Raw genomic sequence first — 131,101 nt, 5'->3', positions numbered from 1 at the left:
AAAAAAACATAAATCGGAGTTCACATTGTTTTTTTACTTAGCTTAGACATACCCCAAGCATTTTTCGATTCATCCTTTATGCTGTTCACTAAAACATTTTCCCCTTGAAAGCAAGTTTTTCAGCCTACTAGAACCTCGCTGAGCTGGAGCTGTGGCTGCTGTTTTAGCTTAAAAAGAAAAACACAATAACAAGAAAAGTCGCTGAACAGGAGCCAAGAACAACAGCAGCTTCACCCTTTAATCTGAGCTCTTTAATTATCTTCGAGCAACGAAAGGTCAGTTTCTCAAGAGTATGATGTAATAAATGGATTATCTTGACAAAATGACTTTATTGTTTGGAAAGCAATCCGGTCCATTTACTGTATATATAAAAAACCAAAACACAGTAACGAGATGATGAACTTAATTAACTAAAACCCAGTTATGATTTCAAGTGCTTTGATCCAAGAATTGGATGAAATGTGAAAGAAAAGTCATTTCTATTGGAATGAGCTGTGTATTATTATCCCTGTGGAGGTGTTTTATTAAGAGCAAACAAATGGCAGGTAGCTTTTTCTGAAGGAAAAAGAAGCTGATACTGTCAACTCTACTATTCCATTAGTGATCGTGTAATTCACAGTATAAAAAAAATCCACGAAGCACGTATGAAAGGCAGACCTCTGTTACTGTATAACTGCAGATGACTTCCTGTGGGTTAGTCATAATTAGTCGACCGTGTAATGCTGATGTGGATGTGGACGGCTGCTTTTGGAAGCCGACCAACCAAAAAATCAATCAGTGCACGTTCAGCAGACGCAAATCAACAGTCACGCAGCGCTCCGGTAAAAACTCACACGCAGAAAAGTGTTAAACCTGATTTATTAAGTAACCGGGCCTGTATTACTCATAGAGTGCATTGTTTCTGCATGCATTCAGTTCTTGCACACCCTCTTCCTGTTTACACTTTAACCAAAATCTGAGCCAGTGAGGAAATTGCTGTTTCAGAGGTTCAAAGTTTATTCGTGGTCCAGAGAGCACGTTTGAGACACTGAGCCACAGGAAATTGATGCAAAGTTGCAAAAATGTTAATGAAAATTTTAGAGAGAAGGTATGTTCGATATTAGACGTAGCTGCTGAGTGTGATTGCAAAATCCGGTCGCACTGCCTCAAGAGAATAGCAAGGGACGAAACAGGAGCAAAATCACATAATATGCAGATCTTAGTTTTGTGCTTCCACTAAACAGTCTGCACTGTATTCTTCATAAATTGGTGTTCATAGTTTTTCTCATTGCATGGTAGAGTTTGAGTTATGTAAGAGTTGGAAGCATTGTGATAATTGAGGAACAGGACTTGAGTTCTGTTGGGCGTCCAGCCCAATCCAGCCCTGATCCGGTTACTTTGTAATCAAGACTTACACTGTCAGTTTGATCTCGGCATGTCTGAGCTGCAGTGCTCTGCTGAAACATAAATACATTACAGATTAAGACAGCTCACCCAGAGCCCGGGCTACTCATCATCCCTGCATCAGTCAATCATTTCGTGCAAGTGGACAGTCTGGTGTCTCAACAACTGGTCCACTCCGTCTGGTATTATATGATAACAGTCCACGGGCCTGTTGTCTTAGGCTGCAAATAAAACATCTCTCCTTCCTCTGCTACAAAATCTCTAAATTTTAAAAGGACATAATGAGCTTATTTCTCACTAAATGTTCTGTGCCAACTCAGTCTGTCGAGCAGTGCATTTATGTACAGTTACATAAGGTGGCTCATAACTCAGAGGGGCTCTAAGGTTACTAAAGAATCCAGGCGAGCTTTGATTTAATTATGCCCAAATGACAAATTACAGTCGCACAGTTTTCCAGTTGACCAGCCTTTTATTAGAAGACTTAATTTGGTGATGTTGCCAGTGAACACAAGGGAGCAAAGTTCCCCTCTGCTAGATAGTGATATTGTTATTTGTACAGCAAATTAAATTTGTGTGGCAACGTTGTAAGAAGGCTCCATGAAACAATGTATCTATTCACTTAATCAGGACAGCGTCTAAGTGATCTGAAAATAAGTATTCACTTCATTAGTGCAGAAGCCCGTTGTTTACACAAATATCTAATAAGCCAAAAACTCTACATTCAGGCGTGTAGATGTGGTTTAGGATGACCTGCTGAAGGACAGAAATTTCAGAAATTTTATAGACACTGCCGATCTAGTCGCATTTCCACACAGAACTGCTAAATGAGGGTATGCATAAAAGCCTCTCTGAATGCAACACATGGACCCTTGAAGCAGATGGGATACAGACAACACCTTAACTGATGCACTCTGTCAGGAAACCGACCTACAACTTTGGGATGTGGTGGAACAGAATATTTGCAATATGATGGATGTGAAAAATCTGCAGCAGCCGTGTGATGCAATCACATGTTGAATCTATTCAATGAAAAAAACCCAGACAGGTCTGAAGGCAAATGGAGGTCCAACATGGTATTAGCAAGGTGTACTTAAGAAAGTGGCTGGTGAGTCTATCTACAGGGAGTGCAGAATTATTAGGCAAGTTGTATTTTTGAGGAATAATTTTATTATTGAACAACAACCATGTTCTCAATGAACCCAAAAAACTCATTAATATCAAAGCTGAATGTTTTTGGAAGTAGTTTTTGTTTGTTTTTAGTTTTAGCTATTTTAGGGGGATATCTGTGTGTGCAGGTGACTATTACTGTGCATAATTATTAGGCAACTCAACAAAAAACAAATATATACCCATTTCAATTATTTATTTTCACCAGTGAAACCAATATAACATCTCCACATTCACAAATATACATTTCTGACATTCAAAAACAAAACAAAAACAAATCAGCGCCCAATATAGCCACCTTTCTTTGCAAGGACACTCAAAAGCCTGCCATCCATGGATTCTGTCAGTGTTTTGATCTGTTCACCATCAACATTGCGTGCAGCAGCAACCACAGCCTCCCAGACACTGTTCAGAGAGGTGTACTGTTTTCCCTCCTTGTAAATCTCACACTTGATGATGGACCACAGGTTCTCAATGGGGTTCAGATCAGGTGAACAAGGAGGCCATGTCATTAGTTTTTCTTCTTTTATACCCTTTCTTGCCAGCCACGCTGTGGAGTACTTGGACGTGTGTGATGGAGCATTGTTCTGCATGAAAATCATGTTTTTCTTGAAGGATGCAGACTTCTTCCTGTACCACTGCTTGAAGGTGTCTTCCAGAAACTGGCAGTAGGACTGGGAGTTGAGCTTGACTCCATCCTCAACCCGAAAAGGCCCCACAAGCTCATCTTTGATGATACCAGCCCAAACCAGTACTCCACCTCCACCTTGCTGGCGTCTGAGTCGGACTGGAGCTCTCTGCCCTTTACCAACCCAGCCACGGGCCCATCCATCTGGCCCATCAAGACTCACTCTCATTTCATCAGTCCATAAAACCTTAGAAAAACCAGTCTTGAGATATTTCTTGGCCCAGTCTTGACGTTTCAGCTTGTGTGTCTTCTTCAGTGGTGGTCGTCTTTCAGCCTTTCTTACCTTGGCCATGTCTCTGAGTATTGCACACCTTGTGCTTTTGGGCACTCCAGTGATGTTGCAGCTCTGAAATATGGCCAAACTGGTGGCAAGTGGCATCTTGGCAGCTGCACACTTGACTTTTCTCAGTTCATGGGCAGTTATTTTGCGCCTTGGTTTTTCCACACGCTTCTTGCGACCCTGTTGACTATTTTGAATGAAACGCTTGATTGTTCGATGATCACGCTTCAGAAGCTTTGCAATTTTGAGACTGCTGTATCCCTCTGCAAGATATCTCACTATTTTTGACTTTTCTGAGCCTGTTAAGTCCTTCTTTTGACCCATTTTGCCAAAGGAAAGGACGTTGCCTAATAATTATGCACACCTGATATAGGGTGTTGATGTCATTAGACCACACCCCTTCTCATTACAGAGATGCACATCACCTAATATGCTTAATTGGTAGTAGGCTTTCGAGCCTATACAGCTTGGAGTAAGACAACATGCATGAAGAGGATGATGTGGACAAAATACTCATTTGCCTAATAATTCTGCACTCCCTGTATGTTGTTTGTGCCTGAATAAAGGAGTACATTGCATGATAGCGCAATACTTTAGGGGAATAGATGTAACTTAGAGTAGACTTTTTAGCTTCCAGAGGTATATTTTTGGGAAGTAAAGTGAGACATTCAGCAGTAATAAATTATACCAACTGTTAGCATGGTGGTGGTAGCATCGTGTTGGCAGAACTGCTAAATTAAATGAAGAGAATACCAGAGATGGGCAGTAATGTGTTACTGTAATCCGATTACTTTTTCAAGTAACGAGTAAAGTAAGGGATTACTGTTGCAAAAAAGTAATTGATTACTGTTACTTTCCTGTAAGCATGCTGTGTTACTGCGTTACTAAGTGAGAGTGTCTCATGACGATGACGTACGGTCGTGTGACGTCATACACAGACACACAGACGTGTGCAGATCAACAATGGATACTATGGAGTGGGGAAGAGAGTACGACCATGCAGCATTTAAAGCGTGGACGTACTTACATTACTTTGAGTTTGATTCCGTAAAAAGTGACAAAAACATTAGCGTCCGCTGTTCACTGCGTGGGAAGAAAACTTGTTTTTACAGCAAAAAAAATTAACTTCAAATCTGAGCAAGCAACGAGCACACTGCCACAGGAATGTGACATTCACAGAGAAACCCCCGGATCCCCCCCACTGACATGACCACTGCTGCACCGGGCAAACCTCCACCTGCTCCACTCCTGCTAAACAGGTGACAGTAGATTTAAGAGCGACAAAACTTAGTGCAGCTGGATGTTTGATTTGATTTATTCTTTGCTGTGTTTTACTTGTATCTATTTGAAAGAGTGAGTGTAAAGACAAAACATTTTATTTTATATGCTGGAATATGCAGAAAACAGGTAGGTTTAAATGACAGTTGTGTATAATTTATTTTTGCTTGATACAATGTGCATGAAGTTAAAAGATTAAAACTAATAAAACAAGTTTTAAAAAGAGACTTTTTCATTTGATTCAATTGTACGTGATGGATTATGCAGAAAAGATAGAATTGGGCTGAAAGGTCTGTTGCTTTATAAAGTATTCAGGTTGTGTATCATGTTTTTTAAAAGTAACTAAGTAATAAAGTAACTAATTACTTTTGAAAAGACGTAATCAGTAAAGAAACAGGATCACTTTCTTAGAGAAGTAATCAGTAATTAGTAACTAATTACTGTTTTCAAGTAACTTGACCAACACTGGTGAATACTATAACAAAAGAGATAGACCACCCTATAATTCTTTGCATAACCTCAAACTATTGGTTGAGAAGTCTGGACAAGAACAAGTCAGGAGTCGATAACAATCCTGGCACATCCTCAGAAAGTCCAGCAGTAACTTCACCAGCCAGGACTTGGCCTGGAAACCACAGTGAAAGAGGAAGAGGAGGAGGCCCAGGAACACATGGCGCATTAACAGAGACACTTGGAGGAGTTTTGGAGAATATTATCCAGAGTCAAGGCCTGGCAGTAGGTCATCGGTGGATTATGGGGTAAAGGGACTTAAAGAGCTAAGACGGGTAGAAACTTGTGAACAGGGGTATTTATTTAGGAAAGTGACCCCAAACACACATTTAAGCCGATTGTGGAATGAATTAAGTAGGCAGTAAGCTGGCCATTCTTAAATATGTCATACTTCTTGACCTCTTGCAACCATAGTTATACAAGAAGCTAGTTGATGGCTAGTGTCTAGTTAAGGTGCAACTTACTAATGGAATGTTTAACTGAACATAAAATTTGGACAGCAAAATATTGTTTTAATGTCAAGAATATCTACATATCTATATATTGTATGCTAATTCTGCCTCTGAAAGAGAATGGTGCAAAGAAATCATAGACAGTCATTCATGTCCACGATACGTGTAAGTAAAAATCCAAACTCCACTCTATCTAATAAAGTGTTTTTATGTTCAGCACTTGGTTAGATTTATTTGTTTACATTCCAACACTGCTCTTCTTGCTTATCTCCCAGAACACCTGTGACAACATCCCTCCACGCATAAAGTCACCTCTTCACCCCCACTAACTACCTAATGTTCTCAAGCTCTCTGTAAATACGGCATGGTGTTGCATAAGCAGGATCCCACAGACCTCCACTGTGTCATTAGTCATCAAGAAAGTAATTACAGCCCCATCTCTCTCATCGTGTCTGCCTTTGATGACGCATGTCAGGCCTGATTGTTACATCACATCATGACAGCTCTCGCTTCTGCAATAAACTTCTAAGAAGCCTAAGAAACTCAAGGATTCTTTCAATTTTGGAATGTGCGCAGACTTTATGCAGGCCTTGTACTGTGTGTGTGCCTGTGAGTGTATTCCTATTTTGTATTTGATGTAAATACTTACTATTTCTTTCAAAACAGTTTGGACATGATTATGTGTATTAAGGATAACACTGTGAATGACAGTTAAAAGGATTTATGGTTTTGCATTTTGTTTTGAAAGAATCAACATTTCTTGAAGGTAAAAATGTTTTGGTTGGTTCTTACTTTTTGGACATCCCTCTAAGGTTGAGATTAGTCCAAACAAACCATTTGCAGATTTGCATTTACATTATGCACAATAAACTGAGAAACGTGTACACATATTCCATTTTGCAGAAGTTCAAGGACTGCTTATACCTCGTAAACAGGGATTCAATACAATGTCTTATTTGCAGCAATTTAATTATTATTACTATGATCGGTGACTTAGACGACCTTTTGCAAAACTGATCACACACATAGGTGGCAACACCTGTGTGAAAGTATACCCTTAGGTCTGACTTTGTCCTGTGAGGAGCACTTTAGAGTTTTAGAACTTGTTTTGTGCTAAAGAAATGATGCGCTGTGTGCAGCAGTAAATATCAATCATGCTGAAAATAGACTTAATTGGTAGACAACGTAGTGAGTATGTTTAAACTACTGTTTATTTTCCATACCTGGGCTCCCTAAGATCTCTAGTTTGATTATACAGGGCAGGCCTCTGGCGTTTTTCAAATTCTTTATTCCATATTTAGTGGTGAGTCAAACAAAACAGATTTGGTGACAGTTAAGTTAGATACAGGCAATGTACGTTGAGCGTGAAACAAAGGCAAACGGAGAATGTGTCATCACATTCAAAGAGGATGAAATGACCATAATATAAAAATGAAAATCCAAAGAATTGGGAGTTATAATGAAGTTAATAATCACCGTATGTGTGATGATGTCCGTGCAAAGTTTCGTTGAGATTGCATCTACCTGGCAAAAATAGAGTACATACAGACAAATATCACTATAGCATGTATATCATACATCATTATAGCAGTAACGTAGATCATTATAGTAAGATTTATATGTACATAAATATGAAGGATGTGTCAACACTTGGAAGTAAAGCCAAAATATGGCAGAAACATGCAGGACTGAAATCTTCTACTGGGGAGACCTGCTGCCCGGCCCAAATGTGAGCACATACCTTGAACTTCGTAAATGGTAAATGGTAAATGGCCTGTATTTATATAGCGCCTTACTAGTCCCTAAGGACCCCAAAGCGCTTTACATATCCAGTCATCCACCTGCTAAAGTCCAACTGCTGCAGTCTTCGCTGTACTTTTATGTTGCTCACTGAACACTCATCACTGCTTTTTATAGATGAAGAAAAATAACAATCGGCTTATTAGCTAGCATAAACATCTAGTTAGCTGGCTACACATCAGCTAGCTGCTTTTAGCTGATGTATAGCTATGCCATTAACAGCTATTATGTTAGCATTGACTTTATCGTGTATTGAGCTTCCTAAAAACAAAACTTTAAAAAAGGATGATTTTCACTAACAAACATTTCACTTTGTTGTTTGACCAACAACAATTGACACATTCAAGGCACAAAGATACTTAAAACTATACTTAAACAAAGTTAGTGGAAAAAGAGAGAAATTAAACTTTAAAAAAAAGTACTTAAGATACTTGGAAACCTGAGGAGAAGGGGTTTATCACCTATGCTGAAACCAGCTGATCATTTGCTGTTACCTCTGGGGAGCTGTTCAGTAATTCATTTTTATGAACAATTTATGATTTTTTTTAATGCTTTGGAGCATCACTTCTTATGCTTTCTTGATGTACAAGAAAGCATCACTTTCTTGTACATTGCATTATGAAACAGCACAAATAGATGTGAACACAGACTGCTGGTAGCCAATTGTCTGAGGCCAACCGACCATCAGGGGTGTTAGAGACTAGATGAGTGTCTGAGCATAAATGCACTCATCACAAAGACATGTAGCGTCCTGATTTGATAGAGAGTAATTACTGATTAAATGGAGCAAAGATGCTTGAGACTAAATACCTGCTCTCAGCATGATAAGAAACACCAAACCACTCTTTATTCACTGGAATGTCTGCAATACCTGAGAGTCTGTGATTAAAATACTTCCAGCTAACAGCATTTGTAGAGACATTCTGAGATGAAAAAAAGAAAGAAACAGAATTCCTGCGCACTTCCTCGTTGTGCAGCTGCTGCTGGCCTGTGTGGCACATTCTGTCCTTATTTACAATGTGTCACTGGCCTTCCTCCCCATTCTGATGCTAGTGCGCGTGTTGACGCCTTTGGCATATGTGATGGTGCTTGTTGATAATAATGAAAAATGTGTGTTCACGGGGATTTGCTGTGTGCAAACGTACATTGTGATCTTAGGTTTTTTTCACTCGAGCGTCACACCAGGCCAATTAGTGTTGCCGTCGTCTTATCAGTGTGGAGATAATAAGATCATTAGCCTGCTGATCTTCACAATGAATGCAGTTGGGAGCACATAGTGTAACTGAACAGTTAGAGGGCAGTGTTATAGTACAGCCCTCTGACCTTGGCCTTTGAGAGACTTTTCCTCTTTCTCAGGTTAACGCAAGATGTTCTCTGTCTCTTTGCCAAGATACAGTATGCAGAATTATTGCTGATAGCGAGCACTTAAAACATCACACACAGAGAATGTACCGAACATTAAGTCTCTGCCTTGTCTCGGGGGACGGAGGCTGGAACTTCTAAATGTAGGTGACAAGGTAGAAAAACATAATAAGAACAAATTATTACTGTTTTTGTCCTGAATTTTACTATTACGTTTTTAAAATTGTCACGATCTGGTACAGGGATTCAAACGCAGAGCGGTAAGGTATCTCCAGTGCAATATATGTACAGTGAAGGGATCCAAAACTCCGGGGGAATCACAGGGTAACTCGCTCACGTCTTCTTCGCTCACACTCACACACGTTCCCGCAGCAGGGAGGTCGCAGGTCCGGGGGGGGGGGGGGGAGATCTGAGGCAGACGAGAAGGCAGGTCACCAACTAATCACGAATATGAAGCACAAGAGCTGTGAGAACACTAACGTTAGGGGTACAATCATCCAGCGACGAGAGGATCTGTGTTCCAGCCTCAAATAGTGCTCCCGGTGATGATGGGTGAGTGTTGTCAGGTGTGTGTGTGGGCCAAGGGCAGGAGCCCACAGTGAGCTCCGCCCAGGCAGAGAGGGAGAGAACAGAAACAGCAATTGTAGCCTTGTGGGGCCGACCGGGCAGGCACGGAGACCATGACAAAAATGTTCGAGAGCACTCAAGGACAGAAGAATCTGGACATTAAAGGGACATGATTTGCATATTTGTACCACAAGCGTCCACCTTGTGACGCAAAACAGCTCACTAAAATGCTTTTGAAGCATGTTTTTAATAGTATTTACAATTCCTGGATAGACCTCAAATTATTTTGCAGGTGGGGTAGAGTGATTTTCACATTTTAGATCCCCTTAATTTGGTCTGTTTCAGTCTTCCTGCAGTTAGTGAGGTGCTAACACATGACTTGTCCCCAGTTTAAATAAACATGAAAGCATTGATTTCCTCTGGGTAATAAAGCCTGTTTTTCTGCACTATATTGTCTTTATTTGATTGGAATTAGGGGCACAAGTAACAGATCCTGCTTGGTTCTGCAGGATAAGTGCAAAATGTAGATATTTGCATCAGTTATACTGAAGCGTCCCAGTCCCAGAGAGCATGACATCTCAGAATGACAAGATCAAATGGGAGATGTGAAGGATATTATTTTGGGCTGTGCTTTTTATCCCCCTTGTTTGAATACATCTATTTATAAGGTGCCTACAGAAATATTAACATTATAAAATAGAAGAAACAGAGATAAATATTTGTGTTGATTTGTGTTTTATTACATTTTATATTTTTCACTGCAAAAGAGAAAAATGACAGTGACAATAAATATACATTCACAATAAAAAATACTCTAGATTGCAACGAAACATTCAAGTGTACTTAGCCTTTAGAAAATCTAGAAGATGTAAACATGACCTCCCCGAAACACTGCACCTCCTCACCCAAAGAGTCTCTCTCTCTCTCTTTCTCCCGTCTGTAAATGTATAACGTCAACAAAACACATTTACGCATCTATGCGCGAGTCTCACAGAGTATGAAGCCACGTCACACATCGGGCTCTGATTGACGGAGCAAGCTAACATTCTCGAATGTCTGGTGGGAAACCTTTTTTTTCTTTTTTTGGTAGTTTTAGCGGACTCGTGTCCAGTCTGTGTCCTTTACAAACGGAGCTTCACCGGAGCGCGCGGCGGTCTCGGCGTCTCCAAAACCTCCGGAGTCAGTTTGAGCGCTGCCGGCTGCTCTGACCAAAGGCCGGGCTCTTCTCCTTCAAACGTGTCATTAGAGTCTGAGCTTCAGTGTCCGCTTAACTGATCACGCACCTCTCTTTGTCTTTGCCGTGGCCGCCTCCGATGGCCTTTTCTTTAATGTACATGAGGTCGCTGTGCACGCTGGGTCTCCGGGCGCACGGGGTCACCACGCCGTACGCTTCCCCGATGTCCTTCAGCTTCTTGTTTTTCAGAGACTTTCTGTGCAGCATGTCACAGTACTGCACCGACACTTTCCTGTGAAGGTCGGGGCTCATTTCGTGAGGTAGCTTGGCCAGGGTAAACAGAGTCTGAAACATCTTATCCACGTTCTCGTTGCGCTTTGCGGAGATCTCGAAGTACGCGCACTTCTCGTCCCCGGCCACCAGCTGCTCGATTTCCTCCTGCTGAACCTCCCGGTGAAACTCTCTGTCACCCTTGTTCCCGCAGATCACGAGAGGGACGTCGATGTTCTCTTTGATCTTGTTTTTCAGGCACATTTTGGTCTCGTAGATCTGCCGCTTGAGCCGCTGCACCTCCTGGAAGGAGTCTCGGTTGTCCAAGCTGAAGACGAGGAGGAACACGTCACCTGAAAGCAGAGAAAATTATTTTGTTTAACCGCCTTTGCTTTTGTTTAAAGTGTTTTCATTTTCTCCCTGTGTGTATGCACAGTTACAATAAAGCACAGGAGGCTCTGCTGCACCCTGCAGCCACGCGCTAAAGCGCACGATGTGCGCTCTGACCGAGTCCGTGCAGAATTTAGAAAGCCCGCATTTGCTTTCTTAGTTTACATAAGGATTCTCTGGTATAAAAAAGGAGACTGATAGGAATGTGGATAAGTACCTGTCAGTATTGAAAGCCTCCTCATAGCAGGGAAAGGATGGTTTCCGGACGTATCCAGTATGTCCAGCTGGTAAACGTCCCCCTTGATGCTGTACACTTTCCTGTGAAAGTCCTCGATAGTCGGCGTGTACTGCTCGTCGAATCTCCCGTTCAGGAATCGGGACACGATTGCACTTTTGCCAACTTTGGTGGATCCAAGAATCACCATCCTGTAGCAGTTCTTTGCTGGGATGTCAAAATCGCTTTCGGAGGGAGACATTTTTTTGATCATGTTTAAACCCGGGGTTGGATGTGCACCGTTCGTCTGTGCGTAAAAGGCAGGTGAGCAGCCTTCTGTGTCTCGGTGCTCTCACTTGCGCTCTAGTGTGTTTCTGTCTAGAGGCTGAGCCATATTTATGCGCGAGGCTGACCCCGCCTCTTGTCCGCGTCACAGCTCGGTGAGTACTCGGTGCCCAGTTGAGTGCAACGAAAAGCGGAGCAAACTCCCACCGGTGCGTCAGTCTGTCACTTCTAATTAAGATGGGGAGAGAGCGCCGGGAAACAGAACCAAACAGACCGTCCGAAAAACAGAACATTTGTAACAGTGCGGGGCAGGGCGGCGGGGTCTGTGCGTAACAGCCAAACTAAAAAAAAAAACTTCCAGCACTATTACCGAGTTAATAATTGACGCTTTTTTCCGGCGTTTAAAACCCACTTTGGCACACTGTGTTAATAAACAGGCTGGACCTTAGACACCATTAAAGCAGACAGCGGATACAGGTTCCTCTAGACTGAGCAGAGCAGGTCATGTTGACTGGAACATCATCATCTAAGGAGAAAAGGGAAAAAAGAAAAACATGCTGAGCAATAATCTAAAGTCTCCACAGCTGTTTACCCACCGCTGTCATTTACAAACAAGGTCACATTCATTGATTTATTCATTCACATCTTCAGCAAGTCCAGCAGCTGCTGATTCATAATCACCATGCAGCAGCAGCTTGAACGGCTGATCGAGATGCTGCAGTTACTATGGAGACCGAAAGGGGGCACTCAGGGCACGACTTTCATCAAGGCGTCTGCCACGACTTACCTAAAAGGGAGAAGGGGGACAAAACTCAGCGTGGAGTGACTTTGCGTGTCTGTGCGCATGTGTCAGCGTAAACGCAGTCTCCGTTTAGTTTCACAGCAAATGCAAAAAAGGAATTCATCAAACCTTCGATGACCACACTCACTCACCTGTCACTGTGAAAGTGTGCAGTCGAGGTGGCAACAAAGATTTCTTCAGCGGTTCATAAAATTAGTAGTAAATAGTCGCAAAGTGGAAAGTGTGTATCTATGTTGGGAGGTGGGGTTTTATTGGGCAAAACAGGAGACAGCAGTTGATTTTAATATTAGCTCACTGCTTCATTGTGTCTCATCCCTTCAGGTGTGGGGAGTAACGCCCTGACTCGGTGACACAGATGTGGAAATGTGAGAACATCTGCTTGCACAGATATGAGATTCTTCTTCTTTTTCAGCTGCTCCGTTTGGGGGTCACAACAACAGATGATCTTGCCTGCGCCTAAGTCTGTCCCTCTGCGTGTCCATGAACCTCCTCTTTGTGCAGCAGCTCCATCTCCAACGTCATCTGTCCACTATATCCACTATCCCTCCTCTGCACATGTCCAACATGTTCAAATCTCAGTCTTGCCTCTTTAAAAAAATGTTTTAAAAATGAAGCAGTGCATCCTCAGCTAATGTCAAAATGAGCAGCAGGGTTCCATCAGGAGTAGTGTGCTCCATCAAAGTAAGTCAGTGCACCACTGATGAACAGTGATTTCCCAACTTCATTCTCGATGGAAGGAAATAACAGCTGACTCATCACAGGCGTGAGGGATGTCCGGCTGGAAGCAGAGGGAGCCTGGACTTTTAGTTCCAGGGACAAGTATCTGTGAACTTTCCAACTAAGTAAAAGCTCATCCACCCCTTTTAGTTTTAGCTAATTTTGTGGTCAGATTTACGAAACAGTGACGGTGCAACCGAAGTAGATCTTTCCACCAAATGCTTTTCTCTACATAATAACAAATGCTGGATTTTGCTGTCAGATTTTTCCTGTGCACGGTGAAGAAAACTGGCTCAGCGTCTGCAGTTATGTTGTGCAGAGCCATTCTGTTGTGGTGAAGGAGAAGGCAAAGCTGTTGATTTACTGATCTGTGTGTGCTTTCACCCTCATCTATGGCCAGAGGCTGTATAGACTTAAAGAATGAGATTATGGGTATAAGGAGTGGAAATGGGCCTCCTTTGATGGGATGTCTGGCCTCAGTCTTAGAGACGGAGTGAGGAAGTGGGTCATTAGGCAGCACGTCTGACTGTTTGCTCCGCCACAGTTAAAGGCATCTGACCAGCAGGCACATCACCAGTGTGTGGGCACAGGGGGGCCCGCCTCATTAATGAATTGATAATTACGATCAAGTAATGTAATGCAGCTGATTCTGAAAGGGCCAATCTAAATAATGACTTCTATGATTGAGCTTCTGCTTACATGTATGGGAGTCTGATAACACATATGTGACACAGAGGAATTTAATTGGTCCAAGGGTAGATGATGAATGACGTAATCGAGGAACCGAAAGGTCAGTGTTATAGGCTCATGTGACTAACATTAAGTGGCTCCTGTCTATCTGCTTTGTGGAAAACAAACAGATATGCAATACATTTAAAGAAAAGAGGGCTAACAAGGCCAGTTAAACTGGAAAATCTGTGCAATCAAAATAGAAAAGTGGGAAAAGTACCATGGAAACAGATGCCCACGGACTGCGATCTGCTTCTCAAGCTTCCACATCGCTGGGAAGACAAACAACAGCACACAGGCACACAAGAGGAGCAGCAAAAAGAGGAAAAACATGCAGCTTACACACTAAACAAACACAATTATGGTATTTGGTTCCATCACAGCTGCATTAACATCAAAGCAAAGAGAAAATTAACCAAAATAATTTCTTTCTCTCCTACATGTGCGCTCCGGTAATGATAAGAGGTGGCACGTGAGAGCAGTGAACGGCAGACAGATAATGCCACTCCGAGGACGACCAGCCGTGGGAAGGGAAACGCAGAGAGGCAGTGGAAAAAAAACGGGGCAGACGGCGAGCGGGGTCGTCTGCCAGGCGGCTCGTAAAAGACAGCGAAAGATGCACGCTGCGTGGAAAGATTTTAGCTGATGATGGTAACAACAAATCATAGACCACATTTCCATTTTTCATCTGAGAGAGAAAAAAAAGCCTCAAAGCAACACTCACACAGGTGTTGCTTTCAAAATGCAGAAAGTCACCTGTACACGTGGTCACACACACACACACACAGACACGCACACAAACACACTACAGAAATGTGCCTCTGCCTCACATAATCAGATATAATGGAAATGCACTTTGTGATGTAAGCTGCAAACAAATGCTTGAAGCATCTTAATATGTTCGTCATGCCTGTTTTTGTTGTTAAAGCTCTAAAATCTGCAGTGGGTGCTTTTGTATTTTCTTTCAGCTGCTGATAAAAATTAGGAAATAAGAATTCATTCTCCAGCCTTTTGGGGAAAATGTGATTGTGATTTTTTATTATTGTTAGAGCATTCTGTTAAGAGCTTGAAATAAGGAGCTTACAGGCTGGAGAAAACGAGAAAGACTACAGAGAGGGTTCATGGAGTGAAGGCATACAGAGGGTTGGTGTTATAATGAGGAGAAGGTTTTCCATAATGTTTAGGAGTGTTTATGGTAGGGCTGGGCGATATGGCCTAAAATTCATATCGCGATATAATTTGAAGCATGTGCGGTAACGATATATATCACGATATATTCTTTTCTTCTGTATAACGTATTTTCCACACTATAAGGCACACTTAAAATCCTTTAATTTTCTCAAAAATCGAGAGTGTGCCTTATGTATGAATTCTGGTTGTGCTTACTGACCTCGAACCGATTTGGGTGTGCAGAAATCTGTTAAAAAATGTTTTAGTACAACTTTGGTAAGCGGCACTGCTTGATGGATTGTCAGAGCATTACGGCTGCCGTAGTGAGGAGCTTCGTGGGGTAATCTGGGTCCAAAACTCCGTCCCTTCAGGTCCCAAAGTCAAACGAATACTGAGAGTTAAAAACTGTCTAAATTCTTTCATCTTTAATTAAATCATCAGCGTTGTTGCTTTACCAGATGTAACAATTAAGTTTAACATCCATGAAAACAGAATTTATTACATTTAACGGAGTTAGAAGTTAACAGGAAGTTAGCTCGTTAGCTCGCTAGATTCCACCTAAACATGTTGTACTACGTGATTGCTAGCGACAGAGGTATGTTAGCATAACATTAGCACAGTGAAGCTGGAGGATGAACGCCAACTTTTTTCCACTCATTAATAGTTAACTTGAGGGATTCTGGTGGTTAGGGACAAATGCAATCGCATAGCAGGATGCTATACAAGGGCCAAACTTCAGTCAGGAGAACAACTGAGATTATTCATCCACAATACGAGGTTAGTTATTAATATACTGCAACAACATGGGAATAGAACAGCTGCAAGAGAATTCAATATTAATGAATCAATGTTATGGAAGAGGAGGAAGCGCAGTTTTTGGCTTTCCCCTTATTTCAAAAGTGCTTCATCTCTTTACTATGACTGTCGACCGGCATAATTTGCAGATGATATTGGTTGTAGCCGCTGCGATGCTTTCGACCAAAACAGGCGCAGCTTGATGACATCATCAACATGCGCTATCGCGATAGAGCGGTATAGTCAAAATCTCTATCATTGACCAAATCTATATCGTTTCTATCGTATATCGTTTACTGTATCACCCACCCCTAGTTTATGGGAATTTTTAATCATTCTTCCAGAAGCACATTTGTGAGGTCAGACACTCATGTTGGATAAGAAGTCCTGGCTCACAGTCTCCTCTCCAATTCATCCCAAATTGGTTCTGTCAGGTTGGGGTCAGGACTCTGTGCAGGCCAGTCAAGTTCTTCCACACCAAACTTGCTCATCCATATCTTTATAGGTGTCATGGTCGGCTGTGTGGCAGGCAGGCAGGAGTGGTGGACCCAAAATGCAGGATTCTCAGGACACGAGGTTTAGACAGAAAATGCAGCTTTATTGCTGGAGCAGAACATCAAGATAAAATAAAAACTCACAAAAGCAAACAAAACTCTAAACAGAGATGCAGGAGGACTGGAAATCCTAAACACGCAGCAAGTGAGGGTGAACAGACGTTAACGGTGCGACACCGAGTAGGGGAAGACACAGACACTAAATACAAGAGGTGAACGGAGCAAAGAGGAAACAGCTGGGAGACACGGCTGACGTTGATTACACTGACGAGACAGGGAGAGCACAAAGCTGAACGCACTGACAAAGGACACAGACCTACAAAATAAGACAGGAAGCACACGCCAGACAGAGACAGACTCGTAAACAGGCATAATGACGTCATGGACAAACAGAGGGACATACGGGCAGAGAAGACCAAGCACAGGCAACCTAAACCAAACATAAGGGCAAGATAACAAAACCTAAACCAGACATAATCATCATCGTCATCAACATCATCATCAGATAACTAAAGAATCAGAATATAATTGTAATCAAAACAGTATCACCAGAGAATAACCAATCCATAATGCAAAAATAAACCAAAACATAAGAAACTCAAAATGCTGGGTCGACCCGACCCAGGACCGTGACAATAGGCCTTGCTTTGTGCACTGGTGCAGTCATGTGGGAACAGGACGCCCAAACTGTTCCCACAAAGTTAGGAGCATAAAATTGACTAAAATGTCTTTATATGCTGCTGTCGTTCCCAATCGGTTTCACAGGTGGCATGTTGTCATGGTACTATGCTGGAATTCACTCCTGAGAGCGACTGACTCTTTCACAAATGGTCACAGAAGCACTGTGCATGGCAAGGTGCTTGATTTTATACACCTGAGGCCATGTAAGTGACTGGAATGATGAATTCAAATGTTCCAGTTGACTTAAGTCATTGAAATCATGATTAAAAAGATTTCGGCACAATAGTGTATTTGGAAAATAGAAAATGGAATGGAAGACATTTGACCTTGAGGAGGGCAACAGCAGAACAGTTGGAGAATGTTTTTTTTTTTACCCTGAAGACATTGCATAAGAAAAACACCAAACAATAGACATAAGTCTCAAGTTGTTTGGGAAAAAAAGAGGGCTTTTTCTTTCAGGCAGGTACAAGGACAGACCACCAAGCAGTCCAGATGTTTTCTGAAGAACAAAACAAATTGATGTGATAATGGCTGCCTAAATGTAAAGCAAGGATAATAAAATGTAATTACATTTGAGTTTTACCATCATTCTGACCTACTTGGGGCAGGGATAGCTCAGTAGGTAAAGTGGTCGCCCCATGATCGGAAGGTCGGCGGTTCGAATCCACTTAACGGCTACCCTGAGGTACCCCTGAGCAAGGTACCGTCCCTACACACTGCTCCCCGGGCGCCTGCTTAGTGGGCTGCCCACTGCTTCACTGAGTGAATGGGTCAAATGCAGAGAAAAAAAACAAGTAATTTCCCCATGGGGATCAATAAAGTATCCATTATTATTATTATTACCAGGATGCAGACTGTAAGCACATTTGTGTATAGTTATTCAGAGTTTTGAAGCACTGAAAGAAACTTTTATTGTTGTGATGCACTTGAATATTAGAATCACAACCAAAACGAGCTAAAGTCCCATGATTTTATGTTGAGTGTTAAAGTGCATGCATGTGTTCTCCATTTAATCTCAATCTTAATGAATACTACAGAGTTTGTTGTTCATATTGCATTCATACTCACTAGATCCTGGTGGTCCTTCATTATTATTCTCTTATTTTGATGTAGCAAACTCCTTTCTGCAAGAAAAATACATAAATCTAATTTTCACATCCAGATGAAAAACATGTAAACAGCTTCTATATCGACACCTTAAAACTGCTACTCTTCTTGCTTAGTTCATGAAATGCAAAGAAAGATTTAGACTCCTCAGCCGCCTTGTTAGGTACACCTTGCTACTACTGGGTTGAACCCCTTTTGTGCCTTTCTTAACTCTTTGTGGCACAGATTCCTTTTGAAATTTTGGTCCATATTGACATGACAGCATCACACATGATGCAAATCTCTCCTTCCATCACATCTTAAAAGTGATCTGTTGGACTGACGTGATGACTGTGGGATCTATCTAAGTACACAGGTGATCTGGTGTTATCCTGATGGAAGCATCCATCAGTAGATGACAACGCTGTGGTCATAAAGGGATGAATATGGTCAGCAGAAATACTCAGGTATGCTGTGGGATTTAAATGATCCTCAGTTGGGTCCAAAATGGGCTGAGAAAATATCCCCCACACCATCACTCAGGGTGGATCCATGCTTTCATGCTGACTGTGCCATCTAAATGTTGCAGCAGATACTGAGAGTCATCAAACCAAACAATAGTTTTTTAAACTGTAGCCTTCGTTTCTTCGTCTTAGCTGACAGGAGTGAAACCCAGTGTGGTCTTCAGCTGCTTTAGCTTCTCTGATTCAGAGATGCTCTTCTGCAGCCCTTGATTGTAACTTGTAATTAGTCACTTGACTTACTCCTGTCATATTCTCAGCTTAAAACAGTCTGGTCATACTCTACTCATTTCTGGCATTTAACGATTTTTCACCCAGAGAACTGACGTTCACTGGATGTTTTCTCTTTTTCAAACCCTCATCTGTATATTGTAGAGACGGCTGTGTGGGAAAGTCCCAGCAGATCAGCAGTTTCTGCACATTCACTTAGATCACCTTTCTTCTTCATTCTGATGCTCAGTTTGAACTTAAGCAGGTCATCTTGACCATATCTACATACAAGAAAAACTGTGATGCGTCTTAATTCATTAAATAAAATTGTGACATCTAGTTTATGATCATTTGATTATTTGTACTACGTAGCTTAGCCAAAACCCAGCACCATAATGGTGACCTGGTGGATAGTAAGAGGATAAATGCTCACAATACTTGTCACAAGTTAAAATAATGGATTATAAAAGAATGAAACTGTCCATTTAAATAGTCGTAGGATTTGGATGAAAACACATTTTTAATGTGGCAGAAAGTAAATGATGAAAATATTTTTCTTTTTCTCTGTCATTGGGGCTGCTGCTGAGCGCACCCTCAAGGTGCCGATTGTTTGGCAGTGACATCTCTTAGCCTTAAAAAAGAAAAACTGTGTTGCATAGCGGCTATGAGATTTTTTTTTTTATTAGTATTTTCTTTGATAATGCCCACGATATTTCTCTCTTCCTTCAGTACAGTCACATTAGGCCAGTGTCCAACAAAGCTGCACTCCACAGTACCGACTGCAAAATGATGTCACCGTCCTGATGTAAGAAATAAAGAAAAGGAAAGATGCTAATTTGTTCAACACTTTAATAGGTTTCCAAATTTATTTGTAGCACAGATTTCAGCTTAAGTGAATAGAAGTGAAATTGAGTGTATTGCACCTACATTATCACCAGTCTGTTTGGCTTTTCTTTCCACACGTGCTCATTAGTGATTTTTCAACTTTTTAAAAATTCACTTTTTTTTTTGTCTGTGGTCAAAATGAGTGTTTCAGGGTAACCTGATCAAACCCTAACTATATGCTTTGTCAGGAAGTAAAGTTTGAAGCCTACTCTTAAAAGTAATCAGGCTTGCTGTCTGTCTAGAGCAGGGGTCCCCAACTCCAGGCCTTGAGGGCCGGTGTTCTGCAGGTTTTGCATCTCACCCTGGGTCTACACACCTGAATCAAATGATTAGTTCATTACCAGGCCTCTTGAGAACTGCAAGACATGTTGAAGAGGTAATGTAGCCAATTTAAATCAGCTGTGTTGGATCACGGACACATCTAAAAGCTGCAGGACACCAGCCCTTGAGGCCTGGAGTTGGGGACCCCTGGTCTAGAGCTTTAGGTCACCCATGTTTTGGAATAGCACAGAGTCCAAAACTCAGTAAGTGCAGAAACTTCCATGCAAATGCATATACATGTATATTTATACTATAAAGTACGGATCAGTGGCCTTAAAATTTCTGTTTTACTTTAACAGACATTGAAAATGTTCGTCTCAGTAGCGGTTTCAGAAATATTTTTTTTAAAAACAAGGTAGTTATCATGTTGGCTTTTGAGTGAACTCGGATTAAACTGGGACCTTGTTACACTGTGGTTTCAGTCTTGGCTAACACTTTAAAAATAAGCAATTTACATCATGTAATATCTAGAACAGTAAACTTCCTACAGGTAAAATTCAGTCATTCAGCCAGGAAAGCGCACAGACACACCTCTGAAGGACGATACACTTGGAGAGTTATAAAACAACAGGGGTCACTGGGACTTTTAATAATAATATACAGTTGGAGATCTTAAACACAGATATAATTAAAAAGGTTATTCATGAATTTCTCCAGTCACTTCAAATGCATTTGAATTATACATTCTGACTCACCTGCATAATTCACTAGCACATCTCAACTGAGCAAAGCCCTCTGATATCCCTGCAGGACTGCCCCCTCTGTTTGCTGTTTTGATAGATGTAGATTATAAAAAAACATTGAATTCTTTGTCAGGCAGTTATGCATGTTGCAAGTTTGCATGTTTGTCCGGCACTATGCATCTGTAACATCTTATCTGTGAAAAGATTTCTGCGCTCCACCTGCCTTGAAGAATATTATGGCCTGTTTTCTGCTGCTGATCTTTAATACACATACAGATAAATATGATACAGCTGAGTGTTAAACATGTTGATAGGTCAAGCAGATTTGCCCTCTGGCAGTGCTGTGCAATACTGTAAGGTTTAGTATTGATCTGATTCCAAGTAAATACAGAGCCAGTATTGCTTATACCGATACCTTTAACTTATAAAGGCAGCTTATGTAGGGTGGAGCAGTGCGTCATGACTTAGGAGATGAATAATCATCATTTTGCAAATTCTGAACACATTTTAATGACCACTAAAGTCACTGTGATTTTTACTTTCCACAGTAACACAACAAAAGACACCTTTCAGATTTTCATGTATTTTCAGACTGAGTTTTTTTGGAGAGCTGGAAGGTAAACGTGTCGTCTCTGAACCACTTCTGTTGTTTAAATGCGCTGTAGGTCCTAAATTAAACAGACATGACAGTCAACACAAAAAGGTTCAGACATGTTTCACAGTGCATGTTTGAGGTATATTTTTAATTTACAAAAAAAATAATTATTTAACACAATTAAGTGGGTTACACACTGAACTGTGGGGATAGAAGCAAATTATTAATCCGATACTAAACCAGCGTTTGAATCGATACTATCGATATTTGGATTCTCGATCTCAAAAGGACTGACATGTGACAGGATCAGAAAAAAGCCTGCATGTAGATTCCCCTTTCACAAAATCACTTTGAACTAACAGAAAAACACACGGATCAGTAGTGGGGATGTTTCCTTCGTATCCATGGAGGAGGTCAAATAATGACCAAGGCTCTCAGTCTGTTCACACCGGAGGGAATCCTCATCTGAACCCGAAATAGGACGTGTCCGGGGGAAATTATTCATGCTTGTGGCGCAGACTCCTCTCTCGATAGATCTGTTCGGTGAATGGTCTGCAAATACAGAAAAACAAACATGTAATGGGACAATAAATGAGCTTGGAAGGCTGTACCACTCTGTGCCAGGAGCGCGCCTGTGTGTTGAACCGTGAGGGAGCTTGAGTATATGAGTGAACGATAGCAAGATGCCCTCGTCTCTCCACGTGCTCCACCACTCTGCTGCAGATGGATGCAGATCAAAACTTTGGAGTCCAAGAGCAAAACAGAGTTTGAAGCTTTTCTGTGGTACTAATGGCTAACACAAGAATCAGAATCAGTGGACACGCTTAAAGAATTTATGTATCGTGAAAATTTTACAACATGATGTAACATATTGGGACACTGCCTCTTGGTCTCAATGTATCGTTGCAATCAAGTTTACTGCCAAAAGGAATCATATCCATCCCATTAATTAGGCACACCTTGCTAGTACTGGGTTAGACCTGTTTTACCTTCATTCTTCATTGTATAGCTCCTACAAGGACTGCACACCAATGATGCAAATCTCCCAATGCACCAACTGTTTATGCAAGGCAGGATGGATCCATGCTTACATATAGTTTACCCTAAACCCTGGCCCTTTGGTGAAGTCATGCAATGCAGACTTACTTTCCTGCTCTGAGCTAACCGGAGTGTCATCCAACATGCTCCTATAGCCCATCTCCTTCATGGTTCAACACGCTGTCCATTCAGAGATGTTCTTCTGCATCTCTTGGTAGTAACAGGTGGTTATTTGAGCATACGCAAAGCAGTCTGGTCATTCTCCTCTGACCTCTGGCATCAACAGGTCAGAGAACTGCTGCTCACTGGATATTTTCTGTGCTCTTCTAGACCATTCTCTGTAAACCCTACTGATGGTTGTGTGGGAAAACCCCAGCAGATCAGTGGTTCGTGCTAATCTACTAGCACCAACAACCATGGCAGAGTCAGCACCATTGAAATCACATTTCATCCCCGTTATGAACCTCGGGACGCATTTGGAACCATGCTGTCATGTGACTGGCTGAGATATTAGTTAATGGTTAGTTAAACTGTGTCTCTAACATGGTGACTACTGAGTATATCATTAAAGCGAGGAAATAAGGAACTGAAGTATGATAAAAGTGAAAAAACTAAATGCACAGCGCAGCTTTTTAGGAGTACTCTACAGAGCTCCTGCAGTACTGGATGTCACAGCATCTTTATTAAACATTTAAATGCTTACACTTCACACTGTTAAGTAATTTTTTGTTATCCTGCTGACTCTCAGAGCACCCAGCCTGTGGATCTACCACCATGGCCAGTCATCAGTTTCTCGCTTTTCAGGAAAGTCATAGTAATCTAATAAACTGTGCGTAAGAATAGATGAAACAGTGCCGTTTCATCCTGGTGTGAGCTTTCATCGCTGCACTATTTGTATCATGAAGATGGCGATTACGAGCTCTCTGAACTCACTTGACACCAGTTTCTATTCCCTGCATGGCTCCCGCATCAATCCCACCGCCACTTTTACCAATTCCAGTCACCGTGTGAGGTAGAATCCAAGCAGACACCCTACTCTCCACGTATAGTTTAAACAAATGAGATCATCCTGAATCTCTTCCAGCAGCGAAACACAAATATAGCACATGAATCCCAGTGGCAGTGTGTGGTAAAATCTGGCACCTGCCTATCCTTCAATTCACAGGTTCAAGCTAAGTGAGACAACGATGGATCAGTGTTGCCGGATGTAAATCTGTGCGCTCATGCACAGCTTGTGTTTAATGCCTGACACTTTCGGAAAAGCATGCCTCCGACTCAGCCAGGGTTAAAAATCTCTTTTTAGACTTTCATTTTACTCGGGTGGAGATTTATTTGGTCTATTGAGGCTACTCAGAAACGCTCAGCTAGACAAGGATAGCAGAATCATTTCTTGCAATCGCTGGGTGAGTCGTGCTGCAGAAGAAATTGTCCATGAGAAGCAGTGAAGGAAAAAAGTTATAAACCAAGCCAAGTTTTGTTGGACTGGTGAGATAGAGCAGGGATGTCAAACTCTTTTCACATCATGGGCCACATACATACATTAAGTGGGCCGGCCAGTGAAAAATCTCCTTTCTGTTTAATGTAAATAAGTTTAACTGCATATTTAATCCCAGGGATATATTAATATTTCAATAATACATTAAAATTATTTATTTATAAAACTATTGATACATTGTAAAAAAACAGACATTTCTATAGTATACTGATAAATAAACAGGAACTCTGTAATTAATACTTCTGTGTGGATTTAACTGTATGGATTGAACAGCTACATGGAATATTCTGATATTCCAGAATTTCTGATGCCAGAAAAAGTAACACTGTTACCATCTACATCCTCAGAACATGATTGCATTTTTTGTAAGTGGAGGCTTTCCAGTTATGTTGCTGTATCCCATACAGAGATGGGCAGTAACGCGTTACTTGTAACGCGTTAGATTACAGTAACGTACTCGTTACTTTTTTCAAGTAACGAGTAAAGTAAGGGATTACTATTGCAAAAACAGTAATTAGATTACCGTTACTTTCCCGTAGGAACGCTGCGTTACTAAAACCGTGATTTTTTTGCGAGAATGTCTCATGACAGTGACGTAAGCGAGTGCGCCGTTAGTGACAACAGCTGTGTGCAGATCAACAATGGATCACATATCGATTGTGGGAGAGAGTATGAGCGTGCAGCGTTTAAAGCGTGGAAGTACTGACCTTACTTTAAGTTTGATTCCATAAAAAGTGACAAAAACATTAGCGTCCATCGTGCGTGGGAAGAAAACTTCTTTTTACAGCGAAAACCCCCCCCCTAAACTTCCAAGCAAGTACCGAGTGCGCAACGACATAATGGGAAACTCACAGAGAAACTCGCGGATTCTTGAACTGACCGCGGCACACCTGCACCAGGGTAAACCTCCGCCTGCCCTACTCCTGCTTTACAGGTGAAAATAGAGCAACAGGACCGCTGAGTCTTTGACTTTATTTATTTTCTGCTGTGTTTTACTTGCATCTATTTGAAAGAGTGAGTGTAAACACAAAAAATATTTTATTTTATGTGCTGGAATGTGCAGAAAATAGGTTTAAATGTTAAACTAATTTATTCAAGTCAGAGAATGTTGCATATAATTAAATTTTTGCTTGATGCATAAAGTTAAAAGATTAAAACTGATAAAACAAGTTAAAAAAAAGAGACTTTTCCATTTGATTACATTTTGTATGATGGATTATGCAGAAAAAGTAGAATTGGGCTGAAAGATCTATCGCTTTATCACCTCTTCAGGTTGTAAATCGTGTTTTTAAAAAGTAACTAAGTAACTAAGTAATTAATTACTTTTGAAAATAAGTAATCAGTAAAGTAACAGGATTACTTTTTTGGGGAAGTAATCAGTAATTAGTTACTGATTACTTTTTTCAAGTAACTTGACCAACACTGATCCCATATGTTGCTGATTCTTGTTTTTAATCAACAAATGTAATTTTCAGTCTTTTCTAAAAGCTGCTGATGTGACACGTGTCATGAGTAATAACACCAGACCTTCAGGATCCTGTGTTATAATCTGTGTGACTCAGCAGATGCAGGTTGACTGCTGAATAAGTCTGTGCTGAAACAATACTTAAGTTTATTTGCATATTTTTCACATTATCATTCAGCCTTCATTTTTTGACCAGAAAGGTTTTTTGATCCATGTCCTCTCCTCCTTCTGGTTATCTGCATATTAAAGTCTAGGGCCCATGACTCATAAGTCTCTGCTTTTTTCCTCCAGGTGTCTCTAGTTTGGTTTAATGAGCTGGAAACCAATAAAAAAAGGGAGCAGGAAGTTGTTTTCTTCCCTCCTCCACCTTCTAGCCACTACAGCTGCAGTTTTTGTTTTTGTTTTATAACTGATGAATCAAGTCAGTGTATTTGCACATCTTTATTTTCTTATTTCTTTTGTATGGTCAGTAAATTACTGTTACAGGTTTTTTAGATGTTGCTAAATGTTAGGGCTCTTGGATCTCTTTGACTCTTGTTGGTTTTTTTGATTTTATAAGACCGCATTTGTAGCGAGCATTTCTGGGGGCTGTAACCTACAGTTATTATTTAAGGTTATTTTCAGTTGTCACATGTTGCCCTCACTAAACCCATATATAAAGGATTTTAACAACAAATGTGATTTAATGACAAATGAGAAATTTAGAAAGACTTACCCTTCAAAGCTTATTGCCACCTTGTATGCCAAGGCCACTATGGCAGTAAGAACTAGACCGACAGGACTGGCACCACTGCAGACAGAGGGGGAAAATGACTTAGTTAGAAGGGTCTAGTTACATATGCTATATACACTAGACCATTTCTCAGCAAAGTATCCATTACATGTAATGTAATGTCATTCGTTACCTAACCCCCCCCCCCCAAAAAAAAAACCATTCATTCTCTTCCACTTATCCTTGTCAGGGTCGTGATGGGGGTCTGAAGCCTATCCAAGTTGTCTTAGTAGGTACAACCTGGACAGGTTGCCAGTCTATCATAGGACCAACATACAGAGACAGACAACCAAAATCAGAATCAGAATCAGAAAGGGGTTTATTGCCAAATGTTGAGCAGGTTTACAACATTAGGAAATTGCTGCGGTGCTTCAGTGCAAACATAGTGTCATAAATAGCACTTAAATAGACATGAAAAAAATAAAAGTAGGGATAAGAATTAAAAGTGCTATGTAGAAAGATATGTGCATGAGCTATACATGAGATATATACATGAGAATAAGAATTAAGAGTGCTACGTTGAAAGATATATACATGAGTGCAGGTGGTGATCAGTGCCAATCATGGAATGATGCAGTGAACACAGCGTAGGGTCATGTGTTAGTAGCGGGAACAGTCATATGGTTATTGTTCATGTGTCCAGCAGCAGAGGGGAAGAAACTGTTCTTATGGCGAGAGGTTCTGGTGCGAATGGACCGGAGCCTCCTGCCTGAGGGGAGCAGGTCAAACAGACTGTGTCCAGGGTGAGAAGGGTCAGCTGAGATCCGAGCTGCACGCCGCAATGTCCTGGAGGTGTACAGGTCCTGCAGAGATGGGAGTCTGCAGCCAATCACCTTCTCAGCAATTCAATTCAATTCAATTCAATTTTATTTATATAGCGCCAAATCACAACAAAAGTCGCCTCAAGGCGCTTCATAGATACAGAGAAAAACCCAACAATCATATGACCCCCTATGAGCAAGCACTTTGGCGACAGTGGGAAGGAAAAACTCCCTTTTAACAGGAAGAAACCTCCGGCAGAACCAGGCTCAGGGAGGGGCGGCCATCTGCTGCGACCGGTTGGGGTGAGAGAAGGAAGACAGGATAAAGACATGCTGTGGAAGAGAGACAGAGGTTAATAACAGATATGATTCAATGCAGAGAGGTCTATTAATACATAGTGAGTGAGAAAGGTGACTGGAAAGGAAAAACTCAATGCATCATGGGAATCCCCCGGCAGCCTACATCTATTGCAGCATAACAAAGGGAGGATTCAGGGTCACCTGGTCCAGCCCTAACTATATGCTTTAGAAAAAAGGAAAGTTTTAAGCCTAATCTTAAAAGTAGAGATAGTGTCTGTCTCCCGAATCCAAACTGGAAGCTGGTTCCACAGAAGAGGGGCCTGGAAACTGAAGGCTCTCCCTCCCATTCTACTTTTAAATACTCTAGGAACAACAAGTAGGCCTGCAGAGCGAGAGCGGAGCGCTCTAATAGGGTGATATGGTACTACAAGGTCATTAAGATAAGATGGGGCCTGATTATTTAAGACCTTGTATGTGAGGAGCAGGATTTTGAATTCAATTCTGGATTTAACAGGAAGCCAATGAAGGGAAGCCAAAACAGGAGAAATATGCTCTCTCTTTCTAGTCCCTGTCAGGACTCTTGCTGCAGCATTTTGGATTAGCTGAAGGCTTTTCAGTGAGTTTTTTGGACATCCTGATAATAATGAATTACAGTAGTCCAGCCTGGAAGTAATAAATGCATGAACTAGTTTTTCAGCGTCACTCTGAGACAGGATATTTCTAATTTTAGAGATGTTGCGCAAATGGAAGAAAGCAGTCTTACATATTTGTTTAATATGTGCGTTGAAGGACATGTCCTGGTCAAAAATGACTCCAAGGTTCCTCACCGCGTTACTGGAGGCCAAGGTAATGCCATCCAGAGTAAGAATCTGATTAGATACCATATTTCTAAGATTTTCAGGGCCGAGTACAATAACCTCAGTTTTATCTGAATTAAGAAGCAGGAAGTTAGCGGCCATCCAGGTCTTTATGTCTTTAAGACATTCCTGCAGTTTAACTAATTGGTGTGTGTTATCTGGCTTCATGGACAGATAGAGCTGGGTGTCATCTGCATAGCAGTGAAAATGTATGCTATGTCTTCTAATGATACTGCCTAAGGGAAGCATGTATAATGTAAACAGAATTGGTCCTAGCACTGAACCCTGTGGAACTCCATAATTAACCTCAGTGTGTGAAGAGGACTCTCCATTTACATGCACGAATTGGAGTCTATTAGATAGATATGATACAAACCACTGCAGCGCAGTACTTGTAATACCTACAGCATGTTCTAATCGCTCTAATAGGATATTATGATCAACAGTATCGAACGCTGCACTGAGGTCTAGCAGGACAAGCACAGAGATGAGTCCACTGTCAGAGGCCATAAGAAGATCATTTGTAACCTTCACTAAAGCTGTTTCTGTGCTGTGCTGAGCTCTGAAACCTGACTGAAACTCTTCAAATAAACCATTCCTCTGCAGATGATCTGTTAGCTGTTTGACAACTACTCTTTCAAGGATTTTTGATATGAAAGGAAGGTTGGAGATTGGCCTATAATTAGCTAAGACTGCTGGGTCTAGAGATGGCTTTTTGAGTAAAGGTTTAACTACAGCCAGCTTGAAGGCCTGTGGTACATAGCCGATTATTAGAGATAGGTTGATCATATTTAAGATCGAAGAATTAATTAATGGCAGGACTTCTTTGAGCAGTTTTGTAGGAATGGGGTCTAAAAGACACGTTGATGGTTTGGAGGAAGTAATTATTGAAGTTAACTCAGAAAGATCAATTGGAGAAAAAGAGTCTAACTTAATATCAATGGTACTAAGAGTAGCTGTAGATAATATTACATCTGTGGGATGATTATTGGTAATTTTTTCTCTAATGATAAAAATTTTATTTGTGAAGAAGTTCATGAAGTCATTACTAGTTAACGTTAAAGGGATGGTTGGCTCAAAAGAGCTCTGACTTTTTGTCAGCCTGGCTACAGTGCTGAAGAGAAACCTAGGGTTGTTCTTATTTTCTTCAATCAGTGATGAATAGTAAGATGTTCTGGCTTTGCGGAGGGCTTTCTTATAAAGCAGCAAACTATTTCTCCAGGCTAAATGATGATCCTCTAGATTTGTGACACGCCATTTCCTCTCCAGATTACGAGTCATCTGCTTTAGGGTACGTGTTTCAGAATTATACCACGGAGTCAGGTACTTCTGATTTGAGGCCTTAGTTTTCACAGGAGCTACAGTATCCAGAGTCGTACGTAGTGAGGAGGTGAAATTATTAACAAGATAATCGACCTCTGTTGGGGTAGCGTTCAGATAGCTGCTTTGCTCTGTGTTGGTACAGGGCATTGGAGATGATAACAGTGGGTGGATTATATTCTTAAACTTAGTTACAGTGCTTTCAGAAAGACATCTACTTTGATAAAGTCTACTCTTCACCGCTGTGTAATCAATTATTGTAAAAGTAAATGTTATCAGGAAATGATCAGACAGGAGAGGGTTTTCAGGAAACACTGTTAAATGTTCAGGTTCGATGCCATATGTTAAAACAAGATCTAGAGTGTGATTAAAGTGGTGGGTGGGTTCTTTTACATTTTGAGAGAAACCAATTGAGTCTAATAACAGATTAAATGCCATGTTGAGGCTGTCATTTTTAGCATCTACATGGATGTTAAAATCACCCACAATAATTATTTTATCTGAGCTCAGAACTAAATCAGATAAAAACTCTGAGAAATCAGACAGAAACTCTGTGTAAGGCCCAGGTGGACGATAGATGATAACAAGTAAGACTGGTTTCTGAGTTTCACAGCTGGGGTGGACGATGTTAAGCATCAGGCTTTCAAATGAATTAAAAGTCTGTCTTGGTCTTTCATTAATTAATAGGCTGGTGTGAAAAATTGCTGCCACACCGCCCCCTCGGCCTGTGCTTCGAGATTTCTGGTAGTTAGAATGGCTCGGGGGTGTTGATTCATTTAAACTAACATAATCATCCTGCTGCAACCAGGTTTCTGTAAGGCAGAGTAAATCAATTTGTTGATCAATTATTAAGTCATGTACTAACAGAGACTTGGAGGAGAGAGACCTAATATTTAATAATCCACATTTCACTGTTTTACTCTTTGGTTCAGATGTGGATACTGTATTGTTCTTTCTTTGTGATTGTTTATGTTTAAGTTGTTTGTTGCTGGTTTTTAGTTTGTTTTTTGTCTTTTTGGAAGCTGACACAGTCTCTATGGAGATGGGTTTTTGGGGGGGTAGCAGGAGGAGAGAAGCTGCAGAGAAGCGTGTAAGACTGCAACTCTGCTTCCTGGTCCCAACTCTGGATAGTCATATTTTGGGGGGTTTAATAAATTTGTCCATATTTCTAGAAATGAGAGCTGCTCCATCCAAAGTGGGATGGATGCCGTCTCTCCTAACAAGACCAGGTTTCCTCCAGAAGGTTTGCCAATTATCTATGAAGCCCACATCGTTTCTGGGACACCACTCAGACAGCCAGCAATTTAAGGAGAACATGCGGCTAAACATGTCACTCCTGGTCTGATTGGGGAGGGGACCAGAGAAAACTACAGAGTCCGACATTGTTTTGGCAAAGTTGCACACCGATTCAATATTGATTTTAGTGACCTCCGATTGGCGTAACCGGGTGTCATTACTGCCGACGTGAATTATGATTTTACTGAATTTACGTTTACCCTTAGCCAGCAGTTTTAAATTTCCTTCAATGTCGCCTGCTCTGGCCCCTGGAAGACAATTGACTATGGTTGCCGGTGTCTCTAGCTTCACATGTCTGAGAACAGAATCGCCAATTACCAGAGTTTGACCCCCGGCGGGTGTGTCGCCGAGTGGGGAAAAACGGTTAGACACATGAACGGGTTGGTGGTGTACCTGGGGCTTCTGTTTAGGACTATGCTTCCTCCTCACCGTGACCCAGCCGCCCTGATTCCCCAGCTGCTTGGGACCTGCCGGGGAACAGCTAGCGGGGCCTACGCTATTTTCGGCTGCACCAGCTACAGGGGCCTGGCTAGCTGCGGGTGAATGAAGGGTGCGAAGCCGAGTCTCCAATTCAGTAATCCTGGCCTCCAGAGCTGCAAATATGCTACATTTGTTACAGATATCATTACTGCTAAAGGAGGCCGAGGAGTAACTAAACATCTGACACAATGAGCAAGAAAGTGCAGGAGGGACAGGTGAAGTAGCCATGGTGCTAATGAGTCGGCTACGAGCTAAGCTAGGCTAGCGAGACAGTACAGAGACAGTGAGTGAATACTTTGGCTATAAATTAGGTAGTGAGTACACAGAAAGTGTGCTTCGGAGGAAGCACGTGAAGATTATACTATGAAAGAAGAATGTATTTAAAAGTTGTTAATTAAATCGCTAAGCAAATAAGCTACTCAGAAACACCACTGTGTTTGAGCAGGAACAGGAAGTGATACTCTACCACAGAGCGAGCGAACACCAAGTGACAGCGCCACCAAGCAGCAGCAGAGCGCACAACACGCTGCAGTCTCTGTTTGTCCCTGATAGTGGCTCCAGCGTACCACACGGTGATGGAGGAGGTGAGGATGGACTCGATGATTGCAGTGTAGAACTGCATCATCGTCCGTGTTGGCAGGTTGAATTTCTTCAGCTGCCTCAGGAAGTACATCCTCTGCTGGGCTTTCTTAATGACGGAGGTGATGGTGGGCTCCCACTTCAGGTCCTGGGTGATGGTGGTACCCAGGAGGCGGAATGAGTCCACAGAGGTGATGGGGGTGTCAGTCAGGATGATGGGGGGGAGTGGGGCTGTGTGCTTCCTGAAGTCCACAATAATCTCCACTGTCTTCTGGGCATTCAGCACCAGGTTGTTGTGGCTGCACCAGGACACCAGACGTTCAACCTCCCTCCTGTAGGCAGACTCATCCCCGTCAGAGATGAGCCCAATAACGGTGGTGTCATCTGCAAACTTGATTAGCTTGACAGATTGGTGGGTGGAGGTGCAGCAGTTGGTGTACAGGGAGAAGAGCAGAGGAGAAAGAACACAGCCCTGAGGGGAGCCGGTGCTGATGGTCCGGGAGTCCGAGACATTCTTTCCCAGCCTCACATGCTGCTTCCTGTCCGTCAGGAAGTCAGTGATCCACCGGCAGATGGGGTCAGGCACATTCATCTGGGAAAGCTTGTCTCGGAGATGGTCTGGAAGGATGGTGTTGAAGGCAGAGCTGAAGTCCACAAACAGGATCCTGGCGTAGGTTCCTGGGGAGTCCAGATGCTGCAGGATGAAGTGTAGGGCCATGTTGATGGCGTCGTCTACAGACCATGGACCATGGACCATTTTGAGTTACCAATTAACCTATCCCCACTACCTGCATGTCTTTGGACTGTGGGAGGAAGCAGGAGTACCCGGAGAGAACCCATGCAAACACGGGGAGAACATGCAAACTCCATGCATGGCCCTGGCCTGATGGTGGAAGTGGAAACTCAGGACCTTCTTGCTGTGAGGCAACAGTTCTAACCACTATGCTATCCTTATGCTTTAAAAAAAGAAAGAAAGAAAGAGCCACACAGGTCGAGGCACTGGTTGGGGACTATCTGGAAACCACTGATCGCCAGAGAAACATGTATTCCACAACTGGATGGTAAGTGGTAGGTTGCTGGCAGTCACTGTGAACTCAGTTACTAAAGGCCCATGGATTAATCTATGCAAATTACAGTGACAGCAGCAATATGCTAGCTACCCAAGCAATTACAAAGAGGTTTTTGGTGTCACATAAACACTAACGTTCAACAAACTCCAGCAACCACTTGCAAACTAGTTGGGGAATACTGGTCACCAGGTAAATACTAGGTTAGCAGACTGCTCTCTAGGCATATATGACTGATTTCACCAAATAAACATTTCCCACAAAAAAGATGTACAGGGTGGGCCATTTATATGGATACAACGTAATAAAATGGGAATGGTTGGTGATATTAAAGTCCTGTTTGTGGCACATTAGTATATGTGAGGGGGCAAACTCCTCAAGATGGGTGGTGACCATGGTGGCCATTTAGCAGTCGGCCATCTTGGATACAACTTTTGTTTTTTCAATAGGAAGAGGGCCATGTGACACATCAAACTTATTGGTAATGTCACAAGAAAAACAATGGTGTGCTTGGTTTCAACATAACTTTATTCTTTCATGAGTTATTTACAAGTTTCTGACCACTTATAAAATGTCTTCAATGTGCTGCCCATTGTGTTGGATTTTCAATGCATCCCTCTTCTCCCACTCTTCACACACTGATAGCAACACCGCAGGAGAAATGCCAGCACAGGCATCCAGTATCCGTAGTTTCAGGTGCTGCACATCTCATATCTTCACACCATAGACAATTGCCTTCAGATGACCCCAAAGATAAAAGTCTAAGGGGGTCAGATCGGGAGACTTTGGGGGCCATTCAACTGGCCCACGACGACCAATCCACTTTCCAGGAAACTGTTCATCTAGGAATGCTCGGTCCTGGCACCCATAATGTGGTGGTGCACCATCTTGCTGGAAACACTCAGGGAACGCGCCAGCTTCAGTGCATAAAGAGGGAAACACATCATCATGTAGCAATTTCAAATATCCAGTGGCCTTGAGGTTTCCATTGATGAAGAATGGACCCACTATCGTTGTACCCCATATACCACACCAAACCATCACTTTTGTTGTGCCAACAGTCTTGGAGGGATCCATCCAATGTGGGTTAGTGTCAGACCAATAGCGGTGGTTTTGTTTGTTAACTTCACCATTCACATAAAAGTTTGCCTCATCACTGAACAAAATCTTCTGCGTGAACTGAGGGTCCTGTTCCAATTTTTGTTTTGCCCATTCTGCAAATTCTGTGCGCCGATCTGGGTCATCCTCATTGAGATGCTGCAGTAGCTGGAGTTTGTAAGGGTGCCATTTGTGAGTAGCTAATATCTGCCAAAGGGATGTTCGACTAAGTCCACTCTCCAGTGACATGCGGCGAGTGCTACACTGTGGGCTCTTGTTGAATGAAGCTAGGACAGCCACTGATGTTTCTTCATTAGTGACAGTTTTATTGTGTCCACATTTTGGCAAATCCAACACTGAACCAGTTTCACGAAACTTGGCAAGCAGTTTGCTAACTGTAGCATGGGAGGTGGGTGGTCTCGTAGGGTGTCTTGCATTGACTCCACATTACACTGTGGAGCTGGAAAAACGCCAACCATCGTATCCTATTTATACAGGTGGAAAACAAGAGTGGAGGAATTAAAATATAGACAACTTAAATTAATGAGTGACATGTATTTTACTTTTTATTGTAGCACTCTACTTTCTATTAGTCTTTTTTACGCTAATAACTCAGAAAGCACCTGTATGTGTCTCAGGAGCTACACCTTACTCACAAGCCATCTGTGGGTGGGCATCAGAAACAGCAATCTTACACTCACTCGACACACTGACCTACATATATCTGATCAGGAAGTGGCACAGTGACACACATTCATTGTATGTTAAAGTGTGCTTTTGCACAGTAGCACATGCAGTCTTGCATAAGAGGAGGAAAAGCAGCGGGCATATTTAAGCAAAAACCTGAGTGCTGATGTAAAACACCTCTCATGAGGCACAGCAATCTGAATAAGAAAAAGCTAGTGACAAGCTAGAGCGCTGCCATTATATTCACTGTTAGTGTGTGTTGCAGAGCATTTTTGTTCTTTGAATTTGACACTTCACACAATTGATTTACATTTTTGCCACACCGTCTATTGAAGCTTACCATTCAAAGACTTGTTTGCCATTAGGATAAAGAAAAAAGGTTAATCAGAATCAATCAGAGCAGGACACGGGGGGAGCTGAACTTGACTTGCTGAACAGGCTTATGAAACTATCCACCCTGACCTAGATAAATGGGCAGTAATAAATTCAGTGCTTTTCCAGACTTATTCAAATGCAAGACCATGACAAAGGACACTGCACTGGCTCTGTAGCTCTATCTAAAAAACTCAAAATGAAAGAAGAGGAAATTTGTCCTTCAGCTTCAATATGCCACATTTGAACTTTAACTCATTTTAAATCATACAGCCATTCAGTACTCAGTAACCTGTCGCCTTTTTAATGTCAGTATTGTAAGCTTTTTACATTTTGCAGGTAATAACACTTATACAAGTTATCTAAGGGGGGACATTACTGTTTTACATATACCAGTTTGAGACACACTTAATCTATCACATCTGGGAACCGTGTGAATGTGTTTGACGTGGTGAGGAGGATGAGGTGAGGTGCCACAATGAGGAGACATGACGTTGACAAGATATCTGAATAGGTTTGTGTCTGTGGTACTTGGGGGGGGGGGGGGTGTAACTTGGATTACAAGTTAATCAGAATCAGAATCAGAATACTTTATTGATCCCTGGGGGAAATTATTTTTTGTTACAGTGCTCCATTTTAAACCAACATTAAGACAAGACAGACAATACACTAACTAAGAATAGTACAATATATACATATATATGCATACATACATACATAAGTCACTCATAAATAAATAGCTGAACAAGAAACATGTGTAGTTATAGCAGCAAACAGTGTGTTAAGTGGATGCGTTGTACAGGGAGATGGCCACAGGCAGGAAAGATTTCCTGTGTCGTCCAGTGGTGCTTTTCGGTAATCTCAGTCTCTCACTGAACGTGCTCCTGTGACTGACCAGCATGTCATGGAGTGGGTGGGAGGTGTTATTCAACATTGTCTTTATCTTGGACAGCATCCGCCTCTCCGACACCACCTTGAGGGAGTCCAGCTCCATCCCCACAACATTGCTGGCCTTACGGATTAGTTTATTAAGTCTGTTGGCATCTGCGACCCTCAGCCTGCTCCCCCAGCATGCAACAGCATAGAGGATCGCACTGGCCACAACAGACTCATAGAAAATCCTGAGCATTTTCTGGCAGATGTTGAAGGACCTCAGTCGCCTCAAAAAATAGAGACGACTCTGGCCCTTCCTGTAAAGTGCTGTGGTGTTTTTAGCCCAGTCCAGTTTGTTGTCAATGTGTACTCCAAGGTATTTATAGTCCTCCACAATGTCAACACTGACCCCCTGGATTGAAACAGGGGTCAAGTGTTTCCTGGTCTTCCTGAAGTCCACGATCAGTTCCTTGGTCTTTGCCACGTTGAGCTGCAGAGACCAAGGAACAGGGTGGAACTAACACCCTGAGCCTCTGAAGTTTAGAGTCTCAGTCACACAAACCTAGACCGGTTTGTGACCTCTGGCAATCTCCAGCTACTAAGGTAAAATGTTTATTTCCCAAATGTTTTTTTAGTAGTTGCTGGCAGTCCAAATGTGAGATCGGTGAGAAGGTACACACCAAAAAGCTCCCTGTAATTGCTTTGATTGCTAAAAGATTAGTTTGGTCGCCCATAGTTTGCATGGAAGATGCCAACTTGTCTGCAAACACTCACCACTTGCTATCTGAGCTGTAGTGAAACTTGAAAAAGTGCAACCCAAACAGAAAATGAAGAATGTTCATGTAAAATGATTTTTGAGTAAAAGTTGTGCCTTACTTCTGTAGCCAACATTTTAAAATGCACAACTTTTACTTTGAAGGTGAAAGGTTTCTTGAATGTGTTGCACTTTTTACAATTCCCCCACCGCTTGGTGAGAAGTTTGTACTTGAAGACAAGTTGGCATCTTTCTTGCAAACTTCTGACAAACAGAGATGGGCAGTAACGAGTTACTTGTAACGCGTTAGTGTAATCTGGTTACTTTTTTCAAGTAACGAGTAAAGTAAGGGATTACTATTGCAAAAACGGCAAATAGATTACCGTTACTTTCCCGTAGGAACGCTGCGTTACCGCGTTACTAAAACCGTGATTTTTTTGCGAGAATGTCTCATGACAGTGACGTAAGCGAGTGCGCCGTTGGTGACAACAGCTGTGTGCAGATCAACAATGAATCATATATCGATTGTGAGAGAGAGTATGAGCGTGCAGCGTTTAAAGCATGGAAGTACTGACCTTATCTTGAGTTTGATTCCATAAAAAGTGACAAAAACATTAGCGTCCGTTGTGCGTGGGAAGAAAACTTTTTACAGCGAAAACCCCCCCCCTAAACTTCCAAGCAAGCACCGAGTGCGCCATGACGTAATGGGAAACTCACAGAGAAACTCGCGGATTCTTCAACTGACCGCGGCACACCTGCACCAGGGTAAACCTCCGCCTGCCCTACTCCTGCTTTACAGGTGAAAATAGAGCAACAGGACTACTGAGTCTTTGACTTTACTTTACTTGCATCTATTTGAAAGAGTGAGTGTAAAGACACAAAAAATATTTTATTTTATGTGCTGGAATGTGTCGAAAATAGGTTTAAATGTTAAACTAATTTCTTCAAGTCAGAGAATGTTGCATATAATTAAATTTTTGCTTGATGCATAAAGTTAAAAGATTAAAACTGATAAAACAAGTTAAAAAAAGAGACTTTTCCATTTGATTACATTTTGTATGATGGATTATGTAGAAAAAGTAGAATTGGGCTGAAAGATCTATCACTTTATCACCTCTTCAGGTTGTAAATCGTGTTTTTAAAAAGTAACTAAGTAACTAAGTAATTAATTACTTTTGAAAATAAGTAATCAGTAAAGTAACGGGATTACTTTTTTGGGGAAGTAATCAGTAATTAGTTACTGATTACTTTTTTCAAGTAACTTGACCAACACTGCTGACAAATGCTGAAAACTGCTAGCTATCGGCAGGGAAGGTTTTGATGCAGCACGATTAAAATCTCTGTAACCAACTTTACACTCGTGACACTTCCAGCAACCTCAGAGTCCACAGAAGACACACTTTTCCCTCAGGGTGGTAGGGTCAATAACCAGTCTTTAGGTCTACTTGACAAAGGTTTTAGTAATCAGTTTGACAGCAACTGCCAGCAACCTCCAGCAACCACTAACCTAGTTGGGAGACACACATGTTTCACTAGTGAGTTGCTGGGTGCAGTCTTGGCTGTCAGTGTCAATATAACCTTAACCCCAATTCTAACCCTGTGCAATCAGAATATGTAATTTCTGTTGCTATTAAATTGATTTCAAGTCTTGGCAATCAGAAACAGTAATCAGACATCAAACATGCAGCAAAAATTATTAAAATTTTTCCCAAAAAAGCTGTTTTGCCTTTCTCCAAAATATAAGCGTAGGTAAATGGTAAATGGCCTGTATTTGTATAGCGCTTTATTAGTCCCTAAGGACCCCAAAGCGCTTTACACAACCAGTCATCCACCCATTCAAACACACATTCACACACTAGTGATGGCAAGCTACATTGTAGCCACAGCCACCCTGGGGCGCACTGACAGAGGCGAGGTTGCCGGACACTGGCGCCACCGGGCCCTCTGACCACCACCAGTAGGGCAACAGGTGAAGTGTCTTGCCCAAGGACACAACGACCAAGACTGTCGGAGCCGGGGCCGAACCGGCAACCTTCCGATTACAAGGCGAACTCCGAACTCTTGAGCCACGATCGCCCCAGGTAGAGTCGGTTATTCACTAATCATTAAGTCAGCCAGATTCCTAGCATCTCCAGTCTGCATATCAAAGTGTGGTCTAATAGCAAACCCCAATTAATACTGGGACTGGAGAAGCACGTCTGAAGTGATAAGACTGCTGAAAGAGGCCAACACCATCAGAAAACATGTTTATCACAAAAAGATGAAGATGAAGGCAGAAAAATTGTTTAGTTAGGTTGGCAGCACAAACAGACACTTTAGTGATCCAGTAATGTGCAAATCATGAACGAATCACTCACAATATATATTTGACACATTTGAGGAAAATACTAATAACATAAAATAAAATAAAATAAAATAAATGTTCCCTTTAGAAATCTTAATTTTTTTGCTCTATAAAAATAGTTGTTTTTCTTTTTCAATCACTCATCTTAGCAGTAGGATTTACATGAAAAGAGAAACAAATTAAGTTTGAGTGAAAATGTAAATTTTTTGCACTCTCTGGGCAAATGACTCAAAAAAACGATTCACTTTGGTGAGTGACTCATTCAAACTCGATTCAGTAAAAAGAATCGAATTTACCATCACTACTCTGATCCAGTTTTCTAGGCATCACATTTTAGTCCTTCTCAAAACCCGAAACAAGCAGGAGTTGAAAATACAAATTTAAGTCATAAAGTCCTATAAGGGAAAATATGGATGTGGGGCATAGCCACATTACTTGTGTTGTATGTTAGTCATTAATAGTAGTAACCCAGTAAGGTTTATGTTGTATGCTTAATGCAAGAAGATGAGAGCAACAACAGCTCTCCCGTGACTTTAAATTTCTGTGTCAATTTAGTAATAACTGGGATTACATTTGATTCACATCTTTCCCCAGCTTCAAATTTGACACACGACACTGGCTTCTGTGAGGCCCACTGATTGCGACAGACCAATCTGACAGGGTGAGTCAGTAGACCTTGTGTAAATTTCTATTTAACACTGACCCATATAACAAACTGTCATAATTACAAACAACCCCCCCCCCCCAAAATTCCTTATGCCACACTGGAACATCATCGCCATTTATTGGTATGACGCAGTGTTATATTCATCCCATTTTTGTGATTGAAACTGCTCTAGAAAAAGAAGCAGGATATTTCTTATTAGTAGTTCATGACCTTTTAGCTGTCTGGCTTCCTATTCTGAGACAGAATGTTAGATGATTTATATGAAACAATGGTGATCTCTGAAGCATACGATTCAATGAGACAGCAGTTGTCAGTTTGCTGTGAGTTAAATGTCTGAATAAATGAATGCTATATTTGAATAATCGCAGCATATTATATTCAGTCCATCTGTAAGTCTCGCTCGACATGCTGTTAGCGAAATCTCATTGGAAGTATTGTTTATGAATATGAATGTGCACAGTCTGTGTGAGCGATTCCATATGTGCTCTGTGTATGAAGCAGGCTGCAGATGTGCTAATCCTTCTTTGGCATAAGCTTGGACAACCCTGCGTCGTCCTAAAAGTTAGCGTTTCTTTTAAAAAAAGAATACATTTAAATGTAAAAGAAAAACAACAACTTGCTCCTCAGCTCACAGTTGAGGAAGAAGTAAAAGTATTAGTACTTTGCTATAAAAATTGTAACATGAATAAGATGTAACTGACAGACTGCATGTGTATTATACAGTTTGCACACTGAACATGAAACCTTCAGTCTGCAGGAATATTTAGGTCACACACTCATCTCTCTGGCTCTCATTGATTTTCATTGGCAGACACTGTTCCTGGATAGACCTCAGCCTGGGAAAATATGGGTTAATGAGTATTGATCTAGGAATAGGCTACTTAGCTAGTCCCTGAGTGATGTGGCCGCAATCGACGTCAAGATGTCAAGTCAACAAAGGCTGATTTTATTTTTGAAATATGGGTTACTATAACAAATAAACTATATTACATTCAGGTTAGCAGCTTTGTGAAGCTCCTTCATAGTCAAGTTATACAAAGAGAACATTTCATAACTTGATTTTTTTGCTGACCACTGTTAAACAACAGAAAAAGAATGTGCTAACTAACAGGCATATGACTGAAAAAAGATTTGTAATGTGGTGATATTTGGTGGTCCCATACAAACACGAGAGTCTTACAAAGCCAGTGATGACTGTCAAAAAACCTTGGGTTGGACTCCTCTAAATAGAAATCTGAAATGGGATCCAGTACTCTACAGTACCTCCATCATGTCACAACAGATGTACGAGAGCAGTTTATTGTGGTGGTGACCTTTGAAGAACAGGTGTTCTAACATGCTGTGAATGACGAAGCTATCATGTTTACTTTCAGCACATTGCTACCTTAGCTTAAGTATGTAGCATGATAATATTTGCTAATTAGCATTGTTTTGCTATCTGGCTTTAAATCAAGATTTCAAGTATTAACAAGAATATTAATATTAACATTTCATCCTATTTCATCCTGATGAAGGCAGACTGCTGGGACGTCTGTGGCATCGTGCTTGTGTGCACATGAACACTCCAGTTAGCAAACATGCTAAAATCTCTGCATTCAAGTGTGGTCACTACTGGGTAATGTATTACACATTACTAATTACTTACTTAATTACTCTCTGGAGAAAGTAAATTTACTCGTTACATTACTTTCTTGTCACTCTGTAAAATTACATGAAACCTACTGTCACACAATTACCAGTTAAATCTATAAACCAGAGGCTACAGTTCCAAACTCCAGTCTGTGGATGGACTCGGGAAACTAAGCTAAATCAGCTTAACTGATATCTTAGCATTATAACCTCTCAGCCAAATCAGGTCTCTGAAAACAAACAAACAAATGAACTAAAAAAACAATGGTAAACATGAGTTTTAACAATTCACAGCATATTTGAGCAACTCATAGAATTAAAAATACACTTTAGATGTCTGAGCAAAAATTTCGAGATGAGGAGAAAAAAGTGAATGTCAGAGTCTGTGTGTCTCTCTGGGTCCAATTTATACTATAATCTGACCTAAAATAGCCATTTAAAAAAAGCTTAGCACTGACCATCCACTTATATACTTCATAGCCTTATTACAGATCACCGGAGGACATCAAAATCAAGTACCATGTTGGGCTGGAATTCTGTAAAATACACCCAAGCAGTAATTGGTATAACCTTTGAAGAAATGAGGAGAACAGAAAACATTCTCCGGTCTCAGGTTAGCCGGTTGATGACGATATGTGGGTTTAAAGGAAAGATTCACAGAGGTTACAGCCTAAGCAAAAATCTAGTGAGTCAGACAGTCACACAATATCACCATTTTAATTGAACAGCACTTTAAAATAGTGCAATTATCTTACCTATGATTGACAGCTCATGTGGAGGTGGGAGATAACAGAAATGTTTATTTGGCACATTCTCCTCTCTACATAATAAGAAAGAGAAGCATTCTTAATGGGATATTGCACTTGCATGAGTATCATCTCTGATAAGTCTTTATCAGGTCATTTCTTTGAAGCAGATATGACGCATATGTAGATGAAAAATTTATTAAAGCAAATGAAAGTGACAAAGGTGTCACTTCACATCATAAATTCTTCAAGAATTTTATATCATGTGGAAATGGCTTTTAGTGGATCAACAATACCTTTAGAAATATAATACAGTGCTTCTGGACAGTATTCACAGTGCTTCATTTGTTCCACATTTTGTTATGTTACAGTCTTCTTCCAAAATGGATTACCGTATTTCCCGGACTACAAAGCGCACCTGAATATTAGCCGCACAAGCTAAAATCAGGGGAAAATCCTGTTTTGTACATACATTAGCCGCACCTGACTAAAAGCCGCAGGTGTTTCAATGTTGACTTATCATATGTAAGAGAATATGCACAAAGGGAATTGTCAGGAAAGAGATGGCTGTTTGGAGACACACCCCTTTTATTAATATTTTGAAAAACAAGTTATGGGTACATATTTGCACATGTAGTACATAACAGTAACCTACAGCACACCAGAAAAATAGATTCGGACTACCTTTTAGGCTCAGGTGCAGTGACACGGCTTTAACAAGAAGAAAAGTCAGTCATTCACCATCTTTCTCTTCTTCCTGCGCTCTAAAACCACCAAAGTCCTCTTCTCCAATGTCGGAAACGAACAGGCTCAGGATGGCTTCGTTATCCACTCTCCGCTTCTCTCCTTCGTTGTCACTTTCAAAACCAAAGAAATCCTCGTTGTCAGTGTCAGAGTCGAACACCCTCAGAAGGGCCGTGGCGGTGTCCTCCTCTCCATCATGCAGCAGTCCAGCCCTTCAAAATCCGTTGGTGATCGTGGATGTTTTCGCACTTTTCCACGCTGTCAGAATCCACCGGTGGAGTTGGGCATAACTTGCTTTTCGCAAGTTTATCGCCGCTCGTCATCCACGCCTCCCGCTGAATGCGTAGCGTTAATTTGAAGTTTGTTTTTCGCGCTACTTCGTACGGCACTACGTTGCCTGGCGGACGGACATGTGACTAACATACCACTCTTGAACCCCGATCCTTCCGCCAGGCAACGTAGTGCCGTACAACAGCGAAACAAACAAAACAAATCGTCTTACGATATGACAAAAATCATGGACAATCCATAGAAAAGCCGCACCTGACTAAAAGCCGCAGGGTTCAAAGCTTGTGCAAAAAGTAGCGGCTTATAGCCCGACAATTACGGTAAATTCATTTTTCACCTTAAATTCTATGCCCAATACCCCATCACCAAAGTGAAAAAAGCTAGTATTGGTTTCCTTACAAATTTATCAAAAATAAAAAACAACAATATAACAAGTAGATAGCCATTGACAGTCTTTATAACATGACACTCAAAACTGAGCTCAAGTGCTTGATGTGCATGTGAGTCTGTCTGTGGCAAATTCAGTTGATTGGACATGATTTGAAAATGCTCAATTCAATTCAATTCAATTCAATTTTATTTATATAGCGCCAAATCACAACAAAAGTCGCCTCAAGGCGCTTCATAGATACAGAGAAAAACCCAACAATCATATGACCCCCTATGAGCAAGCACTTTGGCGACAGTGGGAAGGAAAAACTCCCTTTTAACAGGAAGAAACCTCCGGCAGAACCAGGCTCAGGGAGGGGCGGCCATCTGCTGCGACCGGTTGGGGTGAGAGAAGGAAGACAGGATAAAAGACATGCTGTGGAAGAGAGACAGAGGTTAATAACAGATATGATTCAATGCAGAGAGGTCTATTAATACATAGTGAGTGAGAAAGGTGACTGGAAAGGAAAAACTCAATGCATCATGGGAATCCCCCGGCAGCCTAAGTCTATTGCAGCATAACTAAGGGAGGATTCAGGATCACCTGGTCCAGCCCTAACTATATGCTTTAGCAAAAAAAGACTCGTCTATATAAGGTGCCATAGCTGACAGAGCATGTCAAAGTGCAAACCAAGACATCAAATCCAAGGAATGGACTGTTGACCCCTGAAAGATTATATCGAGGCACAGGTGTGGGTAAGGGTATAGAAAACTTAATACAGCACTGAAGGTCCCCCAGTGGTCAAAGTGGCCTCTATCATCTGTAGAAGGAAGAAGTTTGGAATCATCAGAACTTTTCCCAAAGCTGGCTGCTCAGCCAATCTGAGTGATCAGGAGCCACAGGCAGAGATGTGACCAAGAACCTGATGGTCACTCTGACAAAGCTCCAGAATTGCTCTGTGTAGAGAGGACCACCTTTCAAAGGGACAACCATTTCTGCAGAACTCTACTGATCAGACAATGGCAAAGTGGCCAGATGGAAGCATTTCCTCAGTAAAAGGCACATGGAAGCTCACCTGGATTTTGCCAGAAGATACCTAAAGGACTCCAAGACCATGAGAAACAAATTTCTCTGCTCTGATGAAACAAACATCTTTGGCCTGAATGCCAAGTGGCATGTCTGGAGGAAACCAGACACCACTCGTCACCTGTTCCTACAGTGAAGCATGGTGGTGGAAGTATCATGCTGTGGGGATGTTTTTAGGCAGTACAAACTGGGAGACTAGTCACAGCTGCAGGAAAGAGGAATTCAGCAATGTACAGAGACATCCTTGATGACAACCTGGCCCAGAGCACTCTGAACCACAAACCCTAAGAACACAGCCAAGATAACAAAGGAGTGGATTTGGGACCACTCTGCTGAAGACCCTTGAGTAATCCAGGCAGAGTCCAGAGTGGAAACCCAATTAAATATCTTGTGAGAAATCTAAAAATGGCTGCACACAAATGTTGCCCATCTAATCTAATGGAGCTTAAAGCAGTTCAAAGAAAAATGAGAGAAAATACCTAGAAACGGGTGCACCAAGCATCATACTCATAGAGGCTGTAATTGCTGCCAAAGGTGCTTCAAAAAACGATTGTTCAATTCTGTCAATACTTATTAATGTGTTATATTTTTGTTTTTATTTTTTTTATAAATTTGCAAGAATTTAAAGCAAAAGTATTTCACTTCATGGAGTATGGAGTGTGCAGAATTTTTAGGTGAAAATAAATGTAATCCATTGTGGAATAAGATTCTGTGACAGTGCTGTGAATACTGTCTGGATGCACTGTACATTATCACTGAGATAGAAAGATAAAACCATCAGCCATCTGCGTATTTTATCTCCCTTTCTTTATCTTCACATTGTAACTTGATAAATCAGCTGCAATAACCCTTTCCAACACTATTTGAGTAGTCTGAGGAATACAAGCATAGATCTAGGCTGTTCCATTGTATTGATTTATGCTGGATAGTCTTCTGTACTGAGTGCCCCACTTGTTGAATGCTGCTCAGCACCCTAATTTTTAGATGAAAGTCTGTATGTCTGATCGAGCCATTTGTTGAACCACCTGCACTCTCTGTTCACATTTATTGATCTTTCTTTTTGTCAAACAGTGGATGATTCACAAGTTATTGCCAATAGATTCCGTTCTTTCTTTCTAAGCCTCATTTTTATATTCTTCACCAATGCTTCAATGCTCAGTTTATGTCTCATATTTTAAAAACAAAAAAACCCAACTCCCTCTTATTCTGAATGGCATGAACTATGATTGAAATGACACACAGTGGTAGCTAACAACTGGTTGGAAAAAATGTCTTTTGTCCAAACTGCAGGAGGTTGCAGGCTGTCCTGGGATGAAATGGGTCACAAAGAAAGTGCAAACTGACAATGTCCTGATCGCTGTGGTTGCTAACAGATTGCCAGTTACCTGTAGTCTACATGGAAGTTGCCGAAAGGTCTACGAGTGCTCACTATCTTACCACGGAGCAGAAAATGGAAATGGAAACCATTTGCTTTCCAAGTAAAACTTGTGCTTCACTACTGAAGCCAACTTATTTCAAAAAGTGTTACATTTACTTTTGTGTCACAGTCTTCACAGTTTCACAACTACCTGATCAAAAGCTCGCAAGTATTTGCAGACAAGCCAGTGTTTTCCAAAGAAACTATGTGCAATCACGGCGATCTGCTAGCAAGCAAACCAATCACGAGAAGGTTTTTGGTGCGACCCCATACACCTTTTTGTAACCAATATCACCTGGCGACAGGCAACAATCTCCAGTAAACACTCTCAAGCGATCAGTGAATAATTATTTAATAATTATCATCAACTCAGCCACAAAGTAAAGCTACAGATCGGGGTCGCACAGTGCTGAGGCAGATAATGTGGAAAAGTTGCTAATGCTCTCCAGACTCAGACCTTTGCTGATATTACCTTCAACAGAAACACTGTGGGATGGGAGCTTCATGACCTTGGTTTCCATAGACTAGCAGCTCCTGTAGGTCTAGTCTGTTAGTGGCCTGGTATTTTTGTCCATATAGGGTATATATATTTGAGGGCTTATTGACAAACAGGTGGGCAGCACATATGAAAGTACTTAACAACAGGTGAAAACAATATGGAGAATCTGAGAAAGACAAAGAGAGGAAGCAAAACTATCAGGGCACAAAATACATCAGATATTCTAAGTAAAACAATAAATAACCAAAACAGACTGACACAGACATGGTTAACAATGTCAAGAGGACCAATGTGACAACAAAACACAAGGAGGCACAGGCAGACAAACTGCTACTAAAAATAGTCAAGGTGTTAAACAGAACACAAGAGATCACAAAACGTTAAATGGTAGAATAACCATTATAATCAATATCATAAGAACTAAAACTTCCAATATACTAGAATATGAAACAAGAAATCAATTCAACAAGTACCAGACTAATATGACAAAACTAAAAACTATTAACCAAAGATCAAAAATATAATGAAGACAAAACGAGAAAACAAACGTAGGAGCAGTGAAACTGCTTCACGCTGCATTTCAGAGATTTATGATTACACACTGCCTCTGCTGGGACACTCTCCACATACACACCAAAGTAGGCACCACAGCTGTATAAAGCAACAGGCTAGTGCACAGTTGTGTGATTTTGCCAGAAGCAGAGAGTGACCTTCTGAAAGTCAGTGTTGTTGTTCTCTCTTAGTAAGAAATAATAATCCATCTCACAAGCATAACACATGACTGCAGTCAATGATGCAGCTAAAGAGCAGCATTCACCACACTTTTTAATCAGCTGGATTTTACAATTGTAATAAAACAAATTATATTTACTTAGTTCTTATAAAATGTGAGGAAAAAGAGGGAGTCACAGAGGGGTACTATCTGATATTCAGTGCTCTTTAAGCAGCTGGTGTTCTGTGTACGGTGAACTAATGTGGACTAAGTCGTGACAGATGATGATGATGATGATACAGACTGCAACTCCAACGCTATGCCATCAGAATGTAACAACTTTTGAAAATTGTTCTTCCAAGTCATGAGGGCAATCAGGACACCAACCCCCTACCAAATAATTAAAACTTATAAACATTAGTAACTTTTTTACTAAATACACTGTAGCTGCACTTTAGCTGTTTTTGGAAAAACCCATGCCATGACCGCATAAATGTAATTACATGTGTTGTGAACACAGCCCACACAGATACAAATGCTGGCAATGGAGTAAGAAAGTAGCGTGGACTTGTAGGTTCTAAATACAGTCATCACGCATGTCTAAATTAAGCTGAACTGTATGATTAGAAATGTAAAAATTCAACTGCATTTCACTTGAAAATCAAATTTCTGTTACTGTAACATTCCATTGCAAACCTCTGGTACCAGTGCTGTAGCAGCATCATCATTGCAGACAGTCACGGTCATAAACCTGAAGGAAAATACGAGGGCAATCCCAAAAGTAAGGTCTCCTATCATTTTAGAAATACAAACAACCATTTATTTTCCATAATATTGACATCATTTTAAGGCTTGAAGACTTATTTATTTTTCTAAATAATCGCCATTTCGGTTGACGCATTTTTGTAGACACTGTAGCAGTTTTACAATACCTTTGTCATATCCGCTCGCCGCCAAAGTTAGCAGATCATTCTCTAGGGCTTATTACTACAAATGATCCCTTCACATGAAAACAAAAATAACTTATTTTGGATGAGAAGTCTTGAAGAACATGACTGCTAAAGATAGCTTCCTGCTGACCATCGACAGGCAATGTGATATTGGGTATTCTGAACAGAACAGAGCAGGCTGAGGCAGAGCATGCTATGATATTTCGGCATATATAATAAAGTTGCATCAAAGATAGAGTTAAAGCAACTGTATGAACACAAGTGAGAGAGATATAGAGAAAAGAGGTGGGAGTGAGACGAGAGCTGAGAATAGAGGATAGAGTGCAAATTAAATCCAAAGCAAAGAGAAAATGGGGCTAAAATTTGTCATAACAGAAAATGGAGTGAAGATGAGGCAACACTCGGAATGGAGTCCGTATAGCTCCATGAGAGGAAGAATGGGAGGCTAATAGCTTTTCGGCAGCTGGGTCTTCAATAAGAGAGTGCCTGCCTAGCAACTGCACACGCTGAGCTCGTAGCAGCAGCCTGGTCACAGTTGTCATAGAAACAAGCACACGTAAAAGTTTTTACTGTATTTACAAAGAGCAGTTTGCAACTTGAGAAACATTTACAATTTTTAGGTTCCAGGTTATTATCTGCTCTCGCTTTATTTAGAACGACTTTTGACGTACATCAGGGGACTCATTTATTAACACGCTACAAACTCCTCTGGTTATATTTGAAACAAAGATATTGCTAACTTATTAAGCAAAATCTCTTCCTTTCTCCATCTTGTGCTAATCACTTCCATAAAAGTGACCTCTACTGTCACACACAGAGTCTCCAACACACACACACACACACACACACACACACACACACTTACATGAGTGCCAAGCCGAGGTAGTTAGCTGTGCTGCCCCAGTACATTGGGTTCTCTGTGATGTTGAAAGGAAAGCCTGTTACCTTCTCATCCATCAGAATGCCAAAGTAGTCACCTGGAAAATACATAAAAGGACAAAACCTGTGTTTCATAACTTCAGTCTGACAGTTTCTTTTTCTTTTCAGTGATTCAGGAAACTGGAGTGCATCCCAGTAGCACTTGGCAAGAAGCAGAAAACATTTCTAAACTGTCCAAATTTCAGTTCTACATCATCTTATCAACTAGTCCCTAGTAGACATGGATTCAGTCAGCAAAGCCCTTTGGACTTGCACAGCGCTACCATGGTTTCTGCTATGCCATCAACTGATGTCTTGTTTTCACAATCCTACCAGACAGATTTTGGACCTGCTTATCAAGTCTACGATGATTTTTGACATGTACCTGACAAAACAACACAACACTAAAGTCAGACTGAGGATACACTGCCGGGAACATGACACAGCTGTGTTAATGCTGCAGTGTCTGGGTGCTGTGCGTCACCTGGCTGTTACTGGTGTCAACAATACAACTCTATGGGCATGACTTCATGTGTAATCTTTGGACTTTGTTTCATAGCAAAATATTACAAAAGAAACTTTTTAGAACCTCTGACAACCTCTTTTGGTGACCTGTTTTAGCAGAAATATGTCCTTAACTTTTAGTAATGGGACTTTTTCTGACAACCCCACTCTTAGGAATGGCAAAGTGTATGGCAGCATAGTGCCTTAGTCAGAGATGAGACCCACTGATGGGCACTCAGTGATTTTGTTTTTTTTCTTCCCTCCTAGTACACTAGTGCCTAAAAGCTGGCCTCACAAAGATGTGTTACTGCAAATGGGACTATTTTCTGGTTGGCGCCACTGCTTTGTATTTACTGGTGCAACATGAGTCGATGACTCATATATATATATATATATATATATATATATATATATATATGAGTCGATGACTCATATATATATATATATATATATATATATATATATATATATATATATATATATATATATATATATATATATATATATATATATAGTCAGAAGGAAGAGCGCAGGGCAAGCTAGCAAGACACATGGACCTCCCCCACCCTCATTCAGATCTGGCGTTTGGAATTATTTTGGTTTTCATGTGACGTATGACCCTGAAGGTAAGCGAGTCATGGACTAAAGTAAAACAGTATGTTGGATGTGCCATGCAATGCTCAATTACATGGGTGGGAGCTAGTGTGTTAGCGCAGTTAGCTCGTTAACGTGTTGGCTGTCTAGCCCCACACACGGGGCGATCGGCGGTAGCTCGTTAACGGAGATTTGCCGTGTTGTGGCGTTAAGGTCATTTCAACGAGATTAACCTGAAAGCACTAGTGGGAACACAACGAATATGACTGCACATTTACGCCGACATCATCCTAGTGCAAAGACCAAAACAACAAGCATGCTACTAACTTTAGCCGAGTCATTTAGACAGCTGTTAGCACATGATTCTCCTTATGCTGCTGAGAATATAGCCCAGAAGAAGCGGATAGTATAGCTTTTATTTTGGAAAGAGACATTTCTCTGTAATAAACTCTCTTTTCCAAAGATGAGTGATTCCTCAATCAGATACAGGGCTTGCAATATCGCTAGCCCGACGTCCTGGAGCTAGCGATTTTTTTCAGTCGGGCTACCAAAATCTATCTCTGCCCTGCCCGTCGGGCTATTGTAGGAAGGAAAAATATATGTCAATGCTTTTGCATTCTTTCAGAAATGTAGCTGGGTATGTCATTGGCATCTGTGAGCCACTGTCAATATATGACATATTGAAATCGCGTTTGAATTTGCGCTTGTTTTTTTGCTTTCACTTTGCAATCGTGCGAACTGTGTATAGAGAGCGACAGCACTGATCTGTGAGTGATGATAATTTGCGCACCAATTCCTCTGACATCGTCTTATTAATCGTTAGCTTACTATGCAAACATGACAAGTGAAATCTCCCGCAGCAAGCTTAAACATGTGAGAGGTTGATTGCGCAGAGAATTGCTGAGCTTATGTGAGTGCGTGTGTAAAAGCAGCAGGATATATATATTTTAGTTCTGCTGAGCCAAATAAGACAGGTCAGGGTGAAGAAGTGACAGCCAAAGAAAAGCTTACCACAAAACGGAGAAGTTATGACAAATCAGACTATAAGGCAAAAAGAAAGTGCCATTTCTCTGTAATAAACCCTCTTTTTCCAACGATGAGTGATTTCTCGATCAGATAGATTTATTTTATTTATTTTGTTGTTTCAGCAACATTAAATTTAAAAACTGTACTTTTGAGTTAAAATATATATTATCATTTTAATAAATGACAAATTAAAAAGGCATGAACATTTTTTTGTATCGAAAAAATATCGAACTGTGACACCAAAGTATCGAACCAAACCGTAAATTTTGTGTATCGTTGCACCCCTAATATATATGTATATATGTACATTTAAGAGTGGCTATCAAACTTAGAACTTGTAATACTATTATATTGTACACAGTATTGTAAATATGGCAACATATATTGTTTGTACTTTATGCAAGTATTAGGAAAATATCCTGTCAAGTCTGTTTCTAACAAAAATCTGACAGCTAGTGTAACATGTCATCCTTATGTTGAGTTAGATGTTAATTTTCTGTGAGACCACTTTACCAGTAAAGACACTCTGGAGCCTTTTCACACAGGGCTCACGCTGGCTGTCCACGAGAATTAGCCATCCCACTTTGTTGCCCTTTGTCATAAATGCAGATGCTGAATAAAAGGAGTTGTTGCTATAAAATTGACCCGATCCTGTTTGTTCATTTAAAGAAACTGAGAAGACATTACACAGAGAAACCTGTCCCTATCCTGGAGTGGGCACTCTGCCTATTCTGAGAGACATGGCCTCAGACTTTGTGTCCTTTACAAGCTAGAAGTCATTGTCAACCAAATCTGACACCTACCGCCCCTCAGCTTGAAGTCCAAGACTTATTGCTTAAAATGTGAATCAAGATCTCACTACATTTGTACTGCATAGCTCCAACAACAGGCCCAATACATCTTATTCACAAAGGCATTTGTGAATAAGACTGTATAAAGAAGACTGTTGAATGCCCTCTCCAGGTCCTCAAGACACATCTAGGCTGGTTGAGTAAACTCCCTCGCACGCTTAAATCTCATAAGAGGATAAGAAGCTGGTTTAGTGTTTCATGACCAGGAGAAACTGAAAATCACTTAGACCTCAGAGGTTTAAATGTCAAAGCCATTTTGACATGTCTTTCTGATACTTTTGCCATAAAATAGAGGTGTCTGTTAAACAAATGCATGTCTGCGAGTAAAATGTTAGTGAGAGCAGCTAAACTAGGTCACCACTCAAAGTAACGTTAGCCCTTTAAGGTCTACTACGTAAGAAGTACTGCACACACATGAACTTTTTCTGACCCATTTTGGGAATTAAATGTAACAGGGCATGAAAATTCTAATATTTCCCTTATACCCTCCTCATACACCCACACACACAAATATTTACACATACACTTACATGCAGACTCCAGTAGGTAACACTGACCTGCTGAATTGTGTCCAAGTTATATAACGATTTTCATAATGTATGCTCATTTAAACGCCACAGGTAGAGTTGGATAAAAAAAAAAATTATATAAATTTGATTATATAAACAAATTTCTTGGTTTTGAATAGAAAACCAGCTGTAACTGGCTGACGGAACAATATGCTAACCTCAATTTTTGACTTTCAAAGTGACTACTGTTAACCCGTTTAGATTTAAGAGCTCCTGCGTCACTGTCGTTTCAATACGGTTATGAAATTAGGCAATTTGGATTTGGTGGACAAGCAGCTGCAATAACTGTGGTAGTCTAGAGGTTAAAGATGTGGGTCTGTGATCAGAATCAACAGGTTAACACCGAGCGTAATTTGATTTTGTTTGGATCTTTGTTTCTAACCTTGTGCCATCAATTTGAATCATCAGGTCACCGTGACTCAAGGGGATTAATATAGAGCATATAAGACATTGAAACACAACATACACCCACAGGCTATGTCCTTCAGTATGTGTTTGTTTATGTGGGTGGAAGGGCAAAGGGAACATGGTGGAACATAGAGATCATACCGACACAATTAAAATCATCTCAAGAGTGAAACACATATATGTAAACTTACACAGACAGAAATTTTCAAATTAATTCAGATTAATCAGTTGGGAAACAGTTGGGAGGAATACAAAGATCTTTATTATTTGATTAACATTTAAAACTCCTCATAGTTTTTGCCCTGTATATCTCATGCTGCAGTCACACTAGACAAATGGTGGTTTGAGACCACTCCGTGACCAAAATTATTGAGACAGTGTGCAATGAACCTGCAATCTTGTTGCCTTGGAAATGGTTGATTAAAAGATGGGAACTAGGTCTGAGACTACTTGCAGTCAGCTGCTGTCTTCAAAGTATTCTACCAACCAAAGCAAGGAGGTTTTTGCCAACCAGTTGCAAACCACATGTTTTTCACTAATGACAGGTGGTTGTCAGGGTGTCACTGACTGGACTGTAGACCTGTGTGCAATCATTTGATTTTCCCAGCAAGTGCCATCAATTACCATTACCCACTCAGAATTGGTCAGGGCGTATACATTTTAACCTCATGCCCCAGTGGTTGTCAGATGGATGCAGACTTGTTTGTAGGCCTCTGTGTCTGGGGCCTTATTTATCTGATTCTACATTGTCATCGTAATTATCACACATGCAAAATGGTGGACAAGTTAGCATCATGTGGGTAGTGGCTGTAAAGCCTCAATAGGAACAGAACCAGCATACAGTTAGTTTGTGCTGATGAATGCAACTTGTGTAAAATGGGCCCCCAAATCGACTGAGGTTGACTGCAAAATGTTGTCAATCTGTCGGCACTTATGAAGTAGACAGCAATTATTTGAAAACCTTCACCTCTCTGTTTGACAGTGCTTACAAAGCAAATGGAAAGTGGTCATTCAAAGTTTGAGGATGTTGCAAGCATAACCTCCTGGTGAACCGTTGGTCACTGCAACTAACCTGCAACTAGTCTCTGAACGCGAAAAACATCAAGGCAATCATAGAGTAGCCACCACATTTTCCTTGTCACTCTTGTCTTGCACTTCGATTTTTTGTAATCATCGAGTATAAATTGCGAATATTAAGCTGTCTGCATGTAATCCCCCCTTCCCACCCGGAAAAGTTTCTACCTGGCGCACTGCGCTGAGCATGTGTGTTGATTTCACAAGGAGGATGCAGAACAAATTGCAGAAATTTGCAAAACATGCCGTAAAACTATTGCTGCTAAGGGTAGCAATACCACATATTTATTCCACCAGCTGAAAGGTCATCCACTGCCATAATAACACTGTTTAAAATTCTGCATGTCAACGTCTCCCCACACACCAAAGAAAATGTTAAATAAACCAGTAGTGACTCCTATGACTGGTCAGTAGCTTTTGTTTTTTGTTTTTTTAATTGTCACCATCTACACTTTTGTTTCTGTAATTTGAGGTCATCACATTTTTTTATTTTACAATTTTTATACATTATAAACACAAAAAGCACCTTTTTAATTTTTAGTTGTTTTATTTTATCTCATTAATTCTTGCTTGATGTCCTATTTTGTTGCTGCGATCTTTTGTTTTCTAAAGGTCTAGTGTTGACCACAGAAAGAGACTTACTGTGACGCTATTGTCATTTGTCGAAAACTTCTCAGTTTTGTGCAACCGATCGTTAAAAAAATGGTTAAAACATTTCAGTTCATTCAGATTTTTTGTATTCAAAGTAGAAAAAAAATTGAATGTTCGATTAAACATACAATTTAAAAAGAGTTTTCACAGCTCTCTATGCAGTCTTGTGAAAAATGAATTACATCCCATGATTCAAGAGCTTCAAGTAATTGTTTCTCTTTATGACTTTATCAGTCTATGACATGGTTACGGAGGAACAGATAAATATTCTATTCAATTCACTTTATTGTTACTAGACAAGCAGACAGGCAGTACAATGAAAGTGCAGAGAACACAGTAACACGCAAGATGAGATAAAATTGTTAAATTTAGGGAAAAGAAAAACATTTCTACACGTCACCAAACTGCCAAAACCTCTGATTTTATAGACATTTTGGCATATCATCAATCAATTTTCCCTGCTAATTAATTGCATTTGATTAACTGGTTATCAACAGGGAGTTTACACTTATTATTATTTATTCATGTGCATTTGATTAGTAATGCCTGGCTGCTACTTACCCCCTATCCTATGGAAGGAGCCAGCATGTCCATAGTTTTTCAGAGGACTGTATGCACAAACATCAAATGTAACAGCAGCCAGACATGTGGCTTTTACTACTGCTTTTTATTTGAAGGTATACTGAAAGTTGAATTGTTCCTGTTTTATAACTGCAAAATTTATTGTTCCAAATGGTTGGAGAGTGAAACCTGCAAACAGCGTTTTGCGACCGGCTTGTCCACTCCGAATACAAAGTAGACTCCTGTTATCACACATGCACATTCCTGGCACGTCCTGCTGTTCCTCCTGCCTCCCTTCTGTTGTCACAGATAGTGATTAGTTTGAAGCGGAGTGATGGACTGAGGGCATTTCAGTGCACCGATGGACAAATATGCTGAAGAAGCTCAGACAATCTGCCTGGTTCTTGAAGATGACTCATTTAGTCGACTGACCTAAAAAAACAGAAGCTACTGCATGCCAAATGGTCCTGGCAATCTTGAGCTCATGTTCATTTGAAACAATGCCTGCATGTGTTCAGGAGTACATTGAACAAAAGAAAAGGTGTTTGTCTCAGAAGGAAACAAGAAGATATTGGGACACGCCATATCATGATTATGAAAACGACTATATTCAGAGAAATATGTTGGGGCGCATGAATTGTTCAAATGTGTCAGAGTTCATGTGTCTTTACTTATGTAGAGACATGAACTACATGTCCTCTTTTGCATTTTCCTGTGTCTCATGTGATCCCTTAATGTTACTAAAGGCTGTTTTATTGTAGCTTTCATGTACAAGAGCACAATGTGGTGCTTTGTTTGCTCATAGTTTGTAAAGTTTATAGTTTTATAGTTTGTAAAAAAATATGATTTTATTATAATTAATGCAGTTAAGTGAACACAAAACAAGTGTTTAAGGCCATGCTTGGGGTTTTGTAATGCTTAACCCTGAGCAAAATTATAATTTATGGTAAATGCTAACATCTACATGCTATTGTAGCCACAATCTCACTGATGCTGCAAACCGGTTCTGAGAAAGGTGAGGTGCCATCTCTGTTTTGAGCACACTGACTGGGACATGTTCAGGGAGGCTGCAACAAATGGCAACCGCACCAACTTGGAGGAGTAAACATCATCTATGATCAGTTACATCAGCAAGTGCATCAATGATGTCACTGTGTCCAAGACTATCACAATACGCTCCAACCAGAAACTGTGGATGACTGCAGAGGTGTGTGAGCTGCTAAAGACTTGAGAGTCCGCCTTCAGAGCAGGCGAAAAGGCAGCCCTCAGAACAGCGAGGGCCAAACTGCATTCAACACAATCATTCCTGAGCAACTGGATCCCAGACATTCTGACGGAGAGACATCAGTCAGTCCGGATCGGTAATAGCATCTCCAACAGCACCACACTGAGCACTGGAGCCCCTCAGGGCTGTGTGCTCAGCCCACTGCTGTTCACTCTGCTGACTGTGCAGCAATGCACAGTTCGAACCACATCATCAAGTTTGCCGATGACACGGCTGTGGTGGGTCTCATCAGCAAGAGCGATGAGTCAGCATACAGACGGGAGGTGCAACAGCTAATGCTTGGTGTAGAGTCAACAACCTGCCTCTGAACACGGACAAAACAAAAGAGATAATTTTGACTTCAGGAGAGCACGGAGAGATCACTGTCCACCTAACATCAATGGATCCTCTGTGGAGGTCGTCAAGAGCACCAGATTCCTTGGCGTTGACTTGACGGAGAACCTTTCCTGGTCCCTCAGCACCTGCTCCTTAACTAAGAAGGCCCAACAGTGTCTCTACGTCCTTCCTTGCACTTGTACTATGTAGTCATGTGTTGATTGTCTGTTATATGTAGCACCATGGTCTTGGAGGAACGCTGTCTCGTGTCACTGTGTACTGTATCACTGCACATGCACAATAAAGCCACCTGGCTTGATTTGATAAAATTCTGATCGTTAGCATCTGAAGGTTGGGTTAGTGTGTTAACAGCCTGCAAGAATCTATTCAGTACCTGTTAAAGAATTGTATTAAAAACTACATATGTAAACCATTTAGTGTCACAAGAGGAATCACCACAACATGGGATTCACCCTCTGGGAACAATGGCAATCAAGCGTCTGCTGATATATGCCAGTCTGGATAGATGCTTACAGTTTAAATCTTTGTTCTTCAGTGATGTGTACAGTATTCTTTAATAGGAAGTTATATTTAGACTAAAATTATTTTGTGTCCATTTAATATCTGACACTGTGTCTGGGACTCACCTAGGAAGGTTCCGGTGAATCCCAGAGCGAGGAAGCTGCTCACTACGAGAAGGGTACCAAACACCATAAGACCTATCCCAGCGTAGAAAACCTCCGTCCTCTCCATCACCTCCCACCTGGCCTGGGCCTTCATTGCCACTGTCATACTACAGGAAAAAAAAAAGAAATCACAAGTGACCAGGTCCCATTATGGTGAATATAGTGGTTATATACACAGTACAGCAAAAGCAGAAAAGTAGAGCAATTGCTTTATTTAAGGCCTGTATAATACTACCATAATATCCTAAACTTACATCCTGAATATACAGTGGTACTATACTGTATGAAACAACAGGGAGATTAGCATGCTGCTGCAATTGCAAAACAGAAAAGTTTTGGAGTGGAAAGGTTTGAAGCTTATCTCCTAACAATGCACCACTTCAAGAACACAGACACAGCCAGTACAATAAAGGCCAGGGTAAGGGCAGCACAAATTGGAGGGTTGGAAGCATGCAGTTGTAACACAGGTGCAGCTGTCACCTGTAATGTCACAAAAATAGAGTATAAGGACAGGTTTAGATACAGCTGCCACCCCCCCCACTTGTCGTGACTTTGTTCATAACAAATTTGTTGTTATCTTATACAACAAGTGTGTAACATCCATGCAGCACACATCATACTGGATGTGGCATGCTGTGTGATGCTCCAGGTATTGTAACTGAACACATAATAATGGAGAACTAATGTCTTGCAGCATTTTTTCATGCTAAAAAATAAGATTTTGCTCTTGTACATAACATTAGCATATCTGGCTTCAAATTTAGTAGCACATGTAAAGTACCTTAGCCATACAGCAGCTTAGTAAGCTGCTGAAGTGGGTAGAATCTGTTTCCTCTTTCCACTCTTTTCTATCTCCAGTGGCCCAGCCTTAATCTGCATGTGTCCGAACAATCTAACGGTTCAAAGCTGTTGTCATCAGGTGTTTTCTCGAGTGGAAACTAGGTTTCTCAGAATTATACTGTAAAGCTTTGACCTGACTTTATAAGATAGCCTGACAGTACAACGGTGGCTAGATAGTGGTTTCAAACCCAGGATCCAGTGAGGCAAAAGTGCTGACCAACACGCCATCATGCTGTCCTTACTCTGATATCTTTGAACAGAAATACATCCAGAACAAGAGTAATCCATTAAAGGTCTATGATTTGCAAACTGTTCTACCTAATTATCTCTAATAATACTTGAAAACACATTTTCATTTTGCTTCTTAATGTCCCCAAAATAAATTTGATCATTTATCGAGCTAGTCACCAACTGCAGGACTGGCAGATGATGTGAGGGTTGTGTGTCGGGCAAGTGTGCTCGTTGAAAAAAAAAATAATATTTTGCATTTTGTGCTTTCATACAATGTTTGAATGAAGAGTTTCTAAAAGGATGAAAGGGTCTTTAAAAGATGCTCCACTGGGTTTTTGTGTTGCCTTTATGAAAAGATGATACTAGCAGAGTTCTGACTACGAATGCAATTATCGATTTCAATTGTAAAGCATTCACAGTGAGACTTTGTCCACAGACCATTACCACTTTAAGTGCCACCTGAATAACTGTTCAGACACTGCTTGCTCTATGATTTATTAGAAGCACAACTTCCATAAACATATGTGGACAATTCATATTTATATATGAACACCATTCTAAAGGGTAAAGGCAAGTTCATGAGACTAAGGTAGGGATACTGACTAAACCACTCCTTACTTAATTCACTGAGAATCACTAATGCAACATTTATACATCATGTAACAAAGTATCAAATACTTATAGCGGAGCTGTTATTCTCATTTTAAGCTGTCTGGTTTTATTCTTGGAACATACAAGGGCTGTAGGGTCGCATGATTCACAGTTTTGTCTGAAACCAAGCATTTGGCTCATATAGTCATAAAAAAGAAGGTAAACCTGTTTTATTAGGTAAATACAACCTCAGTTGAACAACAACACATGGCGTCGTTTAACATATTACCCTGTCTGATTAGTCATTTAACAACACCAAGCCACCATGTGTGAAAACCTAATTAGATCCTTAATGTTTAAGTGAATTAAATTGGTAAGTACCAGGCAGGTGCTGCTACTGAAAGGAAAGACAACAAAATGATCTTTAATAACTAATATTTGCTGTAAGACCATTTTGAAACAATTTTAGTCCATTTTAAGACATGTTAAAGTTCACGATGGGACAATCCGAAAAAGACTATACAATTATGGCTCGTTTCTCCAAAAGGAAATGTTCTGCAAACCCTCTTCTTTCTAAAAAGAACAAGTCATGGATTAGGTTTGTAAAGTCTACATTACAGCAACCTGGGAGAAGTGACTGCCGATTTATTATCTGACTTTTATGTTTTGGGATCTTTTTACATTCTACAGTTCTCTGAATTTTATGAGGACTCTCACAGCCAGCTGATCTGAATTGTTACCTGGCCACGGGATTCAAAAGTAATATCTTTCCAGAATTTCAAAGGCAACATCCACACAGGTGTTGGGGCTGATGACATACATGTACATGTGTGCGTTTGAGTGTGTCTATATGTGCGTAAGCTTTAACACACCTGTAGCTTTTGGTCTGAATGTAGTGTGCTTCTTGCCGAGGAAAATGGCTCCCAAATCAAACTAGGTTTGCGGTTAATAAGAAAAAAACTAGGTTACGGGGTCCGTGCTGTGAATCTTATGCCGTTCCTCCTTTTGCAAAAGGAAGCAGGAAGTGTAATGTGATGTGGCATTTTGCCACGTCAGACACAAAGAGCAACTGCTGGGATGTCTGTTAAGGAAGGTTGTCTGGCAGAGCATACTGCTGAGATTTGGATTGGAAAGGAGGCAGGAAAAGGGGTCAGGGGGACGGGCATGTGAGCAGGGGGTTAGTGGGTCTCAGGGACTGACCACTGAATGTTTTGTAATGAATGGTGACGAATCACCGCTGGTCCAAGAAATACAGAAAAACTCTCATTAAAATCAAGTTTTCCTGTACCATTTTATGCTATAGCACAGCAAAGTGTCTATTCATGGTAATATAATTGTTTCATCACAATAACGTAAATTAGCCTTACGGGTCAAAGCCATACAGCATCTCCATTAAAGCCTTCAAAATGTGAAACAGAATGTTTGACAAGACAGAAACACCACAGAATGAAGAGGAAATATTTGGAGGTCAGATAAGAAGCTTCCGTGTGGGAGTCACATAAAGGGTCTTTCAAAGTGAGCTGCTTAGTTTAAAAGTTTAGAAGTAAATGAAACACAAAAAACAAGGCTGGTTATTTCACATCAATTTAAGATTTAAACCTTGGAGTTTGACCTATAGTCTAATTGAAAATGCTTGAAATCCTCTCTGATCACTCAGTGATCATATATTTTAGGTAGCTCATGCTTCCATTAGGATCCTCAGTTACAGCAACAATGGGTGCACCATCTTCCCCTTATTTCCTAGATTTCCCCTTCACACTGCAGCACAACTACCTCCAGAGTGATTTTTTCTTGCTTTTTTTCCTTTCCTGCTCCTGCAGTGATGAGATGTTTGCTAGTTTTGCTTACTATTGGCAGGACTACAAGCCAGTAGCAAATAGAAATACTGCACAGATCAGTTCACAACTTTCACGAGGAAATGCTGCTGTCTGGTCTACTCTGGTCAACTAGTTGTTGACTTCATTTAGCCAGAAAACAGCAACTAGTCTTTTTTAATCTGTCTAAGATGAAGATCTCTTTGGATCTCCAAATACATCCTTGAAAATGTGCCAGACAACTTAAGAACTTTGAGACTGTGAAAAGTAAATGTTGTCTTTTAAGATGATTAATAAGAACTTCAGATAGAGATGTCCATTTAGACAAGAGAACTAAATTGACAAAAAGAAAAGAAAAAGATACCTTGTGCATAATACGAACTCTTACTTTTGGCTCCTACATGTATCATATATGTACCACATTTAGTTCAAGTCAGAAAAAATTGATAGACTTAGTTACAGATGGGGGCCAACATATTGTATTCAATGGAGGCCACCTCTTGCAGATTAGCAGTCTTGACTGACAGACACCTCTGGTCCATCGGTTATGGGCTTAAATGAGTTCTTCTTTCGAGCCTGGAGGCCTACTCTGACTCTTTAAGGAATGTGTCAACAAGCCTGAAATGCTCTGCAGGATCCTGTTTGCTCTGTGCACATTGCTTTAATTGTGCATCTTCCCTTAGGGGATACTTAACAGAGCTCCAATGTTTTTACAGAAAAAGCAGGATTATTGAAGCTGATGTTTTCTGTGGCAAATGTCTCTACAAACATTTTCCATCAAGGCTGTTCCTTTTATGTGTTTTTACTTTAACACTCACATTCTGTTAAAGCAACATATATTACCTTGTTCTACCAAAATTGTAAACACTGATAACTGTCTACTAAGTTTGAAGCTGATGATCCTCTAGCCAAGGAGGGGGGCAATCTCAGTCCACGAGGGCCGGTGTCCCTGCAGGTTTTAGATCTCACCTTGGGTCAACACACCTGAATCACATGATTAGTTCGTTACCAGGCCTCTGGAGAACTTCAGGACATGTTGAGGAGCTAATTTAGCCATTTAAATCAGCTGTGTTGGTTCGAGGACACATCTAAAACCTGCAGGGACACCGGCCCTCGTGGACTGAGATTGCCCACCCCTGCTCTATCCCCCTTCATCTATCTGTTCTCTGCTGTGTGCCCACTGCACGCATCACAGATAAAATCTGCTTGTGTAGCATTTCTCTCGCTTTGATTTCTGTTGTTGCCATGATCACACAGGCAGCTGTTGCAGCAACTTGTATTACTCTCAACTGTAAATGCAACAGAAAAGAGGAGCTACTGCCCTCCATCTTTTTACTACTCCTGCTAGTCTCAGCTGCTCTGTGTTTACACTGAAACAGTCAAAAATGTGGACAGCAACTCTGTGACGCTCTGCGGAGATACTTATGCATCTTGATTCAGAGTTCAGGATGATGTTGGGCAAATAATTGTCCAACATTTAAAAGAGTTCTTTGCAGACAACTTTAAGGAACAACTTTGGTAACTTGCATTGTGTAATGATGATCAATGTAGACTGTTAATGCCTGGTTTTAATATTGCATCACCCAAAAATAATCACATTACAATGCCTAAATTAAAAACAAAAAGATTCTTTACCCCCACCCAAGAAAAAACAACAACTCTCAAATGGGTAAGTGTCTGTGGATTTTCTCCCTTACAAAACTACCCATTCAACTCGAGGCACAGGGAGCAACAGTGCTTTTAACACAAGCCTCTGTAGCCAGTTTGTACTTGCAGAAGTAAAACCAAAGGTACATGTACACTTACTAAAAGTACGTCATTTAGTAAAGGACAAAATTTTGAAAGCTTTAGTAACATGACTCAGGGCTGCTCCTAGGAACCCTGACTCACAGTTCAAGGTAGCTCATGTTTGGCCACTCCAAAGTTTGTCTTCTCAGGCATGTTCAGTACAGGCTGTCTCTCATTCATCAGCAAACGGAGCTGTACAGACAACCAATTCAATACCTGCTGCCAACCTTTTCCAAACATTAATCATATTTATATACATGGATTTTTGATATATTCATGTTACAAATTCAGAGCAATTTGTACGACTGAATGTGTAACCCTTTTATATTTAGTACTTCTAAATCTGTCATTTGCTCTCGACTCTGTGTTAATAGCAGGAAAGATAAACATAGACAGTTAATTACAAAATTGACTTATTAAAGCTCAGAGAGCTTTCCCTAAAGGTTTATCATTAAGCCTAATCAGTGGAGAGCATCAGTGCTGTATGGTTGGCAGATAAAAATAAACTCCCTTGATATCCTGCATGCCTGTCAAATAGTTATATTTTGGTCTGACAGAGCTATAAAAAGGCGTAGCTGGCAATCAGGTCATTAGCACTGTAAGCAAGTCATTTAGGCGGACAATTTAGCAGCACAACAAAGAGGCTTTAAGGTCAATTGGTCAGTGTGTCTGTTAGCTGGGACTGAAAACAGTAATAATGTTTTAGGTGGGTTTTTTGTTGTTTTTCCACAGAGGACCATTGTATCTGCTGTGGTGAGCAGAGCAGAATTGCATGTTTCTATTTGCGCTTTCCTGCAGAGGACAAATCTGCTGAACTGGCCGAGCAGCAGATCAGAACACAGCCATGGTAGTCTCATAAACCAGCGGTCCCCAGCCTTTTTTGCCCTACAGACCGGTTTATGTCCGACAATATTGTCACGGACTGGCCTCACGGATAAATACAACAAAATAAAACCAGTACTAGTACCAAAAAAAGAAGATTTATTCATAACACACAGGAAAACACCCAGGGAAACCAAGTTAACGCTAAAAATTATAAAAAAAACCAAAAACAATAAAAAACAAGTAAAACCAAGAAAACCATAACTTTCACACCCAAGCCTCAACTCTTGCGGCCCGCTACCAAACAACTCACGGACAAGTACCGGTCTGTGGCCTGGGGGTTTGGGACCGCTGTCATAAACAACCAATAAGCACAGTGATTCTGCTGAAAACTAAAAAAATGTGTACTACTATATTGAGTATGATCATTATTTCTGAGGCCTCAAAACAGCTGATCATGCTGGAACTCACAGTGCCCTGGGAGGAGCGGATCGAGGAGGCCAATGAAAGGAAACGTGCAAAGTACCAGGAACTAGTGCAGGAGTGCAGGGGAAGGGGCTGAGAGACTTTCTATGAGCCCATAGAAGTGGGTTGTAGGGGCTTTGCAGGACGATCACTCTGCAGAGTCCTAGGCCGGCTGGGTGTGGCTGGGGCAGCCAAGAAGAGGGCCATCGAGGCTGTGAGCCTGGGTGAGGGTGTATGATGTTGTGAGACCCGAAACACCTGATGACCACAGGATACATCACTGAAGATGCGTACCAGTGCATCCAGGAGATGTGTCTTGTACACTCAAAAAAATCAACTAGGGCATGTGTTTGATTAACAAAGTAGTAATATGTTTACATCACATGAAGAAATCATTTTTATGCTCATTAAATGATTCATTCTTTTTTGTTGAATATAAATCAAAGAAAACTTTGATGAGTTAAATTCGTTCATGGCAATCCAATGAGAATGAGGTCCATCAAACCAAAGGCTCTGATAGCGTCATGTATTGCGCATGCTCCACGCCCACCGGATGCGGAAAGGTCCGTTGAGAAGTTAACGAGCGCACGTGGAGTTACTTCTTTGGCATACCTGATAGTGAGGTAAGTAATATTTCTTGATATATTTATTTAGGTTAGTGGAGTGAGAGATAAATACTATTAGTTAAAATTTTTTACCTGTGTAGTGTGGAGATTTATATATAGCAGGGAGGTTGTAGACCCAAACATTTTTCAAATGTAAGTCGGTGAATTTAATGTTTTTTTTAAAAACTTAACCGGAGTCGCTAATTGTTGCAACAGAGCAAAAACTGATGAGGTTATTTTGGTAAGTTCGTTTTTTTGTTTTTGTTTCTGTCGACTTTGAATGAGGTGTGTTTCATGGTTATCTGCGTTGGTAGGACTGTTTTTCTTCTCTGGAGTTAGCTAACTTTGAAGAGCGGGAAAGCCGCGTAGAGCCGTAACGTCTTCGCATATAGCTCCATGAATGAAGGGTTACTTTCTGCTTAACCGGAGTTGGTGATTGTTGGTAGTAGTGGTAAGACTGACCGACATGGTTTTGGTGATTTTATGAGTGTTTTATGATGCTCTATCTAAAATTCCTGTTTTTGTCAGTGGAGTTTAGTCGCGGGCAACCGCATTAACTGGATTGATGAAAGGTTTAATTCAACTAAACCAGCATTTAGGGGAGTTAATAACAAGGAGTAAGATAAAATCTGTCACAATAATTGCATGTGCATTTTCTTTTTTTGTAATATATTCACTTAATTTTTGAATTCAGAATGATTTAGGTGGATAATTGTTTGGGTTATAGTTTCTCTGGTGCTCTGCATTAGGCTGACTAATGGTGCGTTCACACCGAACGCGATAGATGCCCCTAGCTGATCTCGTGCACATTTGCACCTCGAAGCGCGTCCAGCATGAACTGGTCGAGGTTTATATGCAATTTTCACGCGTATGAAGAAGAGATCTGGGAGGAAGTAGTGCCAGACGGTATGTTATTAAAATGGCAGCTGTCAATCTAGCGTTTGAAGAAAGAGTCTCCCTTCTCTATTTGCTGTGGAGAGCAGAGCAGTGCCTAAAGGACGTCCTCACTGTACCTGGGTCCATCAGGTCTTCCACAAGCGTGAGCAGTTTGGTGAGTTTCACCACTTGCTCCAGAAGCTCCGTCTGGATGACGGCCGCTTTCAGCTGTACCACCTTCTGTCCCTTGCCGAGTTTGAGAAGCTGCTGTCCCGCAGATTTTACCAACTCGAGCGGTAGACGTGATAAGCGCGAATGCACAAAATGCACCACACAAACTGCAGTGCGTATTTTACTTCGCGCTTCAAAGGCGTCAGTCGTGTGAAGTAGGCAGAAAAGCGTTTTCTCAATGCAAATCTGCTTCCGAAGTTTAGCTGGACCCCCAGTCGCGCTTCATCGTGCTCCTCCATTGACTTTACATGTAAACCTGAAGCTCTGGTCGCGTCTATCGCGTTCGGTGTGTACGCACCGTAACAGTCTTCACATTTCACAGTATGTAGATATTAACACAAATTTGTCAGAGTAATAACTTTGTTTTAATTAATTTCTCTCCCCAGAAATACATCACAAAATAAAGCCACATTCCCATGCTCTGAGATTCTTATGCACCTCCTCAACAATACATGGTAAGTTCATGTTTGCCTTATTATTATTATGTTATTTATTTTTTTTGGATGATGCAGAAGTTTAATCTCCTTGACGTTTTCTAATGCATATTTCATTTTTTATCAGTGACGTGTATGTGGCAGTGCAAGCATTGTGTTACCAGAGAGAGCAGCAGGTACAAATTACTTCAACATTATAAACTACATCATCATTACGGAATAGGTCAACATTATCTGTGCATATATGTTAATTGTCCGTGCACATTTAAGACTTGGAGTGGACTGAACACTCATGTCTATAAAGCTCATTCATCTCAGTTTACACAGACAGCTTCAAGTTCAGTAACTTTTAAATGTGAGTTATGTGACTGCAGTGACGTCTTCTCTGAGAGAGATTTTTTTGTCCATATTGGAACACATCTGCGAAGTAACGAGACAGTTAGTTGTGTGTTTCTTGGTTGCCCTTTCAAGACAAATATTTACAATACATTTTATACACACAAAAAGAGGAAGCATCATCCACACACACTTAAAGATTTTAAAGCCAGTGTAGTTACACGTGTGGACCCAGTTCAAGTGATAGAGTCCTCTGATAATGTAAGGGCTAGCTGTTCTGAAGATGTATCCTATGGTGAATTAGAAAGTGAGTCAGTGACAGAATGTGATAATAGTGCTGTTGAAAATCAGCCCGAACTAATTGAACGGAAATTAGCAGTAATATTGTTGAAATTGGAACACATATTTCATGTTCCAGCAAAAGGATTAGATGAGTTCTTAGAGGAGTTAGTTTTTCTGTTGAGTTCAGCTAGTGTACCTCTGACAAAACGTACAATTCCAGAAATTTTTAAGAGCCATAACCTCCATATTAGTCAGGCTGTTATTGAAGAGCTTGCAAATTCTGTATGTGTTTCTAACCCTGTGGCTAAAATATTGGGAAAGTGTGGCCCTCTTGCCACTCCTTATAAAAGAAAACTATACTACATACAAAATTTTAGGGTTGTAGAGCCTGTTGAGTATTTTTTATCGATAGACCAAAGGAAGTCATTTCAGTACATCCCTTTATTACAGTTATTGCAGGAAATATTGAGTCACAATAAATTGCTGGATAGAGTGATTGAAGAACAAATAGCTCAAGAAAATAGAGAGAATCTGAATGGTGATCAGAGGGTTTACAGATCTTTTCGAGATGGGGAGCATTATAAAAGAAATAGCTTTCTAGATGGTGAGAAGTTGAGAATTTCTATTAACCTTTATATTGATGATTTTGAGGTTTGTAATCCTCTTGGGACCTCACGGAAAAAGCACAAGCTTTGTGGTGTATATTGGGTCTTGGGCAATTTACCACCTGGTTCTCATTCAGCCCTTTCATCCATTTATTTGGCAATCCTTTGCAAGAGTGAAGATTTGAGGACATTTGGGTTTGAAAAAGTCTTTGATCCACTTTTGAGAGATCTGGTAACTTTGGAGCAACATGGTGTGTTCATCAGTCAGTTGAACGAGTGTATTAAAGGAACTGTGAGCTGCGTCATAGCTGACAACCTAGGAGCCCATGGGCTGGCAGGTTTTGTGGAAAGTTTTTCTGCTGAATACATATGCAGATTCTGTACAGCTAAAAAATCTGAAATAAAGTCAGTGACTGCTGGTGATTTTGAGCATAGAACACCGGAACTTCATGAATTCCATTTGAAGCGTGCACAAGAAACAGCAAGTGCTTGTTGTGGAGTTAAGCGAGATTGTATTTTGAGTAAGAATCTGAGCCATTTTCATGTCACTGCAGGCTACCCTCCAGATGTAGCACATGATCTGCTAGAGGGCATAATACCAGTGGAGCTTGCGCATTGTTTTTCTTTTTTAATCTCTAAAAAGTATTTCACCTTAGAAAAACTTAACAACTTGATCCAAAATTTTGAGTATAAATGGGCAGATAAAACCAACCGGCCTCATGCAATTCCCCAGACTTTCTCATTAAAAAAAAATATTGGTGGAAATGCACATGAAAATTGGTCTCTGCTTCGTTTGTTGCCTCTAATTATTGGTCCACTTGTTCCAGAGGATGAACCTGCATGGCATATTGTTTTGGATCTGAAGGACATTGTGGAGCTTGTTGTAGCCCCTGTCCAGTCTGATGAGTCGATTTCCTACCTTGAGTGTAAAATCAGTGAACATCGCCAGAGATACCAAGAACTTTTTCCAAACAACAGTCTTCTCCCTAAACATCATTATTTGGAGCACTACCCTGCTCTGATTCGGCATTTTGGGCCTCTTGTCCACAAATGGACAATGAGATTTGAGGCGAAACATAGTTTTTTTAAACAAATTGCTCGCCATACAAACTGTTTTAAGAACATACCTGTTACACTTGCCAAAAAACATCAGCTCGTGATTGCCTCTGACTTGCACTCTTCTGACCATAAGACACCTTTAATGGTAAATGTTGGCTCATCAGTACCAATTGATGTTCTGAAAAGTGATATCGCAGTAGCTATAAAGCAAAGATTACCAGATGAAACTGATGTCCATATTACAAAAAGCGTGTCATACAATGGCATGAACTACAGCACAGGAATGATAGTTGTTCATGGGCAAATATTTGGTTTGCCAGAGTTTGCAGAAATTCTGCAGATTTTTATTTTGCATGGCAGAATATACTTTTTTGTAAAAAAGTTCTCTGCTTGGTATCGAGAGCACTTCAGAGCTTTTGAGCTTGACATGTCACATGCGAGAGAGGTGTCTCTGATTGAGCATGGGGAACTACTCGATGACTACCCGTTAGCTGCCTATTCAGTGGGAGGCCTGCGTCTGGTTACTCTGAAGAGACACACTAACTTGCAGGGTAAACAGGAGTGATGTTTGTAAGTATTTTCCCCCTATATCACCTGGCACAGTAAATAATACATCATACTTTGCAGACCAATTGCTACTTAATTTATTGAGAGTAGATTTCTTTTAAGCATCTTATGCAAGAATTGTCATTAATTAGAAGAATGCAAGACAAATCTGGAAAATGCACTATTCACTTCTCCAGTAAAAAAATTCCTCGAGGCCAAGGTGACATCATCAAATTATCGTTGACATTAGAATTTGTTACACACACTCGCACAATAGTCAATGAGTACATCTTTATTTATTTTTTAAATATTTGATATTTGTCCAGGTCAGCATGATGCTCCAGCCCATAAGACTGAGGATCATTCTTGGAGAAGATGATGCCAGGAAACTAATTTTACCAGCTGGGATATCAGACTCCATTGAGGAATTGTGTCAGGAAATAAAGACAAATTTTGGAGTGCAACAGGATTTTCGTCTTCAATATCAAGATCCTGATTTCGGAAATGATTTTGTAAATCTGACTGCGATCTCTGAAATTAATGATAAAGCAACTTTAAAGGTTGTATACTTGGATAGTGTGCAGTTGCAAAGTTTTACAGAAGATGGAGTGACATGTCAACCAGTGCGAAGTCCAACACATTCCTTTTCAAGCTCTTCAGACACAGACAATACAAGGCCCGTTTCATCGTCAGGTTCATCACCGTCTACAAGACTGTCAGTGTGGCCAAGTGTCTTCACAGTCCCTCATTTCAGCTATGAGGCTGAACTGCAACTTGAAAAGGCCAATGCTGAGTTCATTGCTGGTGGAACTCATTTGACCCCCTCACCAAAACTGAAATCCCACCTTTTAGAAAGGCTGGCTGAAGAAATAATAAAATTTAAAGTCTATCCAACTGACAATGACCTGAATGAAGTTGCAGAAGCCCTTGTCAAACAGCATCCTTGTCTGAGGGAGCAGGGATCCTTTAATGGCTGTTATGGTTGGAAAATTAGCCTCAAGTATAAAATGGCCAATGTCCGGACCAAACTGAGAGGCCTGGGCTGTGCTGAGGTGTTGGTAAATTCACTAAAGAACAAGGCCCAAGACAAAAGTAAGGCAGCATTGAATGTGAAAAAGCCTAGAAGAGCAGAAGTCAATTACTGTCCGCAGTATCCAAAAGGAGAAACCACTGACAGCCTGGAAAAAGAGAGAATTGCACTGCTTTCAGAGGTTCAGAAGAGAAACAATGACAATATAGTGACAATGAAAATGCAGAAGACTTTTTCGTACAGAAGGCAAGAAGTTATTCAAGGACAGCCCTTCATTGCAGATTTTAAAAGCAGATGGTCAGCTCTGTTCACCGAGAAAGAGGTGCATGTCCTATATGTCTAACTTTTAGAGTGTGTTTATGGTTGACCAGTTATTTCTTGCTTCACTAATATTGACATAACATAGTGATAAAACAGCTAATAATTCCTGGTATGTCCTTCCTCTGGTGCATATTATAAGTGCATTGTTCATGTTTTTCAGATTGACAAGGAATTCCTGCGCATATCGACAGTACCGCTGCTATCTAGATTCTTTTATGAGCTAGACTTGTACACTCCACGCATGATGGAGCTCTTTCGAGGCAAAGGTGGGGTGGCTGGCAGAAAAATGAGACACATCATGGTGGCCATCTCCAAGGTGGGTTAGATCTGTGCTTAAGAACTTTTTATGCCCATAATCTGGCAATTTTATGAGCAAAGATATCTATACATATGGTAGGCAAAAGTCCTAAGAGGTTTTCATATTTTATACAAATTATATAAGCATCAGTCTTATATTAATAAGTAATTGATAAAATCGTATGGTTAATTTTGATCAAAATGGGGAAAAAAACCCCAAAAAAAACATTAGTGTTGCCTCATTTTGTGTCTGATTTGGTTTAGACAGATGTTTTGAGGTGGCTGTAGCTCAGGTGGTAGAGCAGGTCAGCTACTAATCAGAAGCTTGGCGGGTTGGTCCCAAGCTCCTCCAGTGTGCATGCCAAATATCCTTGGGTAAGATACTAACCCCAAGTTGCTCACCGATGCATTCATCGGAGTGTGAATGTGTATGAATGTTAGACAGTAAGCACTAAACCCGGTGGCGCCAGTGTTCGACAGCCTCGACCTCTGTCAGTGCGCCCCAGGGTGGCTGTGGCTACAATGTAGCTTACCATCACCAGTGTATGAATGGGTGGATGACTGGATATGTAAAGCGCTTTGGGGTCCTTAGGGACTAGTAAAGTGCTATATAAATACAGGCCATTTAAACAGTTTAGAAAAAGTGATTGGGTGAATGAATTGTTGTATAAAGGCAGCTTTGAGTGCTCTGAGTAGAAAAACGCTATATAAGAACCAGTCTATTTACCATGTGGCCTTTTGGACTCTTCCAAACTAAGTATTCCTTTTTCAAACTGCTGCCTAAAAGTTAAATATTGTCATTATGGATTCCCTTTTTTCTTAGGATGACACAATACATACAAGACGAGCATGCATCCTGAAGTCCTTGTGTGTCTACCTGAATGAAGACCATGAGAAACTTGTGAAGGAATATACGGTCAGTTATATTCACAAGTTGTTCTGTGTTATGTAATTTGCTCCAGGAGTTATGGGTAATTTCGATATATGAAATGGTAAAATGTGACACCACGTGTGAATAAAAGATATTGCAATTGGTCCTTGTTTTGTTTCATGTCAAATTTCTGAGGTGTGAAACCAGAGACATAGAATTTAGTAAATATATCAGCATATTCACGCTGATTGCTGAATTCCTTTTTTTTTTTCATATGTAGACTCAAACAAATGTATTATTATATTTTACGTCACAGAACACTGAGGCCAACACTGAAGCCATGGAACAAACTGTGATGGGAGTGTATGTCATACATCAGGAGGGTGCGGAGCCTGGAGATGACCCAGAGAACATCGGTGTCCTGATTGAAGGCGTGGAGGTTCTCACTGGTTTGAGGAGCATTGCAATTGCTTGTGCTCTGTTATTTGGACTGATATACTGTCTGAACCTAAGCTACCCACCGGAGCTCAAATGCACTTTTGAAGTCTTGCAAAAGATTATCATGAAGCTGGATGGACAGAGGTTGTCATCCAAGGCACAGTTCCTAAAAAACAAGCTAATGGGGTGAATGAGCTTGAAACGGACTCATGCAAGCCAGATATTTTTTTTTTCAAGGTTTCTGCAATGCAAATATGTGTTTACTGTTTTAAAGTTTAAAATTGTAAGTTATAAAATGTTCATATAAACTATGTGGTTTGCTCTGTGGCTATTACACAAAGATTGTTCGTCCATAACTTAAAGTCTTATACACTTGAAGTGTAAACACTGATTTTTGCCAGATGGCAATTGTTACAAAGGCAAATGCACACTGGTTTTCACAAATTGTTTGAGTGGAGCAGTTATGCTCAAAATTTAATGTTTTCTCCACACGTTAAATAGCATAAAGTCACTATTAATGGATACAGCCTGATTAAATGGAGGACTAATGTATGCAAGCAACATAGTAATGTTGTAATATTATAGTAATGTTGAATGTTATGTCTGAGCTTTAAATTGTGTTAAAATTCATATTGTTGTTTGCAATGCATATTTTACTACATTTTACGAAAGTTGCTTTGGGGATAATATTTTTTGTCTGCAAACTATTCAACAGACTTATTTCATTTTTATTATTAGGGTTAGGGTTATTTTATTGTATTTTTTCTTTCAGTCAGCATGTCTTGATCTGGAAGTTCTGTGGTCTTGGTATGAGATCGTTAAAGGGGAGAAAGCTAGGCTGAACTGGGATCCTGCCAACTGTTTTAAGAATGTTCAAGCAAAATAAAAGATGGTTTTGCAAGTTATCATTTATGTATGTTTCATTAATTTAATTAAAAGTAATGTTTACATAAGCAATACAAACACTAACTGAAACATGATTGGTGTAAGTACTACAGACATAAATTACATTTGTTCATTCAACAAGATTAACATTGGTGAAACAAACAAATATTTTACTAGTTCATGTAACAAGACTGACTTTTGATGTGCCAAAGTGTTTAAACAATATAACATGAATTTAAATTAATTTAATTAGACTAACTTGGTACAAACATGTTAACTGAATAAAAATCAAATTAACTGAATGTTAATGTTTAAATTATGTTACACTTACAAACATATTTAGTGTTGAAACAACACAATCAAGATGGATTGATTTAACATGATTTGTTTAGATGGAATATAGGTGGCAAGATGAAATTAAGTTCATCCAATGAATTATTTTTTTGAGTGTATAGTACTTTGACTTCATCACTCTTCATGGCATGCTGAGAGACAATATGAATACAAATGTTTTTTGGTAAGATAAAGTTTTTATATGAACAGCAGCAGAACTAGCAAATGTAAGCTTTTAGTTGAGAAATGAGGCTGTAGCATTGGTAGAAAAAGCAAGCAGGGCACTGATGTCTTCAACTCTAAAAATAGAAACGGTGCATTCAAGGTGAACAAATGGATGCATGGTTAGAACACATACCACAAAGATTAAAATGTCCTGTTTCAACTACCAGGCAGCTAGACCTTTTCTACAGGTCATGCCATCGTGCTCTCACTCAAGGAAAGATTATTTTGTCATAAACAATGAATAGTATATTATCTGACTTAGTGGGCTTGAATTGACCAGAACAATGCCCACGTGCCAAATACGTGGGTAATGAGTCACTTTGATTGATAAACAAAAAAACCCAAACCCAACATTCATTAATGTTCATGTCTGCTCACTAACAGCTTTACTCTGTCTTTGTTACTATGGTAATTAGCGCTAAATCAAGTTTTTCACCGGGTGAATACGTCATTCAACCTCATCTATTTTACTTGTGGTGTTTTGCTATTCTACACATTTCTGCAGCAATTTTGTTAAATTAAAGTCCCACTGATTTCCCTTACAAAGTTCATTTTGGAGCACCGGCGTGACACTGTTGTGGTTTCATCATCGGTCAAATAATAAACTCTTCTACAAAACAGATGGTTTTTAATGATTTTTAAAATGATTTTACTGGTTTAACTGCCATTATATAAATACCAGAATAGGTCTTTATTTTTGTGTTTAATAATATTAAAGAGTCCTGACTAGAAAAAGAAAAAACAGAACAGCAAAAAACCCCAGATGTAACAAACAACACCTTTATTTAACTGAGGACCTTAATACTACATTCACACTACGAAAGTAATGGTTAGAGACTTTGCTATGGCCAAAATTAATGAAACTGTGCAGTTAACTTGGACTCCACTGTTGTTGCGACTGAAGTGGTTGGTTTGAAGATGGGAACAAGGTCAGTGATCACTCAAAGTCAAACCACCTTTAGTGGATCATCAGTTTGTTAAGAAATTCCACCAAGTTGGCAATTACATGCAATCTGTTTATGATAATACAGCGATTAACTGTGACAAATCCACAAAGTCTGTTACTGTCTGCATGCATAGACATTCATAATTTAACAGAAGCACATATTAACTACTTACACTCAGAGTCCGGCCAGAAGCTTAAAGATTTTTAATCAGAAATTCATCTACATCTAGTGACATAGACACAAAATGAGATTGGTGCTTGGGAACCTTTGCCACCTGGTTGTACTTTGGTTATACTCCAATATAAAAGCAAAGGTTGACTCAAGTCCCATATTGCAGAGAGACACATCACAGACCTACAGACTGACTTGGACTGATTGCAATGTGTTCACAATCCGTCTGGGTTTATAGATTAGACAGTAATTAAATGCAAACCTTTGCCAATCTGTCTGAGAATGAGAGTGTCTAACGGAGACCGTTAATGTGAGGGAGATTACGACTGTTTGGAGACAGGTTGCCTCCAAGAAGGCTACCTGTGCAATCGCCATGCAATTGAAAGTGGTCCAGTTGGTTGGCACAGCTATTTGTAATAAGTAGAGCAGCTAAACTTGTTTGCCTCATTTTTATAATCAGGTTACACTGATTAAAAGTTAAAGACTTTTATGCTGGTAGCTGCAACCATGCAGTTTCAATAAAAAGTGCAATAATTTGTATGGGGCTATGCAAGTTGACTCCCTAACTGTTATATCCCCCAGATCTGCTGCATGTTGTCTAGAGATTTGTAATTCCCAAATCCAACCTAGCATAAGACTCTAAAAGGTTTTTGTTGAAACTGCAGAAAACATTATGCAATAGACTGTATATACCCAATTATTAGAAATGTGACCTTCAAGGAAGGTTTATTTCAATAATCAAGAAAACCGTGCTTCAGAATTTGCAAGCAAGTACAAAAAGAGGATAAATAATTTGTCAGCAAAAAATACTAAATAAAAAAAACATTTTCCACTTTCCAAGGATTCAGTGTTTCACTTAGTCATTACCTTACAGGACAGACACTAAAAGCATTCCTGCTCAAATATATTTTGTTGACTTTCACATGTGCAGCGCTCATCAGAAGTGCTGCCTGCAAGCCCAACAACTGACTCACTTAAGTCCAACCAGCGACTTCATCGAATTAATTTTTGAATTGAACAAATTTGTTTTGATAAATAGTTCTGGTTCAGGATGCATACAGTGGGGCAAAAAAGTATTTAGTCAGCCACCGATTGTGCAAGTTCCCCCACCTAAAATGATGACAGAGGTCAGTAATTTGCACCAGAGGTACACTTCAACTGTGAGAGACAGAATGTGAAAAAAAAAATCCATGAATTCACATGGTAGGATTTGTAAAGAATTTATTCGTAAATCAGGGTGGAAAATAAGTATTTGGTCAATAACAAAAATACAACTCAATACTTTGTAACATAACCTTTGTTGGCAATAACAGAGGTCAAACGTTTACTATAGGTCTTTACCAGGTTTGCACACACAGTAGCTGGTATTTTGGCCCATTCCTCCATGCAGATCTTCTCGAGAGCAGTGATGTTTTGGGGCTGTCGCCGAGCAACACGGACTTTCAACTCCCGCCACAGATTTTCTATGGGGTTGAGGTCTGGAGACTGGCTAGGCCACTCCAGGACTTTCAAATGCTTCTTACGGAGCCACTCCTTTGTTGCCCGGGCGGTGTGTTTTGGATCATTGTCATGTTGGAAGACCCAGCCTCGTTTCATCTTCAAAGTTCTCACTGATGGAAGGAGGTTTTGGCTCAAAATCTCACGATACATGGCCCCATTCATTCTGTCCTTAACACGGATCAGTCGTCCTGTCCCCTTGGCAGAAAAACAGCCCCATAGCATGATGTTTCCACCCCCATGCTTCACAGTAGGTATGGTGTTCTTGGGATGCAACTCAGTATTCTTCTTCCTCCAAACACGACGAGTTGAGTTTATACCAAAAAGTTCTACTTTGGTTTCATCTGACCACATGACATTCTCCCAATCCTCTGCTGTATCATCCATGTGCTCTCTGGCAAACTTCAGACGGGCCTGGACATGCACTGGCTTCAGCAGCGGAACACGTCTGGCACTGCGGGATTTGATTCCCTGCCGTTGTAGTGTGTTACTGATGGTGACCTTTGTTACTTTGGTCCCAGCTCTCTGCAGGTCATTCACCAGGTCCCCCCGTGTGGTTCTGGGATCTTTGCTCACCGTTCTCATGATCATTTTGACCCCACGGGATGAGATCTTGCGTGGAGCCCCAGATCGAGGGAGATTATCAGTGGTCTTGTATGTCTTCCATTTTCTGATGATTGCTCCCACAGTTGATTTTTTCACACCAAGCTGCTTGCCTATTGTAGATTCACTCTTCCCAGTCTGGTGCAGGTCTACAATACTTTTCCTGGTGTCCTTCGAAAGCTCTTTGGTCTTGGCCATGGCGGAGTTTGGAGTCTGACTGTTTGAGGCTGTGGACAGGTGTCTTTTATACAGATGATGGGTTCAAACAGGTGCCATTCATACAGGTAACGAGTGGGGGACAGAAAAGCGTCTTACAGAAGACGTTACAGGTCTGTGAGAGCCAGAGATTTTCCATGTTTGAGGTGACCAAATACTTATTTTCCACCCTGATTTACGAATAAATTCTTTACAAATCCTACCATGTGGATTCATGGATTTTTTTTTCACATTCTGTCTCTCACAGTTGAAGTGTACCTCTGGTGCAAATTACTGACCTCTGTCATCATTTTAAGTGGGGGAACTTGCACAATCGGTGGCTGACTAAATACTTTTTTGCCCCACTGTATATAAAGCTACCACTTCACCTTTATTTATTTTCAAATGTTTACAGCAGAGCCCTCTGTGTGCTGCCCTCTAAACGCGCACAAAAATCTATTTTTTTGAATATCTGTCAAACTGTTTCGGATCATCAAAGAAATTTGATATTATACAGAGATAACCTGAGTAAATACAAAATGCAGTTTTAAAATCATTTATTAAGGGAATGGAAAAGGTTGTCCAAACCTACCAACGTTCTATATGAAAAACCGATTGCCCTTCAACCTAATAACTGGTTGTGCCACCCTTGGCGAAAAAATTGCAATCAAGTGTTTGAGATAACTGGCACTTCAGCTACATTGGAGATTTTTGCAATCATGAACGGCCTGTTTAAGGTAATTCTAAAGAATCTTAATTGCATTTAAAAGTTCACACTTTGTGCTTCAGCTTCTGTGCAGAAACTACTGGACAGACTTTCACCAGGATTTTCTGGTGGAGAGCAGAATTCATAGTTCCATCAATTATGGCAGGTCGTCCCAAAACAGCAAAGCAGTTCCAGATCATCACACTACCAGTACTATGCTGGTGCCACAATTGTTGGTATGATGCTTTTTTTTTTTTTTAAATGAAACGATGTGTTCATATTTATGATAAATGTAACGGAACTCAAACGTTCCAAAAAGTTCAACTTTGCTCTCGTCAGTCCATAGAATATTTTCCTAAAGGTTTTGGGGATCATCAAGATGTTTGGGGAGCTTTTTTGGCAAATGTGTACTCTTTTTGATCACCAGTGGTTTTCTCCTTGGACTCTCCCACGGATCCCACTTTTGCCCAGCCTCCGTCTTATTGGTGAATCATGAACTCTGACCTTAATGGAGGCAAGTGAGGTCTGGAGTTCTTTAGATGTTTTTCGGGGTTATTCTGAGACCTCCTGGATAGGGATGGGTACCGGTGTCCGGTGCCATGATGGCACCGGTTCTGACATAAACGGTAGTAACCAGACCGAAAAGCAGCGCACATTTCGGTGCTTTATTTCGGTGCTTTTTTTTCCTGAGCTGTGATACACTTCTAGCCAATAATTTTACGTTTCCGAGGATAGTAGGCGGGGCCAGGTACGTACGTTCTTTTAGAGCAGAGCTACAGATTAAAATGCCCAAGGCGAAAAGTCTGGCTGTACTTCACAGCAAAATATGCAAACTCAGCAGCCTGCAACAAGTGCTTTAAGCTGATACTGTGATACTGTCAAAGGAGGTAACACCTCAAATCCGATGAAACACCTGGCGATGCATAGCGTTTTTTTTTTTAAAGCCCAGAAATGCGCCGTATGATAGCTTGCTGCAAGACCTCACACCGAGCGCATCTACTGTGCGTGGGTTGCCTGTTATCTGACCCGGAGTTAGCAATATCCCCCAAAAACCCCGAAGAGGAGAGTCCTGGCCCCTAGCCCTGCCAGTGTATCAGAAATGATGAGGATGATGATGCAGCAGCCGTTCTTCTCTGCGTGAGTAGCTTAATGTTCGTGTGTAATTTACGTTGAGTAGGCTAACCACGTTATTACATTAATGCATGTAAGGTGAACTAGCAAACATCATCATAGCTACATGCGGCTGTCTTCTTGTTTGATGGCAGATACTCCCTTCACCCTGGCCAAAAAGGCTAAAATGACCAAAGAAAAAGTGGAAAACAGTTAAACATGAGAGGTTTTGGATAAAGTTTGTGTTTTTTCCATTGATTAAGCACTGCTTCCAGCCAAGAGTGATACCATATATGCCCTATAGCTGCAGAAAAGGCTAACATTGTTATCTTTTTACAAAAAACCAGCTGAACATGAGAGGTTTTTGTACCAATTTTGTGTTCTCCATTCTTTAAGCACCGGTTTGAGCACCGTTTGAGCACCGGCACCGTTTCAAAAGTACCGATTTGGCACCGGTATCGGATAAAACCTAAACGATACCCATCCCTACTCCTGGATGAGTGATTGATGCGCTATTTGTGTAATGTTGGTAGGTCGGCCATTTCTGGGAAGGTGTTTGAAGGTTTCTCTGTTTGTCGATAATGGCAATCACTGTGATTCACTGGAGTCAGAAAATCTTAGTGATAGCTTTGTAACTCTGCACTGATAGATGTAAAAGACTTTGTTTCTTGGCTATGTCTTTATATCACAGTGTAATGTGTTACTTTTTTAGATGTATTAGCCCAATTCACTTTGTCAGACAGTTTCTATGCAAGCGATTTCTTGATTCATGTTTAGCAGTAATCAGGCACGGGTGTGACTAGTGAAACTGAACTTAGCTTTCCAAAGAATCTGGCCAATCACCTTTAATTCATGATACATGAATGATGCATTTTGTACACAGGATCAGGTAGATTTGGATAGCTTGTTTCCCTTACAATGTCAAGTTTATTCCTAACAAAGAAAATAGTTGATGAGTAATTATCCATTCAGATAACAGGTGGATGTTGGGGCGTGTAGGAGTTGAAGCAAGCAGCAGCAGTGACACATGGAGGGATATGAAACCTGCACCTTTACACAGCTACATGTACATGATGCAGTGAAGTTCAAGGTGTTTGACTGAAAAAGCTGACAGGCTTTGTTGTATCTAGGTTTGCTGCACGAATTTACACGAACCTCACGATAAAGATTTCTAAATAAATGCGCTCTAATAATTGCTTTGTCAGGGATACATTTGGTTTTAAATATAATTAGCTAAATTTACAGACTGTGTGGGCTAAACCCAAGGGTCCTTTCTAATTGTACTATTAAGAAGTGAACATGCTAACATTTAACTTCATGGCCCGCAAACTTACGGTACTATCAGTGTATATAGTTGTGAAGAGAAAAGTATTCATAGGATTCTATATTTCTTCATTATGTGTTGCTTCAGTTAATTGCAGTTTGCAAGTGTTTATTTAAGCACAACCCTCTTAAAGTGGACATGAAACAGTACATGTATTAAGGCCAATTTACACCATGGAGCCCTATGCTGAAACTGTCACAGCTGTCTGTGAAGCAGGATCTAAGATATAAGTCTTTAAAGTTAGAGTCACTGGCTGGCTCGTCGGTTGCTGCTAATAGACTTAAGTTATGTTAGCTAAGCAGTGACAGATCTGCTGACTCAGTGAAAAACAAGGTCACTAAAACTAAAACACTGTTGGCTAGCTGCACTGAAATGAGAAAATTTACCCATTAGCCATAATGTTTGGGTTTGCTTTGTTTGGTTTTCATCAAACATGGATTTTCCCAAACATTTTCACTTTAACTCGTCTCTCCAAAGGACATCCAGAAGTCTTGCCTTTTTTCCTCTGACAAGACATGGAACCACAGCTTCCTATTCAGTATCCTTGTTTGCAGCCTTATATGACTACATCCAAGTTTATTACAGCATTTAATCACCTAATTCACATTTTCAGTTCTTGTGAATGAATGAGTGAGTGAATAAATCGCTTTGTCCCACAGCTATATTTAGCTACTCAGAATGCATGGTGAGTTGATAAAAATTCTCTTCCTGAGCACAAGAGAAAACTGGCAAGACAATTTATCTCTTTGGACCAGCCTGTTCCCAAAATGTTTGTTGCCCAGCAACAGACATCACACAGATCCTTTGAGAGAGGGGAAAAAAGGCTTGTTGTTGCATTGACATACAGTCTGTGTGTGGCTTTGTTGAGAATCCTTTGTCATCATTTTGACCCACAGGGGGAGGTGTGGGTGTATGGACACCATATAGGAAGTGGTAAAGCGTGGGGTGATACTGCCACATACAGAACCGTGGGCACAGATAAAGAGCAAGGAGGAAGGAAAAAGGAGCTGTGGAGAAAGCAGAAAAAGAAGGCACAGAGGTGGGACGAAACAGAAGAAGAAACCGAAACAAAGAGTGTAAAAGGGGACAAATTCATACAGGCTTATATGTCCAATGATGTCCAAGTGACCACTGGACTGGTGAAGGCCTGCCATCCAATGTTATGAGAACCAAGGCTTTCTTTCAATCAAAGGTGACGTACAAATTTAAAATTGTTGGACTGGATGAGGGGGATAACAAACCATATTTTGTTATGGTTAAAAGTGTGTTCCTCACCTGTGGCTGCGGTAAATGTTTAGCAGTATAATGACGAAGCCCAAGCAGCAACAGGCCAGGTAGGGGCTACCAAAGAGCCCCGAGAGTCTTCGTGTACGATGCTCCCATCTCGCCACCTGACAACAGGAAGACAATGACAACGGTGTTTACCATAAATATCCAATTAAACTGCATTAAAAAACTGAAAGTTAATGATTGTTTGTCACACTATGTCAGTCTAAAAAACCCTCAAAGCTCAACTTTTTAAACTCAAGTTTGGCAGAGCTCCAGCATTGCTATGTGGAGCAAGGACAACCTTACAGAAAGAAAATCATTTCTGCAGCACTCCACCAATCAGGCCTGTATGGTAGAGTGGCCAGAGAGAAGCTATTCCTCAATAAAAGACACATGACAGCCCATTTGGAGTTTACTAAAAGCCACCTGAAGGATTCATCTGTATTCATGAGTAGATCGAACAGGAGGTCCTGAAGCCACTGAAGCCAGTTTTTTGCAGTCCCAGGTCAGTGAGGGAATGGGTTACACCAGTTTTACCAAGCAAGCATACTTTATAGTCCATCTACAAGCAACATTCAACCAAGAAAATAAGCTCCATGCAAAATCCTGTTCATTATATGCCCGAAACATCTAGGTCATTATCACAACAGTTTTTTTTTGTTTGTTTGTTTTTTTACAGTATTATGTATGCAACAACAATACGTGCACATGAAAACATTGGCTTTACTGGCCATGAAAAATCAGAATGCTCTTGACAAAATACTGAAAATGGTCTCCTGGTCAATTTGCATATACTTTTGTGAAGTCTCAAAAGTGCTGCCTTTATCTGCATTTTAATGAAGTTTTCAAAAATGAATACAATTTTCACTGGAAGTGTCAAGGATGGACAGGATAAGAATATCAGACAGACAGTTCAGGTTGAGCTGTTTGGAGACAAAGTTAGAGAGGTGAAGCTGAGACGGTCTGGACATGTAGAGAGGAAGAATAGCGGCTATACTAGACAAAGGATGCTGGAGATGGAGCAGTCAGGCAGGAGGAAAAGAAGGCCACAGAGAGGGTTCATTGATGTTGTGAAAGAGGACATGTAGACGGTTGGTGTGACATAAGAGGATGCAAGGGATGGACGAGACAGAGGCAGATACACTGCTGTGTCAATCGCTAAAGAGCAGCCAAAAGAAGGCAAAAGAAAAAGAATAAAACAGGATTCTTTGGCTACCACAGCAGTTTCTCGTATAGAGACAGAGAGATCTTGTTTGCTTTTGGTATCTGGCTTTGAGCCTTAAATAGCTAAATATCATGACTTTTGTCTACAGTTTTGAAATATTGTGCCCATGATAGAGACAGAAGAGTGCTGTTTGTTTGCATATGTTGTTCTGGCCTGAAGCGATTATTTGTTCAAGTTTATTTGTTCACCTCTGAAACAGCTGGTGCATTTCCACACAGCTGTATTCTCTTGCTGGCTATTGATAAGTGTTTATTTTTTTTAAGCTCTTTATATAGTACCGTGCATATCCAGCAGGGAGTGACGCCATAGAATCTTATCTAACTGGTCACAGTTGCATTTTCCAAAACACACTTCTCTCCCAAAAAAAGAGAATGGAAAATAGTCACATCCTGCCCATTTATGCAGCACAAAAGGCATTTAACCCATCTGTCCATACGGTGAACCTTTCAGTGGCATTAGCAACTCAAAGTGCTGTTTGTGAAATGACTGAAAAACTTAAAATTACCACCTGACAGTGGGCTAAGGAAATGCATAGATGACTGTAAAAAAACAAAAACAAACCAAAAACAACAAAAATGAATCCCACAGGCACAAATGTTACCATGGCAACAGCTTTTCTATGTTCAGCAGCGGCAAGGTAGGAAAAAAGAGGAGGAATATAAATATAAAGGTGAGGTGAAACAAATGTTAAGAAGTGGTAAAGAGTCCTTTATGGAGTGCAGCAATCCCCAGGTATAAATTGCATTGTTAATGGGTTAGCGCTACCTGCTCAAGACCGATCAGAAGCAGCTGAGAAAGCATGCTTAAGCATGCTGAGAAAACTTGGCAGCTCTCTTTGCATTTTTAGAATAGATGAAAAGCTTAAATCAAGAATTAATCCCCTTCTCCTTTCTCTGAAGCTCATGTCGTCTGTTTTGTTTTTTAAATCCCAGCCTTCAGCAAGCCGTATGCTGACATTTCCTTTTCCTTTCTTTCGTTTTTCTTCTGCCTCCTAACAGAGTTCAACTGCTATGTAATTAAGGGCCAGCAGCTGATGTACTTTGACTAAGATGTATGGTTACATCCACAGTTTGCATTGCAGTCTGCTCCACATGGACATTAGCACACAGCGAGCTGGAATGAAACTGAACAATCATAGCAACAGTGGGGGAATAAATAATGATTAGGTCTGCAGATAGCAGGTTTGTGTTGAAATGATGACACAATGCATTTTACAAACACATCAACATATTATTTTACCAATTCACAATGGTTCTTTTTGAGACTCAAAGTAAGTGGCACTGATCTAAAAACATAAAAAATAAAGACAGGATGTGTGCTCAATACAAAAATAAGAAAACATTCTTTTATATGCTGGTGAGAGCGCCCCATCAGCTTCACAATTCCTTGTATCACATAATAAACTGACTCATTCTAGCACCTCAATTTTGGGATGAATAACCTATAAAAGAGGTCAACTTCTGCTTTACTGCCAGTGTCATATACTTGCTCAAATGTCATCCTGATTTGGTCACTGGAGAAAAAATTTCCTGACCAGCTGGCAAAAAACACCTACTTGCAAATTTTCTAGGGTCACTCATGGGCTGCATGAACATACAGCACTTATTTACACTATGCCCAGCTTTCTGTGCATTGTGCTTCTGGCATGCCAGAGGGTCTCTTATTTGTTAGTTGTTGGCAACCCCACCTACACCACTACACCAGACTACAGCCCCTGCTAGACTGTGCTAAACTATCAATGGAAACACAAACAGAAAATGCTGCGCTATATGGACAGATCCTAAAAGATTCCAGCTAAATGTAGCTAACTAATAAAGCTTAACATGATGTTGCTCCAACTTTGGATGTTGAAAATGCATTTAATGTGTGTATGCCAAAAAAGTCGAATATACAGATATAAACGAGAAGTAATTACACCTGTTGATAAAATTGCTAATAACTATTTGGTCAATTAATAATAAATTAGCTTCTGTGCTAGCACTCATTCTCCTGAATCTAGTCTTTCAGCAAGTCATTCAGGCAGGTTTCCATGTACATCTAATGTTACGTAAGCACATCTGCCTCCCTACATGTGTCCATTATATCTCTATCATAGGTTTTTCCAGAGTTGACAGAAAATCATAGGAAAAAGTCATGACAACCTGGTAATGTCAAAAATAAGAGAGGAAACATTATGTAACCATTCAAGTGTCCCTGATAAAACTACAGTTTAAGCTCCAACTGAATATAAATAAAATGCATAAGTACAGAGATGGGTTCAAAAGAGGTAGAGAGTGTACTCACCTAAGAGAGGAGGACATTTTGTGACCAATGAAATTCTTAGTCATTGATATTAAGAGTTTTATTACTTTCTGCTAAATATACCAGATGACTCAGGCTAATCCATGTTATTATACTTTATACATTAATGTGAAAAAGAATGGATACCCTCTTTAAATATTGAGGTTTTATATACTAGGGCATCACTTTTTTTTTAAAATGATCAAAAGCTTATTCAATAGGAAAGATTAAATTCATGACAGTACAATTAGAAAAAGACTGAACAAGTATGGCTTGTTTGTCAGGAGGACAAAAAAACTTCACAAACAATGTCTTTTGGACAGATAAGACCAAAGTGGTCATGACTGCCCATAATACACATAATACACAATACAGCATATCAGCACAAACACCTCAAACCAACTGTCAAGCACGTTGGTGGAGGTATAATAATTTGGACTTATTTTGCAGCCACAGTAACATGAACTCCTTTGTATACCTAAAAACACTGTGCAGTCCAATGTGAAGCCATCTGTCCAATAGGTAAAGCAACAATGATCCATGCACATTATCAAAGAAAGGTCTAAATAGCTCACAAAAAGAACGATGTGTTGCAAAACCCAAATCAGATGGTGTGGCATAAACAAATGCCTGCGAACCTCAATGAACTGAAGCAACTTTATACAGAAGAGTGACCAGTGCTCTACATGGGCCTGATATCCACTTACGAGGACATTATACTGCTGCTGTTCTATCAAAACTTTAAACGAATATCCTCATATATGGCTCTTATTTTTCTTAAAAACAAAAATAAGGTAAGAAAAAAAAAAATCTGGCAATTCTTTATTTTTACATTCATCGGGCCCCAATATGCCCAAATATCAAAGAGAAATTAAAAATGCATGTCGTGGAAGAGTTCGGGTCGAGGTTAAACCATCTTATAAAGACATGTTGGGTTTTTTGGGGTTGAGTTCTACTGTGTCTTTCCCTCTACATTGACCTAAAAAATCCAAAGTAAACTTTAACAAGGAAAAAGTAACTACTGGCACAAGGACGATAAAACACTATAGATGAAATTGCACTGAATGCACTGCTGTTTGGATGTTACAATGCACCAACTACACATGCTCCCCAGGGAGCAGACTTCAAACAAGTAACAGCAGTAACTAATTGACCACGGTTTCTCTCGCTGTCCATGTCCATGCCAAAAGAGAATAATCATGACTTTCACTGGAAAAAAATTAAAATGACGACTTTGTATAAAGAAAAAAAAAAAAAAAAAACCCCACAAAAAACCCACAGTCTCATGGCAGTTTGTGCAAGTTTTCATTGATACGATTCACGTCGATGTACATAAAAATCTATCACTATAAAGGGCTAAAATTTCTACATTTGTGGCTTAGAGGGATTGACAGTAGAGCAAATCCTTTTGCTAGACACACGGATTATATACTTCATATGTATTATTTAAGTTTTAGTAATTTAATTTAATAAATATTAGGTCTTTATTTAAAATTATTTGGTTATTTTAGATTTAGGTTAGGACTATAAATTATTCTATCTACTGTAACTATCATGAAAAAAAAAAGATTAGCTTAGCTAGTCTTAGTAATCTCAAACCCAACAAACATACCTCCATCATCCATATTAGCAGGCCATTTATGTTAGTATACTCTCTTCTGATCAGGCAGTGGGCCTCTAAGCCTCGTTCAGCCTGATTTGCAACCATTCACTGGGTGATGGCGTATGCTAAAAATATTCAGGTGTTCTGTATGCAGACTACTGATGTTGCTATCAAATCATCAATCAAGCGCTGAAACTAACAGCAGGCACAGATGAGGAGAGTACAGGCAGTGGCGCCACATTGGGAGAACTAGCAGCTCTTCAGCACAAATTCAATCAAGGCTTAGGTAACAGGCTACACCTGCATCCCCATCAGCCCACTTAAATCTGAGATACAGGCACTTGATTGGACTTCAAGTCAGGACAACAGATAGATGGAACCATGTCTAAGGAGCTGAAATGGGAAAACATAGTTAAAAGTAGCCCCAACTGAATATTACCTCAAGACACCCTCTGCAACATACTAGCAACAGAACTCCAAGCAGAATCTACGGCATGCATGGAGGTTATAATGACAGAATGTCACCTTGAACTTTAGCCTCATAAGAAGCTGAAAGTTTTTTGCATTTGTGTGTCTGTGTGTGTTGTACACTGTATTAAAAGACATGTAATGGAGAACAACCTGCACACAGACTCAGCCAAGTACATTAATGCGTGGATGTGTGCCGTCCTGGAGTAATGAGGAGAAAGAGAACAAGAACATGGACAGGACACATGGATACACACAAACTGGTGAATATTTGATTAATTGTCTGCCAGGACAGAACACATGGAGCAAACTAAACTTACACATACGGATAGATTTCTGGAGTCCTGTAAGATTGAGATAAGACTGAACATAGTTTGAATCACTTATAATGTTATTGTGTGTGATCATTTATTGCCCCCAGCAGATGAATAACAAAAAAAACAATGCAAACAAATGATGCCTTTTTGCAGGCTGCTAGCAACAAATTGATCAAAGATACACTTTAAAAACCCAGTCTCTGATTAGTGGTTAGATACAATGCTACTTTGGTTAAGTATGAACAGAGATGGGCAGTAACGCGTTACGCGTTACTTGAAAAAAGTAATCAGATTACAGTAACGAGTAAAGTAAGGGATTACTATTGGATGCAAATTGCATTTCGTTGCCCTGTACCTGTGCATGTGCAATGACAATAAAGTTGAATTCTATTCTATTCTATTCAATTCAGTGTGTGATTTTGGAAACGTTATGTCTTTAATGTGACATCACAGGATGATGGATTAAAAAAATAACAAGTGTGGCATACAGCTAAGCCCATGCCTTTTTACATTATATTTTACCCGATATGGTTTCCTTCAAATTTATGTTAAGGTCAACTTTTACCTTGGGCCCTAACAATGAAGATCAACTTCAAAGGATTAGCCAACCTAGGTAGTCTTAAAGGCCTAGTATATTTTTGTGAAGTTTAAAGACCTTGCAGACAATATAAAGTTTTAACTGATTGTCACATTTGGTGTGACTTTGACCCGATTTTCACTAAAATGATTTTCACCTCGAGCTCGAGGAAACTGCTAATAAACAGACAGACAGACAAATGGTACTGATTAAATACTCCTGGTCTTCTGTGGGAGAAAAATCCCATAATGACAAAAATTTAACTCTAAGCAGGAAACTTCGCTCCAGTCCTTCTGTGTAAAAAACTAAGTATATGGACGCCCGTGATTCAGTGACTTGTTGAACCACATTTAGCACCATTAACTTAACAAACACCATTTGTGACAAGCCTTAGCCGTTGGACAGATTACCGTGCATTTTACTCTGAAATAATTTGGTATACAGAGAAATTCATGGTCAACTAAGTAACTGCAAGTTGTCCAAGCCCTGTCAGTTGGTATGAGATGTTTATGCTGATATGCTGTGATTGTTTTTTGCCAAACATGGCACTATGCATTATGGCCAAACATCTCCACTTTGGACTTGCTGTCCAGTGGACATCAAATTCCAGAATTTGTGTAATTTGTTTAAATGCAACTTTGCAAACTCAGACACTGTGCCATGCTTTTTCTGTTTGTTTGTCCCCCCCACCCCTCTTAATTCCAGCAAGTTTGTACTTATTTGAAAAAGAAAGTTGTCAAATTTCTGTGAAAACAAAACATGACTATATCTTAAAGACTTTGTTCAAAAACTATGATGCTTGGGGCTGATTTTTTAGGCCTATTTGAAATGCCAGCATCAGTTTCTTTTAACTATAGCAAATCAAACAGCATATCAGACTTTTAATGTGACAACCAGAAGAAAACATCAACAATCTCGAAACTGTTTCCATTGTGCCCACTGGTGTGACTCACCAAAACATGCAGACATTAGCCTACGCTGTGTAGGTACATCTGAGGTCACGTCAACCTTGCAATCAGTGTAATTGATTGCAAGTAAAAAAAAAAAGTCTAGTGAATAAAATCGTAAAAGCAATGAACTGTAACTTCAGTTCTTCACTCTAGCGATAAATACACGAGTATCTCTTGCATCGCTGAAACAAATGCATCTGCTGTTATTGACTTCAGTCACTTGAGGTCAAAATGCCCATGTGAACTTTCTGACTAGAAGACAAAGATGATGATTGTCAAATCTCTGGTTACGCTCATGGATCCAGCCATCTCTTTTAGCAGTAACACTCTACTAAGTCATTGCTATAATATCAGAGAGTACCAAACCCAAGTTGGTCTAAGCGAATTCACAGAATATTGCTGAAAAGGGTGTGGTCCTAAACTCGAGAGAGTCTCTAGTTGTCATCATTTTTGTTTCCCCCCCGACCTCTGCTGACAGCATTAGCTGATAAGCCCTTTGTTTCCTCAAATGTAGGTCACTGGGTCATCTTAATATGTAGAGAGAAGCTCACATGACTATTAATATGCTGTTTGCTCTAGCAGTTTTATCTTCACATACGGTGGGATTAATAATGCATGTGCTAGTGGCATAATTATTTTTTCCACTAAGACCAACCTCTATTTTTGAGGGGAGAACTGTACTCGATATGTTTGTGCCATTACTTTTTTAAAATACAAAACAATACATATTTATTCATCAAAATCAACATTTACTAAAACTAAACCAAAAGTTATTTACTTTATAACTTTATTATATTTACTGATTTCTTATCCAATAATCTGCTAAATAGTGCCATAGGTGGCCAAATAAGTTTTAGATTTCCCCATTTATTGTGATGGGGTGTACAGTCCTGCCATAAAGAGTCATAAATTACATTTGAACTGTTGTTCAAGAACTACCATTCCATTTCAATTACCTTAAAAAAACATTACTTGTAACATATTTTTACCATATTACACCATACTAATGCTTAGTACCCATATTTAAAACCTATTTTGAATTTATTACTACTATAACTAGTATGGTGTCCTTTCAGAATGGAACAATTGTGCACTGGCTTTGACATAACTAATGACGGGACAAAACTGATATGGTATCAGTTCAGGGTTTTATACTAGTGATAGTATATAGTTACTAAAGATAGCAAAGAGTTTGAGATTAGCTAAACAAAATGTCAATCCTACCAATGTCATCTTTAAACAAGCTGATATGAATGCTGTTACTTTTGTTGGTGAGCGTGAGTTTATCTGGGAAATGTCTGAGGTTTGTTTCGGCCTCCTCAACTTGACTGTTAATAAAATAGCAAGAACCTCTCAAAATCCGCACAACAGCAACTCTCTTGGTCCCACTTTGGACTTCATGTCCTAGCAGACTCTTGTCACAGTTCAGTGCACTGACGTATGGGTATGAACTCCTAAAACACACGTACATGTCTGTATCCGTTTCTCTGCTGATAATATTCAAGGACCTTAGAAACGAAGAAGAAAAGGTCAGGTGCAGGAGGACTAAAGAGGGAAAGGCTCAAAGATGTAGCTTAATACAGAAAAATAAGTGGCAGCCACAGAGTGGGGCAGTCAAAACTGGAGGCTGAAACACCATGTAATAGCTTCTATCTTAGGATCACTTTCAGTGACTGGCTTTGAAATAAACAAAACTGTATGTACTATACTTGATGTATTCGTCCCAGGATTTTGCTACTACATCCACATTACTTCAAATCTCAGCTTTCAGATTCAGATTCTTGGTCAGTCTCAAATGTCATTTGTAATCTAAATTTTTCTCTCAGATAAATGCCCACTCACGTGAAGTCTGTAATATTCTTGAGATTTATGATTGCGTGATTTTTATATATTAGTGCTATTTCTTACATTTGTAAACTCTAACATATTGTATTATTTAATTAGTTTAGTCTGTTACTGTTACTGTCTTGGAGCAACTGTAACCCACATAACTTCTTTAAGGATTAATAAAGTATTCTGATTCTGAAAAAGAAAATATCCATATTCACGCTGATAACACTCAGTGCAGTCAGGTGATTGATTACAAACAGGGGGGTATTCCTTTTTCTTTGTCCTTGTTTCATTGAACTAAATGGTGAGTTGTATCGGACGTGTTCATTTCATTTTATCGTAGAAAAATTAGCAACAATAATGTAAAGGGTACTAATGGAGATATAATTATTAATGCCTGATAAGTGATTAATTATTAATCACTTACCAGTCTCTCACATTGTTGCATAGAAATTATAGCCCATTTGTTTATACACAGCTCTCCTAAGGTCATGACACAAAATTCAACCAGGTGGATGTCTGAAGGTTTCAGTTATGTCAGCCAGGCTTTAGCCATCATCCAGATGGCCTCACATTTGACTCTCTGGTGTACAGAGGAGTTAATGGTTGACTCGAAGCCCAAATTATCACCCCTCCACCACCATGCTTCACAGTTGGTATGAGGCGTTTGTGTTGACATGCCATGTTCTTTTTGAGAGAAGAGACATTCGCCCAGAAACTCTTCCAACATGCCATACCTACTCAGTCTTTTCCTAATTGTACTGTCACAAACTTCAGCATTTAACACATTGACTGAAGCTTGTAGAGTCTGATATGTAGTTAAATCTAGATTCTATCAATTATGTCTAATCTCTAAGGCCAAGCCCTATATACCACTTATGGATCTTAAAAAAACGTATCCATGCCTTTGTTACATCCAGATTTGATTACTGTAATTCTAACTAACTAACTGCAGCTAGTTCAAAATGCTGCTGCGCATCTCTTAACTGGGAGTGGTAGGTTTGAGTCTATTACTCAAGTTCTTTCCGACCTGCACTGGCTCCCCATTAAATATCGCATTGATTTTAAAATCGTATTGCTCACTTTTAAAATCATAAATAGGGATGGGTAACGGTATCGGTTCTGACATAAACGGTAGTAACCAGACCAAAAAGCAGTGCACATTTCGGTGCTTTATTTCAGTGCTTTTTTTTCCTGAGATGTCATACACTTTAGATTCTAGCCAATCATTTTACGTTTCCGAGGATAGTAGGCGGGGCCAGGTACGTACGTTCTTTTAGAGCAGAGCTACAGATTAAAAATGACCAAGGCGAAGCGGTCAAAAGTCTGGCTGTACTTCACAGCAAAATATGCAAACTCAGCAGCCTGCAACAAGTGCTTTAAGCTGATACTGTGATACTGTCAAAGGAGGTAACACCTCAAATCCGATGAAACACCTGGCGACGCATAGCGTTTTTTTTAAAAGCCGAGAAATGTGCCGTATTTGATAGCTTGCTGCGAGACCTCACACCGAGCACATCTACTGCGGGTGTGTTGCCTGTTATCAGACCCGGAGTTAGCAACATCCCCAAAAACACGAAGAGGAGAGTCCTGGCCCCTAGCCCTGCCAGTGTAGCAGAAATGATGAGGATGATGATGCAGCAGCAGCCGTTCTTCTCTGCGTGAGTAGCTTAATGTTGTTCGTATGTAATTTACGTTGAGTAGGCTAACCACGTTATTAAATTAATGCATGTAAGGTGAACTAGCAAATATCATCATAGCTACATGCGGCTGTCTTCTTGTTTGCAGTTAAACAGCTAAACATGAGAGGTTTTTGGACAAAGTTTGTGTTTTTTCCATTGTTTAAGCACTGCTTCCAGCCAAGAGTGATGCCATAAATCCCCTATAGCTGCAGAAAAGGCTAACATTGTTATCTTTTTACAAAAAAACAGCTGAACATGAGAGGTTTTTGGACCAATTTTGTGTTCTCCATTCTTTAAGCACCGTTTCAAAAGTACCGGTTTGGCACCAGTATCGGATAAAACCTAAACGATACCCATCCCTAATCATAAATAATACCGCGCTCATCTATCTTACTGATCTCAGCTTTTATACCCCCAGGAGAGCGCTTATATCAGCAGGTCAAATGCTCCTGGTGTGACCTGGATCTCGGCTTAAGACCAGAGGTGACCGCACATTCGCCTTCATTGCACCCTAACTGTGGAATAGTCTGCCTCAAGCTATTTGCACATCTGATTCAATTCAATCTTTTAAATCTTGATTAAAAACTTGTTTATTTAGCCTAGCCTTCCCTGCTTCCTAGAGCCTGCATTTGTAAGTGTACTGTAATTGATCTTTTTGCTCTGATTAATGTTTATAATGATTTAACCTTAAGCCTTTTGGCTTGTGCCTACTGTACCTGGTGTATTACTGGTTAGTTATGTCTCCCACCTGTCACTATATTTGTATCTATTTGTATCTGTTATTGCTCTTAATTACTTCTTTGGTATACCTTTGGTTTTTAAATGTGCTATATAAAGAAAATTGTATTGTATGTAGTTCTTGGGTTTTTTGCAAATTGTCTGAACATTGGTATGACCTTTTGGTGTTATTGTTCATTCTGCTATGGACCAGAAATTATTTTATTATGTTCTGATTTATAAAACCTTAGAACTAAAAGAGGATTTACTTTCTTTTAAGGTCTCTCAATAGGGCACGTGTATCTGCTCCTCTTTTGATATCATTCAAGTGCCAAAGGAAATGGAAAGTGAGAACAAAAGGACAGATGGAGGACTAAAAAATATGTGGTAGTCATAGAGCAGGTCAGTCACAAATAGAAGCTAAAACACTGGTAGGTAGGTAGAATCAGTACAGCAGGTACTTGTGGTGACAATAACAATAAACGAATAATAATAATAATAATAATAATAATAATAATAATAATAATAATGCTAAGTGTGAGCACTCACTGCATTTGGTACAGGTCATTACTCCCATAATGTCGGGAGCACAGAATTCTCTAATGGTGAAGGACTAAGCTTTATCTTCATTGGCTCTGCGGGGCCACCCCAGTAAAACAATCCCATAGCATTACCTGTCCTCCAGCAAATGTTACAGTGGAGTCAGGCAGGTAAGGAAGCAGGATTCATCACTCTACAGAACACAGTTCTCCTGCTCCAGAGTCCAGCAGTGGTCTGTTTTGAATTCTGTAGTTATTGGGTCTGTAGAACATTACACTGCATTACCTTGGCACTTGATGACTCCACACTGTAAGTTTACATAGTCTGCTGTTTCATCACTGAATTGCTCTTAAATGCTTCCATTTGCAACAATTAAACTTAGAGTTAATCCTGGATTATCTCGGAGGGAAGAGGTTTCACACACTGGTGTGCAATGGTGGCATCCTATTACAGTACTGCACTATTTTGAGCTTTTTGGAGTGAACCATTCTTTCCCAACTGTTTGCGGTACGTGTCACAAACAGTTGTGAAGGTGGGTCAAGGTAGGTACTTAAGTTTTGTGGGAGTCTCATGGCAATGGGACCGATACCTGACTGTAGAGATTGTGAGGTGTTGACCAAAACCTTTGTCCGTATAATGTAATTTAATAATAAGAGCTTTTTTATTCTGTTACCTCATTATCTATATTTCCTTTTTCAAACTTCAGAATCTTACAGTCTATCTCCTGGCAATCAGTTATTTACAGCAAAGACAATGTGTTACATCATTTATATGAGCCCTGTCCAGGTTCAAGTAGACTTTGTCAGGCCCTTTTCCACTAAATATAAGCAAACTGTTTTGCAGACAAACATTTTTAAGGTCATCAGAACATGCTTTGCATAAAAACCTTCTTTACCTAGAGCCTGAAGTCAAGTGTGAATTCTAGCTGGAATGTGAGCTCAAGGTAGATAAACCAAGAAAAGACAAGCTGACCACTTTCCTACCAATGAATTAGATACATAGCTCGAAAACATGCATGTAACGCTACCTAAAAAAGATTTCTATGAAAACAAAATGCGAATGAAGCATTTGTTTTACAATATGAGCAGAAATGTCATCTACACAAACACATGGTATAATGTACATGGCTGTTGCCATGGAAACTCATTCAAGGGTTTCAGTGATGATAGATGCAAATGTAAATGGCACAAAAATAATGCTTTAAAGATATCCGTGTCAACAACCCTTTTCTTTCACCTAGGTGCTAGTTTTAGAAAGAGAGGATGTAAGCAGAGAGCAGAAAGAGGAGTGTGGCACACAAACCTGTCCATGACTGCATAACCGTGACTTGACTGCTTTGCCTGCGATTCTTTTGAAATAATAAAGTTTGTATAAGGTTTCAGCTAGAGATGGACCGATCCGATATTACGTATCGGTATCGGTCCGATACTGACCTAAATTACTGGATGGGATATCGGAGAGGGAAAAAAAATGTAATCCGATCCATTAAATATTAAAAAAAAAAAGCACCTCACAAAACTTGTGACATGGCTTAACTCTGCTCATAACCGCTCATAGCACATCGGAGCAGTATGCATCACGTGATAGAGCGGCTGTAGCGTGCAAGGCCTGTTGTCTGGTTGAGCATTCGGAGCCTCGCTACCATTTCATCTCCGAGGAAGTTATCCCAGAGAGAAGTAAAGCAAGTGTGTAAGTTCATCTCTGAATGTTTGTAAAGCATTCCAGCGTTAAGCTTAACAACCGATATATGGAGCGACTGCCTCTTCTCTCTCTCTCCCTCTCCTGCTGCTACTTCAATCATGAAACTGATTAATGATCAGCTGTTCGGCTTTTCCGTCGCAAGTCCGTCTCTCTTGTTTGTTTATCGCCCACTTTGCGCCAGAAAGAGGAAACCAGCGGGTGAACAACAGCAGCATGTTTAAGCTTGATAAGCTGTTGTTAGAATTAATTTATTATTACTTTCTACACCAGGATCCTTTTCTAGCTGACGGCTGGTAACTGTGCAGGGGCGGATGTAGCAAAATTTAGCCAGGGGGGCCGATAGGGCATTAACAGGGAAAAGAGGCACAGAGACATACTTTTCTTTCTTATTCTCATTTAAAATGTCTAGCTTTTAATAAATAATTATCTGAATCTTACACCCAAAGTTTTAATCTGATGTAAAATGTATAGAAGTCCATTACTGTATATAGTAACTATTAAGTCTAATATACCCTAGTAAGCTATAGTACTTTTTCCTTTGGGAAGGTACCATCTGTGCAGTCTGCAGTTCTGTTGAAGAAAGATGTTGAATCTATTTAATTATTCTTGAAAAATAATTTATTTCTGTGCATTTTTTTTCACACTGCATCAAATTAAAGTTGATTACGTCGATAAGACATCATGAGGTGGAGGGTGGTTCCCTTTTTTTTTTTTTTGCTGGGAGTTTGCAACCCTATTAGTTAGGTTGCTTACTCTTTAAAATACCAGAATAGGGAGGATAGAGTAGGTTTAAGTTTATTAGATTGATCAGTATTGCTGAACTATGAAATATTTTGGGTGTAGTGTATTTTTTGCATACAGGTATAACAGAATAGCTTTAGTGGGTTTTTTTTTTTTGCTTGAATTTGAGTATGAACTTATACAAAATGCAGCAAGATATTAAAAAACAGTTTTATTGATTAAAAAAACACTATATCGGATTCATATCGGTATCGGCCGATATCCAAATTTATGATATCAGTATTGGACATAAAAAAGTGGTATCGTGCCATCTCTAGTTTCAACTAAAAACTTTGAGGTACAGGAATGACAGGCTAATATGAATTACTTGAGTCTTTCCGTCATCAATGCCTTAGTGGTTATGCAGATGGGGCAGTGTGGATGAGAGAGCAAAAAGTAAGAGTAGAGCAGAAAAGCAGAGATATAACACTATGTGGAATGGTGGTTGATGACGAATCTACTGAGAGATGTAAGAGAACAAAAACAAATCATCTGATCTGGATCTCTCTTAAAAAAAAAAAGTAAAAATCTAGTACTTTAACATATATTTCGAGTTAGAGAAATTTAAGAGGCTTATCCCTCAAAACTGTAAATACAAAAAAGTTGCACAAACTAGTTTCCCACCACAGGAAATTTATTTTGAGTGTCTTCATAGTTTTATTTTTGAAATACACCAATTTTCATATACTGCAGGAAAAACAAAAATAAATATTATAATGCAAATTTGCAAAATAACAGCATATGCATCAAAATAAACTATTTCCAGCAGTGCAATATGAGTCCTAAGCATCCCAGAAACGACACAGAAAGTCATAAACTCAAACATAACTTTTAAAAACACAAGTATGGGCTCATAAGGCCCCGATCGTAAAAAACTACATTTCCGCAAAATGACGTCACTTCCGGTTTCGGGCAGCTCATGGTGGACATGCGACAGTTCACGCTGATGGACGTAGGAAGTGTTATGAACAGCTGATCGGATCGGCGAAGCGTGTTTCTGGAATATTGTGTTTTTGTTGCTGAAAGTGCTTTTTATGCAGTTTTTGCAAAGCTATATGTGGAAGGAAACTGTGACCTAGGACAAGCTGATGGCATAAGATGTAAGTACAACTCCTCCGGTTTCATATGCAAAAAAAAATTATTGCGCTAGCTTACGTGGTTGCAGAGCTACCGGGATTTAAAAATAGTTACGCAAAACAGAGCGTGCCCGCTCCGACCGGCTCTAAAGGGTTAATCATTCAAGGTTATAAACCTGCACCTAACTGACAACCCATTTTAGATTGTATCTTTGGGTACTTTGTTAGTAACAGCCTATCACAAAAACACTATCTGAATCTATGAAAAATGCCAAAGATAATGAGATAACAATTCAACAAGCCTAAAATAGTGTTGTTATTTTTTTTTTTAGCTAGTAAGGTTAATGCTATAGAGCAATTAGCCAAAAACTTGGCGTATGTCAGCATGGTATGCAGTGTGATTTTAAAAATGTGAGAAAACTGGACAAGTGGAGGCATAAAAAGAAAAAGTATCAGGTGAACAGTATCTGAAAGTCATGTCTTAGGAAATGAGAAAGAAAAAAATCCATCTACTGTTCGCTGAAGCATCAGCAGAGACGGTTCAGGGGAAAGGTTGTTACAGCAAAGGTACTTGGGAGAAAAGGCTGAAGTATGTCAAATTACACCCAATCAGTGGCAACGGGTCTAATAGACTGATGAATACAAATGTGACATTTTTGGTTCAAATGTTGAGAGTTATAACAGTCAGTTTCTACAGCTATCTTCACGGTTTGGTTTAGATTGATGATCATTTTTTTTGATCATATGATTATTGATTGTTACAGAGTTGTAAAATATCATAGTTTTATGATATTTATCATGGTTATAAATCACTGGTTTGACATACGGTAGGGGGGTTTCTCTCTGACATGCGTGGGACAACTTCTACATTCCAATATGAAGTTTTATCAATAGTAGCCATTAGAAGATGGCAACTCTAGTATTATTTGCTGGTTTCTGCAAAAATCAAGTCTGTTTTTATCATGTTTGTTGAGCATGTGTTAGCAACAGCCTCCGATTTGTGTTTGACCAAAGGTAGAAGGTTGGACATCCTGATATGTTTGTGTTTTTCCTCCTGATGTAGAGCAGTTAACCAACCTTGCATTTTAAACACCATTACGATGTTTAATTTGAAGATTAACTGAAGCGCGCCTCGACTTCACGTTGTAACAGGGCAGCTGCTCTGTGCTTCATCTCATTTTAGTTACATCATCCGATTCAGTATAAACGTTGGAACAGTTCAGGGATATTTTGTTGCATAAGAAACACGATTTGGAAACACTAGCATAGCGTGGCCTCATATGGTGATAAAAAACAGCTTTTCTTTATTTGTGTAAAGTTTGAGTGCAAATGGGATAAAGCTTCCTGACTGGTACCTGCCAAGCTGCGATTGCTTTTTTACAGGTCGAACCATGTGTGGGTGCACGTATTCAGTAGTACCTCACTGCAGACTTATACCTCTATGCTGAGACTTTTAATAGGTACCTGGAGTTTTCTAATAAAAAGCTGTGTGACCAGGAAATACAGATTTTTTTAGCACTCTATAACAACTTCTACAGAATGTCTCTCACCTCCTGATAGAACATTTCAGTTACATGTTGCTTTATATATAGAAAGGTGATTTTCTCCCAGTTCATTTAACTATTTATGATACCTTTCCCTAAGACAAATCTAAAAATATGGCAGTACTTTTTAAATAAAGTTATTTATAACTTAGTTCAGATTAGTTTATATCTTCACATGCTGAAAAAGAAGGACACCCACATTGTTGGACCAGCGTTTAATTGTGTGTCTGAGGTAAAATGCTACTATTGTATTTCCTGTACTGGTGCACACTTTGAGCACTTGCTGTCAGACACAGTGATCTGTTAATTTACATGTGAAGAAAAAAGAATAAAATTAGCCGTGCAAATTTTTCCTGTGAAATTAAGTGGTTGATATGAATGATATTTGTGCATTTGGTGCTTTTCAGAAGTGAAAATAAAACCAGATAATGGGAGGAAATACTTTACACAATTTTCACACTTGAATATGAAAAACAGGTAAATAGTTGGGGTTCACCTAAAAGGTTTTCATACCTTTAAGCATTGATGATTCCTTTCTAGATGAGCAATCTGGTTATTCTATAAGCATTTATGCACCATCAGAGATGTAGTCTGTAAACAAATTGCTGATAACAAGCGGACTAGCCGCTCCCCTCTTTCATGTTTCCCAAAAGACAATTTCAATTAATCTGACCAAAGAACAGTTTTCCACTTTGCCTCAGTCCGTCTTAAATGAGCTTCAGCCCAGAGAAGATGGCAGGTTTCTAGATCATGTTATCTGCATGAACTGTGTTCACAGACAGTGATTTCTGAAGTATTTTGAAATGTCTGGTCCAAACTAGACTTATTAAAAAAACCTACACATAAAAAAATGAAATTTTAAATAACCATCAGGATTTTTGTCAGTCAGTTTGGTAATAAAATGTAAGTGTGCAGAAAGAAGGACTGTCCTTATTTTCCTGACATACTCAAACAGAATAGAAATGTCTTCTTAGGAGATCACATCTAAAGAATTTGGTCCCAAAGCCAAAAGAGGGCTGGGAATGTCTTCCAAACTGTTCTTCAGTTGCCTTTAGTCTTACCCGGACATTTAGGCTCCCTCTGAATGTGCAGCAGGAAACAATTTGCGTTCTTATAAGTATTTCTTTTGTCACAATGCAGTGTGACTGTGACCTACTGTAAATTCTGTCACCTAAAAAAATCTGCAGACAGTAGACAGACCACAGGATAATTACTGGGTCGTTCCAAACTGCAAAACATCTTCAGCTCAGACGCTTTTGCTTTTACAGACTCTCCTGTCAATTCAACCATCTCCTGTTGTGTTAAACAACTAACAGGGCACCGTGTACCTCACACTGCAGGTGTTAAAGCAAAAGTAGCTTCATGTCCTTGCTCACTAATAATAAAGTAGACTGGCAACTTTGAAGTATGAGAGTGTTGGAAGCTTTCCAATTAAATGCTCATCCTTCTTAGAGATAATTCAGGCTACAACATCTCTAGGGTACATTTTTACTTTGACTGTGTTAAAATAAATTAAGTAGTCTAAAAATATTATATGCTAATAGCATATAAATAATATCACACGTGCCAGATTGCAACTTTAAAGGTTGGTTAAAGTTATTGGACTGTATGTAGTGCTGGTGTTTACAACACAGAAGGCCATTATGTTGTCAGAGAATCTATTTAAAATGCCCCCAAAGGCACCAACGGCACAAAAACTAACCATTGAGGTCTAGCTTGATAATTTGAAGTAATAGATGCTGTCTAGGCTATGTCAGTCAAAGTGGCCACGCTCCTTATCAAGGGTTAGGGTGCAATGCTGATGCACTGGTGCCTTTGTTAACCAGCCTTAGGTTGCCACTAGTGGAACTGCAGTTTTTGACTTTTTGACGCTTTCATCAGGTAGCCTGCTTTAATAAAACTTGTCAGAAACTGAATTAAACGTGTAGATGCAAATACACTTAAAAAAAAAATGGCAGCTACCAAAACAACACAAAAAATAAATTCTGGCATGTTTATATGTATAATATTACTTCACTGTATCATTATACATATTTGTGTCTTTATACATTCATAAGACGGCTAACCCAAAGCAGAAACATCCCATCTAGAAATGGCCACTTCTGGCACATAGATAATAATGGATAAAATACAATAAACTACCTTCAAAGTAGAAATTCTCAAACTGGTGTTACATCACATTTCACCTCTTTAATTATTATTCATGCTGTTCTCATTGTAGCACACTTTTTCCTAACAGCTAAATTAAATTCAAAGTTAGCAGCTAGTTGGTAACAAAAACAAAACAAGAAAAAAAACCTGTAAAATTGTCAATCAATTTAACAGTCAAATATTTCTTGGAAATGCATCTATTGGATCAGTTAGCAAGAGGAAACTTATCTAATCCAAACATCCTCTAGCATTATTAGCTGCAAAATACCTCCATAACTCATCTATTATATTAATTCACAAAAAGAAAAAGTGAACTGGGAGTGTAACATTTACTTTTCCACTACCTTCTATCAAATCAGTCTGTACAATCATCTTCCTTATTCTTTAGGTGACAACAAAGGGATTGTCATTTCTTCTTAAAATCCCACTGGCAGTTCCTTTAGCCTGATGTTGGGGTAGAGAATAACACCATCCATCCCAAATGTGTTGAGTCACTCTTTAACAAGATAATATTCCAATAAAATCTAATTAAACCTCCATCCAGAGTAGTCACAACTTTGACAATTACCGCGCTGTAGCTCAAACAGAGGAGATAATAAAAAAGTGAAAAGTTTGATAACCTTTCTATATGAGCAAATCCTAACGCTGTTTGTCTCACATTATAGCCACTTAAAGCTTCTATTGCATCATAACGCTGAAACAGGATGATTTGAAATGAGTACCTCAGTGACATTTACTTAAATGCAGATAATTGGCTTCTCCTTCCATAAGACAAACATGCTGGGGCTTCTTGCTGGGCTGTGCAGGTGTTATGGTGGATAGATTAAATGGCCAAGTGAGTCATCATTAAAAGGTTAATTAAATGAATTTCGAAACCCGACACATGAACCAGTTGGAGCAGTGAAACTCTAGTTAAATTAGGCCAATTTCAGAGAATAATTCCACTGCAGAGTAATTTATTATTATTATTGTTATTATGAAAGTTAAGCAGCAGCATCATAGAGTAAATGAAGGCTGCTGGAGCCAATGAGACATATGAAAATGCAATATATCTGTTTGACCTCTTGTGAAGTTTTAATTAAAGATGTATAGATATATATGCATGTTTTTTAATCTAACTAATGCTTACGTACTTTAGATATTAATATGTTGAGTTGGCTTTATGTAACATAATGTTGTATTTACAGTATTATGTAGACTTGCAGATATAATTAGACCACAGTGTTGACTTAATTGTCTCAATAACTACCATCAGTGGGAAAGACGTGCGCACTTATGCCTGCACTTGATAACTGGAGCATCTGTGGAGCGTCACGTAAAAGTTTATGTAATGAGTCTTTACCCTCTGATGATGTAAAGGACTAAAAATATGAATGCAGACTCTTCCTTAGTTACTAATCTCCAACACGTTGACTCCCATACTGCTATTAGCCAAAAACATGACATATCTCAGCATGCTGTGCAGTTAGTCCTTAAAAACGTGAAGAAAGTGGACATGTGGAGGGCAAAGGAAGAACAGGGAGGGCAAAAGAAAACCATTTACAGCAGATTAATAATACATAAAAGTCCTATCATTAACAAATAGGAAAATAAACAGCAAAGATATGACACAAGACCTGAGGGCTGCATCTGCCCCTCCACCTCCTGTTCACTAAAGGCTCATCAGAAATGGTCATCAGAGTGGCTGTTAAGGAACCATTTTTAAGAAAGGGAAACATGGAGAAAAGGCTGAAGTACGCCAAATTACAAAACAAAATCTGTGGCTTCTTTTGACTTGGAAGAAGACAAAAAAGAGAGACAACAGTGAGTGTCTAAAGGCATCTGTAAAACAATGGAGGCTGTGTCATGGTTTGAGGCAGTGTTAATGACCCTGTTAAAGTTCAGATCTCAACCTGATAACTCGTATGCTGATGACCTACATTTGTTATGCTAAAAAACACAGAATTAACACTGAAGCCATCTTGGAAGCTACAAATCCTATTTGCAATAACAGGCCTCCAATCCAACTGTTTGGTTCGATTTTTATTTTATTTTTTTTAAGTATTGACTTTTGCTGTTTGAAGGTAACCGTCACAGGTTTCAAATCGAAAAGTCTAACAAAAATTTATTGGAAAACAATTGCTCTTTTTGGCAATGGAAGAATAAGGTTTTGATTGCACAGGATGAGAAGTACACACATTAAAACTAATATACACTCTTTTTTAGTAGCTAAAAAAAAAAGCTCTAATACAATCTAGAGCAGCACTTACCACATTCCAAAATAAAGGGTTAAAAAGGATGGCAATCACAGCAATACACAAGCGGGAGTCGTAAACATGAATGTGTTTTAGGAAGGCTTCCAACAGCGTCAAGTCCATCTGAAAGAAATAACCACGGGAAAATAAGAGAAACAAAAAATTGACTTGTCAATTAAGGTCACATCCATTCCATATAACATGACAATAAATAGCAGATGCACCTTGTTAACCAAGCTAACTAGCCAGAACTAGCATTAGATGACAAGGCCCTGGCTCTACCGGCCAATTCCAAGCAAAGTCTACAAAACAATTTTCAGCTCATCTTTCATATACAGTCTATTACACATTATACAACCATCTTCCCTAATCTGACCAAAGTGTCCTTGACTTATGGTTTGAACTGGCCAGTTACCGCGTAGTCATGCTATATCAAAAGCTTTCGTACAGCGCTTTGATATTGAATAAGCAGGAGCAAAATAATCACAGATCACACAGTGAAACACGCTGAAGGGTGTAAAGATTACTTAATTAATTAATTTTTATGAAGTGCAGCAACAGCGATAAGATTTCTTTCAAAAACAGTAGGCTCCTCTGTGTGGTTTTCCACTTTATATCCATTGGCGCCAGTGATGGAAAGCAATAAAATCCGTCCTTAGGCTAATGCCCTCTGTTTACTTTGGGTGTCTTCTGTGTTCTTCACAGTGTCAGCACCAAAAGGGAATTATAGCCAAAAGTACTGTGAGCCATTTTGCAGTTAGTCAACAGGAAAGATCTGCAGACTTCATGACAGCATCGTGACTACATAAAATTTACTTCTTTTCAGCCTGAAGGCTTTGCTAAAGGAATGGTCTGGATTACAAGAGCTTGGAGGGGTTTGCAAACCCCTCTCTTGAAGAGGGGTTCTTACATTACAGGGGTAAAACTGAATAAAACTGGCAAATGGTAAGTATATATCTGCCAAGATTTAATGGAGCAGGACAAAAGGGTGGCAAAAACACTTCACACTACCGTGTGTTTTAATTAAAAAGGCTAATCACAGCTAATCTTTTATCTGGAAGGATAAGAAAAGTGAAAAGGGAAATTGAACAGGTTAGCATTACTTTGTTGAGATATATGCAGCAGATAAGATATTACATGCTCACAAGATTCCGTAGGCTAACAGCTTACACAATTACATTTTTGCATTTTTCGTCTTTACATATATTTATATTTGTCATGTGTGGAAATGAAGCTAAACGTCTGCACAAAGTTGCCAGCCATCAACAGATACATACACAAATTAAAATATGAAAATAAATTTTAAAAAAAATTACATTTAAAAATGTAAATAAAAATATGATGGGCTGAGTTAGATAAATATAATATATAAATAAATAACACCTAACCTTTAATCATTTTTTTAATTTACTAAGACATATTTCGTTTATGGATATGGAAAATGTAATGTTAAAATGTTCTGCTTGGTATTTGTATTATTACTTCAATAATAATGAACTTATCTTTGAAATGCAAAATTTAATAGCTAGCAAACATGGCACTTTCCCTGCTCCATTTTTCAACCTGCGCCGGTTACATAACCTCTTCTGTTTTAATCAAAATAAGAGCATAACAATACCCTGCATGTCACAAAATATACATGTTATGGCTCAATTAAACAGACAAGAATTGTTACGTCTGTGTTTTATGCTGAAACTGCATTGTACTGGTCATAGTAAACACGTGTTCTCCGAATGAAGAAAGTCGTGCATTTATTTTGAAATTACCAACTGTACCGACTGTGTTTTCCGGCGGTCAGCGCTCAATAGTTCAGTCGGTCTGTCAAGAGACAAATGTAGCTTCTCAGGGAAGCGGAGCTACGTTACGCGGAACAACTTCCTGTGACACGGCTTCACTTTTACCTTGGAATAATCGACGTTGTTGAGCCCTCCGCAGCAGTCGAGCAGCGCGGGGTGGTTGTCTGTAGCAGGACTGTCGTTCCGCTCAGCGTCTGCGTTGCTGTCACTCATATACACGCAGAGTGGACGCTAACGGACACGCAGCACTCACACACCGGCGCGGAAGATAAGTGTTGCACAATAAACAGAGCAAAGTTCTAATTTATCACTAAAAAGAGGCGGCAGTTGTGGGTATCTACACATGTCCAGATAACCTCCAACCTTGCAGTGCATTGTGGGAAATGCGGTTCAATTTATTTATTTTACTTTATTTTAATTTTGCAGATGAAGAAAATAATAACAAAATAATGTTTTAATATTTATTTGAATATGTTCTGTAAAATACACCTGAACATTTAATATTTGATTTTTTTATGTCCTTTTTTTTCCTCTTCTGTAGTAAAAAGGATCGCCTGTCGCTCTAGAGTGACATCTGCTGGCTTGAAAAAAATAACCTGTAGGACTCCCTCCCAGCTATAACCTCTATAAACCGTTCAGTTGTAAAACATATCAGTTTAAATGCAAGATGAAGATTGAAACAGATTTTTTTGTAAGTGTTTTTTCCTTTTTTTAGAAGTCTAAATTAAAGGGTAATAACAACTGAAGCAGACCTATTCAGCTTTGTTTCCCAGTTGGCTGAAGTTAATAATTCCTCTTTCGTTTCTTCCCTCACTTCTCTTGTTGTCTTTTTCTTCTTTAACTTTTATGTCCTTTCTTGCACTGAGTTTCGTTCTGCTTTTGCCTCATTTCTGTAAGCATCTTCTCTCCTTCTATCATTTTTTCCTCTTCCACTGTTTCCAACTCCTTTGTGTATTTACAGTTCTCTTTTCCTGACTCACTGTCTTTTCATTGACCTCTTCCTCCCGACCTACTTCCACCCCTGATTCCTTTTAACCTCGTCATTTTCTAATCTTTTTAAAAAAAGTTCCTACAGCTCTTCTTCTTTCCTTTCTGCTTTCTTCTTACTCATCCTTCCACCTTGCTTTTATCATCCTATTCTCTGCTTTTTGTCCCCTTACATTTTACATACTTCCTTGTTGTATTGTCTTCCCATGACCTCTTCATTTGCATCCCTTTATCATCTTTTTTCCTGTTCCTGTTCAACATCACAATCTTATTTCCCTTCCTTCCTCATTCTCATTTATTCTCATTTAATCTATGTCCATACTTTGTCCTCTCTATTTTTCTGCACCTTTTCCTTTACTCTTCCTCCTCTCCTCCTCCAACTGCCAGTGTTTGTTTGGAGTCAGTCATTAAGCAGAAGACACCCCATGTAGAGGGAGAAATAGAGGAAGTGCATTGAAAGCCTTACAGCTCCCTGACAGAGCATACCATCCATTCATCACCGCATGTAAGCCGACAACTTTGCCACATAAAATGAAATGAGCGCGAAATCGGTGAAGATTATGGCCGTAATTAAGATTCTCTTCCCTCTGTCTCATTCAGCTCTGCTTGTTTCTCTTCCTTGCTTCCTTGCTTACAACCTCCATAAAACACGTGTAATCACAACATTACAACCATTGTTGTGTTTGTATGGCTAATATTCTGAAGCCTTGATGTTAGTAACAGCAGTGGTACAGTAACAGGTACTTCCAAGGAAATGCACTTAATATTTGATCATCAACAAGTGTGGCCACTTCAATAAAAGCTGAAGTTTTCAGTATGCAGGTCTGGAACATCAAAGTGTGTGTTAACAAGAGTGGACATCCCACCAAATTTACCCCAAGGTCAGACCATATAGTGGTTAGAGAAACTGATAACAAAGTGCTACATCTTCGACTCTGCAGCCCTCCATTAGCGGGTTAAATGTTAAAGTTCATGACAGTACAAAAAGACAGGAGGTATTAGTAAAAGACTGAAAAAGTATGCCTGGGTTGCCAGGAAAAAGCCTTTTCTCTCTAAAAGAACATAGCAACATGGCTTAGGTTTGCAAAGGTGCATCTGAAAAAAATCACAAGAAAGTAACACTCGATAATACAGCTGTAATTAAATTGAATATCAGTGTATTTTATTTGAAATTACAATGTAATTATAGTTACAACTGTAAGTAAGGTTATAATGATACTAGAATTTCAAACTACTACAAAAAGAACCCAGGAAAATACTCCATACCCAATAACATTTTTGATACCATTGGGACGATTTTGACCTCATCCTGCAACAACAGAAGGAATGACTCAATATTCTATCCTTGATTTGCAGTCTGCTAGCCGCTAAGTTAATGATAACAGGTGGTTAATGTGGCTATCGGGTAGCTGCTAACAGTTGAACGCCTAACGTTAACGTGTGCGACTTCAAGGTGACATTTATAATGACTGTCTAATACTTCAGTGTCATTGAAATGAGAGCCGTGGTGACCTCTTTAAAATTATTTTAAAGTTTTCTTCAGTGTTATGAATGTTAATTTCTTCAAGTGTTAGCGGGGAGAAGAGCTGTGTGCCTGTTTGTATGCAATGGTGCACTCTGAAGTACTGTGCCAGGTGGAGGAGGTGACAAGGACACTGTTTATATTGATATTCTTGCAAATTAATATCAAATTCGAAAATAACTTTAGTGTCAAACAATATCTGAGTATCGGTTTTCTTTGACATCCCTAAATGTAAGTAAATTTAAGTAGTGCGTAATTAATTTTAAAGTAACCTACTGCATAATGTCCTGGTAATTTAGCAGAAAAACAGACAATATTTCCCCATCTTAGATACAGGGGCTTTTCAGGCTTTTACAGTATACTTAAAGTATAGCTGGAAATTAGACAAGATGGAGCCACTCCATAATACAGCCCACGCCCCAAAAAGTACAGCATACGTACAATGTGAGAGAGAATTTCAGCTAAAATACAGTTAAATTCCATTTAATTACACCCTTAGGGCCAGGCCATTCTGGGACAATGTCCTTCAGATAGAGATGATTGCCCGTTTGGCACAGCATATTAACAGAAACACCTCATGTCAAATATCAAACACTGACATGAAGAAGTGATGAAGCCACAGGATCTGGGCACCCTGCAGCCATTAAGCTGACCGTGAGCTCTTCTGTATTCTAGATTCAAATATGAGGCCATCTGTCCAACAGCTAAAGCTTGGTCCAGACTGAGTTTTCCAGTGGGACAAATATTCCAAGTAAAACAGCAAATCTACAACAGAATGGCCGAAGAAGAAAAGAACTGAGGTGCAACAATGACCCAGTCACATTCAAGACCTCAGTTGGATTAAGATGCTGTGCTGGGACTTTAAGATAGCTGTGCATAAAGGTATGCCTGCAAATTTCAATGAACTGAAGTAACACTGTAAGTAAGAGTGGGAGATGATCAAATTAATCAGCCATTCACACTGACATTAACTGAAATATTTTACCTGGTGCAAAATATGCTCAAGTGCGTAAATATGGCTCTATGAATAGTCTTTTATTGCAAGCATCTGTGAATAAGCAATATGTGGAACTGATTGAGAGACACTAAAGTGACTAAAGATAACAACACTATTCCTAAGCGACTTGTCAATCGTAGGATAATAATACATTTTCTTCGTCACTTTAATACCCTGCTTTATCTTTTATGCTCTAAGTAGCAACATCATTTACAAAATAAACATCATGCTGTGTTGAAGATACTTTATAGCAATTGAGATGATAAAATGATAAACTCATTCAGTTCATAAAATAAATAATTAATTATTCATTCCAATAACAAATCTTACATTTTGCAGCTGAATTTCCTACACGACTAAACTGTCTTTTTCAATAATATAATCTGTTACCTTATTTACTCATTCTTATTGGACAAAATTGCTGCTGTGGTTATTGAAATTGAGTATGCAGGACCAGCAGAGATTTAAGTCATGTGTTCTTAAGCAATGGCAGTAGCTGCTTGCATCACTGTGACTGTACAAATGATGGTTTTTTCCCCAAAGAGAGTGACTTGCATAGCAAATGTTTGATTCTAACTTTCCTCCTTCATTGCTAAGGATCATGAAAAAGTAACAATATCACATGTCTCTATTTCTCTGCTCACGAACATGATGTATGTTTTAATATAGTTCTTCTCAGAACCATATTTCGGTGTGTGCTTCAAAACAAAATTAGGACAATTCCTCCACCATATTTACTGTTTTACATTTGGCTTTGACACTTTAACACCTCTCTCCTTAGCACACATCGACAACAATTTGATCCAAAGATTTCAAATTTTGATCTATGGATTCATTGGACTCAATTTGGCCCTGCGACAGACTGGCAACCTGTCCAAGGTGTACCCCGCCTCTCACCCTAAGACAGCTGGGATAGGCTCCAGCGCCCCCCTCGACCCTGAAAATAATAAGTGGAAGCGAATGGATGGATGGATAGATGGATTCAATTTGGCATACCTTTTCTCCCTCTTTCATAAGAATGGCTTCTTGATAGCCACCTTTCAGCTGAGACTTTCTGATGAGGGTTTGGCAAACAATAGATCGATCAGCTGAATGGCTAGATGCATCTGTCAGGTCCTGTCAGGTCTTGTATTTCTATTTCTTATGGACCTGACTTCCAGATACTTCTTATTTGCTGTGGACAGTTTTATGACTGCAACTTCTTTTATTTCCTCTTGTCCAGTTACATTTTGCCAAGATAGGCCACTTTTTTCAGTTAATAGCTCTATGCCAATCACCTTATTGCTGCAAAAATACGACATTATGATTATCAAACTGTGATATCTAAAGAAATGCAAAATGTAAATGTTTTCTAAGTTGTCTGTTACAGGTAGATTTAGGTGACTTTAATATGTTTGAATAAGCCTTAGGTCATTGTTAAATGGCTTAACATATTCCCCTGCAAATGGTTGTATACAAGCACTCTACTGAAAATGAGTGAAAAAGCAACAATACCATAAGAAAAGATCTTGGTCCTCGGAAGCAAAATGAAAAGAAATGAGGGATTGCTCATAAAATTTGTGCAGTACTTTTTACTTATGTAAATGCACAAAAACAATTTTGGGGGATTTAGCTTGAGGAAAAAATAGATGACTTCAATGAGTATGGTAACAGGCCGTTACGCCATCCCCCCTGTGTTTTTTGACCCATTTATCCACCACGAGGTCCTCACTGCACAGCTGAGGAGAGTTTGTTGGCTTTACTTCGGCTGCATTTATTACACACACCTGTCAAAAAACGACGGTGCACCTTTGATTACATAGCTGGCTGAATAATGGCATAGACACATCTGGTCAAAGTTTTGAAAGGCCTGTTCGGTTTGCAGGACAAATAATTGTAGCTATTTCCATGTATAGTTAAACATTAATCCAGCTATTCACATAAAAACCACTTCTTGTAAATTCACATGCAATATACATACACATACAAGAGGGTCAAGTACCACTGAAATATCACTAAAAGAAAAAAAAACACATTTTGCGGGTCTTCCCTTCTTATGCTGTTTCTCTATCTCATGCTTCAGTCTTACAGCCTGCAGGAACTCTTTATTTCCTTCACCTTCTTCTCTCACTGATATATCTATTAACACATGTTGCTATGAGGTTTAATTGACTGCATTCATTGCTCAAGACCCAGGTCCCTCAGGCAGAAGGTGCATACAGAGTAAAGCTGTCAAAATGCTATGTCAACATCAGTTACTCAGTGGAACATGTTTGTATTATATATTTGTTTCCACATGAAAGGATCTGCAAATCATTGGATAACTGTATCAGTGAGATGTGGTTCTTCCTGCTTGCAGTGTTACTGTTCGTGCGCATTAATCAGTCGTAGCTTTTATCCTACGCTAAGGAGATACACCACCATTCAAATTCACTGAAGTATGTATGTAGGTGAGTGAATCAGTATTCAAGTGCATTTATACAGTCTATACAAGAGTAAGTGCAGGTAAAACCATGCATATATTAACTGTTCCTTTCATAGCTGAAGGGGCCGTGGCAAGTTGTTGGACCTTTGATGCATTTAGACAAGTGAACATTTGAAAGAGTACCTACAGAAAAAAAGGTAAGATAGTCAGTCTTTTCTTGAAATATCCACAAATATAAAAACTAGCTACAACTTTGGTATCAAAGGGCAGTCTTTCTCACTACAGCAATACATACATATAAATATATATATATGTATATATATATATATATATATATATATATATATATATATATATATATATGAAGGTAACAGTGGTCCCCGTGGTAATCGGAGCACTAGGTGCGGTGACACCCAAGCTAGGCGAGTGGCTCCAGCAGATCCCGGGAACAACATCAGAGATCTCTGTCCAGAAGAGCGCAGTCCTGGGAACAGCTAAGATACTGCACAGGACCCTCAAGCTCCCAGGCCTCTGGTGGAGGACCCAAGCTTGAAGGATAAACCGCTCGCAGGGGCGTGCTGGGTGTATGTGTATACATATATATATATATATATATATATATATATATATATATATCCATCCAAGAAAGGGTCTCCAGTATGAAGAGTTGGACAGCACCAGGGCCCGACATGGTTCACGCCTACTGGCTGAAGAAGCTGACTGCACTCCACGAGCGTCTAGCAGCACAAATGAACCAGCTGCTAGTTAACGAGAGACACCCGGAATGGCTAACTGAAGGCCGGACGGTCCTGATCCCCAAGGACCCCAAGAAGGGACCGGTCCCCTCCAACTACCGACCAATAACCTGCCTCAGTACTACATGGAAGCTCCTGTCAGGCATCATATCGGCTAAGATGAACAGGCACATGGGTCAATACATGAGCGGGACACAGAAAGGAATTGGCAAGAATACCAGAGGCGCAAAACACCAGCTACTGGTAGACAGAACAATCAGCCGAGACTGCAAGACCAGACTGACCAACCTGTGCACTGCCTGGATTGATTACAAGAAGGCCTATGACTCAATGCCCCACAGCTGGATACTGGAATGCCTAGAATTGTACAAGATCAATGGGACCCTAAGAGCCTTCATCAGGAACTCAATGGGGATGTGGCGTACAACACTAGAGGCCAACTCCAAGCCCATAGCACAAGTCACCATCAAGTGACCAAGGAGATGCTCTGTCCCCACTGCTGTTCTGCATAGGCCTGAACCCCCTCAGTGAGATCATTAACAAGACTGGCTACGGATACCGACTACGGAACGGAGCAGTTGTCAGCCACCTCCTGTACATGGATGACATCAAGCTGTATGCCAAGAGTGAACGAGACATCGATTCACTGATCCACACTACCAGGCTATACAGCAATGACATTGGAATGTCGTTCGGACTGGAGAAGTGTAGTCGGATGGTAACAAAGAGAGGGAAGGTAGTCAGAACTGAGGGGATTGAACTACCAGAAGGCAACATTGCAGACATAGAGGACAGTTACAAGTACTTGGGGATCCCACAGGCGAATGGGAACCATGAAGAGGCCGCTAGAAAGGCTGCAACCACCAAGTACCTGCAGAGGGTCAGGCAAGTCCTGAGGAGTCAGCTGAATGGTAAGAACAAGATCCGGGCCATCAACACGTACGCCCTGCCCGTGATCAGGTACCCTGCTGGGGTAATAGGCTGGCCAAAGGAGGAGATAGAAGCCACTGACATAAAGACAAGAAAGCTCCTTACCATGCATGGAGGGTTTCACCCCAAGTCCAGCACCCTGAGGCTGTACGCTAAGCGGAAGGAAGGGGGCCGGGGACTGGTGAGTGTCAGCACCACAGTCCAGGATGAGACAACGAACATCCAAGAATACATTGGGAAGATGGCCCCAACTGACCGAGTGCTCAGTGAATACCTCAGGCAGCAGAAACCCAAGAAAGAGGAGGGAGACGAGGAACCATCATGGAAGGACAGGCCCCTGCACGGTATGTACCACCGGCAGATAGAGGAGGTGGCTGATATCCAGAAATCCTACCAGTGGCTGGACAAAGCTGGACTGAAAGACAGCACAGAGGCACTAATCATGGTAGCACAAGAACAAGCTCTGAGCACAAGATCCATAGAGGCTGGGGTCTATCACACCAGGCAAGACCCCAGGTGCAGGCTGTGTAAAGATGCCCCAGAGACAATCCAGCACATAACAGCAGGGTGCAAGATGCTAGCAGGCAAGGCATACATGGAACGCCATAACCAAGTGGCCGGCATAGTGTACAGGAACATCTGTGCCTGGAAGTCCCGAGGTCAAAATGGGAGATGCCCCCACCTGTTTCTGGCATCAGCTTGCTCATTTTTTTCACTCCCATACATATAAAATTGCTTCCATTTTAAAGTTTCCTTGCATTCACTGGTTTCTCTTCCTTGTACTGCCCAATATAAAACTCCAGCATTCAATCTAGACCTTCCACAGGTCATTCAATAACAGTCTGAGCAGTTTGCACTATGAAAATAAATAAAATAAGCAATTAAACTGACACTTTTATCGCCCGAGTTAACAAATGAATGTTGTTAATTCATATTATTAATGATTATTTATATTTTGTAATTGTATTTAATTATATTTTTTGAAAGTTACAAATCATTTTACGGCACCCGTGAGATTAATCAACCACATTATGTATTATATAGTTAATTGGTAAATGTTTACAAATGGTGAAGCATCCATTTATGACACATATTAGCCTATTAGATATCTTTAAAATAAAAATTCAGCACCGTGACTACACAGTGGATCTACAAAGGTACAAAACTTTCACAACGTTACACTTTTCAGTTCATATTTTACGATTCCAGCACTAAAAATACTGTTGCTTTCCACAGCAAGATATTATTTTATTTTTCAAATTTGACACTTGCAAAGTCATCCAGTGGAGAGATTGGACCGTTTGAGCCAGTTCTGGCCCTTAGGTCATGGCATTAACCCAATTTATTGGCTACATTATATTCATGAATAGAATACTAGGTAATGATAACAACACCTTTCCCTTTATTTGTTCCTTTTCATATTTCTACTACCTATTCATTCATTCATTGAAGAATATATATGTTTGACACACACCCTCCCATTAAAGCAGTAAAAATCATGCAGTTAATTTGTTTAATCTTTGTTTAACTCAGGCTCAGTTTTAGGCCCTCTTCTCTTTATAATATACATCCTCCCTCTAGGTACCATCTTCCGCAAATTTGATCTTCAGTTTCACTGTTTTGCTGATGACACCCAGTTATATCTCTCTTGCAAACCTGATTCCTCCCTCCCACCTTCTTCCCTTACAGAATGTCTATCCGAGTTAAAATCCTGGTTTACCTCTAATTTTCTAAAGCTCAATGAGGATAAAACTGAGATCCTCCTTATTGGCACCAAATCCAACCTTTTGAAGGCAAACCATTTCTCACTTACCATCGATAACTCCACAGTTTTCCCTTCTCCTCAGGTTAAGAGCCTTGGTGTCATCCTAGACAGTACACTTTCCTATAAATCACACATCAATAACCTCACCCGTTCTGCCTACTTCCATCTACGTAACATTAACAGATTGCTTCCTTCTCTTTCCACCCAGTCTACGTCCATTCTTGTACATAGTCTTGTTACCTCCTGTATTGACTACTGCAATTCTCTTCTGCATGGTCTCCCCCAAAAATCCCTCCATAAGCTTCAACTGGTTCAGAACTCTGCTGCTCGCATTATCACCAGAACCCCCTCCTACCAGCACATCACCCCTGTTCTTCAGGAACTTCACTGGCTCCCTGTGAAATTCCGGATAATTTTCAAACTTCTTCTGCTCACCTTCAAGGCCCTTCATAACCTCGCTCCTTCTTACCTTTCTGACCTGTTAACCACCACTTGTTCTGCCCGTTCACTTCGTTCTTCTTCTTCTGTCCAGCTTACTGTACCTTCCTTCTGCCTCACCACCATGGGAAGCAGAGCTTTCAGCTGCTCTGCTCCCAGGCTGTGGAATTCTCTGCCCCCTGAAATAAGAAATATTGGTTCTCTCCCCCAGTTTAAATCCCAACTCAAAACTCATCTGTTCAAATCTGCATATTCACTGTGAATCCACTGTTTGTTCATTTTATCTTGTGCTTTATTTTATTGTTCTTATTCTGCCATTGTTTTACTAAGTGTTTTATCCTATTGTAAAGTGTCCTTGGGTGACTTGTAAGGCGCTCATAAATAAAATTTATTATTATTATTATTATTAACTATTGCTGAGGTGAATGGCTGCATGGGCCGACATGCTTTACCTGATTAATTATTTCCTTTTTATGATATTGTTGTTAGTTTTTTCACTGGCCCACTAACATGTTGTATATGTAAATGATTGCTTTGTTGTCATGACTCTCCTGGAAATGTCCTGCGCTAGTTTCCATATGTATTTGCTCTTTGTTTTATGGGAAGAGGTGCGTCTTAGAGCTGATTAATCACTGTATAAATAAATAAATTAATAAATTGTCACCGCACAGCAGCGGGTAGCAACTTGAGTCTAATAAAACTTTCTCTGTTTGTTTGCTTGCCAACAGGAAAGAGGAAAAGTGTGTAGAGAATGAATACACCTCCTGCACTCAAATAACAACATCCGTTACTATACACGATGAGTCTGATATCCTTAAATGGAAGATGCACTTCCTTCTGGATTACAAGAAACTGCTGAACCCTCGTGCTATCAGTACATCTTGTTTGCGAATGTTACTGTAAGTTGCATTTCATAGGGATCGATATGTTCTTTGCATAAGTGAGCTCTTTTGCGTAAGTCGAAATTAGCGTAATAACTCATGGTTGTTACAAATCAGAGATGAGGTGTTCGGTACTAAACTGAACTGCTGATGAGTTTCAGCATTACGTACTCTATTAATTCAGTAAAGCTGCTAAAAGCATTAGGAGGAGAGCCCGAAACATAAACAGCAGGATGGACTGCCACTGTTTCCTTTAGCAGATTTGTAATTCTTATCAATTTCCTGTCTTGTGCTATCTGATCCCTTACTATTGACATCTATTATTCTGGTGATCTAACACTGTGCAATGGACTGCCGGCTAAAACTCAGCAGGCTAAAGCTTGTAATAGCCATGGGGGAAAAAATCATTACATTAGAACCATTAAGGAGATTATTCATTAATGAACAGGATTCAACAGGAGATTCTACTGAAATTACACCAACATTAAACCAAATAAAGTATATAACTGTCACTGACAATTTGCATGTAAAAAATTACATTCGGTGCTAAATGTGTGTCTGGAAACGCTCTAAAGGAGTGTGTTGTAACCACTTTCTGTTGCCTCCATTTGTGATTTGGAATAACGTCAGATTTACTTATTTTTCTTTGGTGTTTCAGTGCTTTCACTTTGGGTGAGGGAATTGTGGGAAAATAAATGCAGAGCCTTCCGCTTGTTGTCGTTCCGTCGACCTTTGACCGTAAACACGAGAGAAAGCTGGAAGAAAATGATGTCACCCAGCGGCTGTTTTGATAAATAGTGTTTACCTGCACTGAATCATTCGCTTTCCTGTGGGAAGCTGTCCATGTGTACTGTATGCTGTCCATGTATAAATAGGCCATGTACTGTATCTAATGTGGGTTTGTGCTTGGACAAGTTCTCGTACAGTAACAAGAACCACCTGAAATTCCTGCAAAATTGCCTGACACACAGGAAAGTGGTGTACATGTTTGCAGTTAAATTCTCTCTATGTCAACTAGGCACAAAGGAGCTACTGTACGCCTGAGTGCCCTGCTCTCTCTCAGTAGACATGCCAAGTGATAATTGGGAATTTGATGGGCTGTGCTGTGTCCTTCACACATTGCAAAAATCTTTAAAGAGTGAAGTCCCTTAGTGGAAGACAGAAAATCCTCCAACTCCCACAAAAATGGTTTGACTGTGCACCTGCAGTAAGAGTGATAATAATAAGTCTGATGGTCAGTGATCAAGTACGATGAATTTTTTCTACTGCTTTGTAGGAATCATGATGATAGTGTTTATCTGGGGTCTTGAAGTGGGGAGGGTGAGCAGCTTTAGGTACCTGGGCGACATCACTGAAGACCTCACCTGCACACTGAACCCCGGCTGTAATACAGCTGAGCGGCTGTATTTCCTGAGGAGGCTGAGGAAATTATGTATACAGCAGATTCTGCAGCTACATTGTGGTGAGCACACTGACCAGCTGCATCGCTGCATGGTACGGCAGCGCTACAGCTATGAACCGCAAACGCCTGCAGAGAGTGATAACAACCGCAGAGAAGATCACCAGGACCCGCTGCCCTCTCTGCAGAGCATCTACCATCACAGAGTCCAGAGGAGAGCTGCGTCCACACACCCCCAACATAGACTGTTCACACTTCTGTCCTCAGGACGAAGGTTTACAAGTGTGAAGTCCAGAACATCCCAACTCACCAACTCCTTCTTCCCCACTGCTTTCAGACTCTTCAACAGCTGACCTACTTTAACATAAATCAGAATTTTTGCACATCAGGTTATCTTACATATCAAACCAGCATATTAAGCTCATAGCTCTTTTACACACAAATCTATTTAATCCTTCAATTTCTTGTCTCCATTTATTTATCCTCTTAGTATTTTATCTGTTCTAGTTCTATTGTACATATTAACCGGCATCTGTGTGTGGACAGCAGAGAAAGAATTTCATTGCACAGAGAAATGCTTTTCTTTATACCGCTTTGAATCTTGAATCATTGGCTTGAAGTGATGAAGTTTGCCCTTTGTTTTCCAAGTCCAGGAAGTCCAAGAGTCCAAGCAGCACCTCACTACTGGTCTAAATAAAACACGACTGCAGAAGGCTGGGTAAAGGGCTTTATGCTGTTAAATGTATACCATAGGTACGTCAAAACCACAAAACCTGCTAAAATTCTGTAGGTCATAACCTGACGTGCACCTCTCCGGAAGCGTAACTAGTCCAATAACGTATTGTCATTGGCATGTTCAGTACCACTGATTCTTCCTATGTTGGTCCTGCTACTTTATGTTTACTTTTACTTTATCTTTAGTTTTCATGAGAGAATATTAAGTATCACCCCAATGTCAGGAATAAGAATCATAGCCTGAATATACAGTACAGAATCACACATGTCAGCAAATTCCTGAATGGAGACTGCCAAAGCTTTCAGAATGGATATGAGGGAATATACAAAGAAATCGAAAAACTGTTGGCTTCCAAAAGTCCCAACACTATTTGATTCTATAATGGCTTACTCTACATAAAACATTTGAACCACAAGTGTTTTGTATGCAGAGCCAGGGTTAGGGTTAGCCTAACCTTAACCCTAACCCTAAGGTAATTAACACCATACAATTCCTGTTATTGGTAGTCTTTTGCTCTTTGTGTCTCCATACATAATTCCACATGTATTTCCAGCTGTCCCCTACCCTCCAAATTAGGCCTTTGTGTATTTATACCTTCAGAGCCCTTTAGTCTTTCTTCCAATGTCTACTTATCTCCATGTTTCTTTCCACCAATGTGCACCAAACTCTTCGAACTCCCCTCTGTCCTGAGCAAGTCCACATTTACGTGTTTTTCATTCCTATGTGTTCACTCAATTTGGAGTCTGGTGTGTATTCTGTTTCTCTGAATATTTGGGGTGTTGTTTTTTTCCATCATTAAAAGTGAGTTTTATGCTAAAACCGCCTCCCTGTAGGGTCTGGAAACCATGACACAGTTACTGTGAAATTGGAAAGAAGCATAATATACTCCAGGGCAAAGCTTTCATTTAGATTGTCACATTCCATCCATCTTCTATATCGCTTTATGAAGCGAGAAGTACTCGATGTTTCCTCTGCAAATATCATCATACTTGGTTTATTCTAAGAAAAACCTTTGCTTTAGCCCTGAGCAAGTCCACATTTACACAGAAACTTAGCAACTCAGTACTCTAATGTTTTTAATCAAAGAGCAATCGATAAATGAATGTGTTGTGTCTGATACTGTATAATGAACTGACAGACAGGACGCTTGTATGCTTTTGTTGGGGAACTTCAAGTAGTCCCTGTGGTAGAAGCGAGCATGATGTTTTACAGCTGAGTCAGGTGAGACGGTCAGAATGATCCGGCAATGACATGTCAGAACATTCAGTTGCACATGGTGTGCAGGGAGCCCTGGAAAATGAATGGCCTCTACCAGAAAGTTGCGCAGCACAAAGCAATTTGTCAAGTGCAGTTAAAATGGGCAATATGTACTTCAAGCACACTGTAATTACGTAGTTGGGGAGTCGGATAAGCTGGAAGCAACACAGTTTTTTGACCGAGTATTGCCATGTAAATTAAAAGTTTCAATAAACATCTTTTTTGCAAGAAAAGTACCTGGACTTGCTCGCGTTTCAAATACATGTTGCCGGACTGACTCCTAAAGGTGGTACAGAAGAGTGAAATAGAGACGGAGTGCCGCCACTACAGTGTGTGTGTGCACACGCTTGTGTTTTCAGGTAAGCAGAATTTGGGACCATGCTTTATTTGATTTGATGCAGGGTAATTTGCTCACAAGAAACAAACAGTCGTCGAATATCTTAAGTGGTAGAATCTTTTCTCTTATTTTTTCATGTCATATTTCACACTTCAAAAAAACAGAATCCCCTTTAGTTTGGTCCCCTCCCCAACTCCTTTACTTTGTGTATGTGAAAATACAGTAAAAGGATATCTCAGACTTTGTCTTTGTTTGTTTTTATTTCTACCCATGAGAATAAAACATATGTACGATTTTTAAGCTTAATCTTGCTGCTTGAATGTAGCTGGACAACACTGGAGAGTTCTATGGGAGAGCCATGGCAGTACCACTGAAAAAAGAGCTACTGAATCCCTTTGCAGCTACACGCAACAGGTACATATAGCTTGGCTTGCATCAAAAACCAAAGACTAAAACTAGTACGACATCTGTGACACTGACAGTCAGAAGTGAAAAGCAGTTGTGCAAATTTACTTAAGTAGTAGATTCGTTAGTGGAAATCAAACTGAATATTTCATCAAGGGCTTGCATTAGCCAGCAGTTTTATAAAACAACATTTAAATTTAAGACCTTCTAGAACATTAAGGATGCGTAGATCCCCCTTTTTTGGGCACAGTTTTTATGTACTGCAACACTGTTTAGGAGTTAGGGGAGAAAGGAGCAGGAGACTGGTGCAGTGTCTGCAGTGATGCCAGCACTATACTGGTCAGTCATCACAATGAAAGGGCTTATCAAAGCCATCTATTCAACAGTTAAGCTGCCTTATATGCTCACAAACACTGAGTAAAAAGCTAAATGTACTGGAATGAGGTCTTGATGTATGCTCAATCATCCAGGTAAGTAAATCTCCAAAAGTACTTTGTACACATATGACTGTGTGGCCACTACCAGCTCCATCACCATCATCAAGTTTGCTGACGACACCGTCGTGGTGGGCCTGATCTCTGATAACAACGAGACGGCCTACGTGAAGGAGATTAGGAATCTGGAGAACTGGTGCCAGAGGAACAACCTCCTTCTAAACGTCAGTAAGACAAAGGAGCTGATAGTGGACTTCAGCACTAAGCAGGAGAGGAACTACCAGACCCCCGTCATCAACGAGTGCCCAGTGGAGAGAGTGGACAGCTTCAAATACCTCGGAGTTCACATCACGCAGGACCTGTCATGGTCCTGTCACATCAACACCGTGGTGAAAAAGGCCCGACAGCGTCTCTACCACCTCAGACGCTTGAGAGACTTCCAACTGCCCTCCAAGGTGCTCAGGAACTTTTACTCGTGCACCATAGAGAGCATCCTGGCGGGAAACATCTTAACCTGGTTCGGGAACAGCACCATGCAGGACAGACGAGCTCTACAGAGGGTTGTGCGGTCAGCTGAGCGCACCATCCGCTCCGAGCTCTCTGACCTGCACTCAATCTACAGCAGGCGGTGCTGGACCAAGGCCAGGAAGATCGTGAAGGACCTCAGCCATCCCAACAACAGACTGTTCTCTCTGTTGAGGTCAGGAAAGCGATTCCGCTCCCTGAAGACCAACACAGAGAGACTGAGGAGGAGCTTCTTCCCGCAGGCGATACGGTCTCTCAATCACACCACCACACAGTACTGACCCACACATATGGTTCTTACACACACACTGGACTTTCTGGACTTTGGTTTTGCACAACACTGGTCACTATATTCTTCATTTCCAGTTAATACTTGTACAGCTGCTGTTATTGTGTATATATTAATTTATATTTAGATTTCTTCATACATTCTTATATAGTTCTATATTGTGTATTGTGTATTTTGTTGTACAGTTATTTTATTTTCAACTTTAATTTATATATTTTATCTTATTCTTCCCAGTTAAATTTACCCTTCATTCTAATTTGTGTTGTACAGTTATTTCATTTTTAACCTTAATTTATATTTTATTCCTTCCTAGTTAAATTTACCCTTTTTAATTTTTCATATTTATTTCCTATCTTATTCATAGCCTTTCCTTTTTTGTTTTCTTTAGGTCACGAGCAGTTGTCCAAGCATTTCACTACATATCGTACTGTGTATGACTGTGTACGTGACAAATAAAATTTGAATTTGAATTTGAAAGTTGATTCTGTTCATCTGGACGTAGCGTTTTGTGGGAGAAACGTTTCGTCACTCGTCCAAGCGACTTCTTCAGTCTCACCTGACTGCAGGTTTCCACAAACTTATAAACAGAACATTTGCATAATGACTGAAACTGGAATGAGCCTCAAAGAGCAAGTAGAGGTAGTTCTGCCATCTGACCAGGATGTTTTATGGGCACATCCTAGATGAGGTGGTTCCATCATTTTCTACTGGGAGGAGGCTCCAGGGCAGAACCAAGACCAGTTTACACCTCAAAGATGGATTGATGGATGGTTAAGTTATATTATTAGTTATTATTAATCACTAGCTCTCTTCCACAGTGTGTCCTTTGTCCTGTCTTCCTCCTCTCACCCCCAACTGGTTTGTGGCAGATGGCTGCCCCTCCCTCACCCTCGTTCCACTGGAGGTTTCTTCCTGTTAAAAGGGAGTTTTTCCTTCCCACTGTTCAATCCAATTCAATTCAATTCAATTCAATTTTATTTATATAGCACCAAATAACAACATAAGTCGCCTCTCGGCGCTTCATAGATACAGAGAAAAACCCAACAATCATATGACCCCCTATGAGCAAGCACTTTGGCAACAGTGGGAAGGAAAAACTCCCTTTTAACAGGAAGAAACCTCCGGCAGAACCAGGCTCAGGGAGGGGCGGGGCCATCTGCTGTGACCGGTTGGGGTGAGAGAAGGAAGACAGGATAAAGACCTGCTGTGGAAGAGAGACAGAGGTTAATAACAGATATGATTCAATGCAGAGAGGTCTGTTAATACATATTGAGTGAGAAAGGTGACTGAAAAGGAAAAACTCAATGCATCATGGGAATCACCCGGCAGCCTACGTCTATTGCAGCATAACTAAGGGAGGATTCAGGGTCACCTGGTCCAGCCCTAACTATGTGCTTTAGCAAAAAGGAAAGTTTTAAGCCTTTTGCTAAGTGCTTGTTCACAGGGGTTGTTTGATTCTTGGGGGTTTCTCTGTAAAATTGTAGGGTCTTTACTTTACAATATAAAGTGCCTTGAAGCATTTATTGTTGTGATTTGGTGCTATTTATAAAATGGAACTGAATATGACATTAATGCACGGACAGTTATAATCCCATAGTACATCATGCGATATTGTTAAAGAGGTTACTATTCTTAAGTTGTTAATTATTGTAGTATTGGTTCTTCCTTCCCTGCCCTTCCTTCCCTCTATAAACATTACAGTTTCCCGCCATCCTTACTTTCTATCATGTCATTAGAGTTTAAATGAGGCGAGCCAAAATGTAACTATGTATGTAAACAAGTCATCCTCGTCACTGGATCGATAGAGACGGCTGCCGCGTGACTACAGCAGTAGATTGATTGGAAATGACAATGTGGCTCGTGGGACTGTTAATTGATGCACAAATACGTCACCTACAGACTGAGGCTGAAGGGCCCATTTCCATCATATATGAGCAGAAAGTCAGTGCAGTAGTCTTCCTACGTTTTCGCCTGTATTCTTACTAGGAAACATGCGTCACCTCTCTGTGGGAAGCGCTCTTCAGTCTCCAAGGGAAACAGATTAACGCAGTTTTCTAATTCGATCATAGTAATTTTATGAGTCTGTCAACGAGAGGCCTCTGTAGCAATGACAGAAGATGGCTGCAAAGTGGCCTTTAATTCTGGCTCATATAGTCTGAGAATGAGTCATAAGAGCACAGAGTGGAAGCTACATCATGCTTTAATTTCTTTGCTTTAAGGCTGACTTTTTCACTCTCTAGGTTACTTATGTGGTCATTTACAATGTCAGTCAAGCCCCCACTTATTAATTCAGTTGCTGACCTCTTCACCAATTTACCGATTTATTGACACAAATATTCCACCACTGACAGCGGCATTTCTACGTAATATGCTGACATCTGAGCAGTGTGAGGTGCATGTGACAGTACTTTGAAAAGTAAACTGATACACTTCAATACTGGGGGGTTGAGCATTTAAATGATGTGCAGAGGGTGTATAAAGCATTGTACACTTCCCTGTGAGTGAATTCACTCACATTTCATAGTGAGCCGATATCTCCTCCAGCATTTAACCAGCAGAAAGCGTGTTGATTTCTGACAGTACGTTAAATGTTAAAGTTTATGACAATACAAATATAAAAAACACTTATGGCTTCTTTAAACTGGTTGCAAGGATAAAGCCTTTTTTCTCTATAAAGAACATGGCAGCAGAGCTAAGGTTTGCAAAGTTCCTTCTAAAAAACAAACAAACAATGTGTTTTGGACAAAGGGGGTATCACAAATGTAACAGTGTTCATGGCGTTTTTCATACCCATGGTGTACTGAGATTGATTTGGGGGATTTAAGGAGATGAGGGGGTAAAAATTAGAAATGTGAGAAAAGGCTAAATGCACATATACCCATGCAGAGAGAGAGAGAAAGAGAAGATGAATAAAAGGGAAGAGCTGAAGGGGAGCACAGGGAGAACAAAAAGAGACCAAACAAAGGACCAGCACTAAAGACATCGGTGATCGTAGGGGTTTTGCCCCACAGCAAGAAATCCTGAATAAGGCCATTCTGTGTGAAGTTTCTATGTTTTTGTACAAGCTCTCTATGGCTACTCTGGTTTCACCCCACAGTCCAAAAGACATGCATGGGTTAGGTTAACTGGTGATTTCAAATTTGCCTTAGCTGACTGTAAGTATCAATGGTTGCCTGTCTCTTTGTGTTAGCCTTGTGACAGACTGGCATCCTGCCCGTGCTTGTGTGCACCCTTCACAAGCTGGGATAGCTGGGATAGGCTCTTATTCTGTGAATTTATCTACCAAATAAGGCCAATTTGTGTAATAAATTTTCTTAGATGTATTAATTTCTTAGTTTAAGTTGAGATAAAGGAATTACGCACAGTCTCCCTCTCAAAATGAGAAAGACACCAGTGATATCAGATCAATACTTGATATGGAGAAAATCCCAAACCTAAAATTTTATTTTCCTATCAGAACTGGAAAATTCAATCAGTGCTTTCTCTAGTGATAAAGGGGTCAGTGTGATCATGTCTATTTTCCGGCATCTACAAGCTTATTTGTTTCATGGACTATAAAATAACTGGCACAAATTACCAGACACATAATACTCATTTTTGCCCATTTCGTCCCTTTTGATTTTCTGCTTTGATGGGTGCTACTTGAAATCGGCATCTGTTGAAACCTGTGGCGGAGCCTTTGGCACAATTTGGCTTGCATTTCTGAAGACTTTTTCAGCTTCTCAGTATGAAGACCTTTTCAAGAATGGAGGTAAGAGGAACAAGCTGAAATCCATCCCAAAGCGCAAACTCTCAAAGGATCAATTACACATTTGTTACGAACATCTAAACCAGTGGTTTTCAAATCAGTTTTGTGCCCATAAATAATCCAAAGGTCAGTTTTAGTTCACATCTGTGTTCACATCTGCAGACAATAGCCTCTTGCCATTTGACATATCATTAGTTCATTTCATTTAATGTATTATCATCAATTCACTTAACTAACGCAAACTAATGTAAGTCTGTTAGCCAACCAACAAATAACCCAGTATTGTCATGTTCTGAACTGCCACAAGATCCGCTACACATGCTCTAAGAACTTTAGCTTTAACAACTTATTTTTAAATCCAATTTCAAGAGAGTGCTAACTCTATGACAGTTTTTTTTGAGTAGGGCCCCATTTTGCAAATTAGCCTTTAGTCAATGTAATGCTAGATAGCTAAATGTTGCTACTCTAGCATTAATTGTATGGAAGATGCTTAGATAATGTAATATTCTCCTTAGGTTGTTCCTGTTTTAGGTTATTTGGAGTTTCAGCCTACCTTATAGTTCCTGTTTTCTTTTCTTTTCCACAATTTTATTCTCCGTTTGGCTGACTTTTCCTTTGTAATTTGTAATCATAGTTATTGTTTTTAGTTAATTCCCTGAGTTGTCATTATTCCTCCATGTTGTGTTCAGTGTGTATTTTAAGCTTGCATTTATGTGTTAGATGTTCCCATGTTTAGTTACTTCCTGTTTTATTTTGGAAGGCCACACACATCATCTCTTGTGTACTGTGTTTAGTTTTGCTTCCCTTGTCTCAGCCTGCAATGACTAGTTTCAGCTGATTTCCCTGGTGTTTCCATTTCTCTTGTTAACTTGTGTTTTTATAGCCTTTGCCTCTCTTTAGTTTTTTGTTTTGGTTTTTTTTGTTATACTGACTGTGGACCTCCCTGTGAGTGTTCACCGCTAAAGCGTTTCTTCAGCTTGGATTTTCAGACGTTGTTTTTTAGTTGCCACTTGAGCTCCATTGCCTATGTCTGCATCAGCCTTGGGTTAATAACCTAAGGCTGATGAATGTTGGTTGACTGTCCCTTGGGAACTTTTGCCCAGTGCCCCAAAAGACTCTGAAATGCCCACTGCATCCATCCATTCCATCCTGGAGGACTGGGGCTTAACCTGGCTGTCATAGGGTGGGAGACGGGTCCACCAGTCTGTCATAGGGCTAACTTCCTGTTTCATTTCACTGCTTCTGTTTCTTTCCTTTACTTTCCCAGTTGTATGTCTTGCTCGATGTTTCCATCAGTCTCCTGAGTATATGTCATGTACTCTTGTCTCTCCTTTGTGGAATGTCTGTTTACGCAGTTTGTCAACTTGCCTTTGTGCTTAGTTCCACATAGATTTTCTGTTTTATTTTGTTTTCATTGCTTGCTTTATTTTTTTGAGTACTTGGCATACTCCCTGCAGCACCTTTATCTGTCTCACAACTTGTACAACTGGACCTTTTGGACTGAGCTTATATTTATATATTTAATATATATATTACTTTTAACTGCAGATTATAATATAAACGTAGCAAATAAATACTTAAATGTTCACTTAAATCACTTAAATGTTTTATGTTATGTATGATAAAAAGATTTTAAGTATAGCAAGCCAGTTCCAGATCATTGCTACCAGAGCTTTCCCAGGGAAAAAGTAAATACTGTAGAAGGCAACGGACTACAAAAGAACTTTGAAATTATTTGGCTGGATTGGCACTTAACTCATTCACTGCCAGCCATTGGCAGTGAATATGTTAAACCCATTGACTCATGCACTGCAATTGACGGCTATAGACGTCAATGGCAGTGAATGAGTTAAATAAATACCAAACAATTTTCCTCTTTACATATAAAAAAAGGCCTTAGAATATCCTGATACATCTAAAATGAACATATTACTGTTTCTGCTGTTTTTATCTTCAAATAATATGTGGTTAACACAAAATCCTGGATCTGGGAATTATACATCGACCAACTGGAAAATCCAGTAAAAATGTGCGGCTGTTTTTTTTTTTTTTAAACACCTTTTAAATTTCTTGCAGCAGTGTGAGCTGCTTTTAGAGAGAAAACGGTAAAGATTCTAATTATTTAAGATTATTAGGATTATTCTTTCTCCATTCTCAAAGCTGGAGCTGCAGTTTGCCATTTCAGAAAAGTGGAGATCTGAAATGCATTTATTTTATTACAATCAAGAATACTCAACTATTTGTCCTTTTATCAGTCTTTCTCTTGTGGTTTGATTGGACACAGAATAACTTGATTGGCAATCAGGACCACAGTGTGGTCAAGTCTGAGTGAACAAAAGCCACAAAAGTTAGGTTTGTGGATCAATACGATGTCAGTGAAAGAGAAAAGAGAAGAAACGAGGAAAAAGTGTTTTTATGTAACCTGTCATGAGACAATATCCATCATGTTGAGTGCTTAAAAGCTGTCTGAAAGGCAAGAAAAACCTTACGGCATTAGACCTTGAAGAGATGTGCTCATGTCATGACAATTGGGGGCATAAGTTGTTGCACAAGAACAGGTGTATGGCAGCAATTGTGCTCTCATATGGTCAATGTGTTATGAAAACAAAGAAAGAAAGATTAGTTACAAAGTTTTAAAAGTGCAGTAAAGGTTTTTTTTTCAATTCAAATGCTACTATACTGGATTTGTTGGGCCAGTAGTTTAGTCAACTCTGCTTAGAACAATGAGAAAGTCCAAGTAAGTAAGTGAAGATCTAAGAAGGATATTTACACAAGTTGGGAAGGTCTACTGATTTCAGGATTATCAGTGTAACATGTTACTTGGATATTACCAAGGAACTAATAAGTGCTATTTGATGTTTACTTGAACTTGAAAGTGCTGGAACAACAGTATTACTGTCGACAGTGAAGTGAGTTTTCGATTGTGATGGACTGAATCGCCAGCCCCAAAATCAACACCTTCAAGCTGAACTAAAATTTGCAGCTGGCCACATGGACAAACCAAATTCCTCCTGGAGAAAAGTTTTATAGTCCGATGAGCTTTAAAGTGCTTTGTGTGCTCTACATAAGTACCAGTCCATTTACCACTTAAAAGACGAAGATTGAGCAATTTGGCCACAATGACGACGTATGTTGGGAGGACTACAGTTGACGCTTTCAAGCCCGCAAAACTGTAACAACTGTCAAGCATGGCGGTGGTAGCGTCATGCTCTGCAGTTGTTTTGTTGCAATTGATCCTGGTACACTGCACAAAGTGGATGTCAAAGGACAGCTTCCAAACTCAAACTTCACCTCAGATCAACAGCTAGATGGTGGAAACCTGGACACGACTTGGGTGTTCCACCAACAGGACAGTGACCCCAAACACACATTAAAACTGGTTTTGCAATGTTAAAGCAGGCTAACATTAAGCTTCTTCCCAAATCCCTGACCCCAAACTTGGGCTGTATGCTTAAAAGCCGGGTCTGCACATAAATGCTGGGTTCAGGAAACCAACTAATTTATATTAACTCTACCAATTCTGCCAATGCCATGTTCAGTGTAAGATTTGACAGATGGTTGTGTAAAAAGGTATCAGCTGTTATCTAACAGGGCTGCATACGAGCTTTATGTTCTGGTCCTTTTTTGCCTATATTGAAAACTAAAATAGAATTGATTTTACCCAGTGTAAAGATGAGAAGTAAATCCATCTGTCTATCTAAACCATTTACCATCTGTTTGATACCACTCCTTTGTTTTTCATTAACTGCTCCATGTTTAATTAAAGGAGGTTAGGACCAAAACGGACCCTTATTGTGGCTCATTTGCAAATGTGAAAAGGTGATACTGTAATTAATAGTAAACCAGAAGTTGCTGAGAAAAATATCTAATTCTTAATCATGAATTATTAGGCCTAAAAATAGTGTTTCCTCTCCATCTGTTGATCTTTTAGCATATCGGTTAATGCAAACATACAGTACTAACTTATTGCTTTTTCAAATACTATAAATGAATGACTTTGTATCATTATTACACATTTTTAAACTGTGTTGTATTTGCATTTTATGGTTAATTGAACCAGGAAATGACGCATTTAAATCTTATTGAAATTCTGATGCATAGCAGTAACAAGGCCATTTCCTGTTGCTTACAACTAATGAAACACATCTCTGCAAGTAAATCAGATTTTATGTTTTGATAACCGCTAACGGCAGAAAATCTCTGCTGTAATTTAAACGCTGGTGTTCATGCATGCAATATTTGGTATGCTGTGTCATCTGCTGAATTTATTTAGCTTCTCCCTCTTCATTATTTTAGTAATTCGGGAAAACATTTTTAATAATCAGGCCCTGTGATCTCTCATTTCCTCTGCAGCAGGAATCTCATTTTTCTGTGGTGGGTTGAGAGTATTTTTCTTTTCTCTTTTTCTTTTTTTTATACAGCTCAAAAACAGACAAGCAATTAGTAGGTTCTGCAAATAAATACCTGGGCTGTATGTCGGTTATTGAGGGCAATACATGTTTCTCTTTAATAAAGCTTTACTTCAGATAACAGCCACTAATTACTGATGTCTTCAGTAATCAACTGAGCCGACAGTTTGGCATTCAGCCTGCTGTGAACACCATGGATGGGGTAAAACAAGTGAATTCATTTGTTTATAATCTGTAAGACTAAGAAAAAAAGGGTAAACACTGTGCAATGATACTTTTTTTTTTATCAGGCAGAACAACAGAACAGAAATACATAACAATCTAGCATATTAAATGGTAAATGGACTGGTTCTTATATAGCGCTTTTCTACTCTTCTTTATGTTAAACTAAGAAAACTTTAAAGTTATCATTTTTTTGTATTTAATAAAAATTCTAAGCATTCATGTAGAAATTTTGCTCTTTTTTTTTTCGTTTTGTGTCACGTTCATTTGCAGATGGTATTTGCATCTCTCAGCACTTGCAGGCCCCGTTATTAGGTACACACTGGCCTTTCAGAACTATCTTAATTCTTTGTGGCGCATTGACTGAAAGTTAGAAATATCCTGTCTCAGAGTGACGCTGAAAAACTAGTTCATGAATTTATTACTTCCAGGCTGGACGACTGCAATTCATTATTATCAGGATGTCCAAAAAACTCACTGAAAAGCCTTCAGCTAATCCAAAATGCTGCAGCAAGAGTCCTGACAGGGACTAGAAAGAGAGACCATATTTCTCCTGTTTTGGCTTCCCTTCATTGGCTTCCTGTTAAATCCAGAATTGAATTCAAAATCCTGCTCCTCACATACAAGGTCTTAAATAATCAGGCCCCATCTTATCTTAATGACCTTGTAGTACCAGATCACCCTATTAGAGCACTTCGCTCTCGCTCTGCAGGCCTACTTGTTGTTCCTAGAGTATTTAAAAGTAGAATGGGAGGGAGGGCCTTCAGTTTTCAGGCCCCTCTTCTGTGGAACCAGCTTCCAGTTTGGATTCAGGAGACAGACACTATCTCTACTTTTAAGATTAGGCTTAAAACTTTCCTTTTTGCTAAAGCATATAGTTAGGGCTGGACCAGGTGACCCTGAATCCTCCCTTAGTTATGCTGCAATAGGTGTAGGCTGCCGGGGGATTCCCATGATGCATTGAGTTTTTCCTTTCCAGTCACCTTTCTCACTCACTATGTGTTAATAGACCTCTCTGCATCGAATCATATCTGTTATTAACCTCTGTCTGTCTTCCACAGCATGTCTTTATCCTGTCTTCCTCCTCTCACCCCAACCGGTCACAGCAGATGGCCGCCCCTCCCTGAGCCTGGTTCTGCCGTGGGTTTCTTCCTGTTAAAAGGGAGTTTTTCCTTCCCACTGTCGCCAAAGTGCTTGCTCATAGGGGGTCATATGATCGTTGGGCTATTCTCTGTATCTACTGTATAATATAAAGCGCCTTGAGGTGACTTTTGTTGTGATTTGGCGCTATATAAATAAAATTGAATTGAATTGACATGAATCATGCATCTGCTGCAGTTTTGTTAGCAGTAAATCTCTGCTCCACCACATCCTGAAGGTGCTATATTGGAATGAGGGTGTGGCATTAAAAGGAAGCTCAGTGACAACCTTGTCACCTTCAAAATCATTTTAAGGTGACAGTGAATTAACTCGTACTCCTTGTGATGCTTAGTTTAAACTAATGAAGTATACTGAGACAGAATATTTTCTGAATCTTTGGATCTTTAACATCCTGTTGTTCCTAATTACAATCCCCATCGCATTAGACCCTATTGCATCAATTTTTCTTTATGTCCTAGCCGGTTTAACATCCACATGTAAATCATATCCTCTCCTGACTGTAGTTCTCTCTTATACACCAGTATTAATGTCATTCCTTTTCAGTGGTTTGCAGTTGGCTTATCTTCCCAGATCCACTCTCTGTCCTTATCAGCCCAGAGAGCTGT

The 131,101-nt window shown here is 39.9% G+C and overlaps 3 protein-coding genes across 4 annotated transcripts; 1 reads left to right on the top strand and 2 right to left on the bottom strand.

The window, feature by feature from the left end:
* Positions 1–10,211: 10,211 nt before the first annotated feature.
* rasd1 (RAS, dexamethasone-induced 1) lies at positions 10,212–14,096 on the bottom strand. Its single transcript, XM_086302831.1, has 3 exons — positions 12,502–14,096; positions 11,539–12,346; positions 10,212–11,284 (listed from the first exon to the last, which is right to left on the bottom strand). Exons 2-3 carry the CDS (start codon positions 11,807–11,809, stop codon positions 10,755–10,757), a joined length of 801 nt encoding a protein of 266 aa, XP_086158957.1. The 5' UTR covers positions 11,810–12,346; positions 12,502–14,096; the 3' UTR covers positions 10,212–10,754.
* A 7,602-nt stretch (positions 14,097–21,698) lies between these two features.
* pemt (phosphatidylethanolamine N-methyltransferase) lies at positions 21,699–105,264 on the bottom strand. Its single transcript, XM_086302827.1, has 7 exons — positions 105,001–105,264; positions 103,115–103,222; positions 81,431–81,546; positions 57,639–57,784; positions 49,101–49,212; positions 26,283–26,357; positions 21,699–22,121 (listed from the first exon to the last, which is right to left on the bottom strand). Exons 1-7 carry the CDS (start codon positions 105,106–105,108, stop codon positions 22,067–22,069), a joined length of 720 nt encoding a protein of 239 aa, XP_086158953.1. The 5' UTR covers positions 105,109–105,264; the 3' UTR covers positions 21,699–22,066.
* LOC147322870 (uncharacterized) lies at positions 64,576–72,953 on the top strand. 2 transcript variants are annotated; one of them, XM_086302828.1, is made up of 5 exons: positions 64,576–64,851; positions 66,327–66,395; positions 66,502–66,550; positions 71,674–71,766; positions 72,038–72,953. In XM_086302828.1, the coding sequence occupies exons 1-5, from the start codon at positions 64,712–64,714 to the stop codon at positions 72,347–72,349; spliced, it is 663 nt and encodes a 220-aa protein (XP_086158954.1). In that variant the 5' UTR covers positions 64,576–64,711; the 3' UTR covers positions 72,350–72,953. The 2 variants fall into 2 exon arrangements, with proteins under 2 accessions (XP_086158954.1, XP_086158956.1); XM_086302830.1 differs by lacking the exons at positions 64,576–64,851; positions 66,327–66,395; positions 66,502–66,550 and adding exons at positions 69,651–70,554; positions 70,714–70,869.
* Positions 105,265–131,101: the final 25,837 nt, after the last annotated feature.

The sequence above is a fragment of the Aulonocara sp. 'chitande type north' Nkhata Bay genome, linkage group LG8, assembly GCF_057382095.1.
Source record: "Aulonocara sp. 'chitande type north' Nkhata Bay isolate Kocher_YH1m ecotype deep benthic linkage group LG8, A_spYH_male_GT1.1, whole genome shotgun sequence".
Classification (NCBI taxonomy): domain Eukaryota; kingdom Metazoa; phylum Chordata; class Actinopteri; order Cichliformes; family Cichlidae; genus Aulonocara; species Aulonocara sp. 'chitande type north' Nkhata Bay.
The sequence above is the reverse complement of the archived record's forward strand: the minus strand, read 5'-3'. Positions and strand labels throughout refer to the sequence as shown.

Bases quoted from the DNA above. Each gene is read 5' to 3' on its own strand.
- rasd1 (XM_086302831.1), bottom strand. From the start codon at position 11,809: ATGATCAAAAAAATGTCTCCCTCCGAAAGCGATTTTGACATCCCAGCA. The intron at 11,285-11,538 runs GTACTTATCCAC...CTCTGCTTTCAG, and splicing joins GAGGCTTTCAATACTGACAG to GTGACGTGTTCCTCCTCGTC.
- LOC147322870 (XM_086302830.1), top strand. From the start codon at position 70,210: ATGGCCAATGTCCGGACCAAACTGAGAGGCCTGGGCTGTGCTGAGGTG. The intron at 70,555-70,713 runs GTGCATGTCCTA...CATGTTTTTCAG, and splicing joins CTCTGTTCACCGAGAAAGAG to ATTGACAAGGAATTCCTGCG. The intron at 71,767-72,037 runs GTCAGTTATATT...TTTACGTCACAG, and splicing joins AACTTGTGAAGGAATATACG to AACACTGAGGCCAACACTGA.
- pemt (XM_086302827.1), bottom strand. From the start codon at position 105,108: ATGAGTGACAGCAACGCAGACGCTGAGCGGAACGACAGTCCTGCTACA. The intron at 57,785-81,430 runs GTGAGGAACACA...TTTTTCCTGTAG, and splicing joins AACATTTACCGCAGCCACAG to TATGACAGTGGCAATGAAGG. The intron at 49,213-57,638 runs GTGAGTCCCAGA...TGTATTTTCCAG, and splicing joins ATTCACCGGAACCTTCCTAG to GTGACTACTTTGGCATTCTG.